The sequence below is a fragment of the Pterocles gutturalis genome, unplaced genomic scaffold, assembly GCF_000699245.1.
Source record: "Pterocles gutturalis isolate BGI_N339 unplaced genomic scaffold, ASM69924v1 scaffold11759, whole genome shotgun sequence".
Taxonomy (NCBI): Eukaryota; Metazoa; Chordata; class Aves; order Pterocliformes; family Pteroclidae; genus Pterocles; species Pterocles gutturalis.
The window spans coordinates 26,175-133,521 of record NW_010135848.1 but is presented as its reverse complement, the minus strand read 5'-3'; the positions used below and the strand labels follow the sequence as shown (position 1 = coordinate 133,521).

Sequence of the window (107,347 nt, the reverse complement as noted above, 5' to 3'; positions counted from 1 at the left end):
CTTCCCCATCCAGCCTAGTCTCTGAGCATTAGGTTGGTGCAACCCCAAGAGAGCCATGCCTGCTCCACTTGGCCATCAGTGACCCTCTGCTCTTGGGGACTGAGGGGAGGCTTATTAGCTCTGAGCAAAGTAGTACAGATGGGCAAAGATGCTTTGGGTCTGATGCTATGCTTGCAAACAGGAAAGCCCTTCCAGAACACAGAGTGATAAAGAGCCTGATGCAGACTTGGGCGTCAGCATGTGCGGTCTTGCTGATTAGCACTGGCTTGTCTTTGACCACTGTAGGTGTAGCCTTCAGTGGAGCCACTCATTTTTTCTGCACTGTCCTCTTCTGTATCCTGGTAGGAAGACATGAGTTTGGGTGCAGCTCTGGGCGGGAGGTGGGCTCAGGCATTGGTATGGCATTTCACGTGTGCTCCACGCAGGTCCAGCAGGACCAGGGCTGGCCCAGAGCTGGCAAGTTGGTCTTGGACCCACAACATTTCCTGAGGAAAATGTCCAAAACACTCTCTTGGTACTTCTGGATCTGGGTGTACAATAAGTAAAACTCTAGCTGTGAAGGTCCTAAATGAAATCCATTGGGTCCTTCTGTTGGTACTGGTTACCACATTGATGTGACTCATGGCAGTGTTTGTTTCCAGAAACATTATTAACTATCTCCTAACCTTGTAGCACAGGTAATTCTTAACTGACCCTGCTCAGTCACGAGCGAGGACTGACTGAAATTAAGCTCAAAACCATCTGCTAATGTCAAGGTCACAGTGATTGTAAAACCAATAATTGCTGCTGAATTAATGCAGCAGCTGGGTAACTTATGCAGGTGTCATAAACGCTGAAAATATGTTATAGGAAATTATTTCAAATAATGCAACACCTAAGTGTCCTACCCTTTGGTGTTGAAGGTAATAGAAGAATTCAGCTTACCCCATTTCAGTTATTGCAGTATGTCAGGTGCAGCACCTCAATTTTTGTAATACTTCTAATCTTTCGTTGTAAAAATAAAACAAATTGAAACATAGCAAAAATCCTGGATTGTCTTTCAGGGAGGAAGGTATTGGAACAAGTTCTAAGAGAGTTCTCTTTTGTTAGCAGATCTTTTTAAACCTAAGTCAACATTTGTTACACTGAAAGGATTTCTATTCAGTGTTCTGAGGAACAGCAAAGCAGCCTGTCCCTGTTCATTTTTCTGCTCTCGTTTCCTGGTTTTGCACTAAAATATTCATTCTTTACCCCTCTGGGAAAGGCAGTCAGGTACAGGAAAGAAAGCAATAAATCTCACTTAGTGGCTTGTCAGTTTCTATCTGTAAATATTAAACAAAAATGAAAAATGCTTAATTTGGCAGAATTAGCGATGTGGAGGAAATATCTTTGTCAACTGAAGGAAAAAAAAAAAGGGATTGTTTCCACTGGTGTTAAAATTTAGCTTCTGGTTTCCCTCGGATGAAAGACTTTTTAAGGCAGAATTCTGGATGTTCTTAACTTATTATAATGTAGCATGTTATGCTCTTTTTTAATTATATGTGCCTCATACTCAATTCTAACATATTTCTTTGTTTCCTGTGTTTTCTTTTCTTCCTGATTAGCAACAGCAATTAAATCTATGATGAGGTAATCTAACATTTTCAAAGGGATTTGTCATTCCAGCTAGAGGAAACGTTTTTGTTTATACAGAGGAGATAACATTCTTGCACTATAATGAAAGCCAGTGCTCACCAAATGACAGCTCTGGTCTTAGCCCTGCAGTTGCATCTTTGCAGGCAGATCGTTTCTCTGTGGGAACACTGTTTTCCCTAATAAGATTTGATAATGGACACAAGAGTCTGGAAAATCTGATTGATTGTGGGACTGGGTCTTCTAACATGAGCAACACAGTTCTGAACATATGACTTATCGATCTCTTTTAGAATAAAAATACTTTTTCTCTAAATCCATTAAAAAAATAAAATCACAAAACACACTTTTGATACCTGCTTGCCACAAGGCTGTGTAGAGAATGCAAGTAGCTGTTTTAAATACACGGTTATTTGGAAAACTTGGTTTATTAAATTCACAACTGCTTTTTCTTCCAAAGTTTGTCTCTGTGTTGTAATTTGCACCCAGAACCTCTACATTTGCATCAGTAGCACAAAGTAAGCAGAACCAAAAAAAAACCCCATACCCAAACTGCTTTTCTAAGCAGGAGTGCCTCACTGAATTAGTCACATTTGAGAGAAATAAGGAATTTTTTATTAGAAAAACAGTTACTGTAGTAAAACTGCTGGGGAAGTACTTTGTATGTAAATGCGGTTACTTTCCTTACCTTTTTCAGTAATAGTGCTAGCAGTTCTATGAGAATGAAAGATGGAGATAATAGTTCCTGAGGAAGTGGATGATTCTTGGTGTTGGGAATCATGACATGTATAGGTGTGGTGCTGTGCGAAAGCGTACCTCCTCGCAGCTTGTGTCGTGGTTGTGCAGTAGGGGGAGTTCCCAAGTTAGTTTGTTCTCTCTTATGAAGACCAAAAATATTTATATGTATTTCAAAAACAAAGTGAGAAAATAATGTTTTGCTCCCTGGCTTGGTGTTGTGTGTTGCCTGTGGAATGAACAGACAGTAACAGGAAAGCAGGGTGTGTGCAGCAGTGAGGTGGATTTCTTGTTTATGCATTACTACATACTCTAATGTTCGAAGAATTACTGGCTTGGAGTAACAGTGACAGGGTTTGCTGTGGCTTCTGTTTTTTTAAGGCACTTGAGATTGGTAACTCGAAGGAAAACGAAGGTGCTGTATTGAGCTTATTTTGACTAACAATTCCAAGCCTACTAATGTAAACAGGTCTCAATAGAAAATGTAGTAGCTCTGTCTTCTGTATAATCTATTTTGTGACTATAGTATGTATCTAATTTGCTTTAGTGCTGATTCTAGTTATGAGTAGGACTGCAGAGTGTGGAGGGAGTCTGTGTGTTTATTTCACAGAGGAGACTTTCCTATACAAGACCTTCACTCAGTGAATATCAGTATTACACAAGTTTGTCAGAGATCTTACATAAACCTTCTAAAAGATGTTAATAATACTTTGAGTTTAAAAAGAAGTACTGTCTCACATCCAAAATCTGTCTTCTGGCAAAAATTAGGGTAGAGAGAAATGCTTGAGAAAGCATTTAATATTCTACCTGACTTTATAGTGTTACGTCCTGATCATGTATTTCTGACTGATACCAATTATCATTTTCTTTCCTGAATCACAGCGTTTCACTTAGAATAATATTCTTTGTTGTAGTATAGTATCTAGCAAAGTTAAACATCAGTGCAATTTTTAGTGGTTTGGTTGCTTTTTAAAGGTAGCCACAATACTTTCCTCTGAATCCCCATTTTAAAAGAAGAGTTTGATCACAGCGTGGCTTACTTGTTGTGTCACCTGATAAAGGGACAGGTGATACTCACCTGATAAAGGGACAGCTGATACGTCAGGGAAATAACTCCACAGTCCCTTTCCCTTAAAAAGTGTGCAGTCCAGAAATGACAGAGTAGTGGAGGTCTTGGAAATGGTTTGTAGACCTTTAGCAGGTGAGTATTTAAGCCCAGAGAAGGAAGAGGTGTGGGAATGTGAGGTGAAGGGTGGGTGCAGGCGTGGAACCGTGGTGACTTCTTCCAGGTCTGATGTACTCAGAGTATCTGTGTAAGTAAGCCTTCATTACTGCTGGCTGAGCATCCATGAGGAGAGGTCAGGAAAAGTGCTCAAGCCTCTCAAGATAGCCACTGTGATGGGAAATTTTGCTGTAGATTTTTTCCTTTATTATATATAATGTCTTCTTATTTTTGTGCTCTGTTATTTCTGCCTTTACTCTGTGCATCTCAGTAATAGCTGTCTTACGATTTGCTTACCAAAAAATCACCTTCCTGAGTAATAGTGGGGAAAGACTAGGGCTTGGCAAAAAGTTGAAATTCATGTCAGCAGTAGAGATATTAAGTAGAAGTTTCTATTGTTTATTCACTTTTATTATTAAAAAAAAAATCGTATCCTATACAATATTTGTTTCTTTTCCAACATGAGAAGTTTCTGCAAGAGAAAAATACGGTGATCACTGAGGACAGTGTGCAATAATTACAACATCCATTTTTTCCTATTATTATTTTTAACTGTTAAAGCCACAAATTGAAAAATGTTTCCTCTATTAATCTTCCCCCTTTTACCCTTACTGAAAGAGCATGATTTTGCTGTGTGAAGTTGCTATTTATTGTGTTTGGTCACTTAGAGTGCGAGTGCTGAATTCTTGTCACTCTTGCCTATACTGTGCTACTTAATAGGTAGTGATTTAGCAGTCAGTTGTTCAGCCATGTTAAATTAGCCCTAGAGATAAAATTGGATAACGTCCATAGTTGACATTTCTTTTAACATTGGAAGGGGAAGGAAAATCATTAGCATGTATTAAGTAATAACCTGTTGAAATTCTCTTGTAAACAAGACACGCATGTTCACCTCAAGACTTGTTCCAAAATTGTATGATGCTTTAAAGACTTTTTTTTAATTCTGGTTGCCTGCTAGGAAAATTGTTTACAACATTGGAAGAGGTTTATTTTGGACAAGAAGGAAGTTGGAATGCCTGGCTTCGTTGTGTGTTCTAATGTTCACTGTCCTTATCAGGAGTGAATTACATTTTCCTTGCATATCCATATGTGGAACAATATTTCCTTAGTGCTTCATGTTGCGTGGGTTTATTTTTTTATAACCATTGTTTTTGACATTTCCATGAAGTAGGCAATTTTATTTCGAGAGACCTCTTTTTAAGCTTGCGTGTAATCTTTTCTGTGATGAAGGATTAATAAGGTCCAGGCTGTAAGGTACAGCAGTTACTGAGCCTTGCTGCCGTTGCTATGGTTAAATATGTATGTGCTTTTTGAAAGGGAGATCTCCTCTTGTCCTTGAATACACATCTAAACTGAGTACATATGGCACCTCTAAGCACATGCCATAAAATAAAATATCTCCCCCCTTTACATACAGCAAAACATAGGGTTTTACACTGCGCAGCAGATGCTTCTGCAGAAATTCTGGGTCCTTGTGTGCCCATTGCTTGGGAGGGTCATCGTAACCACTCACCTTCAGTGTTTCAGGGCAGAGACGCTAAGGTAAGCTGATGAGTTGATCACACCCTATGTCACAAAAGGCTGAGAAGGCCTCTCTTGTGCTGAAAGAGCAAAGCATAGATTTGGGTTCAACCAACCAAGGTGAACAAATGCATCTGCATAGTGTAACGAGGGGACAGCTTGTGTATTCCTGGTGGGGTTACTGTTGCTTGCTCCTCTCAAGAAAATCTACTAAGAGATAATTATGTTCTGTGCCAACTGTTTCTGAGTGGCCCTCAAGGATCTAACCCTTGGAGAGACTGAATTATGTGCTGGATGAAGATCACAGATCCATAACTAATTGTCAGCAGAATACACACAATTGGTAAACCGGGAAGTCAGAAGGAACATGTTATCTGATTTTTTTCCCTGCTGCCTTACTTCAAGCTTGTCCCAATACTCACATGCAATCCACTCAAAAATGTTTTTCTGACTCCAGCCATAATCTGGCTTCAAGTTATTTAACCTGCCTCAAATATCTTGTACTGCAATTCTAAATCTTGGACTGTTGTTGCAAAAATCTTGAGATCTGTGTCATATGAAGAGGCTGTGTGGTAGTCTGGAGTTTCTTTATGATAACATGATTATCACCAAGTTTTATATTCTCTGCTGATTACATATTTTTCAATAATAAAATCCATTACTCACAGTGTCTTTTAGAAAGTGGGATTTTATAAATTATATTTTATAAATTGTATTTTATTTGTATGGAAATAAATTTCTTCATTACCTTGTATTGACAGGCAAATGTCTTTATTTGTGTATTCACATAAACACATATGCATTTTTTTCCATCTCTGAAAATTCTCTGTACTGTATTTAGCTACACCACAAGATGTATCAGATGTGTAAGTGGATTTCTAATGCATAAATAAAAATTCATCAGAAATATGTCTGAGGGGAAAAAAGGTAATTGAAGGGAGCCATTGTTTGAAAAGGGAGAATGATGAAGGTGACTTTGTATTTTGGCTACTACACCTGGGATAAACCCTTTCAGTGTTATGCAGGATCCCAGTGTAATTCCAAGCAAATAGGACTTGAACATCCACATATTGAAATCACTAAATAGGTTTCTATATTTAAGTTGGACCAATATTGCTTCTAATTAAAAACTCTCTTACTGCAGCACTCAGTGCTTGAAAAGTCAGGTTAATGTAACTTGAGGTGAGCTGGCAGTTGAAGGAGAGAAAAATCTTTTTTAGCTTTGTAACTGTTACTCTGAACATAAAAGTTTCTGATGTTAAATTGTTTGTCATTCTTGTAGGCACACCTTAAGCAATTGGGGTCTTTCCACTTCTTGTTTTTAAGATTAAATCTGAAACTCTTTACAGGCTAAAGACCAGCTAAGTTGCAGTTACCTGCAGGTGTATATTCCAATTTTTCAGTGCATCATGGCATTGATACCCATCTGGGTATAAGCCAGCTGAGTCCACAAAGACAGTGGTGATTCAGAAATTCTTTTTTTTTGGGGGGAAGGAGGGGGAGGAAGTGGGAGGAGGGGTGGGATTTGCTGCAGATTGCCCGTGCAGCACATTTGCGGTAAAGCAAGTACACAGTGATCCAGCCCGGGTTCCCATGGCATGCTCAGCCGCTGTTAATAAACCTCACACAGAGCAAAGGTGGCATTTCTGGGGCAGCATCCCCATCACTCTAGGAGGAAGTGTCACTTGGGGCAGGGAGCTGCCTGCGAGCCAGCCTGGATCCCTCAGCGTGCCTGGTTCATGGCCCCCTCCCTGACCCTGGAGCACCTGGCAGGGAGCAGGCAGGCAGCTCTGCAAAAACTGGAGCAGGTCTGACTGTGCCAATGTCGCTGACTTGATGCTGGTCATGCCAGATGCAGGTCGTCTGGACATCGTCACTCTGATCCTGCTGTGTGAGCTCTCCTGTTACTGCATATAATGGAAAATGGGTTGTGCTGGTTCATTGGCATCACCCTAAAAAAACAGGGATGCTTCACTGTTCTGAGATTACTTCTGTCATACGCTCAATAACAGTATTGTCTAAATTAATTCAGTGGGAGCAACAATGCTTTTTCCAACACTTTGTTTTTTCTTAACTTACAGGTTTTCCGAAAAAAGGCAGTGGAGCTTGGAGAGAAATTGCTACCTGCTTTCAACACTCCTACAGGGATACCTTGGGCATTGCTTAATATCAAGAGGTAAAACAACTGCTTTTTGATGTCTAGAGCATATAAAAAAGTTATGTTGAAGCCATCTTTACCTCAGAACTGTTAGAATTGCTGCACAGTTTTTGTCTTTCCAGATAGGTAAAAGCTGATGTAAGAGCCTTGGTTCTACGTTTAAATTGGGAAACTTAAGTAGATATATATTGTATGCACAAGAATGCATATAGAAATACATTTACTCATCTCAGAACTGTCTGTTTTTTTGTCAGTTAGTATGCTGCTCATCACTTTTCCTGAAATCCTTCATTGCTATTGGTGTTGTTATAGGTAGGGTAAGAGCAAAAGGGCATATGTTACTGTGAAAATATAAGATTTACAGCTGCTTTGTACTCTTCGTTTTACCTGTTCTCAAATGTAGTATTGTGTCCTTCCTTATCAAGAAACAAGAGTAATACCTGCTACAAGTGACTTGCTGTTTTGCACCCACTTCTGAGGGGTGGTTTCGCTTTGACCAGCTGTGGTTTGAAGGCAGCTGTGTGTTTGCTGTGGGAGATGCACGTGCTCCTGAAGTCATTCTCCAGTATCTGACTCCAGACAGATGTCAGCAATTCCTTGGTCCATCTCAGGACTGCTAGCGGTTATACTGTGCTGGTAAAGAAAATGTTTTCTTTGCACTGCCTGGGGAAGAATATTGAAAGTTACACCTGTGGGGTATATTTGTGTATTCGTAAGGACACATCAGCTTCCTTCATACTGCAAATAAACCCCGGCACCACCCATCACAAGAGAGAGAATCAAGAAGAATTTCACATGTGCGTGTGTTGGTGTCCTGTTGTGGTTTTTTTGCATGATTCCCACCTTGACAGTCAGCATCTTCCATTGTTCTTGCTTGATCTGTATTTATGGGTGCACCTTTTCCCCAGAGTGGGGAACAGCGGTGTGCTTGCTTGGTTGGCTGTGTTTGCTTCAGGCTTCCCAGGAAACTGCTCAGAGCAAGTCCTACAGAAACCCCTGGTATGTCAGTTCAGACAGGCTTGTCTTCCGCCTTCCTTTCAAACAGAAGTGAGGTGGGAGGAAAAAAGCACATCTGTGTGTAGGAGCAGGAGGGAGTTACTGCCTCCTGAGCTTTCTCATTGTTGAAGGAGCTGATTAACTGCTGCCCAGTAATGATCCTTGGACTTTGACTGGTTGCTTACATGTATGCTAATGATTTCTTCTCAACAGACTTTAATGAGTTCTGCACAAGTTCAGTAGCGCATCGGCTTGAGGTTTGTTGATTATTTGTTTTTTAAACTGTTACAAAAACTTCTGAGTGTGACCTTAGCATACGTTTGTAATTCCAACATAGCAGTAGCTTATTCTACATAGTAGATGCAAACATATTTAAGGTATTTAGGCTAAAAACTTGTCTTATATGTAGCTCTCATCTAGATCACTGCTTGCCTACTAAATATATCAATGGTTTTTGCAAATAGGTCAAATTCTGTGCTCAGTCTTTAGGCTTTTGTTCCTAGCTTCTCACAACTGCTGTGGTGCAGTATAAATGTCAGCCACAGACACTACAAGGTGGTGATGCAAAAGGGATTCATTTCTTATCTGGCACCAAAGTGGAAGTGGATCTCCACATAGATAACTTATTTTGCTCTGTCAGAAAAAGTTACATTAAAGGCTGAGTTCTTGGTTATTCATTCTGAATCCTTGCACATCTGTCTAGATTTGACCTTCAATAGTTGACTCTTCCGTAATACTGTGCATAAACAAATACACCGTCATCCAGGCTTAGGAAATGCTAAGCCACTGAAGCCTGCATATATTACAGATCTAATATGCCTCATTTCTGATTAGTATTTTGTTTTATTTTGATTTATGCTTCAAACTGGGGAACACTCACAATAGATTGTGGATGTCAGTGGTTATTTTTAAATTACTATTTTTGGATTAACAGATCAGCTGGATATTTGTTTCACTATGCAAATGTTCTTCACAAAATAGTTTGTTTTCTCTGATCATCCTGTATCATCATAGCCAGACTTGCTCTGTCCTCGAGTGCATCTGTGTGTAAACAGATATATGTGCTTTTGTTACACACCTTACATACCAAAGGCATCCACCTGGAGTCTTGAACTCTTTCTCTTCTCCATTGTTTTTCTTCATCCTGCTTCTTTCCCCACAACTTAATGACCATGGGACGCTTACTGTCTTATTTGTGGAACCTTAATTATCAAATATATTAAAAAGTTCACTGTAGTTTTCTTTAGCTAAAATTATTTTCCAATTCTTGAGTGTGTCTGTTTGTAGAATTTCCTTTTTTCTCTGAAGTATGTTTTAATTAATTAGATTGGCAGTTTGTACTGTGATTTCCTTTTCTTTCTTTAAAAATATTTCAGTTGCATTTCCGTATTTCTGGTGTTCTTGGTATTGCGCTGTATCGTCAGTTCATCTTCTGCATCTGTTTTTCACTTCTGCTTGTACTGACAAATTTGAAGTTCCTTTTAGAGCTCACTTTCTTGTTTGAGTAACCAGTCTTGTTACTGACTGAAAACACTGGTACAAAGAGAGTCTGAAGAGGAAAAATGTGTATAAAGCAGTGGTAGCTTGACAGACAGGTTTGAGTGTTCTTTTGGGGGTAAGGAGCACCAGCTGGCAAAGCCACTTCATTGTTTATTTCTTCACCTATGTACTTATTTATTTTCCTCCCTCACCCACATCCTTTGTTTAGCTATTTAATCTTCAATACTTCTAAAACAGCAACTGTAACAGCTTCTTAAAATACCGCTAGTTCATGATCCTTTATTTTTCGTCTCAGTGAGCCGTGTCAATCTGGCTTCTTCATGATAAAATTTTCATTTCCCTTTCTCTCTAGAAACTTCAAGTAATTTATGACTCTCAATTGCTTCACTTACATATTTCTGAAATATGCCTGTCAGATTTATAGAAGTAAAATAGGAAATTATAACTCTTAGTGAATTAAGTAATCTTAACAAATATGCAGTTTGCATCATGTTTGCAGGATCAAGTAACCTTTTTTCTGTGTCTATTTATTTTTACCCGTGTAACTATAAAAAAGGAAGCTGTACAGGTCTTGTGTTTATGGGATGATGCTCAGCTGTGAAATACAGAGAAGAACCCAGATAGTTGTTAGTCTGTTGGATCAATCAGGAATAAACTTCCGAGTATAAGATCCTGTACAATATTTTTTCTCTTTTGGATTAAAATTGTCTCTTTATGTCAGTTTTTTCCCCCTTTGAAGCAGACCTGTGTTGTCTTGTGGTCCCTATTAGTTCCAGTGAGACCACATTACTACTTTCTAATGAGCAGCTCAGAAGCATTCTTATATGAAAGAATATATTTTGCATAAAATGTTTGCTCTCTAGATGTTGACCAGTTGAATAGTTGTTTTAAGGTTAGTTATTATCCCTTGTGTGCTACTAGGTAGCAATAGTGTTAGACATTAAGGTGCCTTGCTTTTTGTGAAGAATCAATGCATATATAACCTTTAAATGCACCCACTCCTGTATTTCAGAGCACTGGCGGTGTTTTAGTTTGCGGGCATTTAAAGGAGCTTATCTGTCAGCACCTTCTGCCTAGGAGGAAATGTGGCTGATAAACCAGCCTCTGAGGTATGAAATGTTGATCTTGAGACAACAGAACTTGCTTGAAGATATTCTAAAGTTTCAAAGTAACTCCCCATTTCAGAACACGTTTAAGGTCTTATGTGCCGAAATCACTGGAGCAATAGTGATTTAGGCACATAAGCAATAGTCCTACCTCGTTACTAGACCTCTAGTATTCTTAAGAAAAAATGTAGATTTTAGTGTATAACAGAACGGTTCTCTTTGAGTTTTGGGACTTCTTCGAATACATAATCAATGCACTTAAGAGTATATTCCTTTATCGTTTGTAAAAGAATCTTGATGCATTGGGAAAGTTTGAAAATATGAAAAAGAAAAGATACAAACATGTAAATTCAGTAAACCTTTTTGGACAGTTTAATTCCCCTGCTTACACTATCAGAAATGCCTGAAATATGAATGTTGCATGATTTTGCAAAATTTTCCTAAACATCAAATTGTCTGTATGATATGATTTTCTTTAACAGAATTAGTGATTCATGCTTTTACTTGTCCTAGTGACTCAACAAGCACTCTCTGCAGAGATTCAGTCAGAACAGATAATTTAAATTTTCTGGTTTGCACTATTGATTCAAGTGTCTAAATTAAATTTTAAAAAATCTACAGAGTTAAATAAAGCTTATTCTTCAAATCTGACTATCTTTGGCAAAATAAACCTGTTTTTTAAAGGGGTGTAAAGAGGAATGACTTACATTGTCTGCACAGTTTATCATTGTAGGACGATGCAGAAGTTGTGTTTAGATGGAGTCTTTAATTTTATCCCTTCTGTCTAACTTGGGTGTAATTTTAGAGGAAGGAATCAAAACTACCTTAGAAGAAAAAGCAAAAAGTAGTCTAATTTATATGCTTAGAAAAGGTTTTGTCTGTGTGGTTTTGGCAAATGCTTCACTGATGTCATAAATTAAAGTAGTAATAGTAACAAAAAGGATTTGGATATTGAGTTAAACACAGATTTCCCCTGTAGCAAAACAGACCAATTGAAAGCAGACTGTCCTTCAGGTGTTTGGATCACAGCGTGGATTTGTATTAGCACTGGATGCAAAGAGGTAAATCCTAGCTGAACTTTACCTATCTAAAAATTATTTGGTGTTAAACGTATGTTTTGGGATAGAATTATTTGCCTTCTGGAGATACTGATCTCTTTCCATTGACTAAAGAAGACCTTAGGCAAATTGAAAGAACTAACTTTTTGAATTGAGGAAATGAATTCCATCCTAACTTATAAGTAACCAGTAACAAGGATGGTTTCAGCAAAGGGCACATCTTTCCAGAACTGCCATTTTGGGTGCTGGTTAACCCCTGGATTCGTTGCATGATTCATGAATAACTTTACATTTATTTAGTCAGTACTGAATGCAAAATAAACTTGAAAAACAGTTTAGTGTTTGGGGCACGTTGATATTAACATTATAGGCTGTCCAATTAGCAATTTAATTGTTTTAGAACATCACAGTAAGCAAAATGCTTGCCATGCCTTTGCCTTATTTGAAATGAGTAACCTGTTCTGTATTGCATGTCTAGTGCTTTATATTCAACAAGAATCAAATGAACTGTAAAATTATATTTCATTTAAGAAGAACAAACATCTTTCCTTTTTTCCTATGACTTTCTGTAAATAATTCTTCCATGGTCACACATAAAATTTAAAAAATTGGTCTGAGACTGTTATTAAAATTAAGATTTTCTGATTGTAGGTGTCAGTACACATCAGTGCAGTTTTCAGGACAGATACTTTTGACATGTGGTGGTGTCTTATTTGCTGTTGAGCAATGCAAAAAATCTCATTATAAAAATATCAGAAAAATTCCATGAGACAGTTCAAGAAACATATCTGTTTGGCCAGGAAAAAAAAAAAAAGAACCAAGAAAAATATTATTTTGGTGATAGCCCATTATGTTAAGCTGTATTATTCAAACAGCAGCTTCAATTCAGTATTGCAATGCTGAATTTGTGTGGGAGGCTAGCTTCTGGCAATAACAGAGGAAGGACTTGAGACCTATTATTTCTACTACAAAATATCTTTCTCAGTTCAAGTGCTTTCTTTATAGCCAAAAGAAAGAGATTCTGGTCACACATTCTAAGTTTAAACACTAACTTCCCCCCCCCAGTTTTTAAGTGCACTGTAATATGAGTATAAATATTTACAAGTTCACTATTATCATACTACTTGTTTGTCTAAAGCCCTATAGGAATATTAGTAATGTGATTCCTCAATATAAAATATATGACTGCAAACAGTTTCTAGAACTTTGTGGTGATAACAATAGGTAGTGTTCTTTTATAAAATAAAACAAAACTTGTGCCGGAGAGTCCCACAGAAGCCAGTTGGTTACAGGCGGGTCTTGGTCTTCACTTCATGGGGTTTTACCCCCATCCACAGCAAACACTTTCTTCAGGATATCAAAACCTCCTGATCACAAATTTTTGTCTTGATGGCATAAAAATAATGGGAAATGGCTTTTTTGTGTGAATGATAATTATGAAGAAGATATGAAAATTTTCTGTGGTGGAAAGCAGGTTGGGGGGACTTGAGTTAGGATAATCAGGTTGCACTATGCTGTGTTTTGCCCCAGAAGAGATCAGGAGTAGGAAGTTCACCCCGGTCACCTATGGCATGTACCAACAGGTGTCATGTACCAACCAGGTACTTCAAATTTTCTAATCTGGTTCTAAATTAACAAGGCCCTCACTGAAATGCAGTGACGTTCATTTCCCCCTCTACTCTGCTCTCGTAAGACTCCACCTGGAGTACTGTGTTCAGATGTGGGGCCCCCAACATAAACAAGACCTGGACCTGTTGGAGAGAGTCCAGAGGAGAGCCACGAAACTGGTCAGAGGGCTGGAGCACCTCCCCTATGAGGAGAGGCTGAGAGAATTGGGGTTGTTCAGCCTGGAGAAAAGAAGTCTCCGAGGAGACTCAATAGCAGCCTTCCAGTACCTGAAGGGGGCTACAGGAGAGATGGGGAGGCGCTCTTTATCAGGGATTGTAGTGAGAGGACAAGGGGTAATGGGTATAAGCAGAAAGAGAGCAAATTTAGACTAGACAGTAGGAAGAAATTTTTCACTGTGAGGGTGGTGAGGCACTGGAACGGGTTGCCCAGGGAAGCTGTGGATGCCCCATCCCTGGAGGTGTTCAAGGGCAGGCTGGATGAGGCTTTGAGCAACCTGGGCTAGTGGAGGGTGTCCCTGCCTGTGGCAGGGGGTTTGGAACTTGATGATCTTTAAGGTCCCTTCCAACCCAAACCGTTCTTTGATTCTATGATTCTAGGATATGGAGTGGATAGTGACGAGCATGGGAAAGTTGCATCAGATCCTCAGTTTGCTTCCTGATAGTTAAAACTGTTCTTGCTCCCCAAATAAATCTTCCTGCAAGATTTTGAAATTGCATTTATTGAAAATAGGATTTTATAAATTAGTGTATAGATTTTGGTGTTGCTTGTGCTCTTGCTTTCTCTAGGTAACTGCTGCTGTCACCTTGATACTGGGAGATAATTAGGAGTTATTTGTGTGATGTACTTTCCCCCTGCCTAGGAGACGCAAGGGAACCCTTAGTGTTGAGTTGCCAAATATATCTGAGAGTTGGAGCTGTACATGAAGATGCACAGGATGAGGCTTAGTACAAGATGAGACACATTTGTACGTTTTACCAGCACAGCAGGAACTAGCTCCCATTAGATCCATTAGGGAGCCAGCCACTACAGTGTAGCTTGAGGAGCGGTTGTCCTGCCCTGAAATAAATGCCCAGTGCCTGGCATGCTGAGCTGCCCTTCCTTGACCATATTGACTGTGCTGGGAACTCCGTCACCTCAGTGTAGGCACATTAATCTTTGCACTGGTTAGAGATCATTTCCCTTTCAATTGCTCGTATCATGTATGTCCTAATTTTCATTTGTGTCCAGTAAATGATAATTTTATAATAGACAAAATGTGACTGTTGGAAGAAGCTTCCTTCAGAGGAAAGGGAACCAATTTGTACAGACTTCAGGTTTAATTAAATAAATAAAATGAGCACAAGCACTTTTCAGTCACTTCCACAACAATGCAAGTCACCTCAGGGAAACAGGTCGTCTGAAAATGACAGTTTTGTTAGAATTGTCAGTTAGAAAATTCTTAGGTGAAACAAATTATAAAAACACAAGTTATTTGCTTTGTGTATTTGATACAATGTATGTACATTTGTGGTATTCCTGCAAAATACTATGCTCCTTTCTCATTAGAGAACTCTTTATGATGAGAAGGGGTGAGGAGGCTTTTACGAAGTGTTTTGCTTACCTGGCTAAATTCTCAGATTGAGCGGGTCATTCTTAAAAAAAATAATTTCAAAATGGAAAGGTTTGGGGTTTGGGGTTCTTTCCCCTAATTTGGTTTAAGCATCTTTATGATGTGGTGGATAACAAGGGTTGAGATCTACCAAGCACTATACTTTGACTGTCTGACTAAACTGTTGGCATGAGGGTATGATACCTGTCCACCGTTACAAGACTGGGGAACAAGGTTTTTCCCTAGCATCAAAAGTAAGGACTCTTTTAGGTTCTAAAATAAGCACCAGTTTAAATAGGTGTGTAATGTTTGTAGTTAATCTATGTTCTTACTGTCCTAAAATAATGTGTGAAGAGTTGCTAAATGCTTTTTTTCAGAAATCATTACTGAGAACAGATTCTGCTGTCATCTTCACAGAAGACTCTTTTTTTTCACTAAAAAACATAATTCCCTTCAATATTTCTCAAAGTACATCTTTAATTACAGATATACACACAGAAATATGTGTGTATGTATATTGGTAAATCTTTATATATCATTATATGGTTTCTCATTACTGCTGATATGAGACGATCTCTCCTTAACCTCTTCCAAACAAAAACCTCCCAGCTGGACAGATGAAACCCTACCTGTAACTGAAGCAGTTGTGATAAGTCAAGTGTATCACAAATAACTGTTTCACTTATCTGAATTTTAACTTCTCTTTACGTTACTTCATAATCCTGTTAATACTCTGAAACTTGAATTTTGTGGTTTTCAGTTTCATTATACCAGTGCTGACAGGTGGTTTTTATGACATTTTTGTAAGAATGTTTAATTTTAAGCTAACTAGTCATAACTGCCTATGACATCTTTTGTTCTTCTGAAATTCATGGCATATCCCTTTTCAGGGATACGTCAGATACTCTTTCAGTGCAGTTTTAAATTTAATCTTTTAGATTGACCTTAAAATAACAAAATCAGCATAGAATAAGTTATCTTTTTTTCCTAGAAATCAATCCATTATATCAGAATAGTAAGAACATTCATACAGATTGTGTTTTAGTTATGTTTAGCACTTGATGAGATTTGCCGAGTATCCTTTCTTTTCAGGGATCTTAAAATGATGGAAGGATTATTGTCTTCCTTGCTTGCATAATTGCTGATCATTAGTTGAATTTTCTCAGGTTTGTGACTGGCTCCAAACACCCAGCTGAATACAGAACACATCCTTGTTTTTAAACAATAATCTCAGCATTAAATACAGATACCTTTAGCGCTGTACCTGTTACTTTATCTCAGTGTTAGTCAGTGTAATAGCCAGGGGTTTGGTTGGAAAACAGCTACGTTGTTTCTCGTGGTGTCTCTTCAGCATCCAGACCTTAATTTAATTCTTAATCTAAGTTGCAACTTTTTATTTCAAGCTTCTGAGATCATCCAGTGCCTTTCAGTTGTATGTTTTCTGTAAATCAAGAACTATTGCAATGTCTTTGATCCTGTTCTAATTTGTGTATTTTCTAACTCTGCTCTTCCTCTGCCATGCTTGTTGCCCTCTTGTAATCTGTTTTTGAGGAAAAGCACACCAGTGGTGATTTTCAGCTCTGATGGTAGTTTTTTTCTACTGAACTGTGATTCTGCCCTTGCCCCCACATCTTCCGTGAGAGGCACCTGAATCCTGGATGCATCATCTTTTCCAGATCTGTGGGTTGCTTCTCTTGAGTCTTTTTTCTGAGGTTTCAGCTTCATAACTTGTGAAAATTAATGTATTGGAACTGTATTGGGTATTGTCCCACATATGTCTTCTGAGACTTATGGGCTGACTGTTTTGCAGTACCTCCCTGCCTCTCTTCCTCCCTCCCTCCCTCATGTTTTGGAGGTTGTCTGGTTGATCTGCCTTTCTGCAGTACCCAAAATGGGACGTATACTAGATCTGCTACCTTAAGGTAAGATGCTTTATGGAAGAGTTGATCCATGAAGCCAGCTTCTCCTAGTGTATTATCATGTAACACACTGTTCCTTAAGGTCTTGAATATATTTAAGTACTTGAATATTCTGGAAGGAGTGATAATCAAGGTATTCTTAGACATATTTTGGTACACATTCAGGAGTGGGGTCTGTGCATATATCTATACACACATAGATGTTTTACATGTATGTACATACATACAATATATTTATAACATTTAGCAGTGTAAGGCAAATTGGGCTGCTTTAGGGAAGTTTGGGAGAAAGGGTAAATTAAAAAAAAAAGTTGTGTTTGGCTTTGCTGCTGCATGCTATATGTTCTTTAAATATCGCTCTTCTTATCTGCAGTTTCTCTCAAATACAGAATTACTTGGTTTTTAACCATCCCCTGAAAAACTTTAGAACTGTTAAAAAAGACCAAAAACCAAAAGTTGAACAAACAAAAAAAACCCCACAAAACAAGACAAAAAAACCCCCCATAAGCTCAAAACGTTTTCAGCCTTCATTTGCTGTTGAATATTCAGTCTTCCCTTTCTGACACCTAAACTGACCACTTGAAGACTTCTATTAGACCAGAATAAAATAGGTTATCACTCTTTGGAAGCCGTAATGTCATAATTCTCATATTTCTACACTCGTTCTTATCTCTTACAAAGGAGAGGAAGCAAGGAGAGAAAAGAAATAATTTTTAAGCAGCAATGAGGCTGGAAAAATAAAACATCTTTCAGGCATAAATGGAAAATCAAAAAAGGTGCATTGATTTTCCTTCATTCTCCTCTCCTCACGTGAGAACCCTTGAATAATCCTTTGCATCTTATAAAAATGCATTTTGATACTGCTTGAATGCTGCATTAATTTTGCAGTTTTTATAACTGAGCATTCTTGATCAGAACCGATGAACTTCAGTCTGTATTTCTATTAAAAAGTTGTTTTCCTTTACTAGTTCTTAAAATTTCTTGCAATTTGTGCTCTGTGAAGGCCAGACGCTTTTAATGGTTTCTAATGACAAAGCTGATGAAGAAATTTTAAGTGTTTCAGCAGTGAAGTCTTTAAATAATGCAACTACAACTAAAACCTCTCTTCTAGTTGAAAATATGTTGAAATATCCACTTCTGAATTTTGTCATTAAGAAGAGTCTTTGAAAATTCATTTTTAAGCTTATGTAGTTTTTCTTCTAACTATACTAAGTGAAATTATAATTTGGAATTTATTTGCCATGTTACAACACTTCATTAAAATGTCAAAAGATACAGTTTCTAGGCAGGGTATTACACCAAGAACTATGCATGCGGTGCTTTTCGCATATGGAAATAGCTACAGCAGTTCTGTACTACAGCGTGAATTAACAAAGATTGATTGCAATCTGTTTTTATTAACTGAAGGAAGAAAAGCAGTATAGTGATATTAAGAAAATTAATTATAACTTTCTAATCTGGTAATTAATGTGCAGTTGGGCATGAGTGCAGTTAGTGCAATTCAGTAATTTGGCAGTCTTGACAAATTAACATCATCTGTTTTAAAGTAGACAACTGTTCTTTAATCTTTGCTCAAATTTTTATAATCTTTTCCATTTCAGAGTGGTTTTAACAATTTAGTTGTTAGATATATGGCCCTTTACTATGATAAAGTGAACTGAAGTTCAATTGTATCTTTCAGGACTGAAGTTCAGTTGTATTTTTCAGAACTCTCTTTTTTTCTTTTCCAGTGTTGTACTGAAGTTTCTTATGAAGCAGTTGTATGAAACAGTGATTACTGGTAATTGACCTGCATATGTTGAATAATATTAAAATGCCACTGAGAATTTAATGTACCCTGTAAATTGAGATGCTTCCAATTAAATAGACTTCTTAGGATAATCACTTTCAAAACTAATCAAGTAATATAACGGTGTTACTAAAACTCTTATTGACTTAATTGTGACAAATTAATAAACCTAACCAATGCAATTACTGTAATGGTCATATCAGTTTGCATTTTTCATAACCTATCCATAAATGTTTTTCAGAAACACAAAGGGAAAATAGAAATTACCTAGGTGTATTGAATTAGCATGACAAGGTGACTTGAGTGGGGGGGTGTTTGTGCCCTTCTTGCCTTCTTTATGAGGTGTGAAGGTTATTGTGGATCACCCCATGCTGAGTGCATCTCATCTGTTGGGAAATCAAATGCTCTGAACAAAAATTAGAACTAGGATCCTAGCAGTGGAGTTGATAGAGCAAGTGCTCTTAAGCAGTCTGACTGGTTTTTAAATTTTTATCCAATTTGATACCCTAAAATACACTGGTGAGCAAAGTATTGTAATCTTGTCAAAAAGGTTTATCTTCAGTATTATTTTTAACAGTTGAAGGGGAAAAAGCACAGATCAGACTCTGAAAACTGTCAAAAACTATTCAGTATCCTTACGTTGTCAGTGAACAGATAGTTAAAAACCTTCTTTGTTTACATAAGACTTTTGGGGGGTTTGCTTGTCTTGTTTTAGGGTTGTTGTTGTTGTTGAAGTGTACATTAGGAATGCATTAGAGAAGGTGTTCAGGGAGACCAAAAGCCAGGAGTTTTCAGCCCAGTGAATCTGTCTTTTTGGTTGTTTTGTGATACAATTTTAACAGGAAGAAAAGACAGATAGCCTTTGCCAGACCAGCTTCTTGCCTAGTACTTAAGACATTCTCCAGGAATGTAGCACAGGCAGCTGGAGGAGAATTGAACCGAGGTCTTTCATTTTAACTTAACAGGGCCTGTAGCAATAGGACAAGAGGTAATGGTTTTAAACTAAAACAGAAGAGGATTAGACTAGATACAAGGAAGAAATATTTTACGCTTAGGGTGGTGAAGCACTGGAACAGGGAGGTGATAGATGCCCTGTCCCTGGAAGCATTCAAGGTCAGGTTGGATGGGGCTCTGGGCAACGTGATCTAGTGGAAGATGTCCCTGCTTACTGCCGGGGGGTTGGGCTAGGTGACCTTCATGGTCCCTTCCAACTCAAACTGTTCTATGATTTCTTGGACATGTGCTTTAGCTCCCCAGGTTATTGCTTCCTTTGAAAGGAAGCGTTAGCTATAGAGTTTAAATCACTCTGCTCTTACTGGTAGGTGGATGGGTGGGTATGTTGTGGCTTAAGGGCTTGTGAATAATTAAGATCAATGAATCAATGTGGATGTCTTCATTAGCAGGTTAGTTCAGCCTAGGAGTGAGCTTCTGAAGTGTTTCTCGCAGTCTTCCCCACTTCCTGTGCCATGGTTTATGGTTAAACATGGAAGTGCTTAAAAGTGGATATTTGCTTGGTACCTTTGATCTACTTGTTCTCAGGACAGGTGGGGATCACAAACCTGGTCTTAGATACCTAAAATAAAGCAAAGCCTTCTACGTCTTTCATTTCATCCAGCTCAAGCTAAGCAGAGAGCCAGCCAAATCAAAGATTTTAAGCAGAAATGAAAAGATTTTGTTATTCCATAATGACAATAAAATTTATAAGGGATTGGGGAAGGAAAGGGAGTTACTGAGGCTCTAATTGAATTAGTTTGATCACACTGTAACTTTCAGTTAAATCAGATATACTTTCATTATGTGCTTTCATGTACTACCAGATATTATAACTGACAAAGAGCACCCATTACGGAATTAGTTTGTAGCTACGTAGGACAAAATATAATCCTAAAAGATATCCAATGTTATAATTCATTCAGCTGTGCTGACAAAATGCATGGTTGCAGAACTGACATGGGTAGTGAAGTCCAAGAAATCCTCCTGAAGGAAATTCAGTCATAGATAAGAATGCCTCAAGGCTTTTTGTAGATATCTGTGATTTTTCCTCATAGTATCAAAAGGTATGGAATGCCCACCACAACACTTCAATCTTTCTGTCCAGTTTTGATATACATGTTGGTTTAAATGGCTTTTGTTTCCTTTTTTTTTTTTAAGAAAAAACTTCGAACTTTTTTTCTTTTTAATCTCCTGGTTGCTGATTAGTTGCATGTACATATAACTTTGGAAGCTGATCCTCTGTCGTATCACTGGGTTTCTGCTGTGATGGCCAGCATGTTATTCACATTGAGAAAGAAACTAAAATAAGATGCTGAATTCTTCCATAAGGAGAAATAAGGATTACCAAAGAATCTGTATCTGCTGAGATTATTCTGTATTTTCTCTAAACTGTTTTGCAATGAGTTGTTGCTAAAAATCCTGAAGGCATTCATACTAACTGTATGGCAATAACGTTTAAATGTTATGGCAGGGTGAGCATTTCAAGTGAGTGTGCCCCTTGCTACCAGCACCTGGTGGTGTTAGGGTGATTACTGGGTTCTGTGTAGGCTGAATCTCTGCTTCCTTTTTTCCTAATGTTGCCATATAACCTGGAATGACTATAGTAGAGAGCTAGTGCCAGGTTAGTTGACCTTAAGAATAAGTGATCCAATGAGCAATACTTCCATGATCGTGTTCTGCTCTGACTGACCTTTATCTCCTTAGAAGCTGACTTGTGCAAGGACAGAGAAGAGTAGGAATTTACAAGCATATCTTTGTGATGCAGAAAACAAGCGATCTTACTTTTTACTCCTTAGTCCAGCGGAGTCTTCTTTGTGTTGGGTTAGGTGGATGCATGTAGCCAGTGTCCAAAATACATGGTGCTCTCCCCTGTTCTCGCTGTAATCTCACATTAAAAAGTGAGCAACATTATGTTTACTGCTTTTTCGTGAGCAGACCTTGCTTGCTGTAGTACACTGTAACCTAACTGAGTGGACCTGGCTTAGAGGATATGGTATAACTGAATGTAATTTTTAAAGACTTACCAGAGTAGTCGGTTTTCTCTATATTAAACAATCCGCTGCCCACCAACAAGCAGTAATAAATCCCAGTGGTAAATGCCATAGACACAGGGATGTCACTGTAGGAATCCAGACAGCTGAGGGTAGATTCAAAATGAGACTTGTACAAAGGTGGGGTAGTTTGAGAGCTATTGAGAAGGAAATAAAAAGAGGCTAGTGAGTCAGCTAAGCAGTTTGTTCCAGAAATTTGCCTTAATTGTTTTAAGCTTTACGTTAAAATCACATTTTTGTTATTACAACACTGACACATCTTTACAAGGAAGTTAATAGGAAGGAAAAATCTTTCAGCAAATTAAATGAAAGGCTACTATTTCCAGCTGACATTTGTGAAACTGCTGCTACATACCTTGAAGTAATGTGTGGAGAAATTAATGAGCAAGTATTCATTATAATGGAGCTTTAGTGGTATCCATATCCTATATATCTTGTAACGGTGCTCATGTTGTGTGGTTTCTGTGTAGTATAAAAAAATTGAGTATTAGTCTGTCAAAGGCCCATTAATGTAAATGTCTTAATTCAATACTTAGCCTTGGTGAGGCTCATGTGTTTTAAATACATTACAGCAAATCATGATGGGTGCAGCAAATCTGGCAGTCTTTCTGGTTGACCTTTCAGGTTGTCCATTACGTGTCATACAGCATACTTTCAGGATAATGAAATCTATTGGAGCAAAGAAGATTTTTAAAGTGTTTCATTTTGATTTTAATTCTTTCAAAATTAATATTTTCTAACCAACATTAGAATGTAGTCTTTCAGCACTGTTGTTTCACATCATGTCATGATATTCTACTGAGGCCGTAAAGAAACAATTTTCTCTATCTTCTACTCAGAACTCATTTTGTAAATTAATTGAGTTTTGCTTAACTATGTTTTAGTCAGCATTGTTTTAACCGATAATAGCTTTTGGACTTGTCTTTGAAGGCTTAAATCTGTCATATTAGTATTCGGACTGTTGTATGGTTAACATTTACTAGCATCCAAGGTTTTCATGAGCAGTACGAGTTCACAACCTTGTTTTTGAGTAACTAAATTTTGAACAGTGGTTCAAACTTGCTTCTTTTTCTACACTTAATGAAGTCTGAACTGTCCAATTTTTGCATGATAGACTAGTTCTTCTGAATGACTGCTGATTTTTGCTGGGATAGAGTTAATTTTATTCATAGCAGTTAGTATGGGGCTGTATTTTGGATTTTGCTGAGAATGATGTTGATAACACACTGATGTTCTAGTTGCTGCCAAGCAATGCTTATATGAAGCTGGGAGGAGAGACAGCCAGGACACCTGACCCAAACTGGCCAAAGGCAATAGTCCATGCCATAAAACATCATCCTCAGTATATAAACTAAGGGAGTTGGCTAAAACCTCCTTCCCCACACCTGCTTCTCCAAGCTTTTTGGGATGCTTCTGTAGCAAATTCTAATCCCAGGTAGTAGCTTCATGAATTCTCCCGACCTCTTTACCACACACATTTTTTGAGTCAGCAGAATACTTGTCTTCTCAGAGCAGCTCCAATATACACTCAGTATCACTTACATTTATTTCCCTCACGTAAGTACAACAGAAAGAGAAAATGTTGAACAAACCCTTGGCACCACCATCACTTTTGTGTGGTTTTTTTTTTGTTGGTTTATGCTATAACTTATCAGTACTCGATCCTTTGATACGGGAGTCTCTGTGTTTCAGTATCTCTTGAGCGTCTTTGAAGTAAACAGCCAGTTTATTTTTTTCCTCTTTTCATTTTATGATCCTTTGTAATTGCATAACATTTTGTGTGGGAGCTGACTGGTTTGTCATTAATCAGTCATGTATTGACTAAACAAGTCTTAGGTACTTCAGAGGATTAGAAAAAGACCTATTGCTGTCCACAGAGATAGCAGCTGTAGCAGAGGTTGATCCTCATTTTCATGCTCACCTGTTAAGGAGCAGAAGGGAGCCTGGCCTTTTATATTCCATCCATGCATTCACCCACACATCAAGGACAATTCGGACTCTGGTTGCTGGCCCTGTGAAGACACCTTTTGGAAATCTGCCTACCTGAAGGAGATGGGAGTGAGAAAGGGGAGCCATCTCCACTTTTGTGTTTACTCTGGTCATTTTGACTTGGACCAGGGTGTTGCTCTCATACTCGCAAATATAATAAGAGTCAAGAAATAAATCATTTTGATAGAGTAGACAGACTTTTTAAAGTTACTCATGAGAGACCTAAAAATAGTTTATTTTGGTGGCTTTTTAGTTCAAGGTCTCTCTGATACTTGAAAGACAATTGCACACCTTACCAAAAATACTTATTTTGACTGACATTATCTTTCAAAAGTGTCAAAAGGACTAACGAATGTGCTGTATCTGTCCAGAATATACTTCATTCCTGACAAGGCCTTAATTTTAGTTGAAGAACAAGTATGGCACTTCTTACATGATGATCGTTGCGAGATACCCATGCTATACTATACTGGAATACCAGCCTACAGCTGGAAATACAAAAAAGGGGGAAAAAAAAATGAAAAGTTTAAAATACAGATTCTTCCACTAAAGCCATTCAAACAATGAGAAATTAAAAAACAATACTTAAATCTTTGACCAAATGTTTTGCTGGAATTGGGACAGAAGCCTAATTTTCTTAAATGCTTTAGAAAATGATAGCAAATTGTTTTCACTGATAATTTAAAAAGGAAAAATAGCAAGGTATTTTCCCATGTGTACATTGTTTAATATGCAGACATTCTTTCAATGTGGTTAATGAAATACTGTGTGCTGGTGCAGGAACAAAAAGTACACATATTGTCTCCAGCAGGATTCCAGAAGTGTGGGGTTTTTTCTGAGCCTTTGATTGTTCTGTCATTTTTAAACAGTAATCCTTTCATTCTGATTTTACTTCATCCTTTATTGTCTTACTTTCATTGTATTGATTAAAATCCCATTACTGTTAAGAAAAGCTTACTTGACTACTTGATGCCAGCCCCTTTATTATCTGCTAATCTGGTTTACAAAATCCTCCAAGGAATATTTTAAGTGTGGTCGTGAGTATTAGTGCATGGATTGTGATTATTTTTTTAAGAAGTACTCTTAGAAGAAATGTTTGGTACTTCTCATTTTTCTGCTCTGACGAGGTAGCATAGGTCTTTCAGCCTTTTACAATTCTATTGAATTATTTGGTAATTGAATGGAAAACTTCTTTCCTTCTTCAGGATATTCACTACTTTAAAGTGTCATTGTATCGTAATTTAAAACATGATTACTGCAAAAAGATTATGGAACAAAGTTGGGTTTTCTTTACAAATACAAGTCTTGCCTAATCTGACTTTACTGAGTTTTCAAAGTAATGTTTGTCCTTGTTTGTTTTTTTTTTTTCTTCTTCTCTTTTTGGTATAATTAGATTGTCCTGGATCATAATTTTTAGTGCATATCTGAGAATTAAGCAGTATTGTGCTATGCCTTGCTATCTGAGATAGTCAGCATCATTGGTTTCTTTTAAATAGCTCATTTATAAGATGAACAGCAGCTGTGTAAAAAGTCTTTGTTCCTTGAAGTAATTATAAGCACATTTAAGGGGAAGTTCTGGATTTGGTGGAATATAATTGAATAACTGATAATACAGACTCTACCACAGGAAAAGTGTAATGAGGATATTTTCCTCAGGTGAAAATCAGGTGCTCATGAGATTATTTGGGTGGGTTTTTTTTCTGTCTGCCTGCTAGACAGTACGAAATATTCCTATTTAATCATACCTTAATTTGGTCATATTTTAGCCAGTGGTTGATTTTCCTTGGTTACACAAACAGTGAGGGACTTGATTAATTTATAAATCTGTGTGATGGATTTGCCCTTAGCTGGGGACCAACTCACACACCCACTCACCCAATCCCCCACCACCCGAGGATAGGGGAGAGAATTAAAGGGGTAAAGGGAAAAAGGGACTTGTGGGTTGAGATAAGAACAATTTAATAACTAAACTACAATAATATTGAAAAGAATACTATATACAAATATACAAATGAGTGTTACACAGTGATACTGCCCCCCCACCCAATGTCCAAGGCTCAGCCTGTTCCCAGCTAACAATCCCAGAGAAGGGAGAGTCCCGAAACCGCACTCATGGACCAGAGATAACAGTCCGAGCGTCCCAGACCAAGAGCTGACCGGGGTGGGGGGAGGAAAGGCCTTGGGAGAGCGACCACCTGGAGTGAGATGACCCGGAGCAAAAGAGATCTGGAACCAAAAGGGACGATCTTCTGGAGGGTCCTCACCTATATACTGGGCATGACGTGTATGTTATGGAATAGATTATTGGCCACTCTGGGTCTCAATCCTGAACCTAAGATCAAATCCTGGGCTAGTAACTGGGGCTGTGCTCCCTCACAGCTTCTCCTGTTTGCAGACAGCCAGAGAAGCCGAAAGACCTTGGCAGCCGTGTAAACATCACTTTTTATCAGCTTTCTTCTGAGCACAAATCCAAAACACAGCCTCTTGCTAGCTATTATGAAGAAAGTTAACTCTGTCTCAGCTTAACCCAGGACAATATGTGATCCAATGAAATCACATTTAATGTTTACTAAACCATATTGCATTATGTTTGGAGTGCACCTATAACATTCAGAATCAGATACTGATAAATAATATGGATATCTTCCACACACCTAGTGATATACCTGAAGCTAATGTAATTTGAGAAAAATAGGAATAGCTCTTTATCATTAAATTGACTGGAATATACTGAATAATATGTATCTTATCTAAGTGTATAAAGTGAGAAAAAAGCAGCCTGTAAATTGCATGTAAGTGAGTACTTATTTTCTTTACAGTAATTGCCTTTAATCTTGGTTTTCAAATAGTTATGGATATTGAAGTATAAAACTGTGTGTAAGCAAATGTGTCATGTGCTGGGAAAAGAAACCAGAACAGTCTGATTTTACATTGTGTTACTGATTTCCAGAAAGAGAACCAGTTCCCAAATCCAAATGGTGTTAGTGGAAGGGATTTATACAGTGATACTGGTGTTTCAGTCAGGCTGCAGGGATTCCCTATATTCATATCACCTATTATCTCTGCAATAATTTTAATGACAGTTGCAGGATTTTCGTGCTTGGTCAGTGCCTGTTGAAGCCACCGGGAGTTTTTTCTGTTGGCTATGACTAAGGATCAAGCCTTTAGTGAATGGCAGCTAGAAAAACTGATTATCTGATCCCAGAACAAATGGATTTATATGACACAGCTATGTGTGGGTAAAGAAGAATGAGAAGATTGAAGCAGACTGGAAAAAGGTGACATTTGTACTTTTCTTAAAGCATTTGTCAAAACAGGTTATGTCTTTAGCAACACTCATCTGAAAACGACTACTTCAGGTTTTTTTATCTGGAGAAGCTGTCCCTTTCAGTGAACCAGAATGCCATTTCAGCAGTGTTTCATCCAGCTGTCACAGCGTCTGTGAAAGCAGATACTGAAGAGGGAAGTTTCCCTTGACAGCAGTGTCTCTGTATTGTGCATGTTTAGATTGATATACATATCTCTGAATGCATATGCAAGTGTAATTTGTGTATTTGTAAGTTAACATATCAGACGAGTATCACAGCTGCAAGTCTTGTGACAAGCTGTCCAGTATCTGAAACCGCTGTTGATCCAACAGATGTATTAAAAGGAGAAGGAATTGACTGTCAGTCAGAAAGCTTTTGGCATAGGCTCCTTGCAATGAATGGTAGCTACAACACTGCTTAAAACAGACCTTTGCAACTTGTCAGCAAATTATTTTTAATAATGGAGCCATGCAGTTAGTGTAATGATTTTGAATCACTTCAAACATTTAATGGTACCACATGCAATATCAAGCACAATAAATGTGACTAAATGCTTTGAAAGTCCTTTTAACTTAAATGACTATGAATCTGCTTAAAATATTTTCTTGACATGAAAAGCTAATAAAAGCTAATTGAGTTCAGAAAAGTAAAATATTAAAAACAATTTTTAAAGTTACCATCTGGTGTTAAGGAATGACTACGATCTGGGTAAACGAGTGATACAAATATATTTAAAATTACTGAGGTTGAGATTAGGATGATCTAGAGTATTATAAAATCAGTGTTGGGAAGGAAGTGGGAAAGTGGGAATTAGTGGATGGGAAGTTTCATATAGCCTGTCACTTGCCAACCTTAGCTTTGATGCTTTAAATCTTTACCTTCTCTGAAAAATCCTCAACAGACTGAAGAGACCAAATACTTGGATTTTGTCCTGTTCAGAAGATCAGTAGTGGCTTTCCTTGAAAGTGTGACTCCTGCTCTTCTGATAGAGAAGCCACTGTGTTCACAATTTTTCAGTACACTAATATTGTTGATTGGGTTGTGGGTGTCCTTAACCTGAACTGGAGGTGACTGCTGTTGCAGGATCTCCATCATAGAAATGCATCTTGCTGCTTTCCACCTGAGGCTGTGTGGAGGAAACTTAAAGATCTCAAGTGACTGGCAGTAGAGGGATGAATATCTGGTAACCCAGAAGTCAATTAGGAGAGCAAGAGGATTCTCCACACTGTTTCTACTTTACCTGGTCACCTCCAAATTACAAACTGCTCAACACTCATTCTCATAACAGATTATTTTACAGACAAAGGAAGTTAATAACCTTTATTTGCAGTTGGACAATGCAATTGATATGACACAAGAATAATTTTGCAAAGCTCGAATATCAGCTATTAGTAAAGGAAATCAGAAGTGGGATAGAAACTCACTGAAGTCAGAAGTTACTGAACTGAGTTGGGTGGAGCAAATCCTGAGCACGAAAAAAGATAACCTAAAAGTTGAATGTTGGAACAGTGATAGAAAACTGGGAGGTGCATTTTATAGACAGAAGTGCTGAGCAAATCAGATCAAGAGTGCTATTACCATGGCTACAGTGGTTTAAGGCATCAAGCACTCTTATTTAATGTGAAATATAAAGTTCTGAAATAAGCTTTAGACTTTAACAAAGTTAGTTCATCTTTTACTATTAAAAGGCATGGCAGAGAGGAAGAGAACATAGGTGAAACATGAGAAACATAAATGCTGTTTCTCATGGACTCTTCCAAAATTCTTAAATAGTTTTTCTTCCCAATGAATCCGTTAAGAATTGTGTTTTCCATTGGCTTCTCAGAACCAGGAGCTTATAGAGTTTTTCTTGCTTTGTTGTTGGTTTTGTTTGTTTATGGAGGTAGAAGAGCTTTTTGTTTGGTTGTTTGGTTGAGTTTGGTTTTGGGAGTTTTTTTAGACTGTCACTAACACCGAATTATATCAGTTGCTACAGCAGGGAATTTCATTCTAATACCTTCTCCTTTTACACTGCCTAACTCATTATCGCATGGATGGCAGAACGGTGGGCTTCTATTCATGACTTTTCATTTCCTGTTATTTTCACTTTTCTTCAGGGACCTGATTAAAAGTAGTCTGTGCTGGTACTTATTATCTCTAGCCTTGCTCTGTTGTGTTGTATTCCCTCTTGCTTTTTTAGCCCTTGGAAATTGATTAATTAAAGCTTTAGTGCATAAAGTAATAGGAAACATGAATTGTTTAGTTTATTCATTAGTGTGTTGTGGGAGACATAGGTCTGTGCTGTGCTCAGATAACTTTTATCAGAAATGATTACAGTAACAAGTACAGTTTTAGGTGGTGACACTGAAAATTACCTTTAAACACTTGACATGTCTCACAGTGACATTTCAAATCACGTACTGCTTGGCTACTAATTGTCTCTCCCTGTCTCACACTCCTCCATGTGGGTGCGTACGCTTGAGCTTACTGCTCTGTTGGTTTGCCGCAGGGTGACAGTTCCACAAGCTTTGATGCCCCTTTAGAGCACCAGTAACGTGAAAAGTGTCACAGGGCAGACAACCATAAGGAAGGAATTGTACAAACCCTGCCAGTAAAGTCCTAAAGAAATTCTGTATTTTTTCCACAGAGAAACGCTGCAGAAATTTGACATAAACAAAGCAGCCAAACAGTCTGAATGGACTGGTGAGAATAAAATACTCTGATTCTTTTAAGCATCAAGAGACACAGTATCACTAGATCCAAATGTTCAAAACCCATGTATCAGATCATGAAAGAGGTATCCTCTGGTATCTGGTGGTGTTCAGAAACTGTGGAGGGAGTATTTTATTTTTTATTCTCAGCGCTGACAGACCAATGTGTACATTAAAGCATGATCTTCCCACAGGCAACTTCACTGGCCTTTCCTTGTTCTCTGCTGCTCTCCAGAGGCAGATGAGATTGTCTCCACTTTGTCTTGATTGTCTCTGGCACTTTGGTCTCCACCTGCATCTTGGCTCTTCCTGCTCCCTCTGCCGCTGTTTCCATTTCAGTGTCCATGCAATTCAGTATTTCCCCAGGACCCATCATTACTCTGACAGTCATGATTAAGTAGTTTTCACCACAGCGGGGATGGTCCTGTTGCTGTGACAGTAAGTTTTATGGTGGTGTTGAACAGTGTCTTCTTTTTACTGAGCAGAGTGCTTCGTGGGGTTTCATGGACTGATTTGGACGTGGAGAAGATGTAACTCTCCAGCTTCCTCTGTGTGTTTATATGCACACTGCTCCAACACCTCCTCCACTGCTGACTTGATCCTTCTGGGAGGTGGGGACCTGTCCTGGTGGAGGCCACAGCACAGGTTGATACTGAAAATTTTGTGCCTTGTGCACCTTCTGTTTCCTTCACACTTTTACATTAACAGTGCTCTTCAGTCTCTGTTGCTGTTCTGTACAGTTTCAAGAGAAATTGCCTGTCGGATGGTCACCTTGAAGAAGATCATCCCACTTGACAGCCTTCCGTGATTGTTGAGCATTTTAACCTTTTGCCTGCAAGTATAGTAAGGAGATAGTGACCATTCTAGGACAGCTTTAAAGGTGACAGGGTAGGTTTCCTTACAAAGGTGAAAGGCAAAAATGTTGGGAGGCAGAGGACTTTTGTTCTTGAAAAATTTAACCAGAGACAGTGCAACTGGTGTGCCTAGGTACTGTAGGGGCTCTAGAACAACTGTTAATCTTCAGGAACCATGAAACTATTCTGACTGGTCCCATCTTCCTAAAATTGACAAGGGGAGCAAGAAAACTTTTTCCTCTTCTCCTGCTCTTTTACAGTCAGACATGTCTGTGATATTTGGATTGGAAAGTGTGCCACATACATTGCCTTTGAAGGACTTGTTGAACCTTATGGGGAAAATCTGGGATCTTACTTTAAGATCTGTTTCATATTAACATCTCTTTGGAGCTGTCCTGGTAGTTTCTCACGTGATGAACAGTCAGCCACAGTAATCGGACTTTTCTTACTCTCATTTCCAGCCAGACGATGATGAGCAAGTGCCTTCAATACAAATTGATGCACCTCCTGTACTGGCAGAACTGAAGTTGCCAGGAGATCAGCATATATTGATGCTGACACTGCGTATGACTAGGCAAATAGACAAAATTAATGTTCTCAAACTAATAGCTCTTCAGGCTATACCTCTTCATTATCTCACTTGTTACAGTAAGAAATACATCCATGTTCTGTCTGACATTACAGCATAGAATGTTTTTCATTCCCTGTAGTACTGTAAAATTGAGTAATCACTTCTGTTGTTAGTCTTCATAGCACAGTTGCTGATGATACTAATTCACTGTCTGTCTCCTCCTGCCAAGTCAGCATCCCTAGAAATCACCTCACCAGGTAATTGCTGGTACCTGTCAGTCTTCAGAGAGGGCAGCTCAGCTGAGCAGGAAGCTGCCAGCTGGGCAATGATTAGCCAAGGGCAGCAGTTAGACATTCATTGTCACAGCTGAAAAACTAACCAGCTGTTAGCATTTGCCTCAAAGATTGTCCTAACAAAGAGGAATAGAACAGACATCAAAAACTACCACATAGGCTAGATAGCTGATTTAAGCTTCTTTTTCTGCTGTCTCCAGCTGTTGAGTCATTGTGTGAGAGATGCTTAAACAGACTGTAATCATTTTCCTTTCTCTGAAAATCAGCAGGAGTCTGTCTGGTTGATGCTGTCTGAGGGGGAGATAAGGACCACGTAGGAATGCAAAAAGTTAATTGCTATGTATTGGAAGTTGGCCAGGAAGGTGTTTGACACTTGCTACTGGGGCTAGAAATATACAGCTACTGTGCTAGCCCTGTCACAGGTTCCCCTGTCTGACTTTGCCCACAAAGTGCTGTCTCAGCAGCTCCTGCCAGTAGGCTTGGGTGGAAGAGTTGAGTGCCAGTGGTGTAGGCAAACCTGGGATTTCTGTGTTCTGGTCTTTCTTCTGTCAAATAGGGGTATTGATGATTTGCCAGGTGTGAGGAAGACAAAACCACATGAAATATCTAGGAGATGTTAATAAATAAATCATCAATATCAGTGCTGGTGAAGATGGGCCTTTACATGAAGATCCCATATGTTGTACCCCTGGGGGAGTGGAGGGTACTTGAAAACATATGAACCTCTAATAAAATAGTTTCAGTCTTCATCACAGCTTTGTACATTGAATAATAAACCATAGTTGATTAGCACTGTTAATTAGCTGCAGTACTGAAAGGAGAAAGATGCAGCACAGGCATTTGGCAGGAACTTCTTCTGAAAAGTATCAGTAGCAGATCACCCTTTAAATTCCCCAGTTTGGTCTATGGTATTGGGTTTAGCTTCTCTCTTAGCAGATTCTTTGCAAGAGATATGTGTCTAATCATCAGCACTGGTTTCTGGGAAGAGAAGAAGCCGCTCTTAATTTATTTTTGTGACAGTTCCATTTTGGTTCCATTCAGGGCAAAATAAAAAATCATTCTTATGAAAGCATTTTCAGATGTGGAAATCCTAAATAATGCATGAAACATTAGATATTCTGTGAAAATTACCTCTGAGGATCATCCTTTTGGCTGCCATAGTGGCTCCCTTGGCTAGGGGATCACAGCATGCAACTATAGTATCCATTAAATATTTTTTCCCATTATTTCCTTATTTTTATGTTGGAGTGTGTGTCACAAAGTATATTTAGAACATATTAATTGTATGGTTTTGAGTTCATTCATTTGCCTACGAAATGCTGAAATTAATTAAGTTTTATTTAGCATTTTGACGTATTTTGTGCCATCTATGGATCTATAGCAACTTTTAAATATATTTTCTTTGAAATGGGAAATAAATGCTGAGTATGTAAATGAAAACCTAACCCTTACTGACCTCTCTTCATTTGTTTTAGGGAAACTTAGTTGACTTAATTAAATTAAAATATTTTTGTGAAAGACTGGTAGTGGCAGAAAAGAAATAGACTGAAGCTTTTGCAGTGTATAAACACTTTATCAGAAATACAGTGACTGGCCATTAGGTAGTTATACTGACTTTTTGTAAAAAGGAAGACTTTTGTTTGAAAAAAAGTCTTTTGTAGAAATAGTGACCAATGCTGCCAAAATGGAATGTGCCCTTGGAGACTGTTCTCACTGGATTGAAATATGGCAGAGAATCATAGAATGGTTTGGGTTGGAAAGGACCTTAAAGATCATCAACTCCCACCCCCCCTGCCACGGGCAGGGACCCCTTCCACTACACCAGGTTGCTCAAAGCCTCATCCAGCCTGGCCTTCAACACCTCCAGGGATGGGGCATCCACAGCTTCTCTGGGCAACCTGTTCCAGTGCCTCACCACCCTCACAGTGAAAAATTTCTTCCTAATGTCTAGTCTAAATCTACCCTCTTTCAGCTTAAAGCCATTACACCTCATCCCATCATGACACTCCCTGATAAAGAGTGCCTCCCCTTCTCTCCTGCAGCCCCCTTCAGGTACTGGAAGGCTGCTATAAGGTCTCCCTGGAGCCTTCTCTTCTCCAGGCTGAACAACCCCCAACTCTTTCAGCCTGTCCTCATATCGGCGGTGTTCCAGCCCTCTGACCATCTTTGTGGCTCTCTTCTGAACTCCCTTCAACAGAGAAAGTAATAATAAATTGATACATATTACATCTATGAGAGAAATTTTGGGCATAATGTATTGTGTTAGCTTGTTTAATTTACTAATTCACAATATGTGGCACCATCTGTATGGCTTTGCCTGGCTAGGTAAAGAAGATTCATGTCCTTTAAAGTATCCTTTTAGTGTCACGGTACTGTAGGAAGGTTTTCTGTATTTATTTTTGTAGTTTAATCTTCTAAAAGTTATCTTGCAACATTTTATCAAAATGTCATGCAAATGTGGCCTGTACAAAAAAGGACCATTAAAAATAAATTGTGAGTTAGGAAAAACCTTATTTTATAATTGAAGAATTAAAAATATAACATTGCAAAGTATTTATCTACAATCCTACATTTTGTTATAGATATTAGCCTGTATAAAGTTAAAAAATTAATCTGGTACCTCTGAAGCTTATTGAAAATTTGGGGGAGATTTGGGCACCTGGCAAGGGGTAACTGTAGGTGAGACTGGTCTCCCTGGGTTTACTCTGTAAAGGGAGAGACTCCATCTTTATCTCTTCTGTGAAGTGATTTAATTCTGTTATCTCCCTGTACTGATTATCAGGGGAGCCCCGAAGAGGTTTATTTCTGTGAGTACCCTTGCTGGAGGTGCCCTGGTCTCCCATTTCCCCCCTCCACCAGCGGTCAGTCCTGTAGCTGGTACACGGTGTCCATGCACTGAACTACAGTCTGGGCTATGCGCCGTGCAGACAAGTCGCATGTGGTCATAATCTTAAGGCTAAAACGTGGAAAAGCGATCCCGTTATGCTTTCAAAATTGTCTGAGGACCACGGGCTTCCTCTGGGGGGAAAAGCAGGGGATAATGTTTTCTTTCACAAAAGAGCTAATAATTTTACCTAATTTCTCTTTATAAGGCTTATATGCTCTGGGGTTGAGCCTGAAGGAGAAGCTTGAAGCATGTCCTGGGGAACTGGCAGGAGGATGATGGAGAAAAAAGCTGCAGGAAATTTTGTGTGGCCTTTGCATCATCATCCCCCTTTTTCTTGACCTCCATTTGGGAAGGTCCCTTTCCCTCCTGGACATCGGAGAGGTTGCTGGTGGTGTGGAGTGAGGTGAGCGAGCCAGGGACTGCGGGTCCATCTGGGCAGCGCTCTGCTCATGAGGGCTTCTGTTAAAACAGGATTAAGCCCAACCTATTCCAGTTGTAAATTGCATTCTCCCAGCAGATCTTCTTGTTGCCTCAACACTCCTGGAAGTACCAGGTACCTGTATGCTCCAACTAGTGTCTCCGGACTCTGGGGAATTTAAATAGACCCTTCCTAGTGCCATGTTCACATTTCTCTGTCATAGTGTTTTGCATGTTCACCCACCATCATAGCTGAAGCAGCTTTTTGGTAAAAAAGATCAGCATTGGTAAAGTCCAAAGGGGCTATAGGGAGTTATTGTCATATTTAATGCTAAAACCTTTTGCAACAGCAGCTCTTGGACACTTCACGTTGTTGCTGCTGGATCTCTTTTGTTCTGGTCTTTCACCTTTTTCACTGGCTAAGTCTGCAGGAGGATACTGACTATTGTGCTTTTGCATTTTGCATCAAATATTGGAATTCTGAAGTCTTGCTCTTCCTCCAGATTTTGAAGTTGTCCTGGTACTCTCCAGGAAGGGTTGGGAGATAATAAACAGACTGTCTGCAGAGACTGAAACAGTTCTGTTCACTGATGGCACGAATTTTGATTTGATAAGTATTTTGACCCTTTGAAGTGTTTGTGGAGTTTCCCTGAGGATTTGCTGATCCTTTCAGTTGAAAATTATCTGCTGCTTTATATATATTGAAGACATATTTTTTTTAATAATCTTGTAAATACTTTTATGCCTCTGATTTTCAGTAATAAAAATAAAAACTTTAAATATTCATATTTCCTCTGTGGTTCCCTCTCCTGGTACATCCTGTACATTTTAGAAGAGATACTGATCTCATGCTTTCTATTCCTATGTACAGAGGACCAACAGTAGTCTACTGGAAAAATACTGAGTTGAGTTACCAGCAGCCCTGGTCAATCAGGCTCATATTTCCTGAGAATGAATGACAGTAGAATTACACTGTATTTCAGATTCTATGGCACTCAGTGTACAGTAGCAAAGTTTATAAAATTAATGGGATATATCATAAAACAGCGATGGACTTTTACAGTGCTTTAATACACTTTTCTGATCCAGATCCTCACTTCAAATGTCAATTACATAATACTAGTTATAACACCAGTAATAATTATATAGAAATAAGTTCCAAAGTTCTATTAATATTTTACAGAAATTTTTAATGGTTTTTAAGTAGTATAAACAATATTGTTTTAGACACAATGATTTGAGATACATTAAAATCGTGCCCTGTAAACTGAAATTATTTTAGTACTGGTCTGTAACTTTAAACAAGTTTAAGTAATGTGGCTTTTCCTTCCTTCCTGAAGTGTATAGAAGGAATTTTGTTTCTGACTCTGATGTCAGCACATGACTGATACTTAGCCCAGGTTGTAGTCAGTATCAGCATAGGAAAATGTGAAAATACAGTGGCAAAGTAAATTACAAAAAGAAAGCAAGATAAAGCAATGCAGCTAATAGAAAGGATGAGTGTGATACCTGGGCCCCCTTTGCTGTCCTCTACTAGTGGTGGTATGGGTCTGTCTCTTTCTGAAGGCTGCATTTGTCAGCTTACAAGGTATTTGGGACATCAAAACCATTTTGGAGGATTAACTGAATGAAAATAATGTACAAGAAGTTTTCAGTGCTTTACAGATTTTGCTTTGGTTGTGACAAGTGACGTGCACATAAGTTTGTGTAGCTCACAAACAGAGCCTTAAGCCGCCTTTTGAAAATCCTCCAGACGCCCTGATCTTTCTTCACGTTCAGATTGCTGCTCTAGTTTCTTGACCTGAGTAATGGATGCCCTTGGAAGAAAAGCTGTAGGAATTTGTGATGTTATATATAGTTTTGCTAAAACTTGGAGTGGAAATAAAACCTTTCAGCCAAACCCCAGGCTTGCATCTCAAAACTGCAGGAAGACAGCCCATAACTTCATAACTGACGAGTTAGTAGATAGCCAGCATTGGCTTTATGACTGAATAGTAAATATGTACCTAGCATTGACTTTTTTACCTTTGGAGAATTTTTTGGTGATCCCAATAATAATATTGGTGAAGAGCTTGAAAAATGTCTGAGTTGAGAGCACTAGATGTGTTGTCTAATGCACGGACAGAAATCAATATTTTACTATGCTTTGTTATTAAGATCTGCTTGTTGAAATGAGGTAGTCATTTTTGACCTAGAGCACCCATTTGAAACTAAACCAACAGATATCTTCATTATTTTGCAAATTTTCCAGAAATATGTTGATGCCTTTTTTTTTTTTCTAACTAGCTATCACAACTGAAAACAACTAAAGCTGCATTAAATAGCACGTAGATGCAACATAGGTGTTTCTTTCTGCTATTCTTGCATTAAGAGTAAAGAATGCAAGTTTACAGTTTTTAAACCATCTTAAGCAAGAAGAATCTTCCACTCATGGTAAAACGCATTGCTGTGTGCAGAAAACCTCTGGATAGCCATGCTTGGAAATTTTTCTGGATAAGAAAACTCAGTACATTAAAATGTTCTGACAGGTTGTGTTGATATCAGCAGATATCGTGGTAGGGTGCAAGTAGGGACTTTCTTAAGTTTTCTGCCAAGTTTGGTTGATGCCTTGCTGCAGGAACAGCTCAATGTTTCCACTTGGAGATTTATTGAGAAATTTAATAGAAAAAAAAGTGGGCTTTTGCTAGTTGCACCATAACATGGTAACTTTTCAAAACCTTGAAATATTTCACTTTTTTTTTTGAAAATTTTTTTACCAGTAGTGTTTTGTATAATTTCTTTTAATCCGGGTGATTTGGAAACAAGCTAAAACATTTTCATCTAGAAGTCAGCAGTTAGACAGGACTTGGGCCAGTGTGTCCCAGTGATAGTGCCTCTTTCTTGGGTCAATAACCAGTCTGTAGGTGTAAGCTGTTCAGTCTGCAGATAGGAGGTTTCCAGATGTGTCTGCAGTACTCACCTTGATATTATTTTCTGTAATATCTGACGCTTTTATGTCACCATTTTGAAAAATTCTGACCCACGGCAGATTGAAGTGCAGGCAGCCTGTAAGCAAAGTGGGTTTTTTCTCTTCACTTTTGTTTTCATCAAATGTAAAAAGCACTCTAATCTTTGTAAGATTGCTCTTAAAATGAGATATTCAGTTCTCGTAACACTTGTGTTCTGTTTCTGCCATACAAATATCATACAGAAGTTGGATTGCATGCATCTTTGCAGTCATTTTATTATGTCATTGATTTTGTCTGCAGCTATGAATATTAGAAACATTTTTCTCTTTTGGAGTTCTGGGCAATCATTTGTATCAGAAGACTTCTATGTGTCCCAGCCTCTTGGACCTTTATGGTCAGCCAGGGGAGCCTCATCTGATCTCTTTCCTTTTGTTCCACAAAGTTCTTCCTCCCCTCAGCACTCAGATAAGCTTAGTCAATACAAGGCTCTATGGTTTGGGAAAAAGAAAATCTATAGCATGCCTTTGGGTATGAGTATGAGGTACTTCAGAAACAGGATGCTATGAGTCTGCCTAATAGTAGGTAAAATTCAGGGTTTATTTTTGGTGGCACTTGAGTGAGTTCCAGCAGTGCCTTCAACTCAAAGCTAGGCAGCCAAAGATGTTGCATGGTTTAAAGCCATGACATTTAAGTAGAACACAAACGTGCTCTGTATTCGTAGCCTTAATTCTGCTTTTAAAGTTTAATGACTGGTATTTATTTTGTGTGTGTGGCAGAAATCTCAATATAATGTGTTAATACAGCTAGTCAGGAAATTAATTTAATGGAGTCTTCATTTAATTATATTGGTTAAACTTCTGTTATAGATACATGACCTTTTGAAGATGAACTTTTAATACAATTGAAGACTTCTGTCATGATGAACTAAAGATGAGGTTTCTTGGTTTTTTGCTTTGTTTTGCTTTTTCATAACATGGGTCACATTTTAACTCAGGAAGAATACCTGATTCTCATGGTTGTGCAAGTGCTGATGACTGTAATGGCTGCTTATGTGTAAAACTAAAATTAAATTTTAATTTATATATGTGTGTGTGTGTTTAATGCTGTTTACAACTTGAAAATAAGGAAGACATTACAGTACCTAATAAGTGCATTTATATCTAACGTTCATGCTAATAATATGCTGGTCTAATATGTTATTACTGACCTAGGTGCTCTGGAAAGTTTTCTAGCTCTTCTTTAATTTCTAGGGGTTTTCTGCATATTGCTGCTGGAAATTTCAAGGGGAAAAAAACCACCTTTTTGCATTGAAACTTGAGCAGACTTTTCAGCCTGAAGCCCAACCAGCATTAGTTTCTAGTGGGGATTTAGCAATAAATGTGCTTTTGTCTCCTCTCAGCACAAAAGCTGAGATTAATTTTGCTGTGAAGTGTCTTTAGCTCTTAATTAAAACTGAAGTTATTCATCCTGGTAAGAGTGCTTGGACAGACAATGCCTAAATACCCTACTCTGTTGAATTCTCAGGTATTAAGAAGGATATACTGTATGTAGTACTTTTAACTGAAAGTCTGTGCTGTTTATATGCAGTATTTTAAGTTAATAAACAATTGTGCTGCAGAAGGAAGAGTTAGAATTGGAGACTGTTGTGTTAAATACAGGGAAAACAGCTGAAGTACTAGAATATTTTCTCATACCTAGTGGTTTTGGTAATGTCTTTAAATGTGATATCGTACAGTGAAACACGGGTATAATGATATGTGTAATGGAGCTGTTAATGAGCTAAAAGACTGTATTGTTGCAAGAAGCGATTTTACACGCCTAAGCAGAACTGGACTGAAGTAGTTCGCAGTCCTGTGTGACGTCATGGAAGGCTGCTGGAGCATGTTTTCTTACATAGATACTAAGTACATTTTGAATTAATTATCTTCTCTATATCTACTACCTGTTATATTTTATCAGCATTGCCTTATAGATGCTCATGGTTATTTTCTGTATTTCTCTCCCCCCCCACCTTAGTGGAATCGGTCGAAATTGGCCATGGGCCTCTGGTGGCAGCAGCATTTTGGCAGAATTTGGGACTTTGCATCTGGAGTTCATACACTTGAGCCACCTGTCTGGAAACCCTGTCTTTGCTGAAAAGGTTAGACTATTCAGTCAAATCCTGTTGTAAAAGATAAATCACATGTTGGGAGACTAATATCTCCGGGGAGAGATTTGGATTTTCCTCAGTTGTAAGCATTTGTCACAGGGGGTAGATACTTTCTAGGTGTTTCCCTAGTCACCTGGGGGTTTTTTTGTGTTATCAAGTCAAAAATCTGTTCCAAAACCAGTGTGATGCATCTTGTTGTATATAGCACTTACTCAGCCCCATAAAACATACCATTTCTGCTTATGTTCTAAATTAGTATCTCATTAAACAGTCAGACCGTAGAGCTTTCTTCTGTACTTCACCTGAATGTGGTGATAACAAAAATTGACATTATATTGGGGATAATATGTGATGCCTATGGAAGGCAAAGCACCATGGCTACCTTGTGTGATTACAGCAAGTTTAGTCTTTAAAATACTGTATAATATCACTATTATCAGTAAGGTTTATATTATTTTATAATATTTTATAATATTGTTATTAGCAGTGGTGTCAGAAAGCCCTTCTATTGCACTGACCTTTAAGAAATGTGCTTTGAACTTTCTTTGGGGAAAGAAAAAATAACCCAAAAAACATCCTTTGACAAAGCAGTTGTTGTACTTACTAATTCTTCCAAAACTTGATAACATTGTCTTCTGGATACTTTTTATTTACGTAAACCATGGAAAGTAACTCTTCTTGTCCTTCCCCCAATTCCCACCTAAGCAATTTTACTTTGCTTTTTGGTGCATATATAGTCAGCAAGTCATGTTCTTCCTATTACACTGTATCATTTATCTTCAGTGTTTTTTTCCTATTTAAAACTTTCAATTGCTTTGGTTTTGTATTCTTAATCCAACTGCCCTATGTTAGCTAAAACTGACATTATCTATCTAATAAGCTAATTAATAATGAGACTCAATGTTTAGCAGTAGGTTTAAAAGCAGTGGTTAAATCTAAAATGACTACTAGTTGTACCAAACTTAAAGGACTGAATGACATTGCTTCAATACCATTGTCAGCACTGAAATAGATTTTGTGAAACAAACTCCTAGCAATTTGAATGTATTTATGGATTAATTTAAAGACAGAGTTTCTCTTAAACAAATCTGAACTGGGGCAGGGGCGGGAAGGGGGAGGGGGGCAGTACCCAGAACCAGCCAGAAACGAACTTACTGGGTAACTTAATTATCTTCTGATATTTGTGGTAATTTAATATGTAACATCTGTTCTATTAAGAGACAGTTAAAGTGTGTTCAAAGTGTGTATGTTAAAATCCTAGCCTATGGTTCTCTTCTGAAGTGGCATCGAGCTATAGCTGCAAGGTATCTGTTTATGTAAGCTGCTCTTAAAACCCTTCAGAGACTGTGACTCCACAGCCCTCTGAGGCAAGCCATTCCAGGGCTGGTACGCTTGATAAAGAAGAAGAAACATTAAAATAAGCTTTGCATGGAAGTATTCGTAGAAGAATTCATTAAATAAAGTCTAGGACTCATTGCAGTCTGCATTTGGGCAATGGCTGTTAGCAATGTAGTGTCAAGATGCAGAAGGCAGTTTGTGTACCACAGAAATCCTTCTGCGGTTTGGTGTAAGCTAATTTGTCTTCTTTCTTAGCAGCTAGTTCACTTGATCTCTAGGCATTCAGGGTGTTATAATGAAGCTGTCAGTACATTTTTGTTACAATTTCTGGTCTGTGGTGCTCAGGATCTTCATTCTCCCAAGTTGCTACATTTGCTTTTTCTGTGAATGTTGAAATTCAGTATAAATTATTTCATGTGCTCTGCAGTGGATTGTGCTGCTGGTTGACTCCAGCTGCAGAGCATCTGGACTGTAATTGTTTCCCCGGGCTTCTCATTTGTAGCGAGCTGCTTAACAGTGCCGGCGGAGCGCTCGGGGCTGCCTGGGTTCCTGCTGGGCAAGCTGGTTGTACAGAGCTCACTTCCAGCAGTGCTCTCCTTTCCAGGCAAAACTGCTTGACAATTCACTTCTGCATCCGAACTAGGTGATAGGCTTAATATTTAATACCATTTCTGATTTGGGTATGTGAGGCTGAAGTAGCTGAGCTTAGTTAAGGCAACAGTATCCTGTGGAGAGGCAAGATACTCTGTATGGCAAATCCTGAACTTCGGAGCTTGCTTCTGTTGTGTTGTTTCATTACTGACACTTGACACAGAAACTCCAGAGGTTTTGAGGAGCTCATTTACATTATGATATCAGCTTAGAGGATCTTTTTAAATGGTAATACGATTGCAAAGAGGTATTAGGTATACCCCTTGAATAAGGCTATTTTTTTATTTTTAGGGATATTTGCATTTTAACACTTTTGTACCAACACTGTTTTATTTTGTGGGGAAAATGGATTAGTGCTCAGTGTTTTCTACCCTTCCAACAGGTAATGAATATTCGAAAAGTTCTAAATCGACTGGATAAACCAGAGGGCCTTTACCCCAACTATCTGAATCCCAGCAGTGGCCAATGGGGCCAGCGTAAGTAGAACACTTCTTTGGTACTATGACCTGTCTATCGGTGTGCTGTTTGCAGTCCTTAACTTCTTTCAATCAATGTTATGTGGTTTATATATAAAGAATTTTTATAAAATGTAAAAACTCACATTATATCTGAGGTTCTCTACAATGTAAAAAACACTACAAATACAAAAATAATTTTACTTGCTGTATTTTAATATACTTCTCTTTGATCTCTCAGTACAGCTTGTACAAGGGGGGAGATGTCTGACTTTGTATGATTTTGGAAAGGAATTTGTAGACTACAAAATTCTTTTATTAGAAAGTCTAAAGTGCTCTCTAAATTAGCTGCTTAAGGAAACATCGACTTGTCTGAATCAAATTACATATTTTTAGAGTGGTGTAGCTCCACTGAAGATAAAAAAAAATAAATAAAACCAGTCTTTGCAATTAATACCAGCTGTGATTTATGTTGAAGTTTAATGCCAATAACTAAGGAAGCAAACTAGACAGAGCTGTGTCATGGCATCAATCCCCTTGGAAGTACACTGCAGTATTGGTGAGCCAGGTCCCATTACCTCCTTCCTTGCCTTCAGACAGCCACAGAAACTGAGCTTTTTGGTGAGCTGCATGACAGCAGATCTTTCTAGTGGCTGAGGCTGTTAGTGGCTCTGCCTTATTTATTTTAAGGCAGTCAAATACTTGTCTGCCTTATTGCCTTTGCCATTTCCCTATTTGTAATATAGTTGTGTCTTATGTACTCCTCATTCACATTAAATGCCAATTTTTATTGGTGTGCACAGGAACACTTACAGTTTATACCAGCTTTGCTTTCCAGTAGCATGTAGTATTGACAAAGAAATAGCTTACTGCACATGCAAATGACAGAGACAGATGTTGACGCCGGTCAGCCCCTAGCATGCTGAAGCCTCAGAAACAAATTTAATCTTGTTGCATCTCTTCCAATTCAGTTACTTTCGTTTGCAGACATTGATTTATTTTTTTTTTCTTCCTATAGTAGGAGATCAAAATGTAAAACTTGAGAGAGATTTTGTTTCAGTTTGCATTTCCAGGCTGTTTTCACTTGATTACAACAGGAAAAAAATAGCCTAGACCCTTAATTAGTACAAGACAGAAGTATTATCTCTCAAACATCAATTGGGAAGGGGGGGGGAATAGTTTCTGAACATTTCTTCTCTAGCAATGCTGTAACTGTGAAGGACACTGCTGGATGACTGCCATTGTTCCTGTAAATTCATTTAGCCCTTGTTATTTTGACAGTAAACTGACAGTGATTTGCTGCAGCATGCGTCAATTGGATTTGTCTACTGCAATAATGTATATAATAACAGGGCTTATTATTGATGAAACTGTGCTTGTGCTATTTAGTTTGCAAATGTCAGAGGTTTCTATGGTAATTTATTTAGGAAACTGTAAAGGTCATTTAAATGCTGCTGTTCAAAGATCAGCCTTTGATCATAGAAAATGTTCTTTTTTGTTTTTAAGAAGCCTCTTTTCCTCTTGGATCATGAACATTTAATTAAATAAATGGTGTATTCTTTCCAGAAATTTGATATATATAATTCAAAAGAAGGGGTAGGGAGGAGGGAAGCTGTTTATAATCCAGGTTTGATGGTACAATGTATTTGTTAGACGAAGGGACAGGATACATTTGGAACACTGAATTCTTTTCTTTATGTCACAGTCTAGTGGAGGAAAGACACTTAATAAAGTTTGAATGAAAAAGTGTATCTTCTACATTTGTATGGCTTTGCAACCTGTTCAATAGGCAAAAGGAGGCATTCCATTAGGAGAAGATACAAAGGAGTTTAAAAATAAATTCTCTGTGTTCTTTTAAATTCCACCAACAGAGGCATAACTTTGAAGCTAAGATCAGAGTTAGGTGTGGGGAAGCGTGAACTCTGTACCACTGACCCTTCTGCATCTTGCTTTATGAGCTTGGATTACCCCATGTGTGTTCTGCTTTTCTCATGCCCAGAATTTTGTGGTATGACTCGTGGACTTGCTGCATGATATATGTAACCACATCTCCATCCTGGATATCTTGGGTGGAATTAGCGGACACCTTCCTCACTGTAAAATGGACAGTTATAAATGAGTAGTCCTGGTAAAACACTTTGAAATCCTTTCACTGAAGGATTCCCTTAATGTTACAAGGCAGCACCAACTTACAAAAGAAAACCTCTCGCTAGTGTTCATATATATGTATATATGTGTAGTTGTAGTATTTGATATGTTTAGGGGCTCTCTGCTGAAATCAGATGATAGCCCGTTAAAATCTTGCCAATAATCTTCTAAGCTCTTGGAGAGCAAGTGAGGGCAACCTTGTGCAAGCAGCTGAGAGCATCCCTCACTTTCACATCATCGGTGCAACTGACATCGAACGGTCTGACTGGGTTGGTGTTTGCATTTGCAGAGTCACGTTCTAAAAGTGTGCAGTTGAATAATCACAGCATCTGTAGTACCAGATCATTTCCAATAATAAACATAGGGCAGAATAAAGCAGTGTGATAGCAATAATCATCTGTAGACGTGGCAGTCTTTTTTTTTACTTCTAGAACAACCGCTGATTTCTAAGAGCAGACAGATGTTCGAAAATGTAATATTATTTTTGAACATATGGGTTGGTATTTTGAAATAACATAAAATAACCTGAAATTCAACTCTGCAGTAGTAGCTAAAACATTCTGGCCTTTTTTATGAATTGACTTAAATGGAGCGTTAGTGAATAAAAGAGCAAACAAAAACAATGCCTGCATGTTAAGAGGGGAAAGCCTTTATCAAATTAGAGAGCACTTTTTAATTCTTTTCCTGGTTTCAAAATAAAAAAGAACTTAGGTTAACACATATTTGTATGGGATAGACTACATGAATTAGATGTTAAACATAAAAATTCTTGTTCCTTTGCCATGAACCCCTGTGGCACACTGTGGATATTAAATAACTATAGTGCTTTAGTCTGATGAAAAAGTTAGCAATTGAAGAAATAATTATCTGTATATACCTGTTAATTTTTCCTGAGGTTCCAGGCTTACATTTGTTAAAGATTGTTGTTTAAATGCATTAAATACACTGTTTCAAACTGTAATTGTATTTTATTGCCCAGGCTGAAGATGAAATTGCTGTCAAATCTCTTTCTTCCCTTTTTAGATCACGTCTCCATTGGAGGGCTTGGGGATAGCTTTTATGAATATTTGCTGAAGGCATGGTTGATGTCAGACAAGACAGATGAAGAAGGCAAGAAAATGTATTATGATGCTGTTCAGGTAAATAAGATGTTTAAATCTTCCTTTCCATAATAATCTAATCTATAATAATCCTAAAGAGACAGGCTCTGGGGACAATGTGAGGGGTTTATGGCTTTGCCACTACAGTGTGTTTTTTTTTAAAGAATTGTTTTCTCTTTTAAAAAGACTTCATCAAGTATAAATGCCAGATGAATACAGATACTGTGGGAAAGAGGAGAGTCTTGAAATATAGCTATTTTTTTTTCAACTGCTATACGATCAGTTGTCTCTGATACTGGAGGAGAAAAGTATAAAATATGCAACAAAAAACGCATCTACAGGTAGGTGTCAGATAGAAGTTCAATTCTTTTTTCCTCAGTCTTCCCTAAATATATTCCTTTTGTCCTTTTTCCTTATATCCAGGAGGGAGTTCCTCTCTTGTGTTTCAACTTCATATTTCAGCCATTAGAGTGTTTTGATTGTGGTCAACACAGAGATCAATATATTATGGTAGATAATTATAAATTAAAATAGATGGTTTTGTTGCACAATGACTTTTTGTTACAAAAAGAGGCATATATTTGCCAGTTTCTGTGAAACAGCCAATTATTTAAACTGGACAGAAGAGGAAGTTTTCAAAAATCAGAATTGTTCATACTTATATTTCTATGCGGTGTTTTATTTATGATCCTTCTAGCCTGCAGTTTGCTTTGTTATTGATGGCATTTCCTTAATATGCTGTTTTTTGAGAAATAATGGTTTTGTGACACCAGATTGAGACTTGAGAAGTATTAAGTTTAAATTCATGTTTACAAGCTTTCCTTCCAGTCTTGGGCAAATACCTATTTTCTCGGTTGTTTGCTTTCATATATATATATATAAAAATGAGAATAATAATACTTCTTTTTTCCCCATCCTTTCATCTGTTTTGACTGGAAGCTCTAGGGCCAGGACTTTTATCTCTTATTAACTGTATGTGTGTAGAGTGCCTCTGTAGACAAGGCTTCGAGATTCTAAGCAATATATCCTTATTCTTTCATATATCTGGAAATGCGCTGTCCCTAGGGAAGAAACATAAGTCTCCCTTTTTACTTTCCATACCACAAAAAGTGGTGACATTAAAAAAATACAACCCTGGCTCATCGCAACTATGGTTTTTTTCATTAGAAAGAAAAGTCATGATTTGAGGGAGGGTGCAATCTCTGGTGATAGTAAATTTGTCAGCCAAGTATCTTCTGCTAAGACAATCCTGCCTTTAATTTTGTAAGTGCAGATTTGAATGCAGTCAGCCTCATTTTCACGACTAACATGGTTTCTGCTTCAGAGCAAAAGGTGGATTTTAAATTAAGTTTGAGTGCATTTGAGGCTATAATGTAAGAACAGTGATACTGTAATAGCTCAGCCATTAGGTTGGCAGCCAAAAAGAGAACAAAGCATCTGATTACACGATATCAGTTCATCTTACCATGGAAGGCATTTTGAAGCACCTCAAAGTTGCTTCAGTCTTCTACTTCCACTGGTTTAATAATGTCAGGTTTTTCTTCTAAATACATTTTCACACAGTGTCAGCACTAGTGCATAGGTGCGTGCCATAACAAATGTGCTTTTGCTAGTGCAGCCATTTGAAACTGCTGCAGGTAGAATATCCCAAACGTTGTGTGACAATCGCCCTTGTTGGTGGGACCGTGAGCGCGTAGACTGCCATCCTGGTGGGGAGCAGCAGGGGCATGTTGGTCCCACCAGGAAACAGAGAGCCCAAGAGAGCCCAGTTCCTCAGTGGCCAGCGCTGGGCTGCTCCTGTGGAGGCTGGAGGTTTACCTTGCCCTGACTTGGGCACAGCTGAAGCAAGGTGCATCGGGAAGTCTCTCCTGCCTTAACATGTGTCTGCTGTCCCACACCAGTTTCATGGTGGCAGTGTGCCCAGGTGGCTCCTGAGCCAGCCCAGCCTGGCCAGCGGGTGGAGAGCTGCCTGCTGTCGGCTGGTCATCAGAGGAGGGGGCCAGGAGTGCCCCGAGGTGTGTCCGTGCAGGGTGCAGCAGCACAGCTTTGTTTAAACACACACCTTAGCTGTATAGCGATAACAGCCTCCTCAGGTACAAAAGTTACCACGGGGTTCTGGTGAGGAGCAGAAGTGGTGGTGACCAGCACACTACACGGCCAGTTCTCCCTGCTCGGGATTGAGCTGGGCGAGCAGGATTGCCTGGTCAGCAGCATCGCCAAATGTGGCAGTATCAATGATAGGATCTGAGCTCTGCTATATGCAACTGGATTTAAAGTAACTATTATCTTAATTTTTTTTAGTAATAATAGCTCTGAAGCAGTGCAAGCATGGCGACTGTCCAGAATGTCAGTGTTTGAGAGGGCCAAATGATCAGTAAATATGTGCTAGCTTTCACCTTGCTGTTGATTGCTATTTCCAGTATTTTCTGAGCAATGGTCTTCATGTTCTCTCTTCTCTATACTGAGGCATGTCTGTGCCAAAGCTGAGAGTGCACATGCAGCATGTGGAGGTAGAGGTTGGTGCTGTAATGTAGCTTGTTCAGAAAACAGCAGGGAAGTTGCAGTCTCACAGAAACTACAATCTGGTCAGGCCTCATTGAGATGCTAGGCTCTTCACTGGGGTAGCTAGCCTGTTTTGAAGTCCATCCTGATATTGGCTTTGTTGCTATCGATCCCTTACTTATCTAAATTAAAGCTAATTTAAGTGTCTGCACACGCTGCAGTCTTTCTTTATGACTAAGTCTACGCAGTTTGGGCATTACAGGTCTGCTTTGTGTTTCCTTAGATAAATTTCCCCTGACACTTTCAGAATCTTTTTAAGATTACACCAAAGGGAATGGCATGATTATTCCTGGCCACTTGGTCCAGCACATACCCACCAAATTCTGAAAGAGCGATGTGAAGGTTTGATGCCTAATTCAATATCTTCTGCTATCCAGAAGCCACAAATTAAAATATGCGGTGAGTTATAGTTCACTGTGAAAAGCATGAAGTTCAAAGATAAAGCTTTGGGGTTATTTCTTACATTGTTCTGTAACTCGTATTAAAAACAAAGAGTTCTTCCTATTAGAATTTTTGTCATATCTATGGATTGGTTTATGGCTTAAGTTAAAAGCAATAACTAAGATGTCAAACTAGAGTTAAAAAACCTTTTCTGCTTGCCATGAATAAGATGCGTATTCAGCTGTGCTGTTTAAAGAAGAGTTTATTTCTAATGGGAAAAACGACAGAGACAGTCTTGTTTTGAATACCAGAGTATAATATTGATGTGTTTTTAAGACCATCAGATGTATTCCTAAACTCTAGTATTTGCACAAAAAGACAAGTGATTGTATTTTTAATGCAAGTTATTTTTCTCTTTTGCAAAGCAATGCATATAATATCCTGTTTCACATAATACAAGAAGAGATCTTAAACTGGTTTCAGTGGATAGCATGCAACATTTAGTTACAAAACAAGTGTGTGTTCAGGTTTTAATCATATTTTGAGGATGTAACTGCCCATAGAATAATCTATCGGTCTTTGCAAGTATGCAGGACAGGAACCATCCCACTCTTTTCAGTGAACACATTTGATCTCTGAGACACAATTGAGTAGGTTCAGTAAGAGAACATGATAACTTAGAGCAGAAATGGACCTCATGGGTTCACTTATGTCTAGTCTAGCAACTGCAGTGCCACAAGCAACTGCATCAAATCCTCAAATGTGTTAGCCGTCATTTTCTAAGTTGAAGGGCGATTTTCACACTGCTCCTACTGATAGGTTGTCTCACACTTGATGTCCAATGGTCAGGTAACTTTACCAAATTTCCTCATTACATTTAATTATGGCCATTACTGGAAGCTTTCTGCTTCTTAAATATTTCTACTTTCTCTCTCTGATGCTGCCTCAATCCCCTCCTCAGTGTATTTCTAGAGAAGTGGCATATCTAAAGGTATAAAGAGAGCAGTAGCTCTGCCCAGAACTTCACAGGAAGAGGGAGAATCCCTCGCCAGCACTTCCCAAGCAGCTTGTTCAGTTCAGCCCACGGTGGCCCCATGGTAACAGAGACATAAAGCTACTGCGATCTGCAGTTTTACCTTTAGACAGAGTAGTTTACTTTTAGACATTTAGACTGGCCTCAGGATTTTGAGTATTCAGACAGCAAATATATAGGATATATATTTTTTTATTTTTTTTTTTTGGCACATTGCTAACTTTTGAGACTAGCCTTGATCTACTGAGTTTGTACTCTGCCAAAAGAAGCTATGTGGTTCTGATTTTGTTCTGGGGTTTTTTCTGGTGTATTTAATTGTCAGTGTTAAGTAGTGAATATTTTTCAGAGCTGTCAAGATTTCATCCTTTCAGATAAGTAAAACAAATCCATGTAGACTTCTTTCTCATTGAAATAAGGGAGAGAACAAAGTGTTGTTAGTAAACTGAGAACATGATATTGGCAGATAGGCCCTTTTCATCTCCAGAGTTTCGTGAGGGTCTATTTAACTGTGGTGACAGTCTGGTGGCTGGTCTGTGCTGATTGCATTTTCCATTAAGTTGTTTGAAGTGGTTTGCTTTGTGATCGCAGTGATCCTAAAAACTTCATAACTGATGCGGACAATGACAGAACTGCAACAACTCAGAATAGTTTGTCATACTGGGTAAAGCCAGAAGTATATTAATGAATTGAATATTCAGTATTTGAACACTTGTTGGCATTAAAGGAAATACATAAATAGGGCAGGCAGGGTGGTGCAATAGGAGCCCATCTTTAAAATGAAACAGTTGGTGCAGGGGACCCAGCATTCTCTCTGCATACTTTTCTTTTTTGGGGGGAGGAGCAGGGGACCAGGTATTGTCTATAACTTAAATGTGTAAAACTGCAGAAATATGCAGTTCATTTACATATTTTGTCGGTTGTCATGTTTAAAATACATACCACCCAGCTGCACTGGTGTTCTGCATGTAGCGGTAGTATAGCTGCATTATGTAGGAGCACAAGATGAGAACACTTAACAGATGAGAACATCCCAAGGACTCAGTACTCCTTTTTATTCTCTTCACTATATTTCCCTTCTTGTCATGAGTTTTGAGGCCATCTATAACTGCTTACAGAAAGCATCAAGACTTTCAAATTCTTAATGATTTACTTATAACTGCACAATGTCTATATTTTGGACTATAGAATGTACTTATTAAAGTGTTTGCTTGTTTATGGACTGTTTGGAAAAGCAGCTAGCTATAGTGTTGTTAGAACACTTTAAGGAGGATTTTAACTAGAAAAGTCCTGCGAGAGGAATTGTCCTCTTTTTGCTCATGTCTTTGCTCTTGTCAGAGCAGCTGCGTCCTTACTACTTATGCTATTTTGGGCAGCAAAAAAAGCCTGTCAGGAGCAATAAATATTCTAGAATATTCAGGAAATACATAATGTAACATTCTGTGAGTGACTTGCTTTGATTCATGCCATTCCATTAATACTGTTTTAAGAATATGAAGAAACCTAGCCTTCTGGTAGCAGACAGCATTATGTACATTTACTGCAAGAGCATTGGTGCTCTTAGAGACACTAATAGATCTATACAGGGAAAAAAAAAGCATAAGTAGATTTTCAGACAAAAGTAAATTATCACCTTTCCCCTAGAAATTAATCATCTTTTTAGATGGATAGGTATCATAGTAGTTGAATGCTTGCCAGCATTTCCATTTTAAAAACTTAGGCATCTCCATTATAAGCATTCACATTTCATTTCACGTGTAAGCTTGTCTGTATAACATGTCTTAAGTCCAAAAGCAGTAAGTGGTTTCTTCTGGGTTCAGATTTCAGATTTGATTTTTAAAGTGCAGTTTAGTGGCTAGTGAGGACCTCAGGATAAGAAGATGGCACTTTTCTTTAGCAGAAGTATTTAAATAAATTCCAACAAGGGCTTGAACTTCCTATTCCATCCTAGTTTTTTCTGGCAGTATGCTTCCACATGATTCATGTATCTTGTAACATACTTAAAGCCTGTATGAAGGACACTTAAGAAAACAGATTCATCTACTAAATATAAAGCTTGCAAAAAAAAGTATGTTTTTTCCATCTCCAAAACATCTGTAGTAATGGAACAATGCAAATCTTGAACTTTTTATAATAAACTCATTGTAATTTTGGACAAAGGATCAATTTGATGTGTTATGAAGATTGCTGAAGAAAAGTATCTATTGCATTAGATGAACTCAACAGAAAACATGAGGGAAACTCAAAGTCAAGAAAACAGGCAATTGACTTACTAACTCACAGCATGCAAAACCACAGTAATCCTGACCTGCTTGCTGTGTCCTGTTTCAAAGCAATAGAATGTATTGGTGCAAGCCTTAAATATTAAAATAAGTAAGCAATTGACATTATACAGCTTTGAATTATTGGAAATATCACATGGTAGAATCCTCTTTCAAATCGTCAAAATGCTGTTTATGAAGAAGATTCCTAGGGGAAGAAAAGTATATTAAATGTTTGGACTAAGATAATTTATAGTGCTTTGTTTTAGAGAAGCCTGCAGAGTTGTCATTATCCCCAAAACAAACATTATAAACCCTGGAAATTTAGAACTATGAACATACTTTTGACATTTCAAATTTATTAAGGTGTTGAAATATGTAACTATGACTTGCAAGACAGTTTTATCTCCAGCTACAGTGACATCTTGAGGTGGGAAATGAAACACCTGGTTTTGTTGTTAAAACAGCAGTAGTCATGGAAATTCATTACTCATAATTAAACTGTTATTGTAAAAGGAGAGGTAAAATGCCTAAGTGCTAGAGGAAGTAAAACTGCAATTTACATTGCATTTTGAGATTTGTAGTTTGCCATTCCTTTTTTCAGAATTAATTTTTTGTGGCTTTTTTTTTATTTTGAATTGAGCAACTTTGAGGTGCAGAACATTTTTCCTGAGAAGCCTACATCTGTGCTCTGTAGGCATCTCGTTAAAATTTTTACCTGGCAGCATAATCCACAAAGAGAACATCCTCTATTAAAAATAAGCGTGATGATTGGGTTTTTTTACTCATTTGCACAGTGAGATGACTTCAGTTTCTTCATGACTTCCTCAATGTTTCTCTATAAGCAATCCAGTTCAACGCCCTAAACAACTCAAAGGGTAAATGAAGGACTTCCCAATCACAAAATCAAGTCAGAGATTGAGGAAGGGGGGTGAAGACAGTGTTTAAGCTGCTTTTTGCCCCTAGCAAATCCTGAAGGCTGGGAGGAGCTGGTCCCAACTGTCTCGAGGCAGACACCGAAGAAGAATGGAGGAAAATGGCAGTTTATTGGGAGGGACCAGTTCTGCTTAATTTTGCAAGTGTGCAGACTGGTAGTATAATGTAAAGGCTAAGGAACAGACTGATAAGCAGAGAATGCAAAACATATCGCCTTAAGAAAGGGAACAGGAGGAAATCAGGTTGGGAAAAAAATGAAGAGTTTCTTTTTTGTGCTGTCAATAAAAAAAGATTACGCACACATGCAATGTGCAATCCTGTAATCTAAACAATTCATAATGTCTCAGTCACTGCAGTTCTTCCAGAGTGACAGATAAGCAAGGGCATAACTTTAACATGCAAGCTCATGAGAAAGATGCCTGGAGTAATACAAGGTGCACTTGAGTAACAATTCAAACCATAAAAGGGACTGTTAGTGTTTCTAATTGAGTGCTCAAGCATTTTTACAGTTGTTGTATAGGAGCAATGATTTCCCACAACATGGAAAAAAAAAGTAATTTAGCTAACGGCTTTATTGCAGTGAGGACTGTAAGCAGAGCCTTATATAAAAGCACAAAAAAATTGCCAGGAACTGCCTCAGCCATAAAAGTTGGTCTGGCTGTAAGAGCTTGAAGGAACGCTACAAACTGTATGCCATATCAGCTTTACATGTATTAAATTTATTTCTTTAAATATCTAGCAAACGTTGTTTATTTTTCTTTTTTCTTTTTTTTTTTTTTTTGATCACTCCCAGGTAGCATCTGCTATTGTTCCCTTTGGGAACATACATTTGCAGCCACTTCTTTTCAACTGTATTGGGTTTGTGTGGCAAAGTTTTGGTTGTTGGGGGGCTACAGGGGTGGTTTCTGTGAGAAGCTTCTATAAGCTTCCCCTATGTCAGACAGAGCCAATGCCAGCCGTCTCCAGAAAAGATCCACCACTGGCCAGGGCCAAGCCCATCAATGACAGTGGTAGAGCCTCTGGGATAACAGAGTTAAGAGGGGAAAAACTGCTGTGCAATTGCAGCCGGAGAGAGGAGTGAGAATATGTGAGAGAAACAACTGTGCAGACACCAAGATCAGTGCAGAAGGAGGGAGGAGGTGCTCCAGGCACCGGAGCAGAGGTTCCCCTGCAGCCCGTGGTGCAGCCCGTGGTGAGGCAGCTGTGCCCTGCAGCCATGGAGGTAACGGGGGAGCAGAGATACACCTGCAGCCTGGAGCAGGTGGATGTGCCCAAAGGAGGCTGTGACCCCATGGGGGACCCACACTGGAGCAGTCTGTGTCTGAAGGACTGCACCCCGCAGAAGGGACCCACTCTGGAGCAGTTTGTGGAGAACTGCAGCCTGTGGGAAGGACTCACAATGGAGCAGTTCATGGAGGACTGTCTCCCTTGGAAGGGACCCCACGCTGGAGCAGGGGAAGAGTGTGAGGAGTCCTCCCCTGAGGAGGAAGGAGCGGCAGAGACAACGTGTGGTGGACTGCCCACAATCCCCATTCCTTGTCCCTCTGCACCTGTGGAGGGGAGGAGAGAGAGCAATCAGGAGTGAAGTTTTTCATTATATTTTCTCTCCCCTGTCCCTCTGAGCAGGGGAGTGATAGGGTGGCTTTGGTGGGACCCTGGTATCCATCCAGGGTCAACCCACCACAGAAACCTTTTGTGTTGCACAGCCTCTTTGCTTTACCTTGATGGAAAGAAATAAATTTCTATTTGAATTGTAGAAATACATTCTGGAAAACAGTAACATGAAATTTCCATTTAATTAGAAAGAAAAACCATACCAGCTCCAAACAATTATCCATTAATAACGTATTGTCAGCTAAACAAAGACCACATTCTTCTAGGTTTTTTGATTATTTGCAGATGCTGTATATTGGCTTATATTGAGAATATTCATTACAGTAAAATGAAATAATAATCTCTATAGTGATAAATATGATACCACCAGATCTGCAAGCAGTGTAGGAAGGAAATATTCGTAGGTGGGGACCAGGTTGTACTAGAGCTACAATTCAAATAAACGTGTCCCTTTTTTAAGTGTGTAGCTAATTATATCAAAATAAAAGTAAATTGATTCTAAGTAGGAAACTCAGAATTAATTCTAGCAAACAGAGCTTTTCACTGGGTGGATCTTTGTCACCACACTCCCTATTCTCCTTTTATAATAACTTGTTTTAGTAACTTGAGTTCCCTGCTAGAGCTGCGCCCACAGCACTGCAGATTGCAGGTAGCATTTTCCTATGAGATTTGAACCCTACCTTTCCATCCTACTGCTCAAGTTCAGAGGCCCTTATTACATCTTCATATAAACTGACAGTATTTTTTCCTCACCCTCATAGTTTATCAACTTTGCATTCAGGTTTTTTTTATACTTAAAACAGTTGCCCATGTTTTCCAGCTAGTCATTTAGTTCTGCTCTGGACCTCAGGCTTATTTAAAAAAATGAATGTCTTTCAGAAAGTTCAGTGCAGCCTGGTGGCACTTGTAACCTTTGTGAAACTCAGTGAAAAATATTTTGATGTGCTGCTTACAGAAATACCTGCCATTATATTGTAATGAAAAAACTATTAAAAATGTGAATAGCAATTTTGTGAATTTCCAATAGATGGGTGGCACTTTGGTAGTTTGGTGATAGATTCAGAATTTGTAATTGAAAGAGTACTGATTTTTGTTTATTGCTTACTTTGAAAATATTTTATTATACAAATGTGTTATACAAACATTATACATTCCAAAAGTAATGCTTTAACAATATTTGGAAGTAAATTCTGAAATTAAAATATAGTTATGCTGGACTTGTGGGGAAAAGGAAGGTTTTACCACGTCTTAGTGCTGCAAATACTGTTATCAATACAGGAGTTCAAAATTTAAGTGAATACATTCATCAATAGTTAATGTTAGGGAGTTTCTTTTATATCTTCTGCTCATACAGGTTGTGCATTTTTTTTAAAAGTATTTGCATTTTTGACGCTTTCTAAATATGCTGATTTTTTTATAATAACTTTGGTTTTTATGTTTAGTTTCTGAAATAACTGGAACACACCTAACAAATTTGTTGTATTCTGACACTTCAATGCCATGCTGGAATTATTCCAAATTCATTAGCAAGTGTTCGGAGAATGTTGTTTCAAGGCAAGCAGCTAGTCTCTATTCTCAGTCAGAGGGTAGATTAATAGTGGTGAGAGAAGGGAAACCAATTTCTGATGAAAACAGTGTGTCTAGCTCAAAGTGAAAATGGCCCATGAAGAAGCTTCTCAGATTTAACTGAAGCTTTTGATAGTCCCCCGGTAAGCTCACCAGCAGTGGTTTTGTGAGCTCTTCTGGTGCACCATCCAGTACAACCAAAAGAGCTGCCACCAGCCCTCTGGGAAGAGACACTCCTCTGCCTTTCATGCTTTACAAAAGCTGTTCAGTTCAGGTCATTTTGCTTAAATCATGTAATTTCTACCAACTATTACTTCATAAGCATATAAGTTCAAAAGAATTTTGGCTTTACCAAGTTACAGTATTTGTTTTCCTGTCTTCTGAAATAAGAGTTTGTTGAATGCTGATGGACTTGCAGTTTTGGCACACTTGGGCTTATGGCTTCTGAAGGTTATTTGTACATAGAGAAAAGGTTATTTGGATTTCATGTCTAGGTAGAAATGATGAGTTACCTAGCATGCTGTTAATAAAGGTATATGCATCGATATAGATATTATCTAGCACTCAGAGACCCATGATTGTACAAAGTATGACAAGGCAACTTGAGAGTCTGTAATGTATCAAATAATTACCTAATAAAAATAGCTTTAAATAAGACACATAATAAAAATAACTTTTAATAGGCATATATACTAGTTCTTAATAGGACCCATTTATAAACCCGAGATGATTTGCTTTACTAAACATGTATAATTAATTTGGAAATATATTTTTATTTTGTGACATTCTTAGCATCAATTAACATCAGTTTGTTAGTTTCTTAGCACCAGTTTGTTAGAATAATTTTTAAATGTCCCAAGTGGAAGTCATCATTTTTCAGCCTGAACTTTAATTTGAGCCAAAAGAAGGGAAAAAAAACTCCGAAAGACTAATTGGTATTACAAAATCCATTTTCATACTACAGGAATCATTTCTGGTCTAGTTACTGTAGTTCTGAACGTGCATGATGACTGTTATTTATGTCAAGTACAGTAACACTTAATTCTGTCTTTCATTAATTCTTTACTGAAAAAAAATTGCAATATAGGTAAATGTAGCTATCGATCTATTTTGAATTTGTTTATTTTTTAAACAAATTCTGACTCAACTGCTAAGTGACCAGTAGAGTTATTAAGTATTGTCAGAATTGTTGGTTTGGTGAGATGAGGATACCATGCTGAAAGGTTTAATGAAATGTAGTTAAATTAAAATTTTTCATTTCTGAACTTGGTTTTAGGTAGCTTGTTTTTTAGAATGCTATTTCCCAAAAAAATGTTGTGTGTTTTTAACAATAAGACATCCTATTACAAAATATAAACTGTTTAATAAAAATGCGAACAGCGCTCTGAAAGATTCTGAAGTTTTCCAGTTATTTCTATCTTCTCATAAATTTTGCCTATTTATGCATTAATACATGTTGTAGCAGGTTCTTTGAACTCTATTCTATCAGTTCTTCAATTATAAATTCATTTTTTTATACCCAAATGAGCAAAAAATACATGTTTTAAAGAACATTTTTTTAAAATGTATCTAGGTATTCCACTACTAGTTTCCCAACCTGACAGAAAAGCTTTTTTATGTGCATTTAGAATACATGGCCACCAATTAGCTCAACACCCACTCAGCATCTGTAATCCTTTCATCTTCCACAGTGGGGTCTGTGGTTTGGATGCTTAAGGAAACTGTTTTTCCACCTTTTCCCTTTCATATTTAAATCCTCTTTTTATAGGTTAAATTATGCAGGGTTTGCTAAAAGTAAGGAATCTCCATTATTTACTGCTGCTTTTAAATTTAGGTAGGCTTTTCAGTTGGTACCTGGTGCTAAAAACATGCAATCAAGGAGGAAACAAAGAGATGGAGGAGTTTTCCAAGACAATAATGGGTCTGGAGGTGGGCAGAAGGCATCCTTGCTAAATGCTTTGCACTAATATTAGTAGAAAACAGTGTAGTTTTCAATGTGACATTCTTGGCAAAAAAAAACCCCAAAAACTACTTAGTAAGTAAAACTTGTACAATTAATCTGCTGATGCTTCTATTTTAGAGAAGATTTATCATGCTTACAAAAACAACCTTTACAGGTGTTTAAATGGGAAGAAATAACTACAATCAATACCTTCTCTTTATAACACTTTTTTTTTAATCATGGCTTTTTTGTTAATAGTTCTCTGTACTGATCTTTTATTCATGTTGTATAATGCATGTTGAGTACTTTTTCTGGATCTTACAATTTCACTAGAATAAAGCAGAGTACTGCTGGTTAACTGAATGCATGATAGCGCTGTTCATCTTCTCTCCATTACCCTTTAAAGAGTAATAGCTTGCTTTCTGTGTGGGCTTCTAATTAATGTGCTCTTCTGCATCTCCTCTAATGTTTTAATTCTGTTCCTCTCATAAAGGAAGGTTGTTTTCCTGGATTTTGTAATCAGTGACCATACATTCCCAACAGCACCAACTTCTAGTTCTGTCTAGGAGATATGTATATTTTTATTCTGCTTAGGTTTTTTTCCAGACCCTATTCTTGATTGATAACTACAGAGGAATTCAGTCTGGGGAGGGAAAACCTATTGGACTTTGGGAATGCCCTATAGACTCAGAGGTCTAACATCATTCAGTGCACTCACTGAGTCAGGCATTTTGCATATGAGTTATATCTGCATATAACTGATGTGAAATTATATCAATAACAACATCCTTTAAGTCAGAAATACAATGGGAATTATGGAAGCTGAAGTGATGGCTAATCATTCAAAGTGAAATTACCTGAAATTGCTCAAAGTAGAAAGGGAAAGAAATTTTAAAATGGAATTTTAAATTGGAATTGTGTTTTTTAGGTCTTTTCAATATTTTTATAAAAGGTACTGTGTAAATTGCTCAAAGTTGTAGCAGAATTAGTGATCATTACTGATGTATGCTAATCTGTGTTGGTTTGGGTGCACTTTGAGATTATGCTAGCTGTTGTTACCTATTTTACTTTATAAGCAAAGGCAATATGGAGAAAAACCAACCAACATGCAAGTCAACTTTGTCTTTGTCCTTCGTACTCTACCAAATGATACCAAAGAGTTTGAAATCATGTGCTTTTGCAGGCCATAGAGACCCACCTCATTCGCAAATCAAGCGGAGGGCTGACATACATCGCTGAGTGGAAGGGTGGACTGCTTGAACATAAAATGGGACATCTCACTTGTTTTGCTGGAGGCATGTTTGCTCTTGGAGCAGATGGAGCACCTAATGACAAGACGGGCCATCACATTGAGCTTGGTGCTGAAATTGCCAGGACTTGCCATGAATCCTATGATCGCACAAGTAAGTACTGCATTGCAGAGTTATTTTCACAGTTTGACTCTGTGAAGGTATTTTTGTGTAACACTGAGTGAAGGTTGTATGATGGTGAGAACTCTTAATCCTTCCTGAGCAAATGCTGCTTTGCTCTAAGAGTAACTTTAAGAATGGCTGCTCTGTTCTGTATATAATTTCTGTGCACCTGAATCATGTCTACTCACTCTAGTAATTAACATAACAGCGTTTCTTTCACTTCACCAATTTCTGTGTAGCTGAACACAAATGAAAGGGAGCCTTTTCATTTATGCATCAATATAGCTATTAATCAGGTTTATGCACAAAAAATTATTTTATTCTCAGTTCTGTTGGTACAGTGCTGCAAACAATAGAATTGCACAAAGCAAGTGGATTTCTGTGCAGGAAATTTCTTTGGATTCTTTCATCTTCTTATAAAAATAATGCTGTCAGCATTTCAGGTCCCAGAGTGTATTTTCCAATTTGATATAGAAAAGTAAATAGCCACATCTTTTAAGCAAAATTTCATATGTTGCTACTTATATGAAGTCTTCCAGAATGCAAATATTAGCATCACTGTGCAAACTGTGCTGCTGCTTAAGGCATTGATGAAGAATAGCTCTCTCCTACTCCAAATTATTTGCAAATATTAAAAACAGGAGGTGCCTGCAGTATCTTTCAGAAATTATATACCTTTTTGGTAACCTAGCTTTGTGCCACATGAAAGGATAGTTGATTTGGTAGGTTACCTAATTTGAAACCTTTTATAATGACTTTATTTTAACATGTTTTTATATTGGCTAGGCATGAAACTGGGACCAGAAGCCTTCAGGTTTGATGGTGGTGTTGAGGCCATTGCTACAAGACAAAATGAAAAATACTACATCCTACGACCAGAAGTCATAGAAACCCACATGTACATGTGGCGGCTCACTCATGACCCAAAGTACAGGCAGTGGGGATGGGAAGCTGTAGAGGTAATGTTCTATTGGACTTTTTGCTAATTAAATCTAGTATCTTGTTAAGTAAGCTACTGAATGACATCTGGATATTGTTTAGCAGTTGGAGAGTAAATATTTATTTTAAACCAGTAATATCAACTCAAATTTCCAGGGATTCATTTACTAAATAGATGAACTAATGTAATTTTGACAAAACCAAATATTGCAGATATTCTGTCTTAGAAAAATACCTTGTGATTTCTCATTCTTAAATACTTTTCAGCTCAGGGTCATATTTGGATGTACTGCTCAAGATGTTGAGTACTGCTGCATGTGAATGGAAAGTGCAAACGTCAAATTTGAGCCTTGGACTTGGAAATAAGTTCTATGAAATGTGTTTTTTAACAGTAATTGTGCGAAGGTGATTTTATTTAAGATGGTGAAGGCCAAGAGGAAGTACTAGATAATACCGAACGTTTAAAAAAACATGTAACTTTCAGAAAGCATCGATCATCTGGACTGAACCCCATTAATGAAAGCAATCTCTTCTAGATTTATTTAAATTTTTGTGTCCCACTAGCCTTTGCGCTTCAGCCAGTCATGCTGAACCTAGGTATTTGTGTTTGTCTAGCACAAGCCTTCCAAGAGGGCAGCTAGCCTATACTGCAAAATATTGGCTTGCCAAATCCATTGTTTCCCTTATTTCAGTGATTAATTACTTTTACAGTTAAAGATGAGAGCCTTTGGATTTACCATGTTTCATCCTTCAGATACGGGTCCTTATTACACTTCTAGAGTTCACTTATTTTCTCCTCACGTTGATGTTGCCCTTGCTAAATTAATCTGCCTTTCACTCTTCAGAATTTCTTAGCAGACTGAGATCTTATAGGAGATACAGGAAGCTGAAGAATATTATTTTAGTGGCTCTGTATACTTAAGAAAAATGCAAAATAGCCAGAAAACAAAACAGTACTTTGTTCATAGTGACCTCCTCTTTGCAGATTTATTGCTTTCCAGGATTGTTAGCTTGCCCAACACCTCTTGTTTCTAGGAGTGTATGATTATAACTTTCTTGGATGGGCCTACACTGCTAGTTGTAGAATGTTGCTCATTACTAAGGGAAGAACATGTGGACTTGTGTCATGCAATTTCTTATCCTCGAGGGACCCTGCTAGAGAGCTGTTGCTGGGTTATGACTCCACATACCTGGCTGCGACATGACATTGACCACTTACCTGGCTCCCTCAACAGCCACCAAGATCTGTAATTGTATTCTCATTTAATGCATGAGATACTGAGCGTATCTCAAATATTGTCCAAACGTTGTTGAGTGTTGTGAAAAAAGAGCGTTTCAAGTCTGGTGATTAGATACTCTTGAAAAATTAAATCTATGGTAAAATCTGCTTTCCATGAAAGAATACCTGCTAGCAGTAACTATACTCCTACTCCTAACTATACTTTCAATATTCACAGCAATTCCATATCTGCAGTCAACACTGTATTCAGCTAGGTAGACTGCAGTTATTTAGGACATTTTATTTGCTTCTCTCAGGTGGTGGCTCTATCGGCCCTGAAACAATATGCTTCTGAATTAATGATTCCAACGCAATTTTTTTTTTTAAACCTCTAATTTAAAGTGCTGTTCCCTTACTTTCTTCTTCACTACCATGAACCATAGGCACACATTTTACTACTGGAATATTCCCAAGCAGATTATGATTGGAATATTTACAATGACTGTTTATGGAAGTCATCCCACCAGGCTTCACCAGTGCCAAGCGTTCCTTCTCCAGGAGATGTTTCTCCTGACTCATTGTTGCTGCCCACACTGATAACATTGTTATAAACAATTGAAATGGTTTCCTTATTATTATTCTTCAGCCTTTTGGTTCAGTTTGTTTGTGTTTATTTCGAGTTTGTACACTCATTTACCTTCTTAGCACTGCCCATGTGCTCCTTGTTTAACATTCTGGTGGTTACTCTCGTCTGGCTCTAACATAGTGGATTAGAGTCCATGTGTGGGCGATGCAGCTGGTCCCGTTCTGTATGGGCCCATCTTCCACTGTCCTAATATGCAGTTGTGTGTTTCACAAAAACAAATCTTACAGCTTCGCAGAAATTATATAGTCAGTTGTAGGTTTCAAATATCTTTTTTTCTTTTCTTCTTCCCTGAGGCTTATAGCCTGTACAGCTGCACCTGATACTGGGGGTTTTTTGGGGTTTTTTTTTTTGTTCCAGCATGTGTCACAATAGCTTACCACAAGTATTTCATAAATTCTGCACACTCTTACTCCAGAGAGCATGTCAGTTCACCCTTTTGTTCTTGGGGAAGTCCCTGACCACTGACTATGGATGTTTTAATTACCAACTCCTGTTGCACAAAGAGGAAACTGAGATTGAAACAAGAAAAAAGGGGCCACAATCAAACCATTTCTTGTTGCCTAAAAAAGTTGTTCTTCAGGTGTTTCATGTCCATTTTCAACTAATGGCACTGGCAGTAAGAACTTGTTAGGTTTGTTTCCCAGTGCCCTTGTAGTAGAAAAGGAGGCTGCTCTATAGGTCATGACTTCTAAACTCTCCAACAAGTCTATTAATTCTTTCTCTTACTTTTATAGACTAAAAAAGATGTCCTAGCCTCTCCATTTTTTCTTCAGAAACTCACTCTGCTGCTTTAATTTGAGTCCAAGATCATTCTGTATGTACTTCAGCAGCTGGGGAAAATGCTGTTATGACCAACAGCAATATCTACTGTTACTGAGCCAGAAAGGTTTTATCAGCTTAGCTCATGAAAGTCTCTCTTTCTGCATTATAAATGCGGCACATATTTTGAATTCATAGCACTTCCTTTGTTTTTTCCCTTTGTGATACTTTGAGCCTGTCAGCCAGTTTTCACTCTGCTTGATGTTTTCCATTACTGTAGCATAACTGATCTTAGCCACCCTCATTTTCTAAGAACTACTAATTTAAAATGTGTTTGATTGTTTCTTCACACCCTCCACTACCCCACTGTCAATGTGAACATCACTGGACTTGGGAACTGCAGCTATGGGCACAAAAGGCTGTTACTGACAGTTAAAGGAGGGTGACAGCCAAGAGCCCTTCTTATCATACTAATGCCTCATGTGGATGTCCTGTTCATTTAGTTAAGTGGAAAGTAGCTTTGAGGGGCAAGATGCTTCACATCTGCATCAAGTAGATACCACCGGATGGCAAACATATGGTGCAAGTTAAGTTAACCTCTTAGTCTACATCATAGCAGTGTGCTCAGTTACCTACACAGTGTCTCCCTTTCATGAACTCATAAAGAAGGCTCTCACTACATGCACATAAACCCCAAATGCAATTTGCTTTTATTTTACCTCACCCTGTTTAGAATGCAGATGTTTCCTTGAATGATAGCCTTATCCTTCAAGTTCAAGTTCTCCTTCTGCTGTGCCTCAGAAAACATAATCTTGTGTTTGACATTGAAAATCCAGACACAGATTCAGCATTTTGAATTCATTGCAGGTTGAAGTAGACAAGAAGGAAGGAGTGCCAGCCAGGGGAAATTACTTGTTTAAACTTAAGTATATTTGTCACTTAGTAAAAGTGTCCAGGAAAATTAAAGAACCTAAAGACACATAAGAAAAGACAAATAGGCCTGTTATATTTTAAAGGATCTCTCCTGGAGAAAAATGGCTTTTAAATATACAATAGGCAGCTTACTCTCCGGTGGAAACTATAGAGAGCCTGACATGCAAGCTAAATATATGCATATAGCTGCAGGGACTCTAACAAAAACAAGGACGCTTAGGGTATCTGCTCACAGCAAAACACAGATCTCGAACAGCCTTCAGAGCAGGTGGAGATGAGGGATACCTCAGTAATTATTAGTGACTTTTAGTCCCATCTGTCATCAGAAAATGCTTATTCTACCTGTTTGCTTGTTTTAGACATATCTTCTGCCTTTTCATAGCTTTTTGCTGTATGTGGTTTGAAATGCAGCATCTTCCCTACATAAAATCTACACGTCCTGTAATCCCTTCAGTGATATTTGTAATAACTTCACAAACGGAGGAAATAGTTGTCTTCCATCTCTCCATTGGGGGTTTGATAAAGCTCCAGGTATTTCTGCCTGAAAGTTTTTGCTCTAATACGTGTCTCCACAGGAAGCACCAAGTTTCAGAGTAGTGTGGTCCTGAGTAAATTTAGTAATCCATCATGCTTACCACCATTTTCATTGTGAGAAGTTATTTAGGGCTAAAGAGCATTTTCTATATTTGTTTTTGAATAATGAGTTGTTTTAAATATAATCATCTGAGCTTCTCTTCAATCCTTTATTACACTGCATGATACCAGAGAGTTATTATAAAACAGAATAAGAAAAATGAAGAGACTAAGAATACTTTCAACCTTGTTAACTAGGTCAATTATAAAGGAAAATATGAATGAGTATTTTTAAGCGAAGCAGTGATAAGAGAAGTAATATTCAAATGAAGTATTGGATAGCAGCCTATTTAAAGAAGTTATGGCTCATATGTAGTCATATATGTACCACCTTTCTAATGCAAACAGCTGTCTAAAATAAAGAAAAGCAGCAAAGTTTGTTAAATAGTATAACTGTATATATCTTCTAACCTTCCAGCACCAGGTACATGGTTTTTGCTCTTCTGTATACACCCTTTGTCTGATCCTTTTTCTCCTTCAAAATTAGCTGATGATATAAAACATTTCTCTGGGCAGAAAATAAATTATATTTTTAGGTGGTCCATGTGCTCCTTTTAATTGTGAAATAGGAATCAATCATCTGGTTTATACCTTTTAACTGAATACACAGTTTGGAAATTAGAGAAAAACATTCTTGTTCTTGCATCTGAAACATGTTGCATTAAGTCCAGCTACACGTCAGCTTTCTGTCTGCTGCTGTGTAACAGACAAAGCTTTTTTTCTGAAAGTTATCAAAGAAAAATAGTACCTACTGCAGAAAAAAAAAAAAAAAATCAGTCACAGCCCCGTATCAGAGGTTTCCCATTGAAAAATGAAGTAGTTGCAAAGAGAAGCCAAACAACTTGCATAGAAAATGGGGAGTTGCCTTTCCTTGTTCAAAGCAACTTACAGGAGGTAAGGAAGAGACTGCTCTTTATCATGGTATTAAATTCTATCAGAATAATTTGTAAGCACTAAAATATGACCAAGTGAGGTGTATGTGACACGATATCTGAAGGCTGATAGGACGAACCTGTGAGAGAGAAGCTAGTGTTATTCCTATTAAAAAGAGGAAAAAAGAAAATAAGTGAAAATTCATATATCTTTACATCCATATATCTTTCCTTCTAAAAGCAGGTTTGTGTTCACTTCTTTTATTAATTTATCATTTTGCTTCTTTTCCTGAATGTAAAATTAGACATGTGTGCCTATGTCTTTTTTAAAAAGAGTTTTCTATCTAGAGCTTTGTCTTCTTTTCATCTCTTTATCAAAAAAAAAAAAAGACTTTTTTTTTGCTAGTTTTTTTGTTAAACAAAGAAAAAGTGAGAGATGATTCATCTTGTTAATCCCACTGTTTTTTTTCCCCCCTCAGGCACTGGAAAAACATTGCAGAGTAGATGGTGGCTATTCTGGCATTAGAGATGTTTATAACAATCATGAAAGCCATGATGATGTACAGCAAAGTTTCTTCCTTTCAGAGACACTCAAGTAAGTTGACAAAGTTGGCTTTCATTAATACGAAGTAGTTCTATGTATCATCTTTACAGGTAAGATTTTTTGTTAGTACCCTTGACATTCACATAAAAAAACCTGAACAAAATAGTAGAGCTTTTTTTCTTAGGTGATGGGAAGCCAAATTGCCTTTTTTTTGTCCTAAAAAAAATCAATAAACTAAATTCTGTGACTTCTGGAAATTATCTTTACTTCTGATAAAGGTACTTGATAGTCTTTGTTGACAAATTAAGTCTCCTACCTTTGATAGGATCTGATTATATATGCCAACACTAGTGAAATAAATTGAGTAGACAGAGGACTTAACAGGCTTGTATTGCATACTTTTCATTTTAAAACTACAGACCAAAAAAAAACAAAAAAAAAAAAAAAAAAGAAGTCAACTTGCATGGTAAGCTCGCATGGCCTTTTAAGAGGAAAACCAAAAGCTTGTTATTTATCACCATCTCCTAAGTTTTTAACAAAATAAAGCAAGTTTTCTCTTGGTCTCTTCACTTTTTTTTGTTGTGCAAGAGAAAGTTGCAAAGACCAGAAAGAAGCAATCATGCCATTTCAACAGAAAGTGTAATACTCAAGTAAATGAAGTATCATAAATACATTTATGTACATCCTTTTTAAAAATCCTAAGCCACCAATTGTTCTCAGAAGTAAGATGGGACTGGACTACATATTTTCATTCCTATACCTTGATATATGTGGACATTCAGGAGGAAAAAAATACTATAGTTGTATATTATCAAAACAATACGTAATTACCAAGGACGAAATGGAAGTGAAGTGAACTAATATTTAACATTGACAGCCTAAATTTCTATGTCCTCTATCAAGATAGAGGCGTTCTTTTGTTGGTCTCCAGTTGCTGTTGTCCTTGAGCACAATCTGAGTTGAGTAGCCCCAAAACTTTGTGCTAACCATTGTGATGCTGGGACTTACTGTGCTTTGTGTTTGGTCAGCTGTTTCCATTGTTGCATTCATCTAGTGAAATCAGGTATTTATGTTTTCCTGAAAACTATTGTAGTTTCACTTCCCTGATGTGGTCACATTTGCTGCTTTTTTTCTTGCCAGGTACTTGTATTTGCTGTTTTCAGAAGATGATCTTCTTCCATTCGAACACTGGGTCTTCAACACAGAGGCTCATCCTCTCCCTGTTCTTCACAAAGATGATGAAAATAAAGAATAAAACCAGAAACAGATGAAGATTAACTTATACTTTGTTTCATTCCTTATGTTTCTTTCCAGGACTTGGGCACATAATTTGGTTTTAAATTCCTGAGTTAAGTTTTTAAATCAAGTATTTTGCAGTCTGTTTTCTTTAACAGCAAATGTTTATGAATGGACCTCAACTGATTATGGTAAAACTTCATTCCTCTTACCCAGCTGAACCACTTCTTAGAAGAGAAATAGGACATATCTCCAGAGTTTTTTAGGCTGCAGTGTCATCTTGGCCAAAAAGAGCAGAGGGTCTGCATGTTACTTGTTTCCTGTTATGCTTTTAATTTGACTGCAAAATTCTTTTCTCCTCTGTGAGGAGATGTCTGCTTTAAGCTGTAATATTTTGCCATGTTGCAAAAAGCCATATTGAATTAAGTATAAAGAGCTTTTTTTTGTCTTTTTTTTTGTTCTATGTTAATTTGTTTTGTGTGTCATCCAAGACAAATCTTGTGACTGTGACAGCCTCTTCTTATGCGGGTCTATTATTACTTGGCAAAGTATCTGATGTATATCATTGTCAATGAAGTCTACATACGAATACTTTCATCTCATGCAGACACAACTCTGAAACTGCAGTACGTGTTGAAGTTAGACTAAATTTAGCTTTTAAGAATTTAGCACATTAGTTAGCAGACTTTAGTTTTTCAGGTTTTGATTAGAAATGTTGTAATAGAATAAATTGTTTCCTCCCTTCTCCAAGTGGTGTTATTCTCATGTCTTTAGTCAGGCTAACACAGACTAAAATAAGATAGCCATTTCATATTAAGAACGGGAGTCTTACCTTCTTTATATATTTAGTCTAGTAGCTTTCATTTGGTTGGATGGTAAAAAGACAAAAAAAATACTTGATGACATTTTTCTGGAAGCTGAGAATTATACCAGAGACAATTTGTTTGGTTTTCTGGGACTTTCTCAAACATTCAGAAAGGTTCAGACTTGATACCAGTCTTGGTAGTTTATTGTCACAAAGCAATTTAATGTATCAACAGGAATTAAATTAGATGTCCAGATGCCTTGAAGAAAACTTGTCTCCTTAAAAGAAGATAATAATTCAAAGAGGAAATTATCTAGTGTAGAACTAAAGCTTTCAGAAAGCACTGAGTCTGTCTTCTCTCAGTGACAGAAACACAGCGTGCTTAAGATTCCTTAGGATAGAGGCCTGGTTTACTAAGAAAGGTAACAGCTTTGCCAAAAATGTTTTACTTTGTAGCATCACCAAAGGGAAAAAAAAACAGGCACCATTAATTCCTGTTTCTACTTAAGAGCATTTTGGAGTGGTTTACGTGATTATTAAGTCTACCTTTGTTTTCATTTAATGACAGGATGACTTTCATATATTTTGAGTAGGGTGTAACACCTGGGTTCCCATTCTGAGAAAGCACATTATTCACTGATCTGGCTGCAGCAAAACAAATATGGTTCTGAACAGTAATCTTCTTTAAAAGTATTCAGTAATATAGCTCACATGTCCAACATAGCTAATCACAGCTGAGGAAGCACCTTTGTTTAGGCATTACAGCATATATTTTTTCTATGCCAATAGCAGTCTGTGATATAGGTTTCGTTAGGAAGAAGCCAAGAGCAAAGATAACTGATTACATTTTTATATATAGCAGCTGGAGGCTGACCCATAAACTTGACCCTCTTGAGTCTGTAAAGACAGCACTGCCTCTCTGCTTCCCCTGCAGACAGACAAGATGGCATGGGCCACACGAGCTGCCAAAGACATTTATGTAGGGGGCAAGGCAAGAGGATCTTCAGTGATGCTGATCCTTCCATCACAGGACGGGTAGAGCTGTGCATTTGTATGTGGAAGTTAATAGTGGTACCCTTCTGAACCTGGGCAACCCAGAGCTGGAAGAATGGATACAAATCTCTGTGCATCTGCCTCAGATAAAGCCTGCTTACATGCAACTAGCACATTGGCTCAAGACTTTTTGCTTTACTGCTTTTTTAAAAAAAGAAAATAATAATTTAAGTATGGATTCCCTCATGTCACAGTAACAGTTTTCTGAACCTGACTGAGCAAGGATGAAGTCTTGCCTCTCCTCTATTGAAAAGCAGAACTCCTGCTGATTTTGATACTCCAGAATTTGTAGTGGAAGACTATAATATTTCACTCTGTTTCTTCAGAAATTGTATTTATAAGAAGGTAGCTTCCCCCCCCACCCCCCAGTACCACAGAGAAAATTTATCTGTGGAATAAAAACAAAAATTATCTTCCCTCTTTAACCAAAAAGTAATAATAATTACTTCTGTCTTAGTTATCTTTAATATGTCGTCTGCTGCTGCCTGCCACAGGGTTGCACATGTGCTGCTGTAGGCCTCATATCAGTTAAATAACTACAGTAGCTCAGACAAAAACAGTCTTTCAGAAATGTGTTTTGTAAGCCTCTTTTTTACATGGTTTTCTTAACCACAGTATGCTTTCCCCAGATGTGTCTAGTGATCTTGCCTCTACTTAACCAGCTGAAGAGAAACAGTGGAGAACCAGATAGCTATTCTCCGTGTTTCAAAAAGCAGGCTCCAAACACACAACTCTTGTGTGCATTGGGTCCTGTGTACTTAAATGCAAGATTCATGACTGTTTCCTTGTAATACAGAGTTGTAGTATGATTTTTTTTTTTTTTTAGTTTAGGAGTTAAAATTATTTGAAAGAGCACAAATTTGATGTGACTGGTATTGGTATTCAGGTTGTATGTACAAACTGCACTATACTGTACCTTTTGTAAACTAATGTAAGTAGACAAGAAGATTGTACAACATGTAGATCTGTCAACTGTAAGAAAAAAAGCTTTTCATAAACTGAGAATATATTGATTTTTTCTTCCTTTTATTTTTTTTTTAATAGCCTCAAAACACCAAAGTTAGAGCAAACAGTCAGGACTTACAACTGCTTGTTAGATTGCTGAGATGACATGCTTTTTATTTCCCGTTCACTGAACTAGCTGCATGGAAGTGGCTAGTGGTGGTCACTTCATGTTCCCAGTCATTCATAAGAGCAAAAGAAATTAGAAAGACATTGCTTTACTGGGGGGGGTGGGGAGGATGACCTTTGCATAAACACACTGCCTATACTTTTTCCATTTCTTTGTAGCATAATAAAGCATTTCAATCTGCACATGTTAAGTACTAAGAGGTAAATCACTTTAAAGGGCACCCACATTGTTTCATGGGGGGAAAAAATGTTTTGATTGTTTGTGGGATAAGTATTGCATATGTGTTGGTTGTACACAGATTTTTGCAATGGCTCACTATTTCTATGTTGACTTCATCATACATACCCATTTTCTATCATGCATCTAAGTTGTTTTTGATTTGTACATAGTCCATTTAGTCTTTTCATCTTTATATAAACTGAAATTATGGAATACATAATAGATCAAGATGCTTAATTTTTAAGAACTTATATTTGTAAAAAATTCTCTATTGTGAATAAAGTCTTTTAATATATCTGTTCAATTTGTTATAATTTTTCCTAAGAAGTAACTACAGGAATCTGCTGCGTAGTCTGGTTTGGCTGCTATACACATGAATTTTTGTCAGCAGATGGGTTTGATACAGATTAGTACTCTGTGTATTTGTTAAGAAACTATCGTTTAATGTTAGTCAGTGTATAGAAGTACTACCACAGAAATAAATTGCTAGAAATTTTTGTCAATAAAACTCATCCTACCAAATGTATTTTGGTAGAAAGTGAGCTTACTAATGAAAAGCAGGAAGCTGGGAAGTTGGCAGGCAGTAAGCCCAGCGAAGGTCAGTCACTCCAATTGATGTTCTGCACAATACAAGAGCAAATGCCATTTAGGAGCTAAATGCCATTTAGGAGCAAACACTAGAGCGGAGATGACAAGGCTGTCACAGCGCCCAGCGTTACATGCTCATGTAATGAAACACTATCGTTAGCCCATGCTCCAGAGGAGAGTGGAACAGTTGTCATAGGAACTGTAACAACATTTTACATCGGAAGGACATGTCAGTAAGATCTCCCATCTAAATATTGAAATAACAGCTACACCTCACGTATAAACTTGTTTGCTCTGTTTAAAAAAAGCTCTGTTTGCTTTGTTTGCACCTCATCCAAAGCCGACAGTGACGTAAACTGCTCTGATTTTACAGAGCAGTCTCAATAGTATCAATTTCTGTCAAAGGACTTACTCATTAGGCCTGCTTAAGTAATTTTTGAGGGTAGCTCTTAGATCTGGTGTCTCATCTTTCCAGCGTAGTTGCAGGTGTGCAGCTCTGCATTGCAATCCTTGGGGCAGTCAGCAGGCAGTCCCCTCCTGTAGCCGGCATCAGGACCACACAAAGCGCTACTCAGCAAGTTAAACATGAACTAATGCAAAACTTAGTGCAACACATTATTCACAGGAGATGTAAATACAAGCTGAGGTCAGAATTTCAACCAACGTGGTCTCTTATTGGATGCTTGGAGTGGTTTGTTTTCTGCAGGGGGGAAAGGAACTAGCACTTGACAATTAGTCGAGACAAACAGGATTTGTCCTGCCATCTGCATTGCCCTGTGGCCTTGCTCTATCACAGGAGGAACTCAGCAGTCATATGAGAGCATCTGCTATGAAAACAGCCCTTCATCTGATCCGAATTAATCTTGGGATTAGTCTGTCCTGGTTGATTTCAAATGCAGGAGGAAAGATTATGCATCAAGAGGCAGTCTTCCAAACCCAGGAACTGGTCACTGAGATGCAGTGACTGTCTGAATACTACAAGATAAAACACAGGGCTTTGCTCTCTTCTGGTTTTATGCATTTGTACATGTACAAAGTGGTACATGGAGCAAGTCACACAGCTGCAGAATGCAGTCAGAGCCAGCAGGCTGTGGGCATTCAACAGTACCTCAAAAGACAGCAGTTTGACCTTCATTTTTCAGGTATCTGCTCCTCTCTCTGCACCACGTCTAACCCTGTAATTAAAATCACCATAATCAACCTTCCCTTTGGAAGCCTCTCTCCAAAACATTCACATGCCCTCCAAACTTTCTGTGCACACTTTGCGGCTGATTTGGGGAAGGTTGTTTACCTTTCACCATTCCCATACTGACGTTTTACAGGACATAAAAGACCCCTCTCGTTATTGATATTTTATCCCTTCACTTCAATTGTGTGTTGCACCATCAGTCAGAGTAGCACAGAGCTACTATTAGTTTGGAGCACCTCAAGTTAAAAAAAAAAAGTCACTGTGCCTTTATTATGCTGTCATATTCTGGCCACTGATTCATCTGCCAAGTGGCATCACCTGATGACAGGAGGCCTTGCTGCTACTCGAGAAGCTCAGCGAGGCATTATGTCTGGGAATGCTCATGACAGAAGAGCCCAAAGTTATTTATTTCAGCCATGGGCGATAGTTAAAAGGATTCTGATGCTGCAAATAGCAATCCTACAGTAACAGTAGGTTATGTGAGTTTAAAAAATTCACCAGCACATATCCGAAGGAGCACAAAGGCAACGGCATACTGAAGCACCGTGTAATACCCTGTCTCAGCTACTCCCAGACCCATGGGAGTCAGCCCATCAAAGGCCCATCTCCACACTCCCAGAGGAGCACAGGGGCACACAGGCAGGTGGGAATCGAAGTGAGGGACTCAGAGGAAAGGATGCCCTGTCCAGGGCCCCTCCAAGGGCTGTCCCAGGAAAGCCTCATTCCTAGTGTCCAGGCGTCCACCCATCAGGATGAGTCAACAGGAGCAAATCTCCAGAGCACCTTTTGGGTTGGGGCATTGCTAAGGAGCATGCAAAGGAAGAGGATTTTGGCATTGCACAAGACTTATGGGATGTTTAGAGGACGCATCAAAGGTGGGCAAAGCGAGGAAATAGAGGCAGTTTCCCAAGGATGGGAAAACAGAGGAACAAGAGGCTTGCATGAGTGCTGAGTATGTCTGTGCTGATCTGTGTCACTGGCCACATGCATACATATATATGTTCTGTATAGGTCTGTCTGTGTGTGCGTGTGCCTGCGGGGAATACACACTCAGCCCTGGGAGCTGGCCCTGGGGCACGGAGCTGTGGCAGCCTCACTGCTGCCCAGCCACCAGATTCAGCTGCCCCAACATGGCATGGCACAGCAGCTACAGATAAGGACAAGGCTTTGGGAGTGCCTGGGTGCTGGGCGGCTGTGTCACTGGCTGACCTCAGGTTGGAGCTTTGTTTACTAAACTACATAGGTAAAGTTTTTCAGCTTTCTTTCACTGCTGTACGATCTCACAGTTGTGATGCTGCTGCTCTCACCCAGTAGTTCAGATGTTCTCATACATCTTTTATCTCTAGCTGGAGCTAAATACTTGCCCTTTAATAACCAGCACTTACCCTCCCAAACAGCTTTCTGTTTTGTTCCTTGAGGTACCTCAGCTGATATGAAACTTTTCTGTGCTTGAGTCTTGCTTTTCTCAATCCAGCACTTCATGTTTGCAGCTGGGGCACTTCTGCTTCCCTCAGCTCTGAGTACCTCAGGTCCTCCAGCCCCTCTCAAAGGTGGAGACTGTTCTCACACAGGTGTGTTCTCAGACCTTGCTCCTCTGCTGCTGCTTGAATCTTACAAGTAACTGCCACTTTCTCCTAGCACATTAAATCCTTTAACTTCAAAAAACTCTGAATAAGAGGAAACTCCTAACATTGCTGCTTTCACGTTTGTCGTGTCCAGCTGTATATTCAGCCCCATGGGGAAAAACTGTTGCTATGTACTGCAAAGAACTATATCCATAGGCTTCCTACCAGTCCCTCAGTTTGCATTGTAAAATATTGCAATGCTCTATTTCAAAAGTACAGTGCAAAAAATTGTATAGTGGGAGGGACAAAGTAAGGGATGAGCAAAACTATACCAAATGCTGTATTTACACGGAGGTTTATTATCGTTTGATTATGTTGTAGCTGTTCAGACACTCTTGCTTTCTATTCCATTTGCTTCTGGGTTTCATGTGATTCCTAACTCCTCTTGTATGTGTTTCAAATGCTTTTCCTAAGAAATTTGCATTTAGCTTTCCAGCAGTAACAACTAGCCACATGTGCTCCATGTTTAAAAAAAAAAAAAAAAAAAAAAAAAAAAGACGTGATGTTACTTTAGATATTGAGCTACATTTCTATGGTGCACAAGTAAGCAGAAAGATAACTTATTCTAAAAATGTATTTTAATGTGCAGTTTCAATCATTACAGTTTATACAACACATTCTAATCTACAGCTGCACAAGTGTTTTGGGATTTCCCTCAGCCATCCTCCAAGACACCACCCAGCACTAACAAGGGCAGCAGCAGCAAATTAATACCACAACAGTCCATACCCATTCTAGGCAGGAGCTGACAAACACCAGATTGCAGATGAAACCCAGGGAAAGCAAAACAGAACAGCTCAAAATACCACCAAAAGAGTCTGATGTCCAGACACGTTTACTCATGCTGTTCCCTATAAGGGCAGAGGGAAAAGAGATTCAAACCACCAGCTCAAGCATCACAGAGCTCCTTCTTTTTGGTTCAGGTACCAGACAACTGGTCCCTGGTGCTTTTCCTACATAAGGAGGAGTTTGTCACCAGTTTCCTTCGCTGCCTGTCCCTGTGTAACCAGCGTCCATCAGTGTGGGTGCTCTGCAGTCCTGATGCCCACCCACATGCCACTACAGTGTGGCATGATGTTGGCTGGGCGCTGCAGACCAACACGTTTGGGCATGTCCCAATGGAGCCACCAAGTAGCAGCGGTGCCCCAAAAGCCTCTGCTCCCAGACAGCTCCTTGCCTGTAATCCAGCTGAACGCTGACTCTAACAACTCAGACTTTTAACCCAGAATCTCACAACAGAGGTTTTGACCACTTCCAAGCCTGTCCCAACAAATTTAAGGCTGTGGCACTTTCCAGTCAATGAATGCCTTCTGGAGTGAATGGAAAGCTACCAAGACGTGTAGCACAAGTTGTATCCTCCATTCCCAGCTACCACATGAAAAACTGAGGGCAGAGCTAATTAGGGGAGTAGATTTGCTCGCTGTGAAAAGCCATAGTTCTTTGCAAATGCACTGATTTCAGTGCACCCATTTCAATGCACCCTTCGGTTACAGAAGTTTTTTCTAACCACCACTGTCATCTGCTGACCAGAAATGCCATCCAGACAAGCCAGAGGCTCAGGTACTCACTTGAGCAGCAAAAAATGCAAGTCAAGTGTCTGGCACAAGTTGCAAAGAGCCCCGAACCCCATCCCAGGGGGTCACTGAGTTCTCTTCCCCTGCACAGACACCTCCTCACTCCCTCTGAGGTTCCCACTGATGTACCAGAACAGGACCCAGCAATGGGAGCAAGGCCTTTGGAAGTGCTCATCTGCAACAACGCCAGGTACTGCTCACAGCATCTCAGCCAAGAAGTGCTGCAGAGCTGAGCACTGCCAGCACCATATGGGAAACAAGGCTACCATAATGGCCTGACTCCTTCTGGAGGCCAGGCATGTCTCTGGAAACTCAGCAGCCCAAGAAATATTGTTGTGTTGGTTTGTTCCAGTATTTTAACACTAAGCAGAAAACTGCCAATGAGTAGCTTCAAATGTGCTTTTTCCACTGCTAGTTACGGTGTAAAACCAGCTCTCACCACCATGGTCCCTGTGTTTCTGGGTGACTGCACAGACCAGAAGCAAGCACAAACAAAGCCAAACTTGCCTCAGAGCAAAAAAATCCTCCTTGTTACCAGTCAGCTACACCAAGGACTCACAATGAAATACCCATTGAGCATTAATCGGCCACAACCCATGGAAGCTGGGAACTCCCCTCTCAACAGTGACAAACTCCCTTCCTTGTGTCTCAGAGTGTACAAAAGCACAGCAGCAGAATTCCTAAAAGCAGGAGCAGCGATTTCTCATAACACAGCACAGGCACTGCTCGGATGGCCCAGGAAACTAATTTTGTTAACTTAGTTCGAGTGCAAGCCATGCCAACAAGAGAATGAAAGACAAAAGAGAAGGCTGAGAGAGCAGGAGTTTAAAAGAAAGATACTAGAAAAACCTGAGAGTCTCTAAAGAAAAAGTACCTTGTTATTTCCTCCTTTTCTCATGAAGCACCTTTCTACTGTGTCGTTGCAAGAATACAGGCAGATAAAAAACTATTAAAACACACCTTCACAGCCCAATGGGACAGAGACAGAAAAAGGGAGTTTATCATCTTATTGATCACCTCTCTCTCAACACCCACAGATGCAGACAAGAGGGAACAGATAAGCCAGGACCCACATAATGAGCAATCACCTTGGAGGCCTCCCTGGGGTCTCGTGGCACAAACAGAGGGGAGCAGTGCAAGAGTGTCTCGCACAATTTCTGCCCTCAGCTGCTACCCTAACATTGCCACCCTGAGAGCTCTAGAGAAAACAAGCTTACAAGTGAAGCCAGTCTGTGTTGCATCCGCATCTAAAGACCTGAAAACTACATTAAATTATGGGAAGTTTAGACTATAGAGAAAAATAATCCTGTTTTTCCATTTTCTGGTTTTGTCTCATGCTTATCTCTGACCAAATAACTAATGAAGTGTGCTTTGATTTTCAAGGAACGCTTGAGGAAAAAGACAGAATAGGTGTTACATCTCTTCCTTCTTCTTTTTAATATGCTATGGATTATCTATTTTCCAAATATGGTTATTTTAAACAATAAATACTATGTCGGGATTTATTCTCACTGAGCAAACTATCCATTTTCTTATCATTCAGAGCTATATCGTACATAGTGAAAACAAATCAGTACCTTCAATTCAGCTGATGTTTGGATTCTTTAAAGCATGCCTGTCTTAACATGAATAGCTTCAACAAAATTTGAATCTTTCTTTTCTCTGTCATTCACAAGTGTTTTAATATATCACATCTCAGGCTTTTCTCTCCCTCTTCCAACACTCGCTGCCAACATAAAGCCATATCTCCACCTTTTGTAATTTGCATACCAAATCCGGCAGCTTCTTTCCATTTCTCAGCAAGAATTTAACAGCCAGACAGAGTAGCGAGTTCCCATTTTGTGGGAATCCATTAATTTTATAAAATACGCTGCAGAACACTTACAAGCTTGCCATAAATATTATATATTAAAATAAAAGTACACTTGTCAAATAAGAGACCATTTTGAGATGCATTATTAATAACAACCATTTATAGTCTATAATGCCATAATGGTAGAGCAAGTTATACAGACACATTCTCTTCCTGAAAATTTTTACAGTAGAAGATAAATCTAAGTCACTGGGCAATTATTCCAACGAGAAAAGGTATAGGGACATCAGCGGTGAAAAGCATAAGGCCAAAGGAGTTGCTGAAAGTGTTGGGTTGAAAGGGAGATGGTAAAGAGGCAACGATGTAACTTTTACTAGCAGAAGCCCCTAAACCAGGCAACATGAACCATGATAATGGTGAGATACTTCAAGAATGGAAGAGGAGGCAGAGAAGACAACAAGTGCGTCTCCCACATACACTGAAGGTCGTTGTTTTTTTTAAAGTGCCTGGTCTGAGTGTGTACCAGGCACTTAAAAAAAAATAATTTCCAGACAGGCCGAGAACTGAATTATGGTGGAAATGGCACTGCTGTCTCAGAGACGTCTCCTCCTTTTCAGGGCCAAGACATGCAGTGCAGACACACTAAGGCAGCAAGAGTATGCCTGCTCTGCATCTGCAGGGTCACTGACTTTGGAAACCTAACGTAAGAGTCAATCTTTGAAAACATGGCCTGTTAACTACAACCAGGAAATAAAACATTTTTACCCTGATATGACCCTGCACTGCGGACTGGCCTCTTGACCTCTCATGACTTCAAAATTCCCCTCCCTCATCCTGGTGTGCCCACAGGCTCCGTGCTTCTCCACAGCACAGGCAGGCGCTGGTAGCATGAAAGGATCCAGCTGCCAGGAAATGTTGAAAATATCTGTGCATAGCTTTCCTTTCCTGGCTTACTAAAGTGCTTACATCCACTTTTTATCTTACTCTGTGTTAAAACAACAAAAGAAAGAAACAAAACCTACAAATGGATCATTTTTTCCCCTGTTGTAGAGATGGCAGTCACAGGTTTTTGGTTGCTCATCAACACAAACATTACCTCACAGTTGTTACTGATCTCCCTGGCACTCTGCTTAGCCTTATACACCTCACAGCCCACTTGAGCTCCTCACTGGATTTGCTCTTACGCCACGAGGTAGGTACCTGTAGACATCCTTCAAGTAAATATCCTACAGAGATGCACACAGACCTTTTAAAGGTTAGGACAGACAGATATCCTCAAGCTTGTATAGCTCTATCCTGCCTATGCTATTTGAGCACTTGTACAGCTTCCTAAATGTGAATAGGCTGTTTAAATCCTGCTGGTAAATCGCAGCCCAGGCTGCAAAGCACAAGGATTAGCACTCAGTCTATAGCAATCACTGTAAACTTCAGCAAGTCCCAGACCAAAGCTGTTTGTAGTGTTCAGTGAAAAGCCCCAAACTGTTGTAAACATCATTATTCACAGATTTGCAGCATGATGAGCTGATTAAAAGCACAGAAGCAGTGTGTATGGTAGTACAGCCACAGCAGCATCTTCAGAGTAATTGAGGGGAATGTTTTAAAGAGGCACAAGTCATCTTACTGTCTCCAGTTACCAGCAATAATGTGTAAATAATTCATTAAGAAAGGGCAGCCTGCACATCGTCAACATTCAGAGGAACCCGAAAGCCCGCAAAAATGAAAACAGAAACATGATCATTATATTCATTACTGATAATGTAAGGCTTAGTAACTCCATTTTAGACTATAATATCACAGCTTCAAAAAGACTGATAGCAAAGACTTCTTATAAACCAAAATACCAGTAGAAATAAGTCAGTCTCATTGTTTGAGTCTAAAAATGCTGAAAGCTACCCAGTAAGGCAGAAAATAGACTTTTTTTGGGTTTTAATCCATTCACACCCCTAAGCAAACATTGTTTTGCACTGTGGAACCAATTTATTTTTGATAGTCCCATGGGCTTTATAAGGCATACTCCCAAACCTTCGAAAACCAGAGGCCATGTCAGAGCCAATCCAGCTTACCCTGAAATCTCCTCTTCTCTGTTCCACCTTCAAGAATAAAACATAAAACACACACCACAACAAAACCTGTTGGCCTTCTTCACCATGGGGAAACAAATGGCTCCAAAGCCAATTTTTGGAAAATCTTCAGCTCATTTCATGCCCCCCCCCCCTTTTTTTTTTTTTTTAAATCAACCTCATCCTTGCCAGATCTCTCTCTCTCTCATTTCAGGCCATCTCTAGACCTTGAGAGGGAGCCGCTGTTCAGCCCACACCACAGAGCAGCCCCGACCATCTTTTAACTCAAGGACTTTCACAACATTTTCACTAGTAACAAGGGGAATTTTTTCTTGCGTAGTTCTACCCAGTGTCCTTTTTGCTTTATGTTTTTAATAGGGAAGTCCTGGGAAAGAACTTCCCAGGCACACTTCATTTGTGCCTTCAGTCCAGCTTATTTGTCCAAGGAGGTAGGTACCTTAGAAGATCTTATACTTTATCCGAGTCTCAATGCCTAGTCCCACAGGCCTTAATCTTTTCATTTTACTGTTATATATCTTTAAAACCAAAGGATATTTGCTTTACTTTCAGGATTACATTCCACTCTCTCTGTCCTCAGGAAAGATGCAAAGGCTGAAATACACTTATGGAGCAAATATATCAGCCACAGGAGCCGAAAGGAAAGGAGGGAAAATTCTTATTCAAACATGGCAATAAAACAGCACCACACTGGAGTCCTATTTTGTAGTGCTTCACACAGGGAGAACAAAACCCTCTACAAACCAGCCAAGAATTAGATCTGTATTTACAGAAGGGAGCATGTACACTAGGCACACAAAATTACTCACCCAAGGTTACAGAGCCAGGCAGTCAAACCCCCTCAGCACAGCTGCCAATTCTCAGCTCTGCTCCACTTTCGAGCTGCTAAACAATATTCTTCTTCCCACCCCCATGTAAGACATGAGCCAATTTTACTTTTATGAGACTAAATTACCTCTATTCATCTCCTGTCATGGTAAATGAGTTACTAGCGAACTCTTTCATTTCTCAAAATTTTCTTCACAAAGTCTTGTCTTTATAATTCCATTTACCTGTACCTGAAGAAATACATGCTGTTTATACAAGCATGAATAAATCAGGTACCATTTCCTTCACATTAAGTTGCTGTTTCTTTTACTGCAGGGCAAGAGATAAGCAGTAAAAGAAAAAAAAGGAGAAGTGCAGAGATGATGGCTAATATGTCTTAAATGGGAAAATGTATTCGCAGTTTCAGAAGGCAGACTCAAAGAGATGTCACCATGAAGTAACAACCACAGCACACATCTCTCAACACGCAGGAGCTGACTCAGGGTGCCTCCTGCATCCTCTCTTTGTATTCCTAGGAGGGAAGGAGGAAAAGCCATACACCACACAGATTGCTCCAGAAGCGGTCAAGTGCAATCGGGAGTCTTCAACACAAGAGTCTAAGAATAACATTAAATAAAGCGTGCAAAAATATACCCTAAGGGATACCAGGAGATACTTGTCTTCATTTTTCACTATGAGACACGGCAGCATGTAAATGATCACGGCTTGACAATGCTGCTGGAAAAACAGTAAATTTCTGTCTATAATCCATTTATAAATGGTCATTTAGTCTGTCCATGTTAGTTTGTCCCTCTCTAAAGACTTTTTCTAACCCATCAGGCTGATGTCACCCAAATTTTTCATCAGAGTACTCAAGTCCCACTAACACTTGCATGCCTGCAGGTTCCTAAAAATACATAATTAAGAAAAGGAGAGGGTATTTACAATAGCTACAGACTTTTGATCCTATCAAAGGTGGTAAATCAGTCAGGAACACGAAGCTACTGATTTTAGGGAAAATAGGGACCACGCAGTCAGACATCAGTAGCTCAGTGCCCAGCACTGACGGCTGCTCTCAGCAAGAGAGACACCAGGAAGGATGGGGAAGGCAGCTGCACCCCAGCAGGAGCTGCAGCATTTTGGAGGCAGCGTGGAGGGTGCTCGGCCAGGGTCAGTGCCCTGGTTGTGCTGTACGAGGTCAGGTCTGGGAAGGAAGCATCTTTGAGCAAAGACTCTCTTCTTTACACCAAAGAGAGGACAAGGAACTCCCTAGCATCTGCACCTGCAACCCAGTTATCTTCACCTTGTGGGAGTGCCCAAAATCTTCCAGGTCCTTCTGCTAGCCCAAGGGAGGGACGATTCCTTCCACTGAGAGTTTACAATTTAGCAAAATTAAAATGAAATCTCCATTACTAAATAAGCATCTGATATGGCTGCAATAATTTTGTTTTCCTGTCTTGTAATAGTTTTCTGATTTTTTTTTTTCTTTTCTGGTAACTTGGAAACTATAGTTGCATCAGCATTTCTGTAGTCAAAAGTTAAAAAAAAATTCTTGTAAAAACCATGTAAAGGAGATGAATATTTAACAACTGTTTCTCCTTCACTAAACAGAAATAAGCAAGGCCCTGGGAGGTGTTTGGGCTTGAGCTTTATTTTAAGGCAGGGAGGAGAGGAAGAAAATAGCCTTTTAGTAAAAAGTACGTCTACTACAGTTCAATGGTCTTTGAATTCCCAAGTTTTTAATTAAAACGTGGATCAAAGTATCAACAAATGCCAGCTGGAAAGCCTGCATTCATCTGAAAACAGAGACCAACCAGTCCAGAGCTTTCCAAACCCATCGCATTCAGCAGCCCCACAAGGGATGAAGGGGAACAGCACAGACCTGCTCAGCCAGCTGGGCTGTCAAGTGGCTTTTATTTCCCCATGTGAGAGAGCAGCAAAGGTGTTGAGCAGACAGATGATGAAAAGATGGGGAGGAGGAGGGCAGAACATCAGAGGAAACAGATCCATAAGAATAATTTAATTTAGAACATAAAATTAATCCAACAAAATAGAGGAACAGATGTGAAGGGATTTGAAACTCCTTCTTGGATCATATCCCCTTAACTTTACTATACTCACAATCTGAATGCAATCTTATTTATTCATAATATTGAAACCATATTAATTAGGCAATAAAATACTCCAGACAGTTTATTGTTCGGATTATTTACATAACTTGTGTATTAAAGGGGGAGGAGGAGAAATTAGTGGCTCCATCCTGAGAGGTGACTAAACACTGGAAGAAACAATTCCTGGCTTCTTATAACACGAAAGATTCCTCTTGCTGTTGAAGCACTTGCCACAGACAGTTTTTCAAAGAACTTTGTTAATTAAGATATGTACTCACACGAGCAAATATTTGGCTGTCCCAGTGTTGCTGTAATCTCCGCCGTGAAGCTCAGAAAACCAAGGCAAACAGAGAGGAATAAAGAGATCTGAAATATTTCCCATCTCTGACCCCAAGTAAGCTAAGGCAGTCATCTGCTTTAACCACAACGTGATCAGTACAGTGATGACAGATACCAATCTGGATAAGCCCTCTAGGGAGCCTGCCAACAAATACGCTGCCTTTCCAAGCAGAAGACATGCTACTCTTCACTCTGCCGTGTAACTGACATGCAACCTTGGGCAGCAAACTACAGATCTTGAGGACACTGGCTTTGCCTCCAAGGCAGTAGAATAGAGGTCACACTGCTGACCTCTTCTGCTAGCTTCCGCAAGCCAGGCCGGTCTGTTATTACAGAGACACAGTGCGCAGGACCTGGCTGAATTTTGCCTGAATAAACAAACATGACAAAGAGAAATTAATTAAGAGCAGAAAAGAGTTCATCAATAGATGCTTACCTGAATATTTAGGCTAACAGGCAATTTAAAAATCACTTTCTCTGTCCATGAAAAGAGCTCACTTACTTTACAAGCCTTACACTACATTCAAGTTTAGAGGAGGTGGATCCACAGTTTCTTGCAGCAAGGATTACTAGGAGCCCTGCTTACCTTAAAGCTGGATTTGATTTTGGGGGACACCATTCACCTCATAAGTACTTACTAAGTACAGGTCAGGCTGTCACACCTACGTAATTTACTAATGAGAGAGCTGTGCCTGTGCTCCAGGTGCCTTCACCTTTTCTTGATCGTTTTCCTTTAGAGAGGGATGAACTTCTACCGCCTGAGCTTTTCTTCATTGTTCCTAACCCTGTGTGCCAGCCATTACCTGCAGAGCAGTGAGGAACAAGATCTGATGCCCAAGCAAGTACAGCTGAGGGAGGAAGCTGGAACATAATGCCCCCCATGGGCATGGGCTCACTGTCCATGACAAATGCCAGCACAGCAATGCCTGAGAGAGCTCAAGTTTTTAACAACCTCACTGAATAACTTCACCGAATTTTAGGGCTCAGTTAAAGGTAAAATAATACATCTGCAAAAAAACCCCACATTTGCTTGTTTTAAACACTTCCCTTTTCCAAATATAAAAATTTACACTTGGAGATAGTAAAATATTTCTCCGCAATGTCACTGGTTTTACCCATCTTCTTCAGTTTAAACAAACTGGTGACTTAAGAGAAAAGCTTGCTTTTTTTGTGTAGATAAAACATCTCATCTGAGGAAGATGCAGCCATGTTGGGAGCCCTACATTTATATTACAGTAGTTAAGAGTAGGAACTTCATCACTGCTGTAGACAAACTGGTACTTTCTCCATTGTAAAGTTTAGACAAATCTTTATTCTTGGGAGATAAAACTATTTTATTGATCTCGCTTCAGAGACTAATTGAAAGAAGAAGTTTTCAAAGGGTTGGCAAGAAAAAAATTATTCAGCCACCAGGCCATTACTGGCAATATGCTAGGATGCTGCAATTATTCTGTCTAGCTTTTGATACAGCTGCTCAAAAAGATCTTCCTCCTCTGAATCATTTCCAAAGGTTTTGTTTTTCTCCCCCAACTAAAATATTTATATTGAAAACTCTATTCTAGGTTGCCCTCAAACAAACTTCTTGTCTATACATTCAGCAGCAAAGGAAGGTCTCATAGTCAGATTGCTGTACTGAAACCCAGAAAGCCTATGTTCAGTCAGTCACAAAAAAAACATGGCTCTGAAGAAGGAATAGAAAAGTTGCTATCAGAGCAGGGGATTACTGATCTAACCCAGTTACCTGGGACGCCTGAGTCTGAAATGCTATTTTAAATTGTCATTAGACAATAAGGAATTAGAATTATTCATTGTGTCTAACCTAACCTCATTACAGCCTCCACTGGGAATAATTATTTCAAAACATGTCTTGCTCTTCAGAACCTAAGGGCACAATTTTTGAATCTTCCTGAGCTTGGCTCAGATCACTTCTCTAAATTCTGGGGAGTTGTTCTGGCTCCCAGCACAAACTGAACCCACCTAGGAACTAATCGTATTTGCAGTGAAGAAATGTAAGTGGCTGCTGCTGCATTCATGTATCTGCCTGACCCCCGCCAACGCCATCACATTGCAGCCTGTGCCTGTGTCCCTTATGTCGCTTTCCATCACAAAGCTTCTTTTCCCCGGATGGGGGCATCCCACCTTTCAAGTCAGAACGATGTTACTTCTACCAAGTTGTTACAAAGAAAACCTGCCAAAAAATCAGGTGCTTTCCTAGTTTATGTAACCCTTTCCTGCAGAAATGGACGTGTGTGTCATTATATGCAATTTGCAACTTTATGTATGTTTTGGAGAAACAGCTCACACACCCCATGCCCAACCTCTGGCAGACATAGCTTTCCTAAAACAATGATTCATAGAGGGCACAATACTTTATTTGCAGAAAATGGGTCATGGCAAATATTTCTTTCAACATCTCACCTGGTTTGCGAAGATCAGAGTGTACTTAATAAGAAATGTGATGTCAGCAAAATAAACTGCTTAAAGTTCTGGCAATAATGTTAGCACAGCTGCAGGAGATTATCAGATTGCTGTTTAAAGGAGTAACTAGAAAGACTCAGTAATATTTCAGATTCTTTTCACAAATATAAAGTACCGTTCAGTCAGGGCTTGACTTGCCTAATACCACTTTCATTTTAGCTAGTGTAAATTAGCCTATTCAGAGCTGACCTTTGGCCTTTCAAGGATTTTTGATGCCTTTATGAAAAGATCTAGAGAGCTGCCATGCAAAAGGAGGGTAAGAGTCAACTGGAAGAGGCAATCTTTTCTCTCCAGTCTTCTGAGTCATATTGGATTTCAGTGCAGTTAGTCTACCAAGCTCTTCTACCGTTTAACTGTGGGAATAATTCTTCCACAACTAAAAAGCTTTATAAATTTACGGAATATTAAATCTTCAGTTCAGGAATGTTCTTTTACATTGTTCTGATCTAAAATCATGACCAGTCTGAAATAGGTATAAACATTGGTTCTATTTCCCAGCAAACTACTTAAGACTTCTGGAGATGATTCTGAACGGAAATAAATAATCTCTCTTGGGATTATCAGGCATAAAATAATTTCATCTGCACGGATAAACAGATTGTGATGCATTTCCTGATTAGCCAAAAGAGCACAGGAAAGCAAGACGAAGGAACTAACTGATGTGAATGCAAGATATAACATTTCATCTAAGTGAACTGTTGAAGTGCTAAACAAAAAGTATGAGGAGAAAGGCATTTGTAAAAGTGGCCCAGCGTTTGTGTGTATGTTTCTTCTGTTTCAAAGAAGCTCTTATTATAACGTAGGTCATAAACAAATCATATTTTACTTCTATAGAGTTCCAATGAACACCATTTGGTAGTTACATTTTTTATCACAGATTTACAGTGATTTTCAAGCTACATCATCAATGCATTACACAGGTCCAAATCATGTTACCAATTTACAACAATATAAATAATCACAATATAACCAGTATAATTAATATTATCACGACCCCTATTTCCAACACTATAAAACTTTTCTGTTTGAGCTTTGACCAATGTGCCCCAGAAACCTTGGTCTGCCATCTGAAAGCTGACCTCTCATTCAAAACACAGGAGACAAAGACTATTACTGTTAATGGAGGAAATGGGCAAGGCTTCCTTTCAATGGGAAGCTAGATTCTTTTCAAAGAACTAATTTTTGACACTCATTCAGGAAAATCTTTTATTAGTACTAAGAACTCTGGTTGATCCTTCAGTAGTTCTACTTATTGTTTTCCTCAAAGAACAAAAAGCATTCATGAACAATGTTTTGGATATATATTTTTCTTTATAGCACGTTACCAACAGCCTAGCACCTTGATTTCACTTAATTGGGAACATGAGAGACAGATGAAGATTGTACCACTTTTTTAATGTGGGATGTAGATCCAGTTTTGGTTTAGAGGGCTTGGGGGCTGGTGAGTTTTGGTTTTGGGGTTGATTTTGCAAGTTTTAGTCCTACACTCAGAACTGTAAAATTCCAGCCTGTTCCAGCAGCACATTAAGCAATTCATTTTCTCAGTTTCTCCAATGGGGAAAATGCAAAATGAAGCATTTTAGGGCTCCTGCAAGCATGCTTCCTTCTACAGTCATGGTCCATTCCTCCCTACTGTGATTCATATCAAAGATTCTTCACTCTCCCTCCAAAGTTAGAGCTGCTTATAGCCTCAGTACCACAGTTGCTTGTTTACTCTTCCTTATGCTAAGAAATGGCCTGTTTGTTGTTGTCAAAACAAGCAGCAATTTTATAATATTTAATAAGTAAAAGATCAGTGACTGACCTCTTAGAGGCAAGTTTTGTCTCTGCATACGTATACTATACACATGACTCTTGGTTTTAAACTCCACTGCCTAAGCTTAAGTCAGACAATAAGATATAGTTAAAACATACTAAAACACACCAGGCAAACAGAAGTTATTTTTGCCCTGTTGTGAAGCAAAACAAAAAAATATGTACATTTAATTGTGTGTGAAATGTTTTACACCCACTCGGTGCTGACGCAGCCTCTACAATTTGTGTGGATGAGCTCCGACAGTGCTGTGCTGCCACCCTCTGTCCTCAGTCCTCCTAAGCATCAGCAATTCATACTGGGGCAATACCAACTTCTCTTCCATCTGGGAATCCATGAAGGTTAAAATCCACATCGTATAAGCAGCTGATGAGTTATCAGAGCATAAGAGAGAGCTTGTTTTCCTTCCCAAGCATATTAAGGCTTGCTGAGCATCCTGTGCTAGCTGTAACACCGTGATTATGAGAGCATTTGGGAAGCCCATGGTAAAATATCTTGGCTTGGAGGAAGAGTGTCAGTGAAGTAGGCTTGTGCGTACCTGAAGCTGCACTCAGCATATCAGAAAAGGAACAAAACACGAAGCTGACCCCACATTCATAAGGACCCAACCACTTCTGCTCTGGTGATTTTGTTCAGGCTCTTAAGGTCAAAAGGTCTGTCTCACTAGTCCACATTTACTCCGTGGTAGCCTTTAGACACAAATAAAGTTAAGCATTGTTACATACATATGTTTCCTGTATTTCCTGGTATGTTTATTCAGTATTACTCACGTTTGAAACAACTGGAGAAACATGCCTTCCCTTGCACTTCCCAAAGTGTCTCAAAGGATTGCTGTTTTGCAAGGTTTGTCAGTGTAAAGAGAGGCTCCGGATCTTCCCCATCACACTGATGGGCACTGACTGGACCAGGGTATTTTCTGTGAAGTTGTTGTAGTGCCCTGGCTAGCAGCAAAACACAAGAACCCCCCCAGGGATGGGGAAGAGAATTAAAGGTGTAAAGGGAAAAGAGACTCATGGGCTGAGATAAGTACAATTTAATAACTAAACCACAATAAAATAGAAAATAATGGTTATAATAATAATAATAGTAATAGATACATACAAATGGGTGATGCACAGTTTTACTGCTCACCACCTGATGACCAAGGCTCAGCCCATTTTTGGCCAATGATCCCGGAGCAGGGAGAGTCCTGAAACCACGGCCACATGTGGGAAAATGACTGGGGGGGGGGGAAATTAGTTTCTCTAAGGTAATGTCTATAACCTAACAGAAGCTATAATATCACAAGAAAAATCTCCAGGGTAAAGTAAAGCACAGTTGCTACTTTCTGGGACAAAGGCACAGCTGGCATGCAAAGAACTCATTTACCCAGCAACACATCCTGGTCCTGGTACGAAATGGATTGATGGGAGGCAGAGTGAAACGACGCTGTTCCACAGCTCTGCCCTGTCCAAGACTATCCTTACCTCTTTAAGGACGGGAACAATAAGCTGTGTAACAACTGTCAAACAGGAAAGGTGGCGGACGCTGTGCCAAGCACTGTGGCAAAATCTTTATCCTGAGGCCAACTTTGTTCATTATGTCATTATGATACCAAAACACGCCTCCATCCTGAAAGTTACCAGCCTCTGAGACACAACCACTCGTCATTGAGCATGCACTCTCTACTGTATGACACTCAAGCTCCACCTAAATACAAACAAATAGTATAAAAATAGATCGATGAGGGGAGAAAGTTAGGGAAGACTCCATCGTAACTTTGGGAATCAGCTGATGGGTTGAACCTGTCTTCTCCCCCACAGGGACACCTATTGGGTAAGAACCTCTTCTATGTGCATTAAGTATCAATTTACACTAGCAGTTACCAACAACTAAAGATTGATTATTTATATGTTGTTCTTGCAGTCAGTCTACTGTCAACAGCAATCTCTAAACCCTGTCACAATCTGTATTTTATACAATAAAGTTAACTCTGCATAAACTTGGTAAGGGATTTGACTCAGTGCTGCTGTCAGCGTGGTCTCTGAACAGGTCAGTCAAATTGTCCTCCGATACAGCAGGCTGCTTGGTAAGGTCCCCACATGGGACACCAGCAGGCTGTACAGGCACAAGGACCTCAACTTTCTTGGGAAGCTGACAGGCTGATCAAATATAAAGGGTTTGAGGAAACCCCCCGCTCTTAATGTGACACCCCAGAACAGAGATAAAAGCCTGAGTGCCCAGGAGACCAAGATGACACTGAGAGAGGGGGGACCTGGAGGGAGACAACCCCGAGCAAGAGAGGGCTCTTCCAGACAGAGCCTCATCTATATATACTGGGGATGACATGCATGATATGGAATAAACCATTGGCCAATTTGGGTCTCAATCCTAAACCTAAGGTCAATTCCTAGGCTAGTAATTGTGGGCTGTGCTCCCTCCCAGCTTCTGCACCTGCAGACACTGGAACAACAGAGAAGCTGAAAAGTCCCTGGCTGTCCTGGCAGCAACTATAAACATCAGTATGTTACCAGCCTTCTTCCTGGCACAAATCCAAAACATGGCCTCTTACTAGCTACTATGAAGGACGTTAACTCTGTCTCAGCTGAAACCAGGACAGAAGTCAAGAACCAGGATGATTTTGTCCACATAATCCTCTACCAGACTGGACTTCTTGAAGCAGTTCAATCTAACATTTGTCACTTTGTGAGAGAGGGAGGAGCACTTAATGTAGACAGAGAACCGAAAACCAACACAGACACTCAACCGTAAAGGCAGACGAGCAATATTTTAACAACGAAGCAGAACCACAAAATTATTTCCACCTTCCTGGCCAGAGTGTGCCTGGCTCATCCTTCAACTTGATGCCAAGTAACTCTTCCAGTCCCATTTTAGGCAGGTTCCATCAAGAAATCAAGAGTAAGGACAGAGAGATTAGATTAATAAACTCTGAGCTGTAATTAAGTCAAATACACACCTTTCTAGCCTATCTATAAAGCAGCAGGGAAAAGAGCCATGTGGCAGGTAACATTGGAGACCTGAACAGAACATAAGCAGCCCCAAAGGGTCCTCGATCTGTTAATCTCAGCTTTCCATAAGAACTGCCAATACTGCTTTTGAGGGCTTCTGTCTGCTCTGAAAGGAAGGTACAAAGCAGAACATAAAGCTGAAAACTAGGATAAATGCCAATAGGACTTTCTCCTCTGAGTGCTTTTTCCATGTAATCTGCTGAAATGAGCTGGAGTCCAGAGAAAACTGACTATTTCTCAGGAGGTTGCCAAGCATTAACAGTATTCCACTGTACAGCAGAAAGCTTACATGGAAATGATTTCACGTGGGGCTAGCCATGCATCAATGCTTTCTGAAGCCTAGCTTTACGCACACTTGAAATACCTAGGCAGAGCTTTACAAACTACAGTGGGAGAAAATAAAAAATTTTTAAAAAGCTAGATCTTCAGGTTGAGGCAAAGTCATTCCAGGGCATGTAGGTATTTCTGGATGGCTTTGCACCACCCTGTTTGCCCTTCAGTCTTCTGCTGTTTCTGTTCATTTTTAGATTGTATCCCCCATGGCACTATTATGCCTTACAATGTTTGGAAGTCACAAGTGCCCTTTTGCACTCATTAAGCTCTCAGCAGAAAGTTGCTGTAAGTGTAAAATAAGTCAGGGTGTCAAAGGGTCTGGAAAGAGAAGAAAGCAGAAAGTGTGGCAGGAGGGCAAGGGAAACACAAGGGCAAGTATCAGCCCCTCCTTCCCAGGGCAGGGGAGAGTTCATAAAGTGGCCAGGGGTCACTACACAATTGCTAGTGCCAACCTCCCGTTAGCGGGCTGCTAAGCTCTGCTTGGACGGGGAGTGGGAGGGAAGGACAGAAAAGCAGACATTCCTCTCTTTTAGTTTCAGCTCCCAGACATGCCAAGCAGAGGGATAAAAACAATGTCAACTTACATTTAGGAAGGTCACTTTGTGCTGGTGCTTGCGGCTTTATCACAAGCTGTAAGAGGCTCAGCAAGCAGTAGAAGATTGTGTGCACACATGCATGCACCCACACACACAGGAAAGGTAAGATCTAAATAAAGATATTCTAGCTGTGCATGGACTTTTGAGGCTAGAGGGACACTGTAGAAACCGTAATAGGTGTGAAGCCCACCTGGTGACCTGGAAATCACAGCCCTTAGAAACCCCCATGAGATGTGAGTAATGTATATATTCACATGCATCCCCACTATTACATACAATTTAGTGCAAAGAGAATCAACAATTTCACTCACAGCAATGACAGCCTTTTTCCTAGAGGCCACCCTTGTATAAAAATAGCCCCTATTCATTGACCCAAAGAAAGAAAGAGAACATTGCTTTTCTCCTCCTGTTGCTCAATAACAGCTTCAAAACAGCTTTTAGGAGACAAAATCTTTCCTAGCCCTCTGACCCAGAACTGCTCCTTCAGTCTTCCTCCTTGCAAAGATATTGGTTTTACAAATTAAACCACAAAGTACACCACCAACATGAAGCCAGCCTCTTGACTTTATACTCCTTTCCCTCTGGCTCTCAACATAAGCATGCCTGATGCTCCACTGTTCTCAAAAAGGTCTCAGCAGAGATTGAAGTGAAATAAATTCTATCCTGCTTACCACCTATCTGCAACTACTATCTCAATGTCTTATTTTCTGTCACACTATCTAATTTTCTCCAGTTCAGCTTTCATCCTTTTCAGCATCAAAGTCCCTCCCGAAATTCCAGAGGTCAGTTTCCTTAGTGAAGTTTGTACTGTTATACTTTAGCTTATTTTGCCTTGTCTCAATTTTTTTATTAAATTACATCCTTATTCACAAATCTGCACAGATCTGGTCATGACAGTTGAGTATATTGCTCCCTGTGGTCCAAAAATCTGTTCACAACCTCCTATCTTCCATGAAAATATTAAAAACAAACAAACAAAAAACCATACACACACAAAAAACGCACATCCAAGCAAAACTATTTGTACTTTTAGCTTCTACAACTTCTTTACCAATGAGGCATCCATCTTCACCATACACTGTGTGAAAGACTACTACCTCATCTGCTCTAAAGCTACTGCCTGAGTTTTATGATGTGCCTCTTACTCCTGATGAAGATGACAAAGGCACATGAGTGAGGAACAGTTCATCACAGGAGATACACATGCAACCAACTGATGCCAAAATAAAAAGGACATTTCTTTTTCCAGCCAACTTTGACACGAGAGCTCTTTAATCATCATTATTTATAAGACCAATTAAGCACCCAAGTCGCTTGAATGTAAAAAGGACATTTCTTTTTCCAGCCAACTTTGACACGAGAGCTCTTTAATCATCATTATTTATAAGGCCAATTAAGCACCCAAGTTGCTTGAATGTGGTAAGGTGAGTGCTTCCCTCTCTCCCATTCTGCCATCCCACACTTCGCCATTGTTTGGAGGGAACCTGTCAGTGGCTATACCTTCTAAGCCTGGACTTTAATTTTCTCCTAGCAGTCAGAGTTAGCTGTCAGAGAAGGCGATGGCCTGACAGCTTTCTGCTAGCACTAAAGCAATGTCTAATGCACCTGCCATCAGAGGTAATTTTACAGAGAAGCCTAGAGATAATTTTTCAGTTTGCTCTCTAGTGAATCAATTGCAGCTCACTAATCAAGACAATGGCTGTAAAATGCAATGCGTGGAGTGTATAAAAGGAGTGACGGTTTCACTCTGCAAATCTGAATCAGAGCAGATTAATAGTATTTTCCCTTAAGCCTATGGAAGCCTCAGAAGGACCTCTGAATTTAAATGGTGAGAACCAAATTACCACTGCTAGTACTCTTAAAGATTCTTTTTCCCTCTGGTGAAACTAGCAGGGAAATGATGTATGCAGGCTTCAGTAAAAGCAGTGTGCTGTGGAAAAGCATAGTTGAGAGCATACCCTTCTTACAGAAGGACTGAAGGAAAATTTAAGATTGTTGTAAATTGGGCAGTACCTCCAATTCATAGACATCACTGTTGATCTTCACTTAAAAGATCTTTAAATGAAACACAGCATTCTCAAGGCAGCTCTATCATTGTCATGTCAGTAGGTCTCATGTGAATAGTTTGGAATAAGGTTCTGGATAGATTTTTGTTCTGCTTTTTAGTATGTTTGCTTGAGGAAGGAGGAAAACCAGGAAAAATGTAACAGGAAAAGAAATAAAGGCTAGGTACCTGATACTATGACCTTATTAAAATTAAACAAATCCTTTTTTTTTTTTTTGTGCAAAGTCCTATCAGGTAGAAAGGGATTTCAGATATATGTAAAGGAAGTCCTTCTTGTTTCCCTGGTTCCCAAGAAATAGGGTGTCCTTTCAGATTGTCAAACTTCTAAAAGATCATTTGTGAGGCTCCAAAATTTGGCTGACCAAAAGAAAATTTCAATTTCATGTAAAATTAGAAGGAAGGTTCTATATACTGCACTTCTAGAGATGGAGAGTTCTCCCTTATGCCATCATTTTTAATTAATTAATTTTTATGTTTTTAAGTTGATATTCAAAAAACCAAAACGTCTGAGAATGTCATAGCAATCTTCTGTTCCCCTTATTCTGAATTACATAGGTAGGATAGGAAATTACATGCCTTTTTAAAGAAGAGAGATGGAAAAAGATAAAAAAGGAATAGATAACTAATTTACATACTAATCTCAGGGTACAGGTAACTGAAAACAGTTCCACTAGTGAGAATAACTTCTCAAAGAGGCAAAGAGCATGCCACTACAGTGAAAAAAAGAAAGTTTTCACTGTTTACACAGGTAAGATTTCCAGGCTTGGGCAAAGCAACTCCTCACTGAAAAGGGAACAGAATTCCAACAGAAATAAAACCATACGTTCAAAAAGTGTCACTTAAAGGAATCTCAAATGTTGAGCAGCTATAAAAATACAAGAAAAGGAACAGCAGCAGTAACAGGCTAGTTTGTTGCCTGCCTGGAAATTGGCATCACTGTATAATAAAAATACAAGAAAAGGAACAGCAGCAGCAACAGGCTAGTTTGTTGCCTGTCTGGAAATTGGCATCAGTGTATGTTGTATGGATCCTGTAAGAGATGGTCTCTGCCTCAGACAAGTTATAGCCTACATGGGGAAGACAGAGAAGAAGCAATATTACCAAATTCCCAACTGAAAAGAGTGTTTAACCTGTTTAATTTGACCACAGTAACACAGGAAAGCTATAGCCAAACGAACAATTCTATGAACTGTGCTTTACCCACAAGCCTATCCTTCCTTTTAGCCCCTAAAGGAGGTTAAATACCTAAAGGATGCTTAAATATTTTTATTTTATGCTGCTGAAATGAAGCTGAAGAACTAGCTGCAATTCCTTGTGGAACAGCATGAAAACTAGCATGCCAGGATAGATGTAAGTAATACTACAGTTATACATGACTTATTTTGCCCATGAACATCTGTAAAAAGAAAGAAACCAGATGTTTCACCGCTTTGGACACATGCACCATTTTTAGAGATAATAATTTAAATTCATTGTTTGAATAAGCGTACTTGCACTTTAGCCTGGTAATTTATCTGTCTGGGAAAACAGCGTTTGTTTGTGCCTATCTTGTTATCGAATGCTTAATGGAATTGACACTGCAGGCTGTTAAAGTCCAGTTCATGAACACACAAGATCGAGAAAGATAGTTTGGAGACTCTTCTGGTTTTATTAGTACATTGATCTGTAGATCTTTTAAAATCAGATCTCTATTCTAAGAGACAAATTAAGAATACTCAATCTAAAACCACCTATTGGATTGCTGGAGCTATCTTACTACTGGATATTTGCTTCAGGTGTATAAACCCGAAGAAAAAGCTGTGCATCCAATTTAAACATTTTGTTGTCTTTGTTAACCATTTGTAAACAAGCCTGTGGGCCAGGTAGCCATCCATTTCTTTAAGTCGCATGCCTAAATATATGTCTGTGACAAGTTATTTATGGAAAAAGGTTTTTGCAAATTAAGAAAAGCATTTCTAGGCCCCCAAACATTGTTCCATGCACCTCTCAAAATTCCATGTTCTCACAGTCATTACCTGTTCCATGAGAAGTGACACTGCAGGGACTTCCGTGAGAAAATCAGCATGGTAGACTCAAGCTGGAAGTAATAAGTAGTACCTAAAATACCCATGATCAGAAAAAAACCAGCAAGACTGTGTGGGTCAGCAATTTAGGCCAGTGCATGAGACATCAGGAGTCAGTTTTGATTTTCTAGTGTTCCAGTATTTTCTCTCCAATCCAGCCTAACCTGTGCTTACTCACATACAATACTAAAAATATGAGGTCAGAGTTTGTCTCTGCAACAGGTATACAAACTTTAGCCTCTCACATCACAGGGGATGTCTCCCTACAGTGTAATTATCTAATTTTCCACCTGTATATGGACTGAGTAATATGGACTGAGCCATACAGTTTGCTTCTATTGTCCAGCATCTCTGACATGTCTGACATAACACACACACACACACACAAAAAAAAAAAAAAAAAAAAAAAAAAAAAAGAGGGTAGGGAGAGAGAGAGTCACTTACTTGATTTATACAAATCCATAAATCCAGAAGACAGAGGAGTCATCTGCTGTGAGAGTTCATGGTATCTAGGAAATTCCTCTGGCAGGTTTCCTATACCATGGGGGAAAGCTTTGACCACTGTCAAATTTGCTGCAATGAATCCCAGTTTGCTCTTGTCACGCTCTGAGAGAGACAAGCCAGCCTTCAGAGTGTGCAACTGTGAATTACATGTGGAATTACGTACTTATTTATCTTTGGCACTTCCTGATGCCTTGCTTCTCTGACTCTGTTGGTGCTCAACGATTCCTTTCTTAAGCATCTAACCCCTATGCATTACCTGGAAAGCACAGGAACATAGCTTCAGGTTGATTATCCCTCTTGGGGGGGGGCAGGGGTCAAATGGTCAATAATGCAACAGCAGCTCCTGACTGTGTTAGTCAAATCCCACCAGTCCTATCAGCATACCAACAACAACCATCTGACAATCTACCATGAGTTTGTTTTCATTCCTGGAGACTAATTAAAACCAAGTTAGTTCAAAAATTAAGCTGGAACACCATATAGAGAAGATGCTGCTAAAAGCGCAGCCATTTGAACTACAGGTGACTGACCTGTGCAGGACGCATGCAGTACTTCCAGACTTCAGGTTAGTTACATTTTATTATGGAGGGGTTATTAACATTTTATTGGACCATGAGTTTCACTGTGTCAAGTTCTAACAGAAAAATAAAAATAAAATATTTTCCCCTCTAGCAGGTCAGGAAGTGTCATTGCTTACTGACTCTGTATTTTAAGCTGTTCTGCACCTAAAACAGCATTCAAGTTATTTCCCATTTTGCCTGATCAAGTGAGAACCTCTAGAACAAGAATTTTCAGATACTTAAGCAACTTCTGTGCAGTGGGTTAATGGTCATCTTCTTCATACCGAAGACCAAATGCTGTTCTTTGCCACGATCCTTTTCAGGCAATGATTTGGACTTCAGGGGCTCTAATAGCCTCTTGGGTTTCCACAGAAGAATTTCCACAGACCATTGAAAAGAAGACTATCTACCTCTTTCACTGACAGAAGAAGCAAGTTTAACTCCTTTGTAAAGCTTCAGTTTTAACGTAAAAGGCATAATAACAAATGGTGTCTCAGAAAAAGATAGGTCCTAGCCAAGAGATCTCTAAATAGAAAGACCGACTGATAAGAAAGGCAAAAGTTCTAAGAACTCTTTTCATTTTTATTTTTTTTTAAGAGAGATGGGAACTGAAGTTTAAAGTCATTCAGCACTGCCTTCCTCACCCCCAGAACCGTCCTACAAAGAGGGTGAGAGCAGAGCACAAAGCGCAACAATTAATTATTTGTACAAGGTCCTAGATAGCACTTTTTGATGCACCCAAGGAGCCAGACATCTTACTAATACTTTAACATCATTGTCAGTCTGGTTCCAGTGTCCAGGCATCATTTGATTTGTGGGTAGAAGAACAATGTATGAGTCCTGTTCACTCCTCTGCCATTCAGATACAAAGTGACGCTGAGGGATACAGCACCTTCTCCATTGAGGCATGCACACGCATGCTTCTGAGCTGCCGGAAGACATAATTTAAGAAAAGGGGTCACTACAAGTTAGTTATTTCTGCTGTTGAGTAACAATCCAATAAACATTGCAAAGGTTCCTTATTGAGTCATTTCTGGTATTCAAGTCTCTTTTTGGCTTGATTAGGAGAAATAACACCTGGTTTGGCTGCTATGATCAACATAATTACTTAGCTTCTCCATACAGCTCTTGATGCTTTTTTTCTTGATTAGTTAGCTGTCCAGAGCCTACTGGATACAAGCAGAAGTTTAAAGCAAAACTTTATGTATAACTTTGCCTGTTGGGAAATGAGTGAAGAAGACAGGGCAGGCTCTGAAAATAGGACTCTCTCTCATCTGTAACAAAATCCTGAAAACCCCATACTACATGAAAGCTTGTCACAGGGAACTCTGGAGCACTGTCTCAGGCGGTACTCTCTCAACGCACATATTATTTGCTATTTTGCATCACTTCTCACAACTGGACTTCAACGTTAAAAGACAAATGTTGCATAACAGGTCTCAGAGAGAATATTTTTTCCATGGAATTCACCCTCAAACCAAGAATCTAGCATACACACTTTTAACCACAACAATTTCCCCTCTCTGTACTCTTCCCACACTCCTCTGACTGCAAGGAAACAGCTGATCAGGGAGCACAAGAACAAACCGCTGCATCAGTATCCCAGAGGGAGCACAAGCCTTGCAGCAGTGTATGAACTACTCTGATTGTATGTGCTCATAGTCATCACCAATTCTTATGAATGCTGGTGAGGGCAGATTCCAGCTTTCTACAGCAATGCAATTTAGCTTTGATTTTGAGCTAAAAAGGACTAGGAAAACAACTATAAAAAGCCCAGTTTATCTTTAAAGCTTCTACCTCAGAGAGCCATTTTCAATTGCCTCAGGTCATTCACCCCCTGAGATTAGCTATCATAAATTCACACCACCAATGTTTTAGAATGAAGGTTTGATTTTGATAAATATACAATTTTTAAAAAATAAACTCAAGGGACAGACAAAGTGGTTGGAAGTTCCCTCAGCCTTAACCAAAAAGACAGGAGGGACTTTTCACAAAACAAAGCAGTCGACCCCCATGCACTTATAACCTGTTTTGGCACTCCTGAAGCATATCCTCTCTGTGAGGTGCCAGCTCATTGCCATCACTTCCCTATTGATCTGTCTGCCACATCTCTGGAAAGGTCAAGTAGGATGAGGGTCCTTTCCAGTGCTCTTTCAAAGCACTTCATTCCCTTCCAGAAAGGGCGAAAGCTCTCAGGTGACAGGCTAATTAATTCAGTCTTTTCAGCTGTGTAGAACTGTGACATTTGTAATTTATTCTGAAAGGAAAATAAATATAATTTAATCCTGTTGAAGACACAACCACATCCCTTACCAAAACTTTGTATTACACTGCTTTATTCAGACAACACTTCAAATGTGTCAGATTAACACTTTGTACATATTTGCATTCTGTGTTTGCCTCTTTCAAAGATGGCTCCAGTGCTACCACATACAAATAACATTTGCATATATGTATATATATATATAAAAAAAAAAAATTACAGTAGTTCACAGCAGTGGCTACAAACGCCTAAGCAGAGATATTTTAAATTATTATTTTAGGACTACTACTGAAGTATTTTCCATAAAACAAAGCTTTTGATTTCTGCCCATGAGTACTGCTTCAAAACCAGTATAGGTTTAGTTTATTTTATATCTCAATAAGAATTTGGTGTGTTTTCATAAAGAGAATTGACATTTTCCTTTGGGAAATTCGAAGGCCATCCTTGCAATCAAGAGGTATATGTAAGATCATGAGTACTGCAGAGAATTTGGTTTAGGGAAACTTTTGGTGCAGTAAATATTTAGAAGTATTTCTGAAAATGCCCAGAGTTTAGACTAAATGAACACAAGCCAAATGCAGACAGTTTTTGTCTTGTTCAAAAGTGCCTTTACTTTCCTTAGATGCAGAAACACACACGTAGGGCTCACTATCTCCTTACCAGCGTGGGACCCCTGTAATGGCTTTAAATGGACAAAGCTGAGTCAAGTATTAAAACAGGTCTAGTTCAGAGGCAGTCTGTCCTTGAGACAAAGGGATTCCTATTACAGTGTGCCGTCTGTCAAAACCAGCAACCAGAACAATTTTTCAGCTGAAGGTACCTCTCCCTTAGGCCAAGGCAGAACAAAACCATTTACCTTGAAACTCCTTGCAGCAGAAGGCCATGACAGCTGTATAGATGATGGTGAAGATATTTTTTAAGTCTAAGCCTCCTTTATAATAAATACCTGTTACTATTTTCAGTGGCTCAAGATGTCCTAGATCCTTTGGAGAAATAACAGCCCTCTAATATTAATGGCATTTAAGAATCAGAGTGATTTACTGTAGCTTTTCATCAAACTGTTCTGCTTATATTTCTAGAAAGACAATGTCCTTTCCAGTCTTATTTTCCAAAGTCATCAACTCTTGTCCTCTGCTGTCCCTACAGTCACATCAAATAACTTATTTTAACAGCCAAGGCCTAGATAATTTTTAAGGCCTATGACTCCAGCTGGAAAGCTATTTCAGAACTTTAATGCTGTGGTGGTTTGTAACCTTCTGTAGTGTTTACTAACCTTATATCCACCTGTTCTGGGGCTAACATCGTATTTTGTGCCTTTAAGAGGCTTTCTTCTATCATGATGCTTACAACTTTGATGTACTTATTTTTCAATCTAATCTTCCTAAACTAAGTCAGTCAAGTCCTACCAAGAAAATAAGCTCTCTCGTACCTCAACTCCTGATGAACTTAGGTTTGAACTCATCTTTCCTCATAAAGGCTATTGGAGGTGCCCGTCAGTCATCTTACAACTTTATCTGCCTTTCCCTTGGCTGTGTTGGCACCGGTGGCCTAGGTGTGTGGCAATATACTGATACACCTTAATTTGATTAGTTTATTCAAAATGCTTATTGTCCCCACATTTTTTACATAGCAATGCACAAAATTGTTTTACTGCTGTTAACTCCAGTCTTACTTGTTTCTGGTCTATATACTGATCTTCCCACACATAGACAGTACTTCCCAAATGTTCTCAGCATTCTCCAACTGAAATAAGTGAAAATATTTTAAGAGTCCCAAAAATGTGTCCTTGCAAAAATACACTGAAATGATCCTTTCATCCACGAATTTTGCCTTGAAGAAGAATCTTTCACACACCTGTAGAATAATTTAAATTGAAAGGAATCTCTAGAGATCATTTGATCCCACCTCTCACTCAAAGCAGGGTGATCTTGGGTATTAGATCAGATGGCTCAGGCCCATCACTAGCAGAGCTCTGAATCTCTTCAAGGCTAGAATTTTAAGATTGTCTCCGGACAACTTGATCCAGTGTTTAACCCTGCTCACTGTGAAAAATACTCTTCATAACATCTAATTAGGATTTCCTTTGTTGCAGCACGTGTACTTTGCCTTTCATCCTACCACTGTGCACCTCTGTGAACAGCCTAGATCCACCTTCACCTTCCACAGTTGCACGTTTTGCTACTAATTTGTGTCCTCTCATGTAGTGACTCATTCCCTAGCATTGTATCAGGTGCTTTACTGAACTACAGAGGACTAATAAAAAACATAAAATGTCAGCCTTACACAATCTACTGTTAGTAAACACATACATCACATTTCACCTAATTTTCCATTTATGTGCAAGTCCCCACATGTTCTTACTTCAAAGCTGGTTATAAAGGTTTCTATATTTCGACAGTCAAAGAGGTTTGCAGCAATCTGGATCACATTTTCTTTGTTTAGTAGCATATGTGCTATTTTCCCTTTTTTTTTTTTTTTTTGCATTTACAAACATTCTAATGGAAAATTTTTATTTCAGCCTCATTTAACTGCAGTCTAACTGTATTACTATACGTAACTGTATTACTTTACTGAAAACTGAGGCAAAATTTTCTTTTGTTCTGGTGCCATACTAGCACCACCTCTAATTGCTAGTTCATTTCTAGGGCACAGCACCATTATATCATCCCTCATTCTTTTTATTTACTGTTCCTTCAAAGCAAGTCAGCTACAGCACCTTTTGGCCAACTGCCATTCCACTTCATAGGCTGCACTAGTTATTTACTGTTTATATTTAATCTCTTTTACTCAGTACAGATCTACCCCTTCTTTTTACCCAGCAGGTCCCACAACTACTGTCAAAGATGAAATGCCTCCAGATACCCTCAACTACAAAGCCTCTGTCTTCAGATCAACACATAACTCTCAAATAGGGTGCAAATTACCACCAAGCCAAGCAAAACCCAATACACAAATGAGTGTACCCTCTAGAAAACATAATTATCTCTTCAGCAAGAACAAGTTTCATCTAATCATCCCTGTTTACTGCTTTCTATTCCTCAGTCACCTTAGTAATCACCAGCTGTTCAGCTTTCTAAAGATTTTCCCTCAGCTGGCTCTGCCCCATTTACTCTCAGCAGTTAGCTCTGAGCTATCATCAAAAGCAGGAAGCCTCATCGAGTCAGCTGCAAGGTTATTAGTTTATTCATAACGCATAACTCCCAAAAGGAAACTAAATTGCAATCAAACCTACCATCATACAACAAACGAGCAAATTGTCTTCACCCAGAAAAACCAGGATGGCTACTTCCTCACCCGGGACAAGCCTCAGGCAGACTCCTGGGCTCACCATGGCTTGTTCACCACACCCAGCCACCCCCAGGAAACAAAAGGAGGCAATGACCAGCTGGGCCACTGCCAAGGAGATGGAGAGGGAGCTGCTAGTGAGACTGGGCTGGAGGTGGCTATAGCAGTGCAATACACGGCCGCACATGACGGACAGTGCTGCCATGGATGGTGGGACGCTGCAGGTGGCTTTGGGGGAGATGTGTGAGCTACAAGTGAATTTCACAGAGAACTGGAGACCTGGAGGGGAGTAATGAGGGCATTTTGGGGAGTACAATCTTGCAAAGCCAGCATAACTTAGGTTGTTATTGTTATCAAAATTTCCATAAAAGGCCAAGACCACCTAGGTAGTGGTATCAGAAAATACCAAGTTTGTACATAGATACAGTAAAACAAGGACTGATGTGGGAAAAGTAATTAGGAGAAGGTTGCTTTTTCACGAGGACACTGGGGTAGAGAAGGGAGGATGCAAGGAGAGCAAAGGAGGGGACCAGGGTAATGTATCATTCTGATCATGTGCCTGCTGATGTCAGGGGGTACCTGTCAGGCAGCCCTGCACTTGATCACCACAGCTGGAAGAGGAAAAGAAACAGGACATCCTGTGCTGATCATAAGGTGCCAAGTGGGTGCTTCCCCTGCCTGTCCAGGAAGATGGACAGATGGACCAAGTGTCCTGGTATCACCACATCAGTGCTCAATCCAGGCCTGAGGGCATCAACAACACCCACCGCTTCACAATATTATTACTGTAGTTCTTGTTGGCATTTCTCTGCAGAAGTACACCCATCAGTGTTTCTACGTTTCACAGCAAGACCGATGCTTTCAGAAGATGCTGGACTTGGTGAGCATGCACTGCAGAGTCTTATGCTGGGTACGGCACGTGTACAGTAGGTACACTGGCTCTGAGGGGTGTCAGACAGGGTGAGCGCATGCTGCAGAGCTGCATGCCCAGGAAATGTTTCCAGTTATCCCATCACGCAGTCAGAGCTGCTGTTTCAAAAAGCTGCCCGGTCTCAAGGAGGCTTGGGTTATACATGGAGTCTACAGACTTCACATGGACACAGTTTCCAGAAACGCTGAAAAAAGCAAATATGTGGTGTCCTTCTATCAGCTTCCCAGTTCCCTGCCCCTGGGATTGTTATGGGATTATTCACACAAAATTGACACATTTTGATTCTCTTGCTTTTTGAACTTCCCTTGCTCCCTAGCTCCATGACAAAATATATTGTTAATATTCCCAGGATTATTAAATCAAGTGCTTTGATACAAATACAAAAGTTCTCACCATTAGTAATGTCACAGGACTTTACAGTTTCCTTTAAGCTCCAACAGCCACCAATGCTCTTCCCAGCTCTTACTTCTGTCTGTTTACTCAGACTTACGTGTTTTTTCCCCAGACCATGGGGACAGTTTTAAGAGCTCCCGCTACTTTTCACTCCTAATCTTCCAACTGAGATGACACTTCAGGATTTTTTAGTTCCCTCCTCTCCTCCCTTGTTTTCTTTGGTCAAGTGTTGATGGAGTGGGAGCAAACTCACCTCTTTCTCAAATGACAATCTTTTATTCCTTATTTCTTTCTCTTCTCATGACATTGTCAACTGCACCTGATCATAAAGGAAGTAAAGGAGAGTTTTACTTGATTTCTGTGGCAGTCTTTACTGACAGCTTTCCAGAAGAAAGGCAAGTGAGGTCAAGCAGATGCAAACCTAGAAATTTTCTAGGGACTGTCTATCCTAAGTTGTACAAGGCAGCAGACAAATTCCGATAGGTTTTAGTTCTAAGCTGCTGTGAAACCTTCTGCCTGCAACGCTCAGGCCTACAACACACCCTAATGCTATGTTAGCTGATGACTTTTTAGTTGATGTTACCGTGTTGGACAGAAAGACTCTTTTCCTCTAAGTACTTTTTCCTATATGAAAGAAGTCACTGAGCTCTCCTTAAAGGAGGGATTTTTCCCCAATCAAAAATCAGAGAACATTGCCAAAACCTGAACCTTGGATCTGTGTGAAGCTGAATTTCTAAAACACATATGCTGGGCTTATGGCAGATGCAATACCTTGAACTAAGTCGCAAATCAAATCTTTGTGGTTTCTCAGAAAGTTCATAACTCAATTTTTGTAGTACAGAACCAGTCAAAACAATATCAGCTTTAGTCACTAAGAAGTGCAATACAGAATGTAAGGTATTTCCTCCTTCTTTTTAATTGACGGGTTGCTCGAGTGTACTCTGAAGTATACCAGTAATTTAAGAAACAAGCAAACTAAAGTTTATTTCAGTATTTGTTGTGTAGTATCTAGGGAAAATGGTTTTCACTATCCTTTTTTTCAAGGTACAATCTGAATGCATTACAATAAAAACTTTAATTTACTAGCATAGTTTTACAGAAGATAATTTTTATAGCTACAGTTTTTATGAATTCTGGATGTGCTCATCGTTAGCCAAATCACATAATACATAATAAGAACTTTTAAAGGACACTAAGTTAAAAGTCTCAGGACACTTTCATCAACTAATCCTTGTAATACCCTTGTCACCCAGGTATTACTGACTTTTTAGTGTGAAAATTAACACCTAAACTTAAACACTAAAAAGAAGTTAAGTGCATTGCTCAAGGTCCCACAGTAGCTAATTGCATAGCCAAAACCTGAGCTCCATGATTCCCTGATGCTGAACAGGAAGCTGGAGTACTTCTATGTATCTGGTGATTGTGAAGTCTTCCCATCAACAGGAAGGAGAGAAAATAAATGAGAACAAGATTATGTCCATTTCCCCAGTGAGCAGAATCACACCCAGATTCCCTGAAATGTCTTATGCCAAATTCTTGACCATATGGACAGTTCATTGAAATTGGATTTACAGTGGCTACAATTTCTGACCTTGAGCTCAGCACAGAAACATTTTTTTTATTATGTGAACTTTAGGATTGCTGTGTTAAGCACTCTTTGGAAAAAGACAAGTTGGCAAAATTAACCACTTGTGTTTTATCTATGCACCATCCGCATAAGTAACAATCTCCATTTGTTAGAAGAAATTAAGACATTGCTTTTGTTTGACTGCAAAAAGAAGCTGGCAGTTCGCTCAGTGATTAAACTAAAATAACTTGATGCACTTCATGCTGATCACTGTTATATTGTACTTTTATTTGTTGATACTTTAAGTACTCCAAATTGGGCAAAAGAGGATAAACTATAATATGCAGAAAGCAAACTATTATTTCAATCATCATGTATGCTTCTCAATTTGAGTGAAGTGTTTATGAAACACTTAAAATCTAGGGCTAGATCTTCTGTTTCTACAAATCAGTGTTGCTCCATTGGCTTCAGTGAAGAAACAGTGATTTACAGTACTTGAGGATCAGACATATAATATTTGTTCATTTTGCTATGGTTTGCAGAGATGGGAAAATCAAAAGAAATTGCCATATTAAATCCTTGCAAGTACAGAGATTTTTAGCTTGTAAATGTGCTGTATTAGAGGACTTAGAACCAATACCTCTATAATATGAGTCAGTTCCTTTAGTAGAGTGCAGGAAGGACTTCTAAACATTACAGAAACTAATACTTCACTTTCTTATGCAGACAGTCAAAAATAATTTCTTACCATAACACCACAGTAAAGTTGCTAGATTAATTTGTAAAAAAAAAAAAACAAAACTATCCAGCCATACTTAGAAAATGATCATGCCACAACAATTTAATCATCTCTACTCACTTCCCTTGTGCCATTCTCTTCTTTTATGTAATTATTTGCTTATTTCTGTATTTATTTGCAGGATGTGTGAATAACTACATGAATTTCTCTCCCGCTGTTTTATATGCATTATCTACAAAATTATAAAATATATAGAAATATTAACGGCTCTTTTAAAAAAAGCTATCCCAAACATCCTTTGATGGACCTAGATTTTTTTTTAATGTTTTGATGCCTAAAATGACTGCAGTACTCTAGAGGTAAATCTTATTAAAATTACCTTTCTCATTCTGTTCTACACGAGCTTGATACATGCAGGCTTTCTGTTCTGTAGTAGGATTCACCATATATCCCAATGAGAAAACCCACTACAGTTGTACGGGGACAGCTGTCTTACACCACCAGCTGTCCTCCTGCTTTCTTTCAGAGATGAAATAGAGAGATAGTCCAGTTCAGAAAATGCAAATGTTCAACTCTCACTCCCAAACCTCTCAAGTTCTGTGTTAAGGCTGGAAAGTTTCTGAAAAGTTCCCGCACAAAGTTTAATCAGTGGGATTGTGTAGTGAGTGTTTGTAGACTGGAAATTGAACAAATTGACCAAAAAGAGAGCTGAAGAGATGATTGCAGGGGTTTACTATCTATCTGGATTGTCAATAAACTTTAGAGACAGAAGAAGTTAAACAATATTATGTAAACACTTCTCCTCCTTTCTGCTAAAGCAGTGACTGGGTAGTCACAACTGAATGGTAGTCATTAATGCATGTCTTGTCTGAGATTTGAAGGGCTTTGAAGACACCAAGAAGGAACCACCACTCATGTAAACTGGGATTAATATTAGATTTCAACTGCAGATGGCAGCAAACCCCCAAACATATCTGTAGTTTCACCCAGGTAATCTGATCTGTATCCAAAGAAGAAAAAATACATTTTAGCATATTAGAAATAAACAAACTGTATTTAAAAATGGGAACACATTTGCTGAGGGTGACATAGCTCATGGAAACATGCAGGATGTTTTAGAAACATCCAAATGCCAGAGGAGGATGAGAGGTGGCAGCTCTCCCAGTGAAGGTGTCAAATCACTTGCATAAAGAGTCCCAGAAAAAACAACAGTGAGCATGGGCTGTAGGTCCTCCCTGCCTTCTGTCAGGCCCTCTAGCAGTCCCTGCAGCTCTGCAGTTAGCAGCAGGAGGAAGGAGGTCTGGTAAAACAGGACACTTACATGTCCTTCCCTCATAATTTAATTCAAAATAATCAGGAGACATCTACTGAGGACTCTATTATTGAGACAGATAACAGTCGAAATGGAGCCAGCAAAACTTCCAGCCAGGAGACTGGCCTCAACACCTACGCACCGGGAGCAGACCAAGGGGACATACTCCACATTTGCCTTCACAGAGGAAACAGATGGTGTGACAGAGTGCATGCACACTAGCAAGAGATGGGCTTGTAACGAAATTGCTTAGTTGGGGGTACGCTACAAGCGGCACTGCCATGACCCTGAAAACAGTGGGGGAGGATGATCTGAATGCATGTGAACCCAGCAGCTCGGTGGGTACAATAGTGAAAAGATGATCTTGGAGAACAAAGAAAAGATTCATCCCAGGATACAGCATAAATGGTGCTTTTCTGGACAGTATTTCCAGGAAGCCTGAAGTTGTTTAATGGCCTTGGGCTATGAGGACGAGCTTGTCTCCTTGGTTAAACATCTGGCTCTTTGTTTCTGTTCTTTCCTGAGACAACTTACAGTAGCAGAGATATGACGTTTGATTCATCATCAAAACCAGGAGCAGTGAGATAATGTAGCTGTAGACAGAGATCAGGTCGGGTCTCATATTTTAACCCACATGAGGGGAATTTAGGGCTCATTTTTGTTATCCTCCCTCCAAGGGGGAGCCCTGAGCCCATGCATCACTGAAAGGCAGGCCAACAACTTCTATTCGTCCATGCTCTCGACTAAACTTTTTTCATATTCAGACATGCCTGTACAGATTAAAGAGGTACATTCACTCTCTTCTAAACCATTAGGTGAGTATTAGATGTAATTGTTACCAAAGCTAATTGCTGTAGATTATTTGATAACATTTTTTTATTTCTTTTCCATTCCCTTTTGCTTCAGCTCCTACCTTTGTCTTTTATATATACATTTATCTCTTTC

At 38.9% G+C, this 107,347-nt stretch overlaps 1 protein-coding gene across 1 annotated transcript; it reads left to right on the top strand.

The window, feature by feature from the left end:
* Positions 1-7,121: 7,121 nt before the first annotated feature.
* Positions 7,122-67,607, top strand: LOC104468056 (mannosyl-oligosaccharide 1,2-alpha-mannosidase IA-like; the record flags this gene model as incomplete). Its single annotated transcript, XM_010082059.1, has 8 exons — positions 7,122-7,265; positions 39,850-39,973; positions 42,354-42,447; positions 45,598-45,713; positions 59,150-59,369; positions 60,165-60,337; positions 65,859-65,974; positions 67,064-67,607. Coding segments are annotated over 8 exons (1,102 nt in total), but the record flags the coding sequence as incomplete, so codon positions are not given.
* Between the last annotated feature and the right edge of the window lie 39,740 nt (positions 67,608-107,347).